A 112,464-nucleotide genomic window follows, 5' to 3' on the forward strand; every position below is an offset into this window, starting at 1 on the left:
TCAATCATTTTTTTAATCCTGACCCATGTATCATATTTTTAGGCCATTGTTTCTCAAGCTACTTAATGTGGTGGACTGGCATTTTTAAAAAAACGACGACAACAACAACAAACCAATGTGCCAGGGACTGGCGCCATATTTTGTCCCTGAAGCATCCCACCCAACCTTGGCTGTGGTGGAGTCTCTATGGACTGGCAGACAATGAATCGTAGATCAGCCCTCATCTGCAAACAACTTTGATTTTCAGTCATTTTGGGGGATGCTGATCAGAATTTTGGTCATTCCAGTACAACTGAATAAAAGTAAAAATAGCTGAATTTCAATATCCACGCTTGTTGAAATGCAGAAGAGAGGAAAATGCAAATTCATTTGGGTTTTAGATCCATTCCTCTACCATTTCCGCCATTTGGAATAAGAGATAGCACATCTCCTTTTCCCTTTGTACTGTGTTTCAAGAAAGAAGCGTATTTGCTATTGCCAGTCCCCTGCTCCATCCAAAAGTACTCAGAAATAGCCATAGGCTCGCTGCACCTAACTTGATGTCAATTTCCAAACCATGCTCATTTGCAAGATAGCATTTTCAAGACATTTTAGATGCCAGCAATATTTGCATATTGCCTTTCCTTTGCTCGTTCCCGTGCCTTGCTTAAATGAGGAACAGAGGCGGAGATTAAACTGTGCCAAAGACAAAATGGAAATGCCAAACCTCATTTGAACTCCAGGGAAGGTTCCGTGTTTAGTTCTTAAAACTGCACAACCCTAAATAAGGGTGCATAATAGAGAGGCCTGATGCGCTCTATGGGACTTGCTTCTGAGTAGAAGGCACATATTAACTCATTTGTTTTCCATTTTATGCATTTTCAACACAAGAATTCCATGAAGAAGTATGGCACACCAGTCCTATTACTGAGCCAAGAATGAAGAAAATTTAAATTATGGGCCGTATGTCTTCAGTCACCAGTAATTTAACAGCCATGAGTTAAATTAAGAGAATGATTTTAAAGGAGAGGGGAAACAGACAGGGATTTCCTGTAGTAGGTACAGAATCCAGGGCAAATGAGCAAACTCTTTCAGGGTAGATACTTTGGTGAATGATTTATCTCTCTGGACAAGTCTAATCAAAATGGAGTAGAGCCATTTAATTAAAAGCTCAAATGAAGTATATATTTGAGAAAGGAAATTTATTAGCGATTCAGTGTAGGGACAGGCAAATTAGTCTGTCATTTTTGAATGTGTGCACCCAAAAGTTAGCTCCTCCCGTTTCCAGATTAATCTGACAATATATTTTTGTTCAATTGTGCACTTAAATATTATATGGCTGAGTTTTGCTTATTCCCTCCTCCCTTCCAAACCATTTTCCTTTTGTGTCACGGACGGAAGGTTGGGACCAAGCAACAAACATCTTCTCCCAAAGATGTCCCACAAGGCAGCATGGAGATTTTTCCTCAGGGTTTACTGCTGAAGGCTTTCTCAAAAATCAGTACAGCTTAAAGGCTTTAGGAACAGTGTTTGCTTCTCCTTCTTCTTCCCAGGTTGACAAAGCCCCAACTGCCCCTCACTTCCCTCTACAGCATGTGCAGAAACTGCCTTTTTGACCGTTGGATCCACCATTTGTCTCATCTGCTCAATCCATCAGAGTCTGCCTTCACATGCAAGGGAAGTCCCTAACTCATGGAAGGACTGAGACCCATCGGCTACCCTCACCTGGTTTAGCCATCCATTTGAAGCTGTTTTGTGGTCCGTGGCTGCTGTCACACACTGACAGCTTCTAGGAGCCACAGTTGCTCTAAACTACAGTAGTATTCTTCTGCTCAGGTCCATCTTGTGAGTTTCCTACACAAATCAGGTTGGCCATTGCAGCAACAGGATGCTGGACTAAATGGGCCATTGCCCTCATCCAGCAGGTCTCTTCTTATGGTAACATCATTTCAATTTTGATAGCCTCTCTATCTTCCCAGTAATGAAGACAGTACTAATAAGCATCTCTAACAAAACTGATATCAATTGCCTTCTAAGTGACACAAATACTACAATAAAATGCTTCAGGGAAGTGCAAAACGCAGAATTAAAACCATAAAAGGCTTTGTGCATCTGATGGACTGGGCCTTAGTTCCCAAATGACTGCACCATAATCCATTTGTTCACTCTTTAAGGTGGAACTCTGGGTTTTTTGCTCCTAGATGCAAAGCAAGAAATTCTGGAGGATAATCAGTTGGGTGTTTTTAGGAGTCAGAAAGAGAGAATGGGACGAGGATGGGCAGTCAGCCAGAGGCTTTCCAAAAGCTTGAAGACTCAAGGGCAAGAAGATACTCTGAAGGTAGCGGGCTGCGTTCCAACATAGGAGAGGCAGAGGGAGTGCGATAAGGAACAATAATAGGCATGACTGGCAACTCTACTGTAAAATTGGCCAACCGCACAATTCTTTCCATATTCATTAGAGGCGGATAAACATGAAGTCCTGTGATATGGATGCATCAAATGAATGAGATCTGGGAGTCCTTGGCTGGCCAACAAAATCCAACCCTTTTAAAAAATGGGCACAAATGGAGAAAAGGGTGGAGGATGACTTCAGTTTACCAACGTTCTGCAAGCACACAGTGTCTTCACTGCTGATCATGAATATACAAAATAAGGCTCCCTGCAAAACTGGAAGCTGCAAATGTCCAAAGCAAAGAAAAGGGTAGTTGTCTGAATGGCTGTCAGCTATTCAGAAAACCCCTATAGGATTACTTTTAAGACTTAATGAATTTGCCTCTATACAACACAAAGGGAAGATTTGCTTAATTTCGTTATCCACCACAACACAGCACTTCCGAAGTTATTGATTAGTGAGATTGCATCCAGCCTACATGGGGCAAGGCATTCTCTGTGGCAGCCACTAAACTGGAGAAACTCTCCTGCACTTTCAGATTTAAAGAGTTGGTTTCTTATTTAAAATATATTAAGTTCCTTATTTAAATTCTTTTATCCATTTTGAAACTTCTGTAAGCATGAACAGGGAATTTTAAGCGTCTCTCCCACTATCTGACGGTGGAAGCAAAATATGCATAAGCCCCAAGATTCACATATGCATCCCATAAACCTACAGTCTGCACAACAGATCACTGTGTGAACTGCTCTCAAGATATGTGGTTCTCATTACTTTAGCCTGTCTGTCCTGTCCTTTATACATCTGGTCAAAGCACTAATCTTTTGAGCACTGCATTAATGCCAATGTCTGTCCATACAGACAACCATTTGCCAGTGCACATAAGCAACTGCTCAGCATACAACACTGACTACTGATGGGCTTTTGTGCTCCGCTCCTTACTAGTAACGTCCTGCTCTCTTGTAACTGCTGTTGATGAATTTGGTTGATGGATTTACCAGCAATTGCCCCAAACTTCTAGAAACCAAGTCTCACACTTACTTCTGCGTTGTAGACTACTCTTCTGTTAATTTCTGGTGCATAGATATACGTGTGCATAGACATATGTGTTCAGTTTATCCTGTATAAAGCAGCACGATCGAGAAGATAACCTGAGCCAGCAAAGGTGCCCGCACCTGAGGCTGTTGCTCACTTTACACAACAATGTAAAATTTACTATTACCTGAATAGCATTATATACTAGGGCAATGGAACAAGGATTGACTTTAACATGCAAGCCAAAAAGAGTCTATTTGAACAATTTATTAGTTTGCCTCTTTTTACAAGTTTAGAAAAAGAATCCCAGGATTTTTCCTCCTGTGTGTTTTCGCCTAGCTTCCTCGTGGTCCATGATGCCAGCTGAAGTTGTCAGCACAATGTACCTATTAAAAGGGTGAGGAAAATACCCGTTATGCTTTATGCTTGATTTCTTACCCATTTGCAAAAGCAGAAAGAAGAATTTAACCTCATCTTTAACAGGCAGCACATTAGAAAAATGTACTACCACAAAAACTAAATGCAAAACTGCTTAACACATATACAGATTAGATTCTTATGTGATCATTGCCATACTGGTTTGAATCCAGCTAGATCATCATGCATGCAAAACAACTTCCATAAGCACCAAGGAACTTCTCCTCCCTCTTTCCTAACAACAAATCTGCTCCAGAAAGTTAGGGGGAACTCCCAGAGCTGCTATGGGGGAGATGAGTGAGGGGAACCTTACACAATTAGTTGCATACAACCCACTGATTCTACCGAAAGCAAAAACTAATGTGCCAGAGTTAGCAGGTTAAGTGCTAGTAGTAGTTCAGGCTTTTGATCCAAAATTGTGAATAGACTCAACGCTATTCGGCATGCGCTTATCTTGCAATATGAATCTAGCACCAAGGAGCAATAGCTAAAGTAAAACGCACAGCAATGAAGCAGGCCTAATCACAAGCTTGGGCAATCCAGTTCTACACAGCTGATACTTACCCAAACTGACGTGAAGGTAGCAGGTTGTTCTGCCACTTTTCCAAATCCTTCAGTTGGACATCAAATCTGGGGCTGATCACACCACACTATCAAGCCAAACAAAGGGGGAAAGACTTAACCATATTTCTAATGTATTACTTGCAAAGTTGAAAAGTCATTGAACTGAAGGATGTGGCATTAAAGTATTTTCAATAAATTTGATGTGCTACCCAATTCAACAGGAAGTGGAACCAGGGAAAAGTGCCTGGGAACAAGAAATGTTTGTGGGTTCAGGGGCTGTGATTTATAGCCAGTTCATATAATCCTGAACAGGATCCAGATGGCACTGTCAGTTAGGAACAGGATGAAACCATCTTGCTTGAGTTAAGCAGTGTCTGAATGGGAGACAAACTGGGAACCCTGCCTAGAACACATCTGAGTTGCATGATGGAAGGCAGCATAGAAATGGATTTACATGATGAGTTACATGATAGAAGGCAGCATAGATGGCCGAGGGGTGATGGTGGCAAGAGAGGCTCTTCTCTGTGGTGGCCCCCAGCTAGTGAAATGACCTCCCTTCTGAAGCCCATATTGTCAATATTATCACCATCATCAATTAAATTTATATACTGCCCTATACCTGAAGGTCTCAGGGCAGTTCATGGAACAATGCGTTTTGATGATAGGCTGAGACACATTTCTTTACCTAAGCCTTTGGATGAGTGCGTATCTTCCCTCCTCCTACTCTGCTGTGTGCTGCAGTTCTGTGCTACTTTTGTTATTCTGATAACTGTGTTTTATTTTACAATTTCAATAACACACTGTTCTTAATTGTTATATTTTGCAACCCACCCAGCGACCATTTGGCGAACGGTGCGCTATAAATACAGATAACAAAATAAATAAATTGAAGCGCTGCCTCACACCAACATACAGGAGTTGAACAAGAACATGTCAAATGCAAACACTGGCTTTGTCACAAGCCGCAGGGCACAACAGAAACCTTGGCATTATGCTACTTTGACAGGGCTGACAGAAATGCCAACATTTCTGCCAAGAGGCAGAGGTACATGCCAGTCTTCAACTACACTAAGGTTGCGTATTATATGCAAATTGCCTTCTGTGGAGTGTGACAAGCAACTAGCCTTCTTCACAACTTTTGAAGCAGCAGAGATGGGCGAGGATTGTCGCGGCAGCTAAGAAGTGATTTTGCCTCCTCCCCATTGCCGAATTTGAGGAGGATGGAAGGGAGATGTTTGACTGCTGTACTAGCAGCAAGGGCCAGACAGCCGCATCCTATGAGGCTTAGTTTGGTCAGAATAAAGTACAGTGGTACCTCAGGTTACAAACACTTCGGGTTACAAACGCTTCAGATTACAAACTGCTAACACGGAAGTAGTACCTTGGGTTGAGAACTCTGCGCACTAGCAGCACAGCAGGCCCCGTGAGCCTCAGGTTAAGAACAGTTTCAGGTTAAGAACGGACCTCCGGAACAAATTAAGTCTGTAACCAGAGGTACCACTGTAGAGTTAACACTAAATACATTACTTATGGTAAATGAGCCACCGTAGCCGCTAGAGGACTGTGAAAATTTGTTTCTCAGGCTTTTTCGACTTGTCTACCTGTGTACTATCTGAAACCAGAGGGGCGCATTGGCTGCCAGATGTGAATATTATCATTATTTTCAGCTCTCTTGCCCCACTATAGCTTTCCACTTGATTACTGAAGTAGTGTTGTGCTTGCATTAGGACCAACTGACAAGTCACAAAAATGGTGCGCTTTTGAGTTCTGTGGGACCAAATTCTTCCTCTGACAAGATGTTAAAGAAAGCAAAAAAGGAGAAGGTGGGAAGAGGAAAATGTTGCTGGCACAGGGCTACTCCATTTCTGCTTTATTTTGCCTATTTTGTGATTTTCAGTTGGTCCCAATGAAGGTCTTGTGAATTTTCTAAATGAAGTCAAACAGCTACCGCCATTTTTCTTATTACTTCTAATAAGAAATTTGAAATCATTTATTTCAACAGGAAAGAAGACAGGCTCTGGAGGCCTCAAAAGCACACACACAATTTTGTGATATTCTGTTCTAACCATGGTTTTGTAATGTCTCCTATGAGCCAGCACAGCTAACTTAAACTTTTCAGTAAGAAATGATTCAGAACTTGGGTATGAATAGTTATATAATTTCATCCTGAATTTGTAATATCAGCCTGTAACTAACAATCAAGTCAAATATTTTGAAAACAAAGACAGAAAAAACATGTTCTGAAAACTATCGCAATACTCTTTTAAAAGTATAACAATATATACCGCCCTGTAACAATACTCTTAAAACTTGCAATATCCAGAACACAATGCACACATTAAAATTTGGTATCTAAAAGTGGCATGGAGAAGAAAATATAAATACAACCCATTTCAAAGATCCACCTGTAAGATGCTATGCCCTAACAGATCTGAATATATCAGTTTACCATCTATTTTCAGTTCTGGGCCTATTTACATTTGACCAAGCAGTCACAATACTAGGTAAGAAGAAGAAAATAAACTCCAATCTCAGGAAAAATTAAAAACTGAGAAAATAAAAGCCCAAGAATCACTGGCAATGTGAATGCATTAATGCACATCTCAATTCAATAACGTAGAAATCAAGTTAGAAACAAAATTATACAAATACAGTAGTAAAGTAAGAGTCTGCCTTATCAGATGTCTGGGTTCAAAGAGTTCAAAAGTCTCTTCACTGACTAGAACCAGCTCTCTAGTGTTTCAGGCAAGGAGTCCTTGCCATCTGCACCCAGAGATGCCAGAAGGTGAACCAGGAACCATAGGTTGATCGGAAGAGGCTTCCCAAGATTGATTTCAAAGAGGTCAAGGAGAAAGAAGAGGATCCATTGATGACAGCCACTTAGGTGGCACCCTAAAGGCTGTTCTCCAAGGATTTTTAAGACAAGCAGAGTAGATGTCTTCCGATTGCCAGTTTTAAGGTACAATGTTGTCAACTCAAGTGAACCAGCACAGCAGCTGTTGCAGAACATTCAAAGGACCAGAGGACCTTGAAATGATATTCCTTAAAGCTCCAGGATTCACAGCTGCTTCTTTTCAAGCCATTCCCATTAAGGACCTCTTAAAGCCACTTGCTTATAACAAAAGTTCCCGTTTGGTCAGGCATACAATAATATGAACAAAACACATGGTCTGAACTGGCCCTAGGACTAAAGGAAATTTTGCCTAAATACATAACCCACCTTCCCTTTATTCCAACCCACAAAGGGTGAATTTATCTTCCAAGATGTAATTCTGGCATTAAGTCCAGTGGGGCTTAAATGGAAGTCAGGTCCTACCTTGTTGAGTCTGCCTGTGAGATTAACGACAATCTTCCCAGCTCTGTGATCGTCAATGATCTCAAATTCACCTATGTAACCTGTGAACCAAAGAAAAGCACTCAGCATATTCAAACCTTTGCACCATTGAAATAGAACTAACGCAACCCATTCCTCCCTGTTAACTGAACTGCTTGACTATGAGGGTGGGATATATGAGCCAGTGTGGCATAGCAGATACTATTTGACTAGAACTAGGAACACAGGGGTTCAAATTCTTGCTGTGCCATGGAGACTTGGCTTGCATTTGGCAAGTTACTATTTCACACAGCCTATGGCATTCAAAGTGATTCAATTTGCAAAAACAAAACTGGAAGCCATTTTATAAAATCGAATGCTGCATGTTAATACAAGGATTACCATAGGTTTTTCAGGCTATTGTGCATGCTATCATATATATCAGCATACTTCGCTATTTCATTTAGTACAGTGGTTCTTCGTGTTACATACTTAATCCGTTCATAACAGGAAACTGCTCATAACATGAGACGCACTTTCTCGAATGGCACCTCCCGCTGCTGCAGCACCGCCGGAGCGCAACTTCCGCTCACATCCTGGAGCAAAGGTCGCAACAAGGGGCATCTACTTCTGGGTTAGCGGAGTGAATAACCCGCAGCATTCGTAAGGGGGATGGTACGTAACATGACGTACCACTGTATTGCTGCTTGTTTTTTTTTACAGAGTATGTACATGTAAGGACAGAGCCTTCTTGGCTAAACAATCAACTAATGATGAGAACAAAAATGGATGGTCCCTGAACCCCCTGGAGGAAGGACGAAGCACAGGTTAAAGAACTACTTGCACTGTACAATTTGAAGGAACAAGTTACTTGGCTTATGGTGAGCTGACCATTTTCACTGCCCCCAACCCCAAGTACGCTGCTTCAACCACAGTCATCTTCAAACAAAACTTTTAAGTAATTAAGCCCAGTTTCAACCTATACCCACATCTAACTTTGAATATAATATATTCACTGGCAGCTTTCCCAGCCAAGGTGATATCAGAGTTTAAAAGGCCAAAAAGCTGAATCTTTCCTGGACTGTTTTACGTATATTCTGTGGACTTACCATGCTTCATCATCACGGTTAAGAACCGGACAATAACTTTCGAGCATGGTCTGATGAGTACTTGACGTTTTCCACGCTTCTCAGCATTGTTGATGCTTTTTAGAGCATCTGCCAGAACGTTCATGCGCACCATGATGCCTGCATGGATAAAATACACAAATTTCAATGATAAGCCCAATTGCTAACATGTATCAGTTTTCTTTCTTCAAATGGTGGCTCACTGGATTGCGTCGGGATGTTGGAAGCAGCACAAAACATAGGGAGCTAATTAAAAGAGTAATCAAAACACACTTTCTAAACAAATGTAAGGATATTACACCATAGATAACAAACAGCATGTATTATCTGCTGTTACGGTGTGGCCACTCCAATTGCAAATAAATCGTTTAGTTCACTGGCCAGTTAAAGCTACAAGCTTTAATTCCCAAGACAAAGCAAGTTAAGAACAATTCTGCTCTTAAGTTTTGGATAAGGGTAGTAAGTTGATATAATAGCCTCAGTAACTGCCTACAGAAAGGGGTGACTGTCACAGTGAATAAGTAGCAAGTACTGAATTGCAAGGGCACTACATTGTGTGTATTTCCAGAAAAAAATAACTGCAACTGTTGAATTCTTTTCAAAGAGCTCTAACAACCCAAAATCATAAAAAGTGTAGATTCAGCGCAGCCTTGCAAACAAGTTCACAAGGTACTAAGCTCAAATGCTTACACAGTTACATCTGGTACAGTAGAAGTTTAAACACAAAAAGGATTAATTGCCTCCAATTCATAAGAACTGCCCAGGTTGGATGCTCTGAAGGCTATTCTTACTTAGGAGTTGCAATCAGGAGAGTATTTGCCCAGTGCTGTTCATACACACATGCCCCCTAGTGCAGCACACACAAACACTTCAAAATTTAAGAGCTGCTTATGAATGAAACAAGATGGTTTTGGGAGACTGTAATAGCTTTTTTGTGCGCAATTATCAGGCACTCATTGGGACTACATTAAGCTACCCTGCATCAAGACACAGAGACTAGATTGGGCATATCTTCAAAGTCTGTGTTATTATTCTTTTTTAAGTCACATTTCCCCCTAGAAAGACCTTTAACAGATTATGTAGTTGCCATGACTACATGGGGGTGAAGAGTAGAGTCCCTTTGTACTCAAAGGGACACATATATTATACTTTGCATTTTCAGAAAAGAAGTCTTATACTGCCTCTGGGGTTCTAGTCCAAGCAAAGCCCTGAAGAATTATATTCCTTAGCCAGAAAAACACAGACATTGCCAGGATTCCTTAATTTGGGTTAAAACAATTATCATATTTTGACACCTTGAACAAAGTCATATATTCATGTTAAGGACAAGGAGCAACAATGTTCAGGGGCACTATTGAATGCCAGTTGCTGGGGAGTCAAAGTGAGGGAGGCCCATTGCCCTCAAGACCTGCTTGTGACCATCCCAGAAGCATCTCTGAGAAACAGGGCACTGGACTTCACAACTTTGGTGTGATCAAGCAAGACTTACACAGCAACTCTTTGAATTATTAACACAGCAAGCAGCTCTGATGTATTTGCAGTAAGAATGCCACAAGAGATGGGCTTTTGTGTCGTCCCCCCACACCACTTACAAGTTTAACACAAGCTCGTGAGTGCAATACTTTCCCGAAGCCAACGATCCCCAAAAGGAAAGAGTTATATTGTAAGCACTTGGTAAGGCAAACTACCCGCTCCAGCAACTGGAATGCATGAGAAGCTGAGGGCCCCAAACTTTGCTGCCCCAGTGAAGCATCCAGCGATCCGGGACGACCCGGAGCTGAATGCCACCCATGTCGGCCAGCTATATCGCAGCAGCCTGCAAGCCACCCCCGCCCAAGCTGGTGCAGGCGCCCATGCCTCGCGAGGACCTAAAATGCAACCACGAGGGGCACATGGAAGCTCCACTACGTGCCCTGGGGCTTACACGCATGTAAAGTAAGTTGCAGCCCGAGCGCGTGAACACGCAGCCGTGCCCGGCGTTCTTCGCCCAGCAAGGCACCTTCTGCCTGCCGGTCAAGGCCTCCCCGGTCAGGCACAGCCCGCCAGCCCAGCCCTTCCTCCACTCAAAGCCCCAGACCAAGGCATTCCTCTCCCAACCGCTCTCCCCCCCCCCCGGCTCCGTTCAGGCGGCCGCCGCGAGGCCCAGGAGAAGCGCGGTCATCTCCAAATAAGCTGCGCAGGTCGAGCGGAGCCCCAGCTTCCAGGAACCGGGTCGACAGCGGCCCAAGGAGACAGGATGGGTTCGATATACGACGGATGCCACCCAGGAACGGCCATCACCCGCTACTCACCAGTGCAGCAATATGGCGGAAAAAGGAAGGCGGCCGGGCGAGCGCGGGGTGTTATGGGAAATCGAGGCGGCAGGATAACAAGGAAGTGGCGGGGGTTTCTCTCGCGAGATTACCTTGTTCCCGGGTTAAAATGCCTCGGGGAGATTTACGCTCAGCCAGTGCTCGTCAACGGCTACGCTGTGGACCGTAGAGAACAAAATGTAGAGATATCTTGTCAAAACAAAAAAAATTCCTTCCAGTAGCACCTTAAAGACCAACTAAGTTAGTTCTTGGTATGAGCTTTCGTGTGCATGCACACTTCTGCACACGAAAGCTCATACCAAGAACTAACTTAGTTGGTCTCGTATCTGAAGAAGTGTGCATGCACACGAAAGCTCATACCAAGAACTAACTTAGTTGGTCTTTAAGGTGCTACTGGAAGGAATTTTTTTTGTTTTGACTATGGCAGACCAACACGGCTACCCATCTGTAACTGGAGATATCTTGTGTTAAGGCTGAATCGACACAAAGGGCTCAATTTTCTGATCTTTTAGGATGCGATCTTCTGCGTACTCATTTGGGAGCAAACCTGTTGAAATCACTGGGACGTCGCTTTGAGTAGATAGCTGCAGTGCTCAGAATGTCTTTGAGCTGGATTTTCCCAGGATTTTTTTAATTTTTTGGCAGCAGCTTCTCCACTCAGAAACGGAAAGAATCCGCAAACCTATGCATGCCACATTTGAGGGGAATTCTTAAAAATAAAATTTTGGAAGCAGAAAACATTTTAAAGTGCAACATGTCTGCATGCAAGTCAATGAAGCGCAAGACTTCTGTGTTCAACGGACCGCTGGATTCAGGCTTGATCTCTCGATAAATTTTACATAGGTGATTATATGAGTTAGAAAAAGTACTTCCGCCAAGATTTCTCAACGGCAGCTACCCGGAAGTTGCCGACACTACATTTTCCTATCTCTGTGGCCTGAAGGCAAGGCGTCTTCAAACAGCTCGGCAGGAGTTGGCAGAGAGCGGATTCCCAGCCGCCCTTTCGGTTTTGGTATCCAGTAGCAACCAAGAACGCTTCCGGAAAAGGGGCGGGGCCAGGCGACGGTTTGTCGGTGCTCAGCCTGTTTCTGTCACTGCGCGGCAGGACTCCGTCGCATGAATTCATTCTACTGTATACGCACTACACGTTTTATCCCGTTTCCTCCAGGCCACACACACGCGAGTTGCTCCAAGGCACCATATAGGGATCTTCCCTTTCCTCCATTTTACTCTCACAGCCACCTTAAGTGAGATAGGCTAGGGCACAGTCCATAGCTGTCAACTTTTCCCTTTTCTTGCGAGGAATCCTATTCGGAATAAGGGAAATTCCCTTTAAAAAAGGGAGACGTTGACAGCTATGGCAGAGTCCCCCAACCTTGGGTTCCTCAGGTACCGTACAGTGGTACCTCGGGTTAAGTACTTAATTCGTTCCGGAGGTCCGTTCTTAACCTGAAACTGTTCTTAACCTGAAGCCCCACTTTAGCTAATGGGGCCTCCTGCTGCTGCCACGCCGCCGGAGCACCATTTCTGTTCTCATCCTGAAGCAAAGTTCTTAACCCGAGGTACTATTTCTGGGTTAGCGGAGTCTGTAACCTGAAGCATATGTAACCTGAAGCGTATGTAACCCAAGGTACCACTGTATTTTAATGGGAGTACAACGCCCGCCGCCCTTGACTATTGGATAAGCTAGCTGGGGATGATGGGAGTTGTAGTCCAAGGACGTCTGGAGACCTAAGGTTGAAGAAAACTGGGCTAGACTAGGGTAACAGAGACCAGGTTGCCTGGCCAGTTTCATCAATGATTTGAACCTGCCTCTTACATGATTCATGTTGCCTTCTTGAGGGTAATGAGGCAGATCTGGTGCTGTGCCCCGAGTTTTGGTACCATCCAGAAGCAGGCTGAAGCAAACGCCTCAGGTGGTGGAATCCGTGGGGTAGCGCCCCACCCACTGCCGCCACCCAAGAAGTGAGGGCAGGTTCCGGCAAGCGCTCTGCAGTTATTCTAGTGCAGTCGCCCCCATGGAAAATGTGACACGTTCTCAGTCCTTTATTTAAGAAGCATGAAGGGTTCCCCACCCAGGCAGCTCCTCTGTCTGTCTCCGGTTAGGCCTAGCATGGGGAATCTTTCTCAGCCAGAGGGCTGTATTCCTTTCTGGGCAACCTTCTGAAGGCAGAAATGAGCACAGGAACAAATGTAAATGTTAACATTATTTATTAACAGCATTTATATGTGGCCCTTTAGGCACAAAGTCTCCTAAGAGGGGCTTGCAAAAATCAACAACCTAAGTTTACCTTTGTACAGTAGTTTCTATGCACTCACAAATCTTTCTCCATCTTCCATCCAGAGAAGGAAGAGGAATTATGAAAGTTCAGTGACACATTTGAGACAGGCAAAAATAATTGGGGTGTGAAGCAGTGCCAGGGGAGAGGGTGTGGCTGGGGGGGTGTTTCAAAGTCCAGGGAGATAGCATTTGGCCCCTTGGCCTGAGATTCCCCAGCTTGCTAGGCCCTATAATGTTATATAGATGTTACCAAGGAAAATACTCAGAAGATGCCAAACCACTTTCTTAGGAAGGGATAAAAGGAAGTCTCAAGCAGATGAGGAAATATTTTCAGCCTCACAAGATTGAGGCATGAGGCATTTCCTAAAGAGACAGTTTTACCAACACTGAAAGGATGACATTATGCAACAGAGTGGAGGATAACTTGAGGGGAACCTAAAGGCCTCAGCAGCAGCCTTTAGAGGCAGGGGTAGTCAGATGGTAGTCAGAGTAGAATCTACTAGTAGATCTCTGGTGATGATTGGCAGTTAGCTCATAAACGGTTTGTGCTTGCAAAGGAGCATCACCATCAACCAAAAGTCTTTTTCTCCTCTTAAACTAGCTAGCTCAAATCAAGAAAGCCTGGGAAGTCTGAAGATTTGTCTTTAAAAGGGGGGGGGGGCTCTAGATCTGGTAAGGAAAATAAATTTAAACTGAGTATGTGCTGAAGGCTGTTATGCTATTCTACATCTGCATTCCTGAGCCACTATTTTCCATCTGGCTCTGTTTGAAAGTTCAAAACTGAATTCTGCCCACATGTGTCTTAAGACATCAATAAGTTAGTTCCAATTTTGCTATGACTTTATTTTCCTGGTTAGATGAATGGAGAAAAGCAGACAGGGGCCTTACATACACATTCAATAATTGCCATTTTTTCCTTCTACTAGCATTTTTATTCAACTTTTAGCTCTCTAGATAATACATTTATTATCCATCTACATTACGTATCAACGCAATCAAAAGTAAAGCAGCAGCATTAACCAAAAAAAGGCTGGTACATGGAACTTATTTCCCCTCCCTCCAAGTCTTTTCTCTACCTTCCCACCCTACATGGCTCCCTCGTAAATCATATTACAACATTGCTTTCCCTTCACGTAAAACACTGCACTCCTACCCAAACTAGGTAAAGTTGGTTTAGTTATCCTGTCTAAAATAAATACACAAAATCAGGGAGTGGGGGGTGGGTAGGACTTATGGGAAAGTGTGATGTTTTTGAAAGAAACCTGTTCCTGTCACTTAAGCTATCACTAAATCATTCCAAAATAGTTTTATATTTCACCATTTTGTTGCTAGTGCCCATAACTGCTAGATACAGGAACTGCCATCACAGACTTCCAATGACTAAATATAATTCATTTTGCAACTGTAAGTTCTCATTTTTCTCAGGATTTGTGTGCTGCTTCTAATGTCCAAAATGAAGGTATATTTTCAAATATGGTATCCATGAATGGGAGGAATACTTACTACAATGATAACTAAGTTGGCATACCGAAATATTTCAACCCAAGGAGCAGTAATAGGTAATGTTGCTCCTTCCACCTCCGGAAGAAAACCTGCTTCAGGGATTTCTCTTTTCACTAGCCTTAGTAAGAGGCTTTGTATCTTCTCCTAAGGCAGAGATCTTGTGAGGTTGCTCTAATGAGTCCGAAAATGGTTTTCCATTTGTTTGGAAAAACAGAATGCCCTGACTAAGAGTCACATGTCACAAGAGATCCAACATAGGCATGTTTAAGTGTTGAACGCCACCCTAGTGTCCTTATGCAGATAAGTTATCTGCACCATGTTACATACTAGTATGGCAGTAAAAAATGAGCCACATCCCACCCCTGGCTTTCAAAAATGTTAGATGTGCGTGAAGAGAGAAAGACTGCTTTTTAATGTTGCGAGCCAATTAGTAAGAGAGTGATGATAAAAATAATATTTGTGTTACTTCTAGTTAGAAGACTTTCTATTCCTTGCTGCCAATGCTGCCAACACAGTTATGGCCTTTCGGGCTTCACTATAGGCAATATATCACAAGAGCAACTTAAAAACTTTGTCCTTTTGAGACACATTTACAAAAAATGTGTACTGAATTACAGTGTTTCAGAGAAAACTGAAAGGTTGTGAACTTAGAATGAAAAGCAACTACAATCTGTAAAGCAGTAATGTAAGCAGCAGATCTCATTTTGTCAAAAAAGATAATAATGAAACAAAAAAGTTTCAAGATTTCTCAAGTCTATATTTTCAAACGTAAGATAACACTGTTCATCAATTTACAATTAAGACAGAAATTTGCCTGTAAAACGGAAATTTAAGATGCCTATCATTTTAACAGGTTACAAACTTTTACTTAAGAAATGTGTAGTAAAAACAAAATAGCATTAAGAAAACACAAATAACTCCAGAGACTTGTTGGCAAGACAGACGCATCACGTATTTTCAACATGATTTTATATAAGACCATATTTTTAAAAAACTACAGACATGTTTCACAACACCACAACTAGAGCTATTTAAATAATAGAAGCAATGAAGTTGACTGTCTGTGCATCCTGACTTAAGTTTTTTCATTCAGTTTCAGTGCAATTAAGTTGCATTGCAGAGCTACAACTACAACTGGGATTCAGAGTTTAGGAGCTTTGTTTATTCAAATCACCTGTCACCTACAACATCGTACATTTAGCAATTTAATTTAGAGGGCATTTTGAAGTAAATCTAGACAGTCCAGAGGGTCCTTAAAATGCTCAAGAGGAATGGAAAATGTTACCCAGTTCACCACCACCAGTTGTTATTGATCAGTCTTATTACAGTATTGAAGTTGCTAGTCACACTTACTGTAAGAATAACTGTCCGTGTTAGAAGACTATTAGTGTGTGACTGAGGGACCATACAGTTCCTGTTTAAACAGCGTAAGAAGGGCCCTTATTTAAAATCAAAAAGCGATGACTGAAATAAGCACTTCTATACTATTAAACACACAATAATTCGTTGAATTGTTCCCAGAACACAATTATACTATAGAGTGAATTAGCAAGCAATGTTTCATTCGTTTTTCTTCTCCTTTTGCTTCAGGAGTTTGTTGACCTCCCTTTTTGCCATTCCAGCATATTTTGAAATTATTCCGTGCTTGTTTAACCCAGGAAACAACAAGAAGCAGCTCACTAGGGGAGTAAAGAAGAAGTTATCACCAACTATGTTCATTTGCAAATTCATCCCCCATACCGACTCATCTAATTTATGTTGCAATCGCTTCATTATAGGCATCCCAACTACAAATATCTCCCCCATTCTCTACTGTGGAAAAATACAGCAATATATTATTCTGCACCACTTACCAATAAGGTAGGTGAGGAAGAGGTTATGAACTTGCTGTCCTATCCAAGCAATCACAGCTAAGGAACAGAGCATTGTCATGAAGTACTAGAAGAGAAATAAGAATGGTAGCAGTCCTTAAAAGTAAGTTATGAAGGCATGATAGTTACCTCTCTAAGTACTTTCCCTGCTGCTATTAAAAGCAGCATTATTGATTTAGCATGGATTCTGAATGAGTGAACAAACAAACACACTTAGCAGTATATCTCATTCACTTCAGTGGAAATTTATTTCAAGCAAGTAGGTTTTAGGAGCTTAGTTTATATTGTTATTGGCTTGCTGGGTGCATTAGGACGATGTTATAAATTGCAGACAGGAATATATTTGCATACCACTACAATAACTGTCCTAGAGACTATGAAGCAAAAAACAACAACCAAAAAGTGCCTGAAACAAAAGTGGGGGAGGGGGGGAGAGTAAAATACTCAAATCAAGATACCATAAAAAGCTCTGATCAGATGGTGTGTGCACTTACTAAAGCATTTTAGGTAAGAAAAAGGGATTTTCATTTAAAAAACAAATATACATGCCAGTCACCAAAAGCATTTGTTTTTGTATATGTAAGGCAGAATGGATTTATAAAGCAACATCCAATTTGCAATAAGGATGAAACATTTTCAGAGAAGCACATATATTACCATTTTAGGCTTTTCCTCCTTAAATGTGAAAAGACGTTTCCACCAACCAACAATTCCACGCCGTGTTTTTACCAGGTTGCTACAAATTTCATGGAACCGCTGCTGTTGCTCAGTAGTCCTTTAAAGAAATTATTTTGAACAAAACTCTTGATATTATGGTCTCGCCTCCACTTTAGAAACTGCACATGAGCAACCATTATCATCTCGACCTCCCGCCACCCAGTTCAAAATTTGATGCCATTTTAATGTCCCGTTCATATATGTAAAATATATATTTCTTTGATTCTCTACTATAACTATTCACTGTTAGGGTGATCAACAAATCCAAGAATGAGAAGATCATATATATTTTAATGGACTAAAACTTGCATTAATTTGCAGTTGACATGTGTTCTGAATGACCAGATATTATGAAGAATTTACCATTAGCTGCAAATCTGTGTCCTATTCAGCAAATCACCATTTCCAGCAAAGAGGTTCTTCAGCTGTCTCAAAACTTTCAGTTAGATGGCAACATCTTTATATATATTTACACCCCAAGAATCCATGACAGCCAGTTGTTTAAAGGCTACAGCTCTGTTTTTAGTCTACTATCAATGTGCATGGTGCTGTAGAGAGTAACATAAGGGGGGCGGGAACAGGAGGAAAAGATAGGTTCCTGCCTCAATGACCTTGCAGTCTAAACATAATTATACAAGCAAAGGTATCAAACAGAAAAAAGAGACAACCGAGCCTTTAGTATACACAGATATTGTTGCTCTAGGTCAGGCATAGGCAAATGGTCCTCCAGATGTTTTGGGACTACAACTCTCATCATCCCTAGCTAAAAGGACCGGTGGTCAGGGATGATGGGAATTGTAGTCCCAAAACATCTGGAGGGCCGAGTTTGACTATGCCTGCTCTAGGTAGTAGAACAACACTAGTTATGTCAGAACACTAGGTAGAAGAATTTTTGTTCAGGACTGATGCACATAGTTAACACTGAATATATGTTGGTTCAATTCTATTCTTGCTAAATTTTATACTTAAGGGACTGTCAAACAACATACCATTTACTGGAGCCAAAAATTCTAGGAGCAAGAGCAGGTACAAGGTAGTCAGCCAAACAAAGCAGCATAACAAAGCAAGAAACACCTGAAAGAACAGATGGGTCCAAGTAGTAGATCATCCTGTTGGGGCAAGAAAAATGTTGTTATCTAGCGGCAAAACATTTAACAATGTGATTAAAGGAGGTGTGGAGAAGCAGCAGCCTCCAAATTTTATTTTGAAGTACCCAACTCCCATCAGCCCCAGCCAACATAGCCAGTGGTTGAGAAATAACGCCTCAATTTAGTTTCTGCAATGGCATAATCACAACAATGGGAGAGTAGGTTGGAAGGAGAGAGAAAATGGAAGTTTGGAAGGAATAAAAAGTTGTTGCTCTTCCCTATCATTTCCAGTTAATAGGCCCTTCTATGAAATAAAATGAATAGGAATGCCCCCAAGTTTGAACATATATTTGGTTTGTTTATAGCAGCATTGTTTTTCCAGCTGCATAAAACTTCCCATGTACTTTTTATACAGCAGAGCAGTACTGAGAATTTCAGGAAAGTAACTACTAGCTTAACTGTCTTTAGCATTATTATTTTTTGTAACTTTCTCTCCAATAACTTACAGAAAGATGAAGGAAACTACAGCAATCATAGCAGGTGGAAACCATGGTTTTTCCCAACGAAGGATTTTGTCTGTCACCAGAATCACTTCACCCCATCCTTGCAACTGCTCTTCCAAGCTAGCTGTCTCTGCAGCCTGTGAATAAAAGCATTTTAACATATGCAATTGCCCCAGGCAGAAAAATGCTTACACAATGCATATGCTTCATTGGACATGTAGGCTATCTTATGTTAGACAATATAACAGCTTTATCCTTACTTTGCTTTACAGAATATAACTCAGTTTTTTATGTCTGCATCCTCTTAACTGGTCCTTTTAATTTGAAGCTTTATGTCTATCATGCAACAAAATATCTGGTTACTCCCAACTAGGAGAACAGTGCCATATTCCTAGGATATATTTCTACATACTGAAACTTCAACCCAGAATTCCCATGAGCAGAACAGGATGCTCTGGCTAGAGCAAAAGGGTTGTGGATGCAATTTACACCAATTCTTCCTTCCTCCTGCAGCGAATGAAAAGCTGCTCTAGAGGTTTGGGGATTCCTTAAGGTCAGAGGGGAAAGGGGAAATTGACAGAAATTGTCTTTCCCACATTCCTCAAGCAGGACCCTCTTCTAGAACCACAATGTTAACTCTAGATCCAGTAGTTAGGATTTTTCATAACAAAGAGCTATTCTACCTGCCATTTATTGTTATGGCACCATTCTGTGAAAACTGCTCCAGGACCTTATTTTGAGACTTGTTCTGATTCCAGCTTGGATATTAGGATAAAATTTATCTGGCTTATGGAGAACCCAAATCTTATGATCTTGAACTTGGGCAGCATGAGAAAGTAACTCAATATAAACAAAATATTTAATGTCTTTTTTTTGCAAGCAATATATATTTGAAATTAAACTGTTTTTACATTATTTATTATCCTAACAGTGTTAAATGTTATGCAAGGTTCTGTGTGCAAAACTGAATTTACCAAAATTTTAATTAACTCTGAATAACTGTTACTTTGGACATCCTACACAGCTGTGTTTTGTACTGGCTGCTGTCTCAGCCCAGGACCATAAACTGAAGATTTGTGAATAGTACGTAGGTGAAACTTTCATAATGAACCATGAAGGGGGTGGGGGGGGAGAGAGAGACCTGCCACTGAGGTCTACACACTGTATAAAACTCCTCCTAGTCTAGCATGTTTAATGCTTCCTTATTTTGAATTCTAATTTCTGTTCTTCAATTTCTGTCCATTTCCTAACATGGCCTTCTAGATCAGCAAGATATAGCGAGTTCTAGCCAATAAATTTTGTTTCTAAACATTTCTCTCTTCCCTTGAAGCTTAGATCTGTGAATATTCCATCGCGCACACACAAACCCTTAACTCATGTCTTTGAAATGATTCAGTCACAAGACAAACTAAACTGTTGTTCTGCCTGGGTTAAAATCTCTCCTTCCCATCAAGTTCACTCAAGTTATATTGGGCCATCTATGCGCACACAGCCTCAGTGGCTGCATAGGGCCATTATAAAACAGGGGGAGACTCAAGTGCACTGTCTTCAACTCAAAAAGCAGGGTATACTAAGCATATGACATAGTGAAAAATGTAGCAGATAACACTGTGGATACAAATGATCTGCATTTCAAACTCAAAGAAAAGGCACACACAGTATCTGCGCTCCTCTGTTCATCAACCATAATGCTCAGTGCTGTGCACCTGACTTTCAACCACCTATCCCTGAAGCGCTGCAGCTCCTTTGACAGCCTAAACAAAGCACCCTGCTTATTTCTGCTCCTATTAGCATAAGCAGGCTGGCCAGGTGTGTCTCTAATACTACAAAGGAAGATGACATAGCAGAGTCCTACTGGAGAAACCGGAAAATGAAACCTGATCTTTTTCAAGATGGCTTGCCTAGAATATTTTTTAATGTATTATTTGGTGGGAAGAAAAGCCTCCATCCCTACCCATTTATAAGGAGGCTATTTTGCCTTTCAGCTCTCCAATTCTGATCCCATGTTCCTACAAAACACTACTGCTGCCTCTGCCAGCTTCTAAAACCTTGTGCATCAGCAAAATATAATGGGTTCTCTCCTGATTTTGGATCCTTCCACAGCTCTCAAAAGGCGAAATTTGAGGTGACATATTTACCTTGGAATAAACCCAATTTACTCAGGCCTTCATTCTGAGTAAACATGACTAGACCATGGGGTGTTATTTAAGTTCCAGAAGGACAGTTTCATACAGCCAACACACAAACAACCTTGGGGCACCTTTAAGGCTTATGGTGGCAGAAGCTTCACAGGCTAAAACCCCATTAATCAAACGCACAAAATGTTATTATCCATCCGTATGTGTGTGTATATATAAACACACACACACTTATCTATTTACACACAGGTGAGTGTTAATACAAATATGCACATACTGATAGGTAACAACGTGTGTGTGAAAGAAGACATTCATACACACACCATCAAACAACCACTTCGTGCATCCGACGAAGCAGCCTTCAGTCCACAAAAGCTTCTGCCATCAAAAATCTGCGGGTCTTAGAATCGCAGAATTGTGGCGTCGGAAGGGGCCCGAGGGTCATCCAGCCCAACCCCCTGCATTGCAGTAAACCTAAGTCTTGAAGAGCGCCATAAGATTATTTGGGGTGCCTGTTACACTTTCGAAGTTTCCTCACTTCGCCCCTTGCAGCCCCCTCTACTCTATGAAGCAGTTCGCAACCTCCACCCCTCAAAGAAAGAGTTGCACAAATGGCGCAAACCTCCCACCCACCCCCACCCCCACTTTAAAATAACGCAGAATAGGAATGGCGGGGCTGGGAGTGGGGGTGAAGAGGCCGCTATGGCAGCCCCGCAAGACGTGCATGGAGACAGAAGAGCCAGCCCCTCCCTCTTCCTGCGTAAAAACAAGCGCCCCTCCGCAGATGCTCCTCGCAGGACACAGCCCAAGGAAGCACCCCCGCTTCCTTCCTTCCCACTTCTTGAGGGAAGTGAGCGCCTCAACTCGCCCCCCCCCCCCACCCAATGTGCTTCGCCTCAGCGCTCACCCACCAGCTGGTTGGTGCTCCTATTGTCGCCCTCCGCCATTTTGTGTGGCCCAGACAGCTGCTTTCGGCAGACTCCTTCTCTCCCACCCCTCGCAAACCGTCACGGGTTAAGCCCCGCCTCCTCCGCCTAGCCTTCCAGGCCACGCCCCCTCCCGAAGAAACACCTCCTTTCTGCTTCCCCGTCGGCCTCGCGAGCAAGAACCCTTCGCCGCCTCGCCCTCCTTCCCCTTTTATGAGCTCGGCGGCCCCGCCCATCCCGCCTCCCCGACGCTTTCCATTGGATAAGGCAGTGTTTCCCAACCTTTTTTGGGCAAAGGCACACTTGTTTGATGAAAAAAATCTTGAGGCACACCACCATTACAGCCCTGTGACGTCAGCGCGCAGCGTCACGCCGGGAGGGAAGGGCGCCGGGGCGCTGCTGCTGCTGCTGCCGCCGCCGCTCCCGGCAGGCATGGGGCCAGCTGAGGCAGCGGCGGCTGTTGTGGTGGTGGCGGCGATAGTGGGCGGAGGAGGGGGCGGCGGCGGGGCCGAGGTGGCCGGCGGCGGCGGGGGAGGCGGCGGCGGGTGGAGCAGGAGGGCGGCCGAGGCCGGTGAGGGAGTAGGGTTGCCCGGGGCTTGAGGAGCCGTCGCCGGGAGTTGCTGCTGCTGTTGTTGCTGCTGCTGCCCGGACATGCCGGCCTCCTCCTCGTCCGCTGTCTCGCGCTCCTCCCTTTTGCGCGAGCTGCCCCGCCGCCGCCCCATTGGCCGGGTCCTGTCAGCTGATCCTGTGTTATTTCCTGTGTGTGTGTGTGTGTGTGAGGGGAGAATGGAGAGAGAAACCTCGGCACCACCACCGCGGAGCCGCCCCCGGCTCGACGCGGATCCTCGCCGCCGCCGCCCCGCCTCTCGCCGCCCGCCTCGCCCGCCTCCCTCCCACGGCACACCAGGCAACGTCTCGCGGCACACTAGTGTGCCGCGGAACACCGGTTGGGAAACACTGGGATAAGGACCATCTCACTCCCCTAACCAGCGCCCTCTGCCCGTTCGCTTTTGAATTTGGACCAATCAGCTCCCTCCTTCTGCTCGCCATGACTTCGGGCGCGTGAGGAGAGACGTCGCGTTGTTCCTTTGACGTCCCGCAGCAGAAACCGTTTAACGGGTTTTTGGAGGGGGATTCCGGAGTGGGGAGGTGGGGGTGGGGAAGGACTCCTTAGCGCCTTTCCAAGTAGAAGCAAACTGGCCCCTTATTGGGGGAGTTGTTCCCACAGGTTTTCCCAGCTGGATAAATGAGTCTTTGCCATGAGTGTCTATTTTATGCATTACTTATTACATTTATTATTTTTCCTCAAAGGAGCTCAAGGTGGCCTATGTGGGTTCTCCCTCTCCCTATTTACAACAACCCTGTGAGGTAGGCTAGGCGAAGAACCAGTGACTGGCCTGAGGTCACCCAGTGAGTTCCACAGCTGAGCAAGGGGTTTGCCAAGTCCGAGCAGAGCCAGGGCCTGAGGTGTTGGTGCTGAGCAAGGCAACGTGGGTGGAGCAGGCCAGCTGGAAGTACCTGTATGAGTCAAACCAAAAGAAGTACCTTTATTAATCAAACGAGGCTTGCAGTTTGGAAGTGACAGGAGGAGAGTGAGAAGGGATCTGGAAAGGACTGGTAGTCTTTACCTCTCCAGGTAAAGAGAGAAGGAAGTGATGGAGAGAGATCCAGGTGACAGCTGAGAGGGAAGGGTCCCACAGATGAAAGGTGTAGCAACCATCCAGTGCTTGCAATTCTGGTGAGCCTCTAGAATGCTTTTCCACAATATTCCCAGTACGTTTCCAAGCACAATTCAAAGTGTTGGTGCAGACCTTTAAAGCCCTAAACGGCCTCTGTCCAGTATATCTGAAGGAGCATCTCCACCCCCATCGTTCTACCCAGACACAGGTCCACCGCCGAGGGCCTTCTGGCGGTTTCCTCGCTGCAAGAAGCCAAGTTACAGGGAACCAGGCAGAGGGCCTTCTCAGTAGTGGCGCCCTCCCTGTGGAACGCCCTCCCACCAGATGTCAAAGAGAACAACTACCAGACTTTTAGAAGACATCTGAAGGCAGCCCTGCTTAGGGAAGCTTTTAATGTTTGTTGTATTATAGTATTTTAATTTTTTTTTGAATTCTCTTTCTCTCATACACATATTTTATATACTACCATTTGTTTCTGTGTTGAGTATTAGTTTGATCCTAAACCTATGCTTTCCCCACTTCTGTAACCTACTATGTGTTGGTAAACCGAATTGCCATACTTAAAAAAAGAAAAGAGAAAAAAAGACCAGGAATAATATAGTACATTCAACTTGATTCAAAAGCCCTACATTTTCTTGATAAAAGGGGCATGCTTGAACAACAGCAGGAGACAGACTGCAAAGTCTAGGTGCATTTATCTGGGAGTCCAACTAATGCAAAAACCTGCATCCTAACATAGGTGATTTTAAACTCATTTCTCCCCCAACAGCTTCCAACACTCCTCTGAAGTTTCAAATATAGTGAAGGCTGAAGATGAAAAGGGGCAGGTTCTGATGTTCCCATTTGGAGGGGGGGAGCAGCAGAGAGAAGCAAATTTTGTGTGGTTAGGAATTCCTAAGTCCAATGAATCAATGTGAACTTTCACAATAACGTCCAATTAGATTCTGCAGGATGTTGCAGTTGTTAATTCTCTGTGCATCCCCTTGAAGAGCTCATGCTCGAAATGCATCAAAGTATATATTATAAATGTCTCATTACACACAGAACCAACCTACTAAAATATATTCCCTGCCTGCTTCAAAGCAAACCATGGGAAGCCCCTGCTTTGGTATGCACTTCATTTTTTCCACTTTGTGCTGTCAGTGATTTGCTGCTGATACATGGTGCCCTCCAGATGTTGTTGCACAATGGTTGCTTAAATGTGCAACCGTAACTTTTGCTTTAGACACGTTTGTGTGGATTATATGCATGACAGGCAACTAGCTGCAGCTTTCAAATCTACCGTATTCCTTGTGCTGAGAGCCAGTGTGGTGTAGTGGTTAAGAGCGGTAGTCTCGTAATCTGGGGAACCGGGTTCGCGTCTCCGCTCCTCCACATGCAGCTGCTGGGTGACCTTGGGCCAGTCACACTTCTTTGAAGTCTCTCAGCCCCACTCACCTCACAGAGTGTTTGTTGTGGGGGAGGAAGGGAAAGGAGATTGTTAGCCGCTTTGAGACTCCTTAAAGGGAGTGAAAGGCGGGATATCAAATCCAAACTCTTCTTCTTCTTCTGATTCCCCTCTGTGAAAGAGGTGGTAACCTTTCCCACAATTGCAGAGGTTACACATGCTTGGTACCATGATCACTGCACACTGCAAGTTAGAGATCTAGAACTTTGAATGTTACTGCAGTAAAGAAAAGAATGCCACACAGGGAATGAAGAATACAAATAGATTTTTGAGCTTTATTACATTATGCAGTAAAGACCCCTGTCTCCATACACATTTCTGGATAGTGTGGTATAATAATACATGAATCACAAGCGCAGCAGCCTGCCCTGACCCCTGGTTCCCAAAGGAAAGAAAAACATGTTACCACCTTATCCCACTCGTATTTGGATACAGACTGCTCATTAAGGATGTTTCGTACAAGGAAAATAAAGGTACACTCACCAAATGCTTGGATTTTGCCTTAACTGAATTTTACTGAAAAGCAAACCTCTCACTCTTGCAATGCTAAGAGCGAAGTTCCAGAGTACTGAGTTGGAATGCATTTACTCACAAGCATTAGTAAATATGTAGGCAGTGCACATGACATGTCTAGGGCAGGTAATTAAAAGGAGATAGCTAGCGCCTATGTGGAAGACTGATACCAGTATCAAGTCAATTCTGTATCAGATATTCTGAGGAAGTCAAAACAATTTTTCCACATTATAAAAACGCTGGAATAATTAGCTTCTTCTTGTGCTGGACCTTAATATATATTTGATAGCAACTCTTCAAAACAAAGGCCAAAGCTCAAACTCCGATAAATAGGCTGCATCAATTAAAAAAAATTAACTGTTGGAAAGGTTTTTAAAATCCTTAAGAGACTAAAGAGGAAGTGATGGGAACATTTGATTTGTCCTCATTTAACGGCTTTCAAAGCAAATTAATTAAGTTCACATAGCCCCACAAGTTCAATTTGGAAGTTTAGATTCAAGTGGTGCCTATCAAAACATGACACCGATTAGTGATAACTGAGTTAAGAAGCAGTCTGTTCTTTCCTAAAGCAAAGTTAAAACAAGCTCCTAAGGTAATGATTTTAGTGAGCAGGCAAGTAAAACACTGAGGACATATGGAAACAGACTGATTTAAAGTGCCGTTTTAATAGCAACTTTTGTCACACCCATAGTTCAAAAGTGCAAGGTAGGTTTAGGAAAACTTGCTGAGAAATTCACAACTGAACACCACCTATTGGAAGTCATATGGAAATGTAACTTCACACAAATCTTTATACAATTTCGCTTGAACAAAAAAAGAGATAGTCCACTTTAGCTTTGTATTTATGTCTATCTTTAAATTCCCAGATTGAACTGAAACACTATACATTTACAAGTGTAAATCAAAATTTGAAATGAATCAAACAGCATAAAACTACCTCCACTAGAACTTGACTTTATTGATTTTCTGTCATCAACAATGTAAAAGAGTCTACTTAGATATTCTAATCATTTTTAAGGTAAAGATTACATTGGAGTACCTACGTTTACAAAAGAAACTACAGCAAAATCACAGTAGAATGTGTTTTGGAGGAAAAGGTTTGAACTACAAAAAGGAGTGTACACTGCAAGCAGAGGGAGGTGCACATGAAAACCAAATGCCTGTTAGATTCATTACTTTGAAATGCACAGTGAATTTGGGGAAACTGTACATGATAGAATCACAAAAAATCACTTTAAAAGAACCAAAACTCCAACCATTTGCGTTTGATCAGCCAACACAAAAGATTTGCTTAAATGTTCAGCGTTCCCTGTGCTTTTGGAAAATTTGGTTTGCAAAAAACAAAGAAGAAATGATTAATTTGACTGAACAGTGAAATTACAAGGATTGAAATAAAAACATATTAGAAATACATCTAAAGAACAAGAATAAACCAGAAGTGGGAAAGAACTTTAAAAAAAAAAAGACACAAAGGCTCTCTCTTCTCAAAGAGGTTCTTCCAACACAGCTGACATGCAGCTCTTTGCATTTTCAGTCCATTTCTGAAGTTCATTCTCATGTAGCATTTATTTATTCATTTTTTGCACAAACTGGTCAACTCAACCAGCACTGTTGCCAAGCAACAAGAGCGACTCAAGAAACTCAATCTCTCAAATCTTCCTTTGCTGCGATTTCTTCACGGCCCCCTTTTTTCGGTTTCGGTTTCTCCTGGATTGTTCACAGGGTCAGGTGGAACTGGGTTCCAAATCACTCTGCGGTATGTAGCATTCCCAATTTCCTTTCTGCAGCTATGTTTCCCCCCGACACGATTGCAGTTCTTCTGTAGCAGAAAGACAGCCGTGTTGTTCAGGCGGTGAGCTTTCACCCTTGACCCTGGGGGTTCCAGGCCATTGTGTTTAGCGTATCCCTGAGTGCAGCTACTCTGCAGGACTCACTTCCCAGTGCACCGAGATTGCCTAGGTTTCCTCACATTAAGCCCCAGAAAGGCATCACCACCGACTGTGGTGCTGCTATGGATGCCTGAGGCCGAGTTGATTCTGCTGGATGTCTGACCTCGCTGAACCAGACTGACCTGCTATCTTCCTGTTCATACCCAGGCTGTCCAACCTTCATACAGCTGAGCCAAGTTATCTAGATTAGTTGCTTCCTTAATCACATAGTCAACCTATGAAATTGCAATGTAAAATAAGTTAGGGCTTTGGATTTTGTACATTCAGAGAACTTCAAGACCACCTTTATTAGCATGTTCAGCAGCAAGTTTGTCCACCATTACTTATCAACAGTTTATGTTAGAATTTTAGGAAAACCAAGGTTTACTCCTTTAACATTTATAGTCTATGTACACAGCAGACACTACTAAAAACTGTAAGTGGCCAGGTTCAGACCTAGGACCAAACCATGTGGTCTTTACATGAATGAGCTGGCAAGAGCATCAGGACCTAGGATAGCTCAGTGGGTAGTGAGTTCAAGCCCCACATTGAGTAAAAGATTCCTGCATTGCAGGGGGATTTGGACTAGATGACCCTTGGGGTCCCTTCCAACTGTACGATTCTATTATTGTGCATGTGAAAAGGAATAAGATTTAAGGCTGCCATTATCGTGCCTGAACTCAGCAAGTGGTAGTTTGTTAAAACCATAGGTTTCTGTTTAACAAGCCAGAATATCCAACCTGGATCCCAGCTTGATATCCTGCCTTGTTGGACTGATTTGAACAAAACACACATACCTCGTTTGGATACAACCAGCTATGGTTAAAATATGTAACAACCAACCATTTTTACATGTCTAAAACAAGCCAGCATGTCTCCATAGGTTATGAAAAATTCCCATTATTTTTGCAAGCTGAAAGACAGTTTAGCAATGAAATGTTTAATGTATTGCCAGCCATGACATGACTTGCATATGGTTGCCTTCAAATGGCATGGGCTAAGCAGAAAGGAAGCAAGAGGGCACACTAGCCTGCCAGGTAATTTAAGGTATGTAGGAGTGAAGTTTCAAGGAAAAATGATGCTTATATGAATAAACTTTTCCCACTGAACATCCAGCAACATATCAGAGCACATTTAAAAATATTTTCTCTCTCTCTCTCTCTCTCTCTCTCTCTCTCTCTCTCTCTCTCTCACACACACACACACACACACACACACACTCCATAAACTTAAATGTTAAAATCATCTGAAGGGAAGGGAACAAGTTTTGCTCCTTGAATTACCTGTTCAGCAACGGACATTCTCCTGTTGGGATCCAAGTCCCGGCCCTCTAACTTGGCTTTGACACGTTTCCACACACTTACTGCATATGAATTCCGCTCTTGCACAGCTTCAAAAACAAAAACAAAAACACCCAGTCCATGCAAATCTTAATGTGTTGCTGATTACAAAGCCTATCTTTCTACATAAATTTAATATTGCTACTTACCTTTTCCTGTTTTGGGGTCCCTGATGGCTTTTTTAGGACTAGAAACAACACTCTTTCCAGCGCCTGTAATTACCCCCGGTGGAGTATCTGCTGATGGTGCAAGGGTTTTCTGAATTAACTTTCTTGTATTCTGCGACATGACCTCTGGCTGAGTTTTCTGCCCCGTATTGCTGCGGACCGCTGTCAACAAATGAAAATAAAATATTGAAAATGCTATAAAAAGGAACCAAGTAAGTTTTATTCATAATCAAAAAGGAAAATGTTTTGTTTCACAACAAAACCAAACATGCCTACAAAACATATAATGCACTGGCAAAAGGCACTGATTTCAGGCCTCCTGCCCACACAGTGATTGGGTGCATAGGCAAAGTTAAGCCAAAGATTGGCTTAATAAGATTTGCATGACCTATGTGTGGGTCCATGGAGCTCCTTTATGCAGTAAACCTGCAACTTATGCACATTTAACTTGTGCATATTCACCCTTACATGCAGAGCAAAAAAATCAAAAGGGGACAGGGTTCCGGGGGAAATGATTTTGGCAACACTGCCCACCACTGAGCCCAATGGGTTTTGACTATACACGATTTTGGCTTTAGGTGCGATCCCTGGAAATTAGCTCCCACATGAGTTGCAAGCTTACTGTAGTAGTTTACCTGCTCCCTTTACATGAATGGCAGAACAAGTCAGAATTCAGCACCAAAAGCTGTGATTTATGGCTTCAAAATAAAGTCAATATATGATATCATGGTTTGATTTCATTTCCAACAATTGTAGACTACTTTTCCATTGTGTGGTCAAAATGTTGTTGCCAACACAAAAAATAAAACACAGTATGTAAAGCAATAAAACACAATTAAAATGATCTTAGATTCAACAACAACAACAACAACAACAACAACAACAACAACAGTATAGTACAAAACAAAACTGCAAGCCACAGCAGGGTTAACCAAGTCCACCATAAGCCTGAATTAACAAGTTGTTGTAAGTAGGTAACAGAAGCTGAAAAACATGGTCATCTGTGCTTCTAGGACAGTGAAGGGGAACCATCGGCCTGCAAGCCAAATTAGGCCCACCAAGCCTCAGAGGCTGGCCCACCAGGCTATTTTGGCCTAACCATACCCATCCTTCCTGAGCCTGATGTCACATGACCATGCAAAACTGTGGCCAGGCTAAGGGAAGGGACAAAGCGCAATGGCCGAAGATACAAAAGAAGAAGAAGAATTTGGATTTGATATCCCGCCTTTCACTCCCTTTAAGGAGTCTCAAAGCGGCTAACATTCTCCTTTCCCTTCCTCCCCCACAACAAACACTCTGAGGTGAGTGGGGCTGAGAGACTTCAGAAAAGTGTGACTAGCCCAAGGTCACCCAGCAGCTGCATGTGGAGGAGCGGAGACGCGAACCCGGTTCACCAGATTACGAGACTACCACTCTTAACCACTACCCCACACTGGCTAAAGGTTAAAGGTTCTATCCCTAGCATCTCCAGGTAGGGATAGGAAAGACCCCATATCCAGAAGTCCTGGAGAGCCACGGCCAGCCACTGATTGGGGGCAAAATGGAACTGCACAGGGCCCTGAATCTCAGCTACCTTGAGGCTGAGCAGAAGTCACCCAATGCTACTCTCTGGACACTGCCTGCAGCTATGAGCAGAACCACTGTATCACCATGGCCCCAATCCACCAAACAATTCCAAGAGGATACAATAATTGATGGTATCAAAAGTCAAAGATTAAAAAGAACCAACAAGGTTGGACCTGCCCTGTCTCTCTTCCATCAACCAAAGCAGTCTAATGCTGAAGCCTGACTGAAGTGGATCAAGATAATTCAAATAGTTTTTAAAAAATAAATAAAAAGCCTTTCAACAGGTCAAGCAAGCTGCATGAAGAATTCAGTTTTTACGTTTCCATTCCTTGTGGAAATGAGAGTATGTATGTCTCACATATGTACTGTAGTTCTTAACAACCTAAGCTGCAGTGGAACCTACATCGCCACATCTTTCTTGAGATTTGAACCCTAACAAGGTTGGGATACCAGGTTTCCCCCTTTATGCAAGATGTGTCATTTCAGAGATGCTCAGCAAACCAAATGTTTATGGAGAGCCATCTCTTTCTTGACAAGTATCCATATGGTACCTCAATATGGATGGAAGTCCTGTAAATAGAGTTTTAGAATCTGCTACAGCATCTTTGCATTGGGTATCAATTTGTTTTTTATCTTTATTTTAATGCTAATTTATATACCTTACCAATAAAATTCACTTGTTGGTTAGATGCCTTAAGATAGTAAAATTCTGCAAGAGCCTTATATGGAAAACATATTAATAGTGTAAATATTACTTCTGCTCATGGGTGGGTAGTTCCTAGTAGACTTAGAAGGTCTTCAAGTAGCAAGTAGGAGGCAGTCATTAAGTCATTTCCCCAAGGAGTCCCTATCTCAGAATGATGAACATTCTAACAGAAATGAGTGGTACTCTTTGGTAAAAAGAGTTTAGTCAGGTTCTCTGGTAAGTCTGCATGAAGACAGGTGGTTTAACTCCTTGACATTTGTCTTTTTGAAGAAAATGAAGAAATTTAGCAAGTAGACTGCTCTACTACATCTAGAAGGAGAATGATGACAACATCTACATTCAAGCTCAGTTACGGAGAAATTAGATTCAATGTATTCCATCTTTTACCTGCAGCAAATGTTGGTTGACATGTAGCAACAGATGTTGGACTTGAGCATTCATTTGGCGTATCCGTGATTAAGGGAGATGCAAAACTCACTAGATTATTGTAGACACTAGGAAAAATAAGGAAAATGATCAATATTAATCTTGACACATGACCTATCTGGAAATCAAAAATCAGAAAGCCTGTGTAAGAATGTTAGATAATTCAAAAGTATTTTGGCACAGTTTGAGAAAGTTTAGATGTTTAGACTCTGTAGATGATGCATTACAATATTAGGGGATCCTGTCAGTTTTTGTGCTGCTAAAAAATAAGAATTAGTAGGTTTTCGAGAATAAGAAAATACATAAGCTGAAGAAGTTATGTGTTGAATAAAGTATGCCGATACAATTGCATCACACTATTATACTTTCCTCAGCCAGCAAACAAACATACACAGAACCACATAACAAATAAACAAACTGACTGAAACATAACTAAATCCCTCCCTCGTAATAGACCCTTTGATTCCAAGTGTCATAAGAATGCCGTTTCTGTGCTTCTAATAACTATAATCTATCCATTATATCAGGCATAGGCAAGCTCAGCCCTCCAAATGCTTTGGGACTACAACTCCCATCATCCCTGACCACTGGTCCTGTTAGCTAGGGATGATTGGAATAGTAGACCCAAAACATCTGGAGGGCTGAGTTTGCCTATGCCTGCATTATATTCTTTGTTTTTAGCCAAATACACAAATTTACAAGAATTCAGAGAATGTCTGCTTACCTTTGACTCTGGGTTCTCAGTTCTTTCAGGGTGGGAGTAATTTCTTGCAGCATTTCAGTATGTTCCTGACTGCGAACCTGACCCATGGCCTGAACTAATGTAAACAGAACTGTCTGAATATTGTCTTGCCATAACTTATATTCACCCAAGAACTGTCTAACACTATTCTCATAGGCAACATCTTCACCATCTGCCAGTGCTGCTTCTTCATCCTGTAATAAAGTAACATTTATTATGACTTCACTATTGGAAACAGAAGCTTGGAAAAACGATAGTTTTTATCCACTATTTATCCGCCTCCCCATAACTTCAGAAAGTATTCCATGAACATCAAAGTGTTTTCTGTTCTATTCCCCCACCAATGAATAATTGGGCATTACCTTTGCCATGGCTTTCAGCAAGTGCTTGACATCCCCAAGTTGCCTGTTGTGTCCAGTGAGCACAGTTTTAATACTATCAACCAGATTCTGAATGGTTTCACACACAGTTTCTATCTGTTGCTCTCTCTCTATTTGCACGGTCCTCTGGGTAGACGTGTCCTGCGTCAGTTGCTTATGAGCCAAAAGAAGCCATTCTGTGCTACCAATAGGATGGTCGAGATTGGTGCCCTGTAACAAAACAAGTTTCCAAATACCAGTCAAGCTACTGAAACTCATCTCCAAGCAAGGCCAGATCAGTTCCCCACTGAGCTATGAAACTTAGAGGCTTTGAGCAAATTACTGTTTGCCAGTCTAAATTCTCTGTTCTTCTGAAGCTAAGAAAGATAATTTAGTACATAGGACCCTGATATTCTTTGCTTAATGAGGCAAATAAAATCAATACATGTATTAAAGTCAGATTGCAAGACACTTGCTGCCAACCCCCATCCCAATTATAATCTTAAACGAGCACAGGCATTTTGAGATGTGTTGTTACTATAATTTGCAATGGCTCAGTTCAGACTTCAAAGCAAACAGTGACTTAAATAATGCCATGATTTATCATGAAGGCTGAATTGATACTTTGGTTGGCAAGTCAGCACCAGAAACTATTTACAAATCAAGGTGCACAACAAGTTTAGCATGGTATCTGTACTGACAAGCTACAGTAACAGTACAGTGGTACCCCGCAAGACGAATGCCTCGCAAGACGGAAAACCCGCAAGACGAAAGGGTTTTCTGTTTTGGAGGCGCTTCGCAAGACGAATTTCCCTATGGGCTTGCATCGCAAGACGAAAGCCCATAGGGAAATGCTGGCGGTCGGGAGCAAAGACTTTCGCCCACAGCCGGCCTACAGAAGAGGACCTCTTCTGAAGGCCGGCGGGGGGCAAAAGTCTTTGCTCCCCCCCGCCTGCCTTCCCCCCGCCTGCCGGGGGCGATCTTAAAATGCTGGCGGGCGGGAGCGAAGCGTTCGCTGCCGACCCCCAGCATTTTAAAATCTCCAAGGGACAGCAGAGAAGTCTCTGTCCCGGGGAGATTTTAAAATGCTGGGGGTCGGGAGCGAAGCGTTAGCTGCCGACCCCCAGCATTTTAAAATCTCCCCCTGTCCCGGGGAGGTTTTAAAATGCTGGGGGTCGGGAGCGAAGCGCTGCCGACCCCCAGCATTTTAAAATCTCCCCGTGTCCCGGGGAGGTTTTAAAATGCTGGGGGTCGGGAGCGAAGCGCTGCCGACCCCCTGCATTTTAAAATCTCCCCGTGTCCCGGGAAGGTTTTAAAATGCTGGGGGTCGGCAGCCCGACCCCCAGCATTTTAAAATCTTCCCGGGACACGGGGAGATTTTAAAATGCTGGGGGTCGGCAGCGCTTCGCTCCCGACCCCCAGCATTTTAAAACGCTGTTCGGAAGGGGGGGGGACACCTGCCCCAGCCGCCCCACTTCGGAAAGCTGTTCCGAAGCGGGGAGGGGGGGCGGGGACATCTGCCCCAGCCGCCCCACTTCGGAAAGCTGTTCCGAAGCGGGGAGGGGGGGCGGGGACATCTGCCCCAGCCGCCCCACTTCGGAAAGCTGTTCCGAAGCGGGGAGGGGGGGCGGGGACATCTGCCCCAGCCGCCCCACTTCGGAAAGCTGTTCCGAAGCGGGGAGGGGGGGCGGGGACATCTGCCCCAGCCGCCCCACTTCGGAAAGCTGTTCCGAAGCGGGGAGGGGGGGCGGGGACATCTGCCCCAGCCGCCCCACTTCGGAAAGCTGTTCCGAAGCGGGGAGGGGGGGCGGGGACATCTGCCCCAGCCGCCCCACTTCGGAAAGCTGTTCCGAAGCGGGGAGGGGGGGCGGGGACATCTGCCCCAGCCGCCCCACTTCGGAAAGCTGTTCCGAAGCGGGGAGGGGGGGCGGGGACATCTGCCCCAGCCGCCCCACTTCGGAAAGCTGTTCCGAAGCGGGGAGGGGGGGCGGGGACATCTGCCCCAGCCGCCCCACTTCGGAAAGCTGTTCCGAAGCGGGGAGGGGGGGCGGGGACATCTGCCCCAGCCGCCCCACTTCGGAAAGCTGTTCCGAAGCGGGGAGGGGGGGCGGGGACATCTGCCCCAGCCGCCCCACTTCGGAAAGCTGTTCCGAAGCGGGGAGGGGGGGCGGGGACATCTGCCCCAGCCGCCCCACTTCGGAAAGCTGTTCCGAAGCGGGGAGGGGGGGCGGGGACATCTGCCCCAGCCGCCCCACTTCGGAAAGCTGTTCCGAAGCGGGGAGGGGGGGCGGGGACATCTGCCCCAGCCGCCCCACTTCGGAAAGCTGTTCCGAAGCGGGGAGGGGGGGCGGGGACATCTGCCCCAGCCGCCCCACTTCGGAAAGCTGTTCCAAAGTGGGGAGGGGGGGCGGGGACACCTGCCCCAGCCGCCCCACTTCGGAAAGCTGTTCCGAAGCGGGGCGGGGGGCGAAAGTCTTTGTCCCCCCTGCCTGCCTTCCCAGGGGCTTTTAAATCGCCTCAGACAGCGGAGAAGTCCTCCGCTGTCCCGGGGTTTTTTAAAATGCTGGGGGTGGGAAGAAAAGCCCTTGTCCCCCCCCCCCCAGCCTTCAGAAGAGGTCCGGGGACAGACTGTCCCCGGACCTGGTCTGAAGGCGGTTTCCCTAGGAACGCATTAATTGATTTTCAATGCATTCCTATGGGAAACCGTGCATCGCAAGACGAAAAAACCGCAAGACGAAGAGACTTGCGGAACGAATTAATTTCGTCTTGCGAGGCACCACTGTATTTGCTTCACTCCCAGAGATCACTGTGCCTAGAGATGGGAGTGATGAGCAGACAGAAAACGAACACCACTGAGCAGTAAACAACCATTGTTTGCCTGTAAATTTGCAAGCTCGGCCATGATCTGGATTCTACACACAACATGGTTTGGCAACATGATTAGACAACACAACATGGTTTGGCATGTCGGAGTCGAGACAGATGATCCTGTTAACACACATTAGTCCAACCATTTTTTTTAATACTCATGCACTCCCTCCTTGCTTTCCTCATTCAGGCAATTTGATGGTAGTTGTTGTTTTTTGCAACAAAACTATGTTTTGTGAGAAGTCAGAATTTTCCAGTTCTCACTGGGAAGGAAGCTATGGCTTTCATAAACCACAGTTTGCCTGAACTAGGAAATGAGAGGGAGAATCAGAACCCTCAAGGAGAAGGGGGAGAGTGTCCTCAGTGCAGAGTCCTTGCAGCCTAACATGATTCGGTATTATATGTAAAAGAAGCCAATGCACTTTTTTCCTGCCCACTGCACCCCACCCATTGTGTGTGTGCGTCTTACACTCACCACTCTGTGAAGTAAACGAAGCTCCAGTTCAGAAACTGAGCTGTTAAACTGTGAAGCAAAGGAACACATTTGCTGGCAACGTTTGACAAGTTCAAACAAGGCAGTGTCTAGGTTTAAGGCTTCCGCTGTTCTGGTACGCAAGCTTTCAAAATGAATGATGTTGCTACAGAGGAAAGTAACCTGAAAGACAAGGCACAGAGAGAAAAGGCTCATAACATTCACACACAGCTTAAGCTTCTAGATTTTATTTTCAAAAAATGCACTGAAAGGCTGCCAGAGAGGAAACTGACTACTTTATTTAAAACATATATATTCTACTGCTTTTCTGCAGTCACACCCAATTTTTTATACACACACACAAACACACGAATTACAATTTTTGTTGAATCGTTCAAAATTTAGCCCACCAGCACCAACAAAATATTTTGAGGTCTGAGACTTGATTTCATCTTTGAAGTAGCAATTTAAAATCTAGGGTTTAAGCTGTCTTGTATAATTTTTATATTATTACAATGGGCTGAGAAATTACGGGACCAAAGATTAAACAAAGCCTAAACTGAAATGATCAAGAATCACTATGGAGTTATGATATATATTATACTATCAAGAGATGTAATTACACCACAAATTAAGGTCAAAGCCAAATAACTAAGATAATGATGTCAAGTGTGATTAAAATGCAACTCGATTCAAAGTATCACAAAGAAAGAAATGTGACAATATGTACTGCTAGATAGTTACGACACACACAAATAACTAAATCCCAAACAGCCCTTTGTATTTTGGGACTTCATTAGTATTCACTCCAAAATAGCTCCCCACATAAGGCAAATGCTTTTCTCCTTAAGCCTGATCCCATCTGATAAAAGTTTTTTGCTCTCTTATACACAGAGTTTGTTCGTGAAAATCAACTCAAACTCATCACATCATGCTAGTTGTAGTACCTGGCTGGCTCTCTGACTTTCCTTAAGGACAAGATTTCTTCTTTCAGATATTGTGGCATCAAAATCTTGAAGAACTGGTGCTAATGCTGGATTAGCGCCTCCTGCCCACTTCAAACGCTGCTCAATACTTGCTTCAAGTGCTGCCAGCTTTTCCTGAGATTGTTGATAGAATGAAAATCAAAAGCATTAAATCTTACAATTTTTGCTTATACCTGGGGCCTGAACAGATGCAATTACTTAACTACTGTTATAATAAGGGCAAGGAATCCAACATATTCAGTTCTGGCAACCAGCAGGGCAAACTAGGACGGTATATTTCCCAACCAACACAATCTTTTCAAAATGTGCCTCTATGCAGTATCAGTATCCATGTATTGAAGAGAGAAAGGTTGTGACATACACACATTTCCACATACCCAGCCACTAGCTGACTGGATGACACTGCAACCTGGGACAACAAAAATATACAAAATTCTGGAGACTCTCCAAAAGCGGTACATAAGATACTGATTTGATAAGAGTCAACCTAAGACACTCGTGCACTGCACCCCTGCCACAGGTCCCTAGATTCAGCTGTCAAATCTAGGGTACACATTGCAGGATGATATTGGCTCAGATTCTTATGACCAGCTTCCAAAGTGATCAAACTGTGGAGGGCTATCAAAACTTACATCACCAGTCACTACAGATTTTCAGCTTAATATAAGAGTCTAAAGAGCTCAATCTTGTAAAAACTGTTATTAAAGATTTGACTTTAATTCAAAACCCTGAACTTGCCCCACAGTAAAGTAGGATTGAACACTGCTATAATTGGGGAGATTTGTATGACTTGAAAACAAGGCACTTCAAACATCCATTACCATTCTTGCAGTTTCAGTATATTTATGGTAACAATGGAGCTGGAAGACCAATATTCCCAAATATTGATGAAAGACCAGTTATTTTGCTTCCATATTTTTCCTCAACAGTCCCCCACTGCTTCCCCCATGGAGCAGTGAAGAAACTTACCTGAACTGCTGCAATTGAAGCTTCAATCTGGCCAAGAGTATGAAGTTTCTTTTTCATACTGGCTAAGATTGCGGACCGAGGTGGAGGAGAGACTGTCATGGCTTGTGGGCGATTGATGAGGAGATCTTCATGCTGCCACTTTTGAAAGGCAAGAGAAAAAGATGTTTCTATTCAGTGTTATGATAATGCTATATAAATGGTAAGACTGAGAGGTTCAGTGAGATACGGCCCCAAGAGCCTAATCAAGATGCCTAAGTCAATAACCGTGAACATTTACAGAGCAATAAGCAACAAACATAACCAACATAAAAAGTGTTTATGTTCACACTGTCTGTAAATGTGAAGTGACGGCTCTTTTGAAAAATTGCAGTTATCCTGCTTCTAAAATCCTTAAGTGCACCAAAAGTTCTGATTATCATTCCCCTTTGCTTTGCTTTTTTAAAAAGGAAATTGTCAGCTTTGCAGAAAATCCAAATTGTACATTGATCTACTGAGAGAAATATAATGATGACATTTAATAATTTTGCTCCACACCTGCATGAAAATTCAGCTGTACCCAACAGCTACAACAGTAGCTATAAACTTCATGACTAACAAAGATAGAGGGTTTCTGCCTAGAAAAATTCAAAGTGCCCTCAGAACCAGAGAAGAGGATCTGCTTCAAAGTATTGTCAAGAGGCCCGCAGGAAATCCACCCTGCAGGTTTTCAATAAGAGAGAGGTTTCAAGGGGCAAATGGACAAAGTTGGTGAAATAAGGACTCTCAAATCCTCATGCAGCCATGAAGTTCACCTCACATGACGAAGGGGGCTGCTCTACAGATCAATAATGTGGAAAACAGTATGAAGCTACTTCTAAATGTACGATACTGTTTAAAATCTGAAGAGGTAACTTCTCTCCACAACTTAGGCATGGCGCCAAAGACAATTAGTTTATTATGCAACTTTCCACATCTGTAGCAAATATTCTGAAATGAAATACAAGTTTGAAGACTTACCTGGAACATAGCAATGTGTAGTTGCACTCTCTGAAGGCTAGTCTTACAAGAAGAAATACTGGTTTCAAGTCTCCGCACCAGATCATGCTTCTTCCATGCGGTGTCGTATGAACTGGCCAGCACTGTTGCTCTGTTCATAACCAACTGTGAATATTTGCCAATTTGGATATTGTGTTCTACAGCTTTCTTACACAAGTCATCCACTGAGACTTTGCTTTCAGCCCCAAAATCCTTTGCTTCTACTTGAGCAATTATATCTACACCCAGAGCACTAATAAAACTGCACAATGTAAGTCCCAAGGCTTGATTGGGAAGGCCGATTAAAAGCTGCCGGACAAAGTCAGCTGTGAAGGCTTTGATTGGTTTGGCCATTTGGTCTTCACTAAAGCAAGAATTCCGATACAAGGTTTTCACGTTTACCATTGGCACTGGTCCATTCATAGAGCTTTGATCTTCAATTGAACTTACACCTTACAAAAAAAGGGAAAAAAGAAACAGCCATTGAACAAATACATACAGACCAGGAATCTAGATCGAATTTCTGCTCTAGAGAGCTGACAACATAAATTAACTGCAGCCAAGATTACAATGGCACTCTTATGAAATGCAAATGGGCAAGGTCCAAGCTGACTGAGATAAATATAAACCCCATTTTAACAGGCTGGTACATGCTTTAAGGCACACTGATTTGGCTAACTCCACAATAGCATTCCTGAATTAATTAAAAATGTTCTTGGTTCTTTTCTAGGGGAAAATGAAAACATGGAAGCAAACATCTATTCCGTTTTGCTGCCTTCCAAATAATGCCAAAATAATTCAACAGTCAATACATTCAGTAATATGTACTGGTTCAATAATAAAGCAAGTGTTGAAACATCACAGAGGAAACATGAAAACTCTGGGTTTGCTCTTCACAAAGAAAGCTTGAGCAAGCATGGAAATAAATTTCCTGTGCTTACTGGCTGTCTTCTGCACCTTTTAACCAGTTGTTTTTTGTTTTGTTTTGTGTAACAGCTTAATACTTATGGTACTACTAGAAGTTGTTCATGGCACAGTATAACCCATGTATTTTGAGAATGCTGCTACTGTAGTCATTACATCACAGCTTTAAAACATGCAGGTAATAAAAGATGAAAATCTGCTGAGCCCAATGTTTTATTTTGTTTCACACATAGATACTGTTATTTGTAATTTCACTTTAAGATTCAAGGCAGACAACAGTGCTTAACTTTACCTAATGAGATGTAAACTAGGAATGTTGTATGCACTTACCTGAAAGAGTTTTAGAAAAAGTGCCACAGAGTCTGAAAAAATCCTTTATTGTCTGCAGTCGTTTTAAAAAGAAAATCTCTTCTAAAACCTGCCGGTTGTTATCATCATCAAAAAAGTTAGTTTGGGTGCTGCGAGCTTCCCTGATGATGTCAATCTTACGCCAGGCAACTGGTATTTCCATCTTGTTTAACTGGAGGAAAATAAGAAAAATGTTAGGTCATCTGCCAAATACAAAGACCAAATGATGTGTGCATGCACACATCACGGCAAACTGGAAGTGGCTGGGAAAAGGGGCGAGGCGGATTTATGTGCAGTGCGCTCTGCATGGCACGCGATGACTCAGAACGCAACCCCCGTGTGAATCGGGAGTTGCCTGGACCTTATTTCCAAAGTTAGCTTTAGTAAGTAACCTTACCTTTTCAACTAATAAGCCAAATGCTGTTTCCACTTGGGCAAACATTCCATCAAATGCTACCAACAGCATCTGGCCTGCTGACATTTTGGGTGTTTCGTCAACCGAGCCATTCCTTGGCTGAATCAGTTCACCATACTGGGCGTGAAGCATCCTAAAGAAGCAAAAAGGGTAGTTAGGACCTGAATATCCAAATAGTTTTAAGGACAAACACTACGGCAGGCCTATCATTTGGTTAAAGAAATGTCAAATAACGGACTAATCCTTCAGCACATTTCAGATCACGCTAAGCTGTAGCTTTTTTTAAACCATGGCTAAGTTGTGAATGTGGGTGTCTTGTGGGTGTCACACAGGGCACAAACAAGCCACCATATGGCATGTTGTCTTATGACCCATGATTGTGGGCTGTTTCAAGCTAACTCTTAAAGCAAGCATTTGCACCAGATACAACAAACCCAATGATTTACCTTGCAACATCAATACAATGAGTATGCGTTTCTTCTTCAAGCCCCATTGCGGCGTTTCTTAGGTAAGCTTGAAGAGACTCAACCAGAGTTTGCAAAGGAACATCAGTAACTTGTTCGATCAGGTTATCCAGCTCATTAAGCATGCTCTCCAAAGTATATTCTCCTTTCATTAAGCACCTAAGTGCTTCTGGGAAGATAATCTGACGGAAATTTGAATTCAGCTCCTGGCGGAACAACAACAAATGCATGAAAACAAGAAGATAGCAGCAAAGTATCTGATGGCTATGCTACAATTTTTAGGGAAGCTTTTAATGTTTAACTGACTATTGTATTTTAATATTCTGTTGGAAGCCGCCCAGAGTAGCTGGGGAAACCCAGCCAGATGGGTGGGGTATATTATTATTATTATTATTATTATTATTATTATTATTATTATTGAGTTTTCAAAGTATAATGTGCTGCTGGTTAATAAGGAGAACAAATGTAAGTGTTTAGAATATGCTCTCAATTGTATTCTCAGAAGTCAGTCCCCTATTCTCAGTGGGTCTTTCTCCCAGATAAACCTATTTAGGACTGTAGCATTATTCCAACTTCACTTCATCTTATTACAGCTCACTACAAAGGGGTTTGTATATTAGCATGAGCTGCTACAAACACACGTTGTAGATATATTTCACCTGAAGTGAGATGTAAACTCCATTAGCTAGGTGAATAGCTTCTGATGCTTCAACTGGATTAGGAATATCTAAATCCTGTGGGACCAGATGACACTGCTTCAGTAACTGCACAAGACACGTAACGTTCCCACTCATGCTACACAGCTCCTCCAAGAACCAGGCTCCATCTCTTGAAGTCAGGTCCACCAGCTGTTCTCCAGCGCTGGATGCAGCACCTTCCATCATTAGATTACGTCTAAATGAAAAAGATAGTTTGTAAATAAATAGAAGTTTTTGTTCCAATTTATGCATCTTAATCTTTTAAAACCCATTAGAAAGGATACTATTGTATTTTCCCCTGTATAACACGGCCCCATGTATAAGACAACCCCTATTTTTGGGAACCCAAAATTAAGAAATTTAATAATTTAGAAAGTTGCTGAGCTGTTTTTTGACAATCCCCCACTCTGGCTGACGGAACTGGTGCCATAACTACCACCAGGGCTCCAGCCCTCGCTTACTTACTGTATTAACCCATGTATAAGACAACCCCCAATTTATCACTATTTTTTTCCAGAAAAAAATATTGTCTTATACATGGAAAAATGCAGTATATTCCATTTCTAGATAAAGCATTTTCATGAATTATGGTTAAGTAAATTTGATACATATGAAATTAAAGGAATTTAAAACCTTGGGAAATGTATTTTTGAAGGAGGGGTCAAAAAACAAAACAAAAAAACCACCACCTCTTGTCAAATTTTGCAGGCATCTCACCTGGTAAGAGTGCAGAGAGCCGAGATGATAACACTTGCTAAGCTCAATGAACCCTCTTCTCCATTTTCATGAAGAAAGACCTTAATGCAACGCTCAATTTCTTTTAGCTGTTCCTCACACACAGGAACAGTGACTGCTTCTTGCTTCAAACGTTCCACTTGGCGGATAAGCCTGCTGTTGATGTCTGCTGCGTATCTCTGCAAAGTCATTTCTGTAGTAGTTATGAACTGGCAGGCAGACGGAGGCGGCTGAGGAGCATACTGAATTTCATACCTGACAAACAATAAAATTACAAATATTTATTTAATGCATATAAAGAATGCATATTCTTTCATGCATTTTGTAATGTGATGCCTGGCAAATGCCTAGCATCATCTGTGCTCTACCCTGAAACACTACCATTTTCTGTTGAGATACATGAGGCAGAGAAATACAGTGGTACCTCGGGTTACATACGCTTCAGGTTACATACGCTTCAGGTTACAGACTCCGCTAACCCAGAAATATTACCTCAGGTTAAGAACTTTGCTTCAGGATGAGAACAGAAATCATGCTCCGGCGGCGCAGCGGCAGTGGGAAGCCCCATTAGCTAAAGTGATGCTTCAGGTTAAGAACAGTTTCAGGTTAAGTACGGACCTCCAGAATGAATTAAGTACTTAACCTGAAGTACCACTGTACTTACATTTTACATGCTGACACATACACAACACTTAACTGAGCTCAACTTTGTAGAAATTAGTATGGTGATAATAAATGAGAATTTATTTTCCCGCAGAAATTTAACTACCAAAGACTTGAAATAATTTAACCCTCCCACTTTCTGTGGGTGCAAACAACTGACAACTCACTTCCGGTAAAGATCCTGACAGCGTTCTATTGTCATGTTAACAATCAGTTCTTCCATCCAGGTCTTCCACTGCTCAATGCGGTGTTTCTGAAACACTGTTTTGGGGTACTGCAGAGCTACAGTAGCATAGTTGTGTAGCTGTTCAAGACATCCACGCAGAACAGATCGCCTCTGCTGAAGGAAAGCACCAACCTCACCCTCTAGCTGCTCACACTGGCTGATCAAGTGTGCTTGTCCAGCATTCTGAAGGAAGGTAGTTGCAGGGACATAACTTGGAGGACCTTCAAAAGGAACCATTAAAAAAAGAAGGATGTTAAAACCTAACTAGAGGAGAGGAAAATGTTCAGGGGCAAAACATGTTCAGCAACAGCCGTGCGCATATTTTGGACCATAACTTCCCTCAGTCCCAGTCAGCAAGGCCACAGATCAGAGGAGATCGGAGTGGTAGTCAACAACATCTGGAGGGCACCATGTTGACTACCTTTGTTGAAGCTAAAGGAATATGCACACAGTATGGTTGGGACTATGGGTTAAAACACAGAGCCTAGGGCTTGCTGATCAGAAGGTCGGCAGTATGAATCCCCGCGACGGGGTGAGTTCCCATTGCTCGGCCCCTGCTCCTACCAACCTAGCAGTTTGTAAGCATGTAAAAGTGCAGGTAGATAAATAGGTACCACTCTGGCAGGAAGGTAAATGGCGTTTCCGTGCGCTGCTCTGGTTCGCCAGAAGCGGCTTAGTCATGCTGGCCACATGACCCGGAAGCTGTACGCCGGCTCCCTCGGCCAATAAAGCGAGATGAGCGCTGCAACCCCAGAGTCGTCTGCGACTGGACCTAATGGCCAGGGGTCCCTTTACCTTTACCTATGGTTGGCCTAGAATAACCTGATATCCATTGCATACCAATGCAATACATTCCAAAGGCAGCAGACATTCAGCAGCTGACTGCCCAGTACAGTATTGTAACAAAGAAGTATCCTGAACATATAAAAATGTTAACCCCTTGTAGTAAAAACAAAAACACCCCCAACACCATTTTACTTGCCCTTAATCTGCCACCTTGCTCTGCCTCACAATATGGACAATGGGGTGGGGGGGGAGGACCACCTAATTTGTTTCATTACCAAGATCCATTTGGGTACTGATTTCCTGAAGAAGACTTGCGAGCTGAGTTGCTTCCAGATTATTGAAAGCAGCTTGGTAATGAGATATCCACTGCTCAAATTCATTCAGTTTCACCTGGATTGCTTCTTGTACTGCTCTCTGTTGAGATTGCAGCTGAGTGTGTTCAGAATATCTGTGTTAAAAAGGAAGAAGCCACATTAAGTGAATTTTTTGTCCAACTCCAAATTCTAGAGAAACATATGCAGTTTTGAATTTCCATAAAGCATTTGAATATCTAAACTAAAGTGAGATTTCTCGTACCTGTTCTGCAGTGTGTGACAAGGGTGATCCGCTGCTTCTGCTCCTTCCAGGTAGGCACTCTCTTCTAGTAATTTGCCTTGCAATTTTTCAACATCAGTCAACTGCTCTTGCAAATTTAAATATTCCCCTAAACTGCCATCCAGCTTAGGAAGCACAGCCAGCATCTCATCCCTGTTCTTAAACCAGTTGACCTGTAGGCAAGATTTATGTTACTTACTTATGAATAACACTTGCTACCACTTTTCACTACCAGTATCACAAGTGGAGTGAAACTGATATTGTTATCACTAAATTAGACTGAGTATTAAACAAATAAAAAGGTGAACAAGTCACACATTTTAAAACTTCAGAGCAAAATTAATGTTTGAATGACAGGATGGCAAAAACTGGGTCTCCAACATGCTGTTCATGGCCACCACAGCATCTTCAAACAACCACCTAACCACCCATCAGGGCCTCCTGCTTCCATTTCATTTTAAAACTGAGGTTTTTATTGGGGAGGTTGCCTACTTTGTTTTGCCTACTTTCTTGTCTGTTATGTTTTGATGGCATGTTTTGCCTGTTTTTGTTTGTTTTCAGGGTTCTGACTATCATCAGTCCTTCCTTTGGTGAAATGTGTATTTTGTATTATCAATCAGTTTCTCAGATTACCAAAAATTCCCCTGGACTAGGACTGCTACATGTCTGGATTTTCCCAGACATTACTGGGATTTCAAAGGCGAAATTGACTTCCGGGGGGAATTTCCAGAAGGCAGCGCTTTGTCCTGGATCTTAGGCAAGTCAATCGAAAAATCACATTTTTGTAAGAAAATTTAAAAAAACAACCCTCATGTTGTGAGTGTATGTATTTCTAAAGTTACAGCATAAATAGATTCACTAAGATGGAAGCGTGCTTGAAATACTGTAATCTAAAACCTGTTTCGAGTTAATTCTTGCAAGCAACTTTGCACACTGTTCCTGGAATCTAAAGTAACAAGCAGATACATATAAAACGAATTTTTTAAAGGATTAACATACCTTTATTTCAGCAACTCTGGAAGAGAAGAGGCTGCGTGTGATGTCTCTTTCCATCTCTCTCTTGCTTTGCTTGTTTTCAGCTTGCTGCCCACCTCCACCATACACTGCTCCAGCAAACCCTGCCTCTCCCCCTGCGGTCCAGTCCACAAGTGGGTCATAAACAAAAGCTTCCAGTAATGTCAGAAGGGTTTCTCGTCCTCGCCGCATGATGTGCAGAACCTGTTTTTAAAGCGTATTACATGTATCATTTAAAATGTGCACTTGCAATTAGCTACCAAGCCCAAATCCAGTGTTAGGAAGTTTCAACCCAACTTCTGAAAGCATTCAGTGGCAAGACTCGGCAGGCCTTCCTGGGGAGGGCGTTCCACACTTAAGACCACTACTGAAAAGGCCCCCCATAAAGCAAAAGCTTCATTCACAGAAATTCAAGACTTCCTTAAAGCCCAATATCCCATGGCCTACCTGTTCACAAGAAAGCCTGAAAACGCCTTCCACTCCTGTTACTCCAAATGCTGTTTCAATATTTTGTGTCATCCGGAATGGAACTTTCTCAGGCACTCGAAGGCTTTTCCCTTTCTCAAAGCAAACATTATAATCTATGTGAACAACTTCTCCAGTAGTCATGTCTATAAGAACGTTGTCCAGATGTCTGTCTCCGAGGCCGATAATGTAGCCAACCATGGACATGACTGCAGTGGATCTTGCATAAGACTGGGAAGAGGGGTGGGGGAGGGAAGTATCATCATTATTAATCTCTTTTCCCCACCATTTTAAAAAGTGTACTCTAAATAAAAAACTACTAAAAGTTTTTTTTGGGGGGTCATTATATAGCTTAACTATAAGCCACATGCTCCTTTATCCACACAAAGGCTAATTATGCTCAAGGAGAAGCACCAGGCCAGGGAGAAGAATGAGCATGGACACATTCCTATTTCTACTTTCCGACTAACAGATGTGGTATAAGAAGCAAATGACCCCAAACCAGACCGCTACCTAGTGGGAAAGCACATCTGCCAATTTTACTTTCGAAATTAAGTGGCATCCAGAACAATAATGCAAGATGGTCTGTTCTTCCATTGAAATTATTCTGAAATAATTCTTCAGAAAAGCCACTCAGGATTTCTACAAGAATCCACCAAATTTAGATGGAAAGCATGGTTGTTTGTGTAAATAAGGTAAGGAGGTAAAGGTAAAGGGACCCCTGACCATTAGGTCCAGTCATGACCGACTCTGGGGTTGCAGCGCTCATCTCGCTTTATTGGCCGAGGGAGCCAGCGTACAGCTTCCAGGTCACGTGGCCAGCATGACTAAGCCACTTCTGGCGAACCAGAGCAGCGCACGGAAACACCATTTACCTTCCCGCCAGAGTGGTACCTATTTATCTACTTGCACTTTGACGTGCTTTCAAACTGCTAGGTTGGCAGGAGCAGGGACCGAGCAATGGGAGCTCACCCTGTCGCAGGGATTCGAACCGCCAACCTTGTGATCGGGAAGTCCTAGGCTCTATGGTTTAACCCACAGCACGACCCGCGTCCCTAAGGCAAGGAGATATTAGACTAAACCTACTCAAACATTAAGATTCTATTAGGAAAGGTCTCTACATACCTGTGTGACTCTCCACCACTCATCAGGTGTAGTGCATGATGACCAAAGTTCTTTAGCAAGAAGATTGGGAGGTGTGACTTCCATTAACTCTTCCAAAACAGACTTCATTACATTTAGAGGCCAGTCTCGACGGGATACATCCAAGCTAAGCCCAACTGCCTTCAAAGCTGGTCCAATCTTACTGTAGTACAGTTCACTAGGTCTAGGTACTATTCCAGGATTCTGAGGAGTCTGGTATGAATCTTGGGCCTAAAAAAGTTTTTGCACAGTTCAACTACTATTCCATTATATCTTGGGACGGAATCAATATGTCATATATTTAAACCCTGGCTGGGAGATTGTTTGAAACAGATGAATAAATCTTTGTGTTTGCATTTAATATATAGGGTGCTCATTGCTACTGACCCTTTTGCAGTTCCAAGCTAAATCAATTTAAGAAGAATTAGCCGGGGGTGTGTGTGTCTCATATTGCTTCCCAGTTTCCCACTCTGCTTTCCAAGATCTCCTGTTGCATTAAGTGCTGTTGCTCCAACTATTATTTCCCATGGCTGCTATATCTGTGCTGCACATGGACAGCAAGACAGAAGATGGGATTCTTATGGCATCTAGGCTCTGGTATGCACCATCCCTTTCCTGCTCCAAGAATATGCACTCTCCTATAGCCAGTATTGCTTAACTTAATTAAAGCAGTACTGCTCTTGTTTTCCATATTGGCAGTACTGGAATCAGGAGCAATTCGTCCCAGAGACCAATGTTCATGTAGAATCTCTGCCTCTTTCAGATTTCTGCATCTGGAGCGGCAGGAGGACTGGGAGGTGCCTCTAACTCCAGACTCAGTGAACGCTTTCTTCAAAAGAAAACCTCCGTGTCTGCATAAGCTACATAAGATAAGAGACACTGCACAGAGCAGGTCTGAACTTGTGCATACAACAACACACACATGTTTTAAAGACATGAGTTTCTATGATTTGCTATCACACTAGAGCAGAGTTCATAGATGTCCTCAGCCCAAAACCCAGCCTTCCAAGTTATAGCTCTGCAGGCTGAGAAAAGGACACATACATACCGTTCAACACACACACAACATTTCTCTCTCTCTCTCTCTCTCTCTCTCTCTCTCTCTCTCTCACACACACACACACACACACATTTCATCATTCTCTGCACCTCAAATTAATTTTAAAATAACCCTTATAAGACACCACATTTCAGCATATACCGTACTTAGAATTTTAATCAGAATTTTGATTCTGTCTCAGTAACCGTTAATACTTCCATGAATTATAATGTAAAATTACAGAGTTTACTTCACAACTGGTGCCAGCATGTATAATGTAGTCATTACCTTTTGTGCTTGTAAAGCTGCTTCTCGCTGCTGCCACCTTTTATAAAGTCCAAATAAAGGAGTGGCTCCATCCACCCATTGAATTAGGCCTGATCGTGTTCCTAGTGGAGTAACAGAGTAATGCCTGGCATGGAAACGGGGTGTCTCTTGGCGATTTATGGTCGCAAACATCGTATTAACAATGGATAAGAACTGCATGATCCGTTCATCAAGATGCAGGTCTTCCAGTCCTGCAGTGAAAAATAGACGCAAACCAGACAGTACGTAATGTAACTGGAAAAGGGAATGCAATATATCCTCCATTAAAATTTTTCTGCTTAGGACAAGGAGAAGTTACAGAATGTTCTCACCTTTGAAAAGGTATGGGTAGTTTTTCCCATCTGAGCCCAGAAACAGGAGCTTCTTGGGCTTGGTTTTAGTAGGCAGAATTGTTATGGTGCTTCCTACACTATGAATTGTGACCGTGTCTCTGGCAGACACTTCTCCAGGGAGAGCTATTTCAGTGTTCGTCATGGCAGCCAGCCAGGGGCTTATTTCCTCGAGGCGCAGAATGTAACTGGCCCGCTTCTGGGCTCTCTGTTGAAGACTGAGCATTACCTATTTTTTAAAAGACACAAGGTTGAAGAAGGTGAGGTCCAGACCCTTGCATGGTTCCAGTCTATCAAAATACTGGGTTGTAGTCAGTGCTAATCCTACTCAGAGTAGACCTGCTGAAAATAATGGACATGACTACATTAGAGCCATAAATTTCAATGAGCCTCCTCCCAACAGAGCTGAACTGGATGCAACCCACTAATTCCCAAGGAATTCACAAAACTGAAGACATCTTAGAAGGTGTCTGTTTGGTTTTTATTAGCTACTGCAGAAAGGTGTTGGGGGCTGCATCCCAAAAGTAGCCACACAGCATTCCCTGCCCGCCCCCTCCTTGCTCCTCAGCTGATCCATGAAAAGCAGCTGAGATGTGTTGGGGACAAGTTATTTTAAACCTCAACATGGAAAGTGGGAAAGGCAGGGCCTCCCACCCAGACCTGCAATGTGATGAAAATTGTTCCCTCCCCACTTTTCATATGGCCAATCTGAGCAACATGAATGAGAAACTTAAACCTCTCCATATAGCCGTGTACCACACTGGCAGAAGAAGCTGTTCGTCTGACTGGCCCAATTTTTTCCAGTGGCACAGTCAGGAGGGTGGGGGAGAGAAGAAAACATATGGATTGAAGTGGCAATGGCAGTTTGCAAATGTGCCCATGGGCCAAAAATGAAAGCAACCTCTAGCGTAAAAAATTTAAGAACTAATGGTATTTCTAGTCCATTTTTCTATTGCTTTTTCTCAGTTCTCTAAAACCTAAACCTTGTCATTACCCACAAAACCATTAATATTCTAAATTACAACAGCAGCACCCTTTTTTTTATTCTTCCACAGCAGAGAAAAATATTCTAAGTTATTGTATTCTTGGCAAGAGAGACGTACTATACCTCTTTAAAAGGAATCCAGCTGCTTCCAGGCTTTGCAGGATTAGATGGGTTCTTTAGTTTTTCTAGGGCATTTTCAATTGCATCTCCATAGTTGTCCTGAAACCACTTCTCATGTGGCGTTTCAGCAGGAGCCGCAGTGATGCTCCTCACGTGTTCCAAAGCAAATACAATGGGCTTCATTAGGGCAGTGTGCTTTTCACGCATGATGGCTATTTTTTCCTCTCTTGAAAAAAAAGAGATAAAGGTTTTGGCAAAAGTGTCACTTGCATTTCAAGTATGCTGAAATTTCTAGATATTGCTACCAAAAACAATGAAAGGAACTTTGTTATTTTAAAACCAACCATGAAAAAGAATGTAAATAAATGCATTAAACACACACACCCTAGATTATCTAGAATCAGAATTTACACTACATGATATTCTGTCTCCAGAGTTCTCCGAAACCTTGGACAGTGAGAAACAAAAGGAACTGCGTATAATTTGCTGAACATCCAAAAAACCCTTTCCAAATCAGGAGGGACACTTTCTACTACTCCCTTTGTGGCACTTTAGTATCTTAAGTAGAGGTGAATTAATATTACAGGGCTGTTTTCATGATGTGATTAAAAAAATAGCCATTAAAAAAATAGCACCATTAATTATCAGGAGGAAAGGCTGCCCATTTGCAACACATATCCATATACACTTTGTTGGAAACATACTTGCGCAGAGTATTGTTGTTCTGGACTCTCTTTACTTCATCTTCCAGCTGCTGAATCCGTCTAAGGACATACATGTGCTGTTGCAAAAGCACTCCAAGCCAAAGTTCATCCCAAAGAACAGTAACTCTGCGCAATTCTGCTACGAGCATCTGAACCTGGATAACAAAAAAAATTGTGCATTTTTAACTGTGCAGTTGCACTTCTAAAAGTCTCAAAATGTAATTCTCAGAGTAAATAGAATGGATTTCTTCCTGCGTAAGTACACAACACATAAAGCACTCAATTTGACTCCAAACACAAATATCCCCGAATTCTGGCTGAACTGCAATTATACCTGCAACACCATTGTTGGATTTGCAGCTGACAACTTCTCTACAATCTTGCTGTAGCAGTCTTGCATCATCGCCTGGTCTTCATTTAGGCCCATTTTTGGCTCATCCTTTATGCTCTCTTGAGAAGCAGGGGGACTTCCCTCATCACACTCACTACCCAACAACTCTTCACCCTGGATGTTACCCAAAAAGGTAGGTATTGCTGATGGGAATTTGCTCCCTAGGTTTTAAAGAGAAAATATTAGGTCAACAGGTTAGGTCAAAACACAAAGGCCAGCTGGTTGCTGTAAAACTGTATCTTTGACCAGGATTATAATGATTTGCCTTTGACTACAACATCTATAAACTGTGTGCTCATGCAAGAGGAAACTCTCAAAATACTGTGAGCATGTTTAAGTAACACCAGTCACACTCAGCTGCATGAAAAGACAGGAAAACTATGCTGAATTGAGGTCTGGCAACTCTAGATTTTGTAAAACCAGTTAATCTATTGAAGTTAAATCCAGGTATTGGCAACAGTGGAACTGCACATCTGTGAGATACCTCAGCTACAGCTACTAGAAATTCTTAACTGTAAAGATGTTAAAAGATAAAAGTGTTAAAGAAAGGTAAATTAAATGAGGGTTGGGAGATCTTGTGAAATGGTATGTGACATGAAGGATGGAATTGGGATGGGCAAATATAAATATGACTACCAAAACATACCTGAAGCTTGAGATTCGCTGCTAAGTGAAATAGTACCCACAATTGCAGGGTATAATATAAGGTGAGGAGAATCTTGCGCTACCCGACAAAGAAGATTACAAATGCTCTGACGAACATATACTTCAGGATGATTTAGACGTGAGAAGAGTTGAGGAATAATACCTTTATGAAGATAAAAGCACAGAAATAAGCTTACCATAGAGCACATTTGCCTCTCCCCCCCCCTCATTTTTAAAGGGCAACATAATTTTACTCCATTTACAAGTAGAATAAATGTTATTCTGCTACCAAACAGTGGAGACGGAGGCAGCCCCTAACTTGTGGGGTTCCTTCTCTCTTTTGAGATCTTCCATACCTCGCCATGGAGCTGTCGGGGTGGTTTCCAGCCCATGTTCCAGATACTGCCGGAGTTCTCCAGCATGTTTCACAAGCAGCCTCAGCAGCCTTAAGGTTGCCATTACAATCACATCATCAGTACTCTGTTCCGAAATGTTTCTTAGATGCAGTCTGGGATCATCTTCATCCAGAGGAACCTACACATGAAAAAAAACAAAACAACCTCACTGAACATACAGCTCTCCCACAAGCTCCAAAGACTTTAAAAACAAAACATAAACAAAACAACCTTGCTTACATCACTAGTCAAAACGTACGGCATACCTGACCAGCATTGAGTTTAAGGAAAGTAAAATAGGCACTGCATGAGAGTTTATAAAGACTGAAGATTCTGTCTACAACTTTTCTCCACACTTTGATTAGGCCCTCGGTTGAATTTTCATCAAGGTCTGAAAGCCAAGGACAGCTCGTCAACAACTGCCGCCAGATGACATCAACCATATCGTCTTCTTCATTATCTTCATTCTCTGAAATCTGAAGAGTTATGTCTTCGTCCTAAATTAAAGTTAAACAAAAATAAACAATTTTACCCATCACGTACACACTTACAAATATTCACTCCTCTTCATGTATACCTAAATCATTTGTCAAGTTTTTGCCTTTGAACTGGTGTCTCACATTTTAAATAACCAACCTGTTATAAAAGGTGGCTTGTTTTTTCTGAAAGCTCAAAAAACTAATATGCTATCTAGCCTATTTATGCTGGTCTTATTAGTGGCATTTGCCAATCATATTAAACATAATCAGTTCTAATCACTGAAAATACTGGCTGGGGCTGATGCAATTTGTAGTCTACAGCATCTGGAAAGCACCATGTTAGCTACCCCTGACAAATGAAACGCTTCTGAAAGTTAATTTATACTAACCTGAATCCCAGCTGGCCGGCACACTGCCTGTCCAAGGATGCCATAGATTTTCTCTCTGTCTTCTTCTGTAACGTTTTCTGGAAGTAGGCTGTGAACTTCAGATTTCTCTCTTGGCAGTAGACGAACACCTCCCTGACTGTATAACATCACATATTTTATCAACTTTGAAAGTAAGGAATAAGCATGGTGCTAACATATCTTTGCTACACTGTGCATTGACTTCTAATACTCTAGCATTTAAATTACTTGCTGCTTTAGGTTAAAACATCATCTCTGCACAAAGGCTTGCAACTGTAAGTTGCAATTCAGTGCTGCAGAGTCATCAGCAACAACTGTGGTTACTTCCAAGCTATGACTGCATTCAGATACAATACCAAGTCAGAAAATATGGTCTGTTTAACTATCAGGCTCTTCTCAGTGCAAGAGAAGAAAAGGCAAGCAACTGCAAAGTTCTTTAGAGGAATGGAAGGGCAAAGTAAGTGATTTTATCTGGAATGGAAAGGGAGTATAGACCAAGGTGCAGAATACTGGCCCGTGAGGCTGTTTTCCCCAAACCATCCCCATCTGTCCAACACCTGACATCATAAGCAACAGCAGGAAGAGGACTCTGCTCCTAATGCACAACTGGAAGTGTGCTCCCTAATGTGCATTGGCAAGGGACAGTATGCTTCAGCTCTGTTGCCCATCATCTGGCAGGTGGAAAAGCCAAATGGTGCTGGACAGGCTGAATTGGAGTTTCCTGATGCCTACAGAAAGTAAGCTTTGACTGTGAGCTAATTGCTGCACAGGGCTTGCAAAGAACTTTGCACAGCGGTTCCCACGAAACAGCCAGCTTTAAAGAGAGCCTATAGTTTATTATTCCTTATAAATCTGAGGAATTCAAATTCTAGTATCCAATGGCTCATCAGAAGAACAAAATGACCCACTGTGCTCTCGGTCACTGCCATACTGTAAGCCGCATATCTATACCTCCTGGGTTTTCAGTAATGGGAATCATCTTACTCAGCCAGCAAGGTTCATACATTAGCAAGCCATCTTGTTTGACAGGAGAGCACAATGTTAACCAGGAAAGTTTCATAGTGGTAGGAAAATCACTTAATGTGAAACATGTTCAGAGTCCATTTTGGTTTTAAAAAATAAGATTTACCTGGCATTATCAACTACCTTTCGTCCCCATCTATAAGCCCAGCTAGCAAGTGCTGCCCATGATTTGGCTACTTCAGGTGCTTGTGCCGAAGACAAGCGATAGAGCTGTCCCAAGATGAAGTCAGGTTCTCCAACACCAATGTTTACTGCAATGAAAGAACAAAGCATGAAGTGGATGCTTCAAAAAGGTACAATGGTATCATGATCCTCTGGGCACATGATTAAACTTCAGGCTTGCAAGATTTGCTTTGCTTTTTACTAGAATACGAAGGTCTACCAAGCAGAAACAATGAAAAGTTGTGGCCGAGTCACATATAGCCTAATGCAAAATGGAATCTCAGGAGCACAGCCAACTACCCAAAGAGCCAATCTCCTGCATATTTATGTTCAAAACTTCATCAAAGCTATGAAAAATACAGCTCTAACAGTCCAATGGGGAGGGGGGTGTTTTTGCTTGCCAGAAACCATTGCCAATCTGCTGCAAACCATCTAACAATCTACCAGCGGATCCTATGTTTTGCTCACTCCAATTCCAGAGAAATTTCCAGTTTTTGACAGTCTACACTTGGGAGATTAGCTTTAGCTGGACCAAATAGTCCAACACTTCAAATACTTAATTTGAATTAGCATGATGAATAAAGAATGCCTAGATCTCAGCCCTGTAAAGCACTTGTGCAATGATCTTTGACACATAGATCTTGATGGCTCAATTGATTAACTGCCCTCCCCCCCAACCTGAATGGCTGCCTAGCAGAGTGGGCAGATAATAACTTGGTTGCATCCAGGTGGGGTTTCCGTGAAAGCTTTTCATCCATAAGTAATCCTAGGTAATTAAACCTATGTACTTGCTCGAGGGTATGACTATCTAATGGGCCAATCTGTAAGGGCTGCATGGTTGCGGCAGAAGCCACAACTGACAGGATCACCCCCTTCTCTCCACATCCCATCCCACCCTAGTGGGACAGGTAACTCTTGCCTAAGGACTTTCAAAATTAGGCAAAGGGCTGCAAAAAACTAGGCAGAGGCCACATTTCTGCCAAGGGCCACAGGCTGTTCACATCTGGCCTATAATTAATGTTGCCTCTTACTGAACAGCATGGAACCACCATATCAAACATGTATGCAGACAAAGCAGAAAACTAACAGAGGAACTTTTATACCTGTGGATTCACTTTCAATCCTAGGATAGTCCTCTTCAATGGTGTTAGCAGATGGCAGGTCAATCAAACTATAGATGTTTTTAGATAATGTGGAGAGGCCAGCAAGATTTTGTTGCTGCCGTGCTCTGTAGACTTGCTTCAGCTGCCCTGAAATCTCTTTCCATTCGGCTTGGATCCATTTGGCTAGTGTAAGAATAGACTTGGCTACAGCATATTCAGCTTTGGCAGATTTGCAAAAGCAGATGGCACATGAGCTCAGCATTTCCATTGCATGGGTTGACTGGCCTGAAAAAAACAGTAAAATTAATATCATTTTAGTTGCATAATCAGTTTTTATTTTGCATGCTTGAGAGAACACCGCTGATTTTTTACTGCCAACTAAGTTATATGTGGAGAATTAATTAATGGCAAGAGCCAAGAACCCACACATTACTAGACCCATCACCCCAAAGCGGTCTGGATCTGCATTTCTCAAAAAAGAAAAGAAGATGGTCTTCCCCATCCTGGCCACGCTCCCATAGCAAGTCACTTTCGAAAACTGAAGAGTTTGGAAAATAGTTCGAAGAATGGCATGTGGGTTTACAATGTCAAAAAAACCACTTGTTACACAAGGTTGGAGCCTTCTTTTACTCAGAGTAGATCCACTGAAATTAATAGACCTAAATTAGCCATGTCTATTAATTTCAGTCTCAGTGGGACTAACACTAGATGCATAGACCCTTTGAGAAACCTACATAACTTTTTATTCTGATCTAATACCCCCATACTAAACCTTAGCATATACCCAGACATTTAAAAAAGCAGATTTAGTTTTTTTATCTAAACATTTAAATTAAAGTTTGACTGAATTTCGCAGTGATTTGCAATACAAACATGTAAATGAGACTTACCTGCTGTGTATAACAATTTGGTTTTTTCAATTTCAAGTTCAGGACCCCATTTCTCATCCATCTGAATTGGTGTTGAGAGTTTTTTAAAGTGCTGGACTAAATCTTGAGCCATTGTGGTTTTTCCAAGCTGAACTTCACTGCATTGAGCAAGCAACCGCGTTGCCAAAGCAACATTCCCACGTTTTCTAGCAAATCTTGCAGCAGTAAGTCCCAGTTCCATTAAATGGCTTCTGACTGGAATACTTTGCTCTGAAAGTACATATAAAGCCAGAAATGTCCTCTGAATCAAATAAACTGTTTAAACTTATATACTGATTACTGTATGGGCTTTGTATGTAATGGATATTTATTGTGAATGAAATGTCGTCAATCTTATATGTATATTTAGTATGAGTTTTGAAGCTGCTTTCGTAAATTCTGCTACACAGCTATATACATTAAGGTGGTCCACTAGTGTGGAATGATGATGATGATGAGCCAAAAGTGTCCAGAAAAATCTTTTTAAAAGTTCCTTATCTTTAAATAGTATTGCCATAGACTAATTTTTTTACATTTTACTTAAATGTGAAAAGATCTGAAATCTTTTGCTAATATAATCCCAAAAGTATTTAGTTCTGATGAAACCTATTATTCTGAATAAGTTGATATTTCACTGTAGTCAGAGGAACATGCACATACTGAAATTGGCAGGTAAGTCAAAACAGGTAATATCATAGGCAATGAGCAATAACACAAATTGGAGACAAATTAACCCTACAGAACACAGATGCTTCTACTTTAATGTCTATACCTTTAAGTTTCTCCAGCAACTGATTCTGGTACATGGTATATCTTAAGGCATGCATCCATGGCCTAACATCATGTTGCTTGCATGAACGCAATGCTTCACTGAAGAGAGGAATGAGACAATCCTGTAAAAAGCATAAAAGTTGAGTGCTTGATAGGGCTTTAAGCTGCCTAAAAAGCTCTGGTTTTCCCTTAACCTTCTAATAAAAACATTCCCACACAGGTTCTTTGAACTAAATTTTTGTGTTGCATCAAATGTTAGTCCGACTCAAGAGTAGATCCACTGAAATGAATATACCTGAATAACTTAGGCTCATTAATTTCAGTGGGTTTCCTCTTGAGTATAATTTAGATGGATACAACCTTATATGTTTCATCCAGATGCCACAGTTCATGTGCCTTATCAGTTAATGTGGAATGTACACAAGATAAGCACAGTGACCATTCACAACAGCACTAATAAGCAGTAACACAAATCACAGTGCTAACATCAGGCTTTGTGTAATTTACACCGGCATAGGGGCAGAAAGTTACTATTCCCTCTGAAAGTATTACTGCTGACAGTTTTGGTCCTGTTCCACATCAGCTGATGTGGAGCCACTAGCTGATGGAATTTCTCCCCTCAATGTGCCAATATATACAGTATAGCAGGGCAATCCACACATGAATGTGTGTGTCGATGCACATAAACCTGTGAATTTACCAAACGCTTGGGTTATGCAAAAGAAAAATACCTCTGAAGAAAGCTTATTTGACACTGTATTTTCCAAAGCAGATGAACAGTACAGCTGCAGGGTACTCAGTACTGGCAAAGACTGAGACACTGTCAGCGTAGCAAGTCTTAAAGGCCCAATGGCAATTCGTGAAGTCTGTTTCAAGTATTTCACTAGGTTCCTGAAATAAAGATTGCATGAGATAAGAATTATTAAAGCAGTTATACTTCACAAAATAAATGTATGTACAAATCATTATGCAATGCCCTGCATTTTAAATTATGAAAGTGAGAACAAGGTGTGAAGTTCTATCTTGAGCATTAACATTCCAGTCAGATGTAAATAAGCCCCATTTTCTTAACACAGTAGGCAGTGTTAATTATGCTCTCCCCTCAGAGGTACATCCTGCACTGATATCGTACATCTTCCATCAGCACTTTGTTGTGCAAGCTTTTGGAGGGGGTAGGGTGAGATGTTTTACTTAATTCTAAGGTCCAGCTCCAAGGGCCATCTGGCGCTTCCCTCACTGCAAGAAGTGAAATTACAGGGAACCAGGCAGAAGGCCTTTTCGGCAGTCACACCCACACTTGGAATGCCCTCCCAGCAGATGTCAAAGAATATAATTTTTCATAGAGGTCTGAAGGAAGCCCTGTTTTGGGAAGATTTTAAAGTATGATGTTTCTCTTCCCTCCCCTCTTCTATTTGCATTTTTGTTGGAAACTGCCTGGAGTGACTGGTGCAACCCAATCAAATGGGTGGGAGATAAGAAATTTATTATTATTATTATTATTATTATTATTATTACTACTACTACTACTACTACTACTACTATTACAGTGGTACCTCGGGTTACAGACGCTTCAGGTTACAGACTCCGCTAACCCAGAAATAGTACCTCGGGTTAAGAACTTTGCTTCAGGATAAGAACAGAAATCGTGCTCTGGCGGCGCAGCAGCAGTGGGAGGCCCCATTAGCTAAAGTGGTACCTCAAGGTTAAGAACGCACCTCCAGAATGAATTAAGTTCTTAACCTGAGGTACCACTGTACTACTACTACTACTACTATTATTATTATTATTACTATTACTACTACTACTACTATTATTATTATTACTACTACTACTACTATTACTCCGACCACCCCATTTTGATATATTGCTGCTGCACCTTTTGTAATACCGCACTTGATTTTAGATTCTGTCATTTTATATATCTTTTAATACCACCTCAGCCTGGGACTGCAGTTGCCTGGGGAGGAGAGCCTATAGAAAACTCCTGTGCTCTATTCTAATTTTTGGAAGTGCTGCATTAGCATTTTGAAAGACTCACTCAGTAACGGGTTGCCATTTTTGTTCCTGTTCAATATGGTTAATAGCTGTTGCCAAACATATCGAGCTTCTCAATAACTGAACCTCAATTGCTTTCTGAAGTTCTCTTGGATCAGGAGATAGCATGTTGGGAAGAAGCTTCTTCATATCTGCAAAGGTTGACAATACAGATAGATTTATCAGTAGTTGCTGGCAGATATTCTCTTTCTTTCTGTTTCTCCCCTCCCACCAACAAAACATAGAAGTAACATCACCCATGTACAAGTATGGAAATTAAAATAGAGTTCCGAGGCTTAAAGAACTTGAGAATCTTCATGTATCTATTAGTGTTCAACTTATACCTATTTTTTCTTTGGCTCCTCCAATAAGCAGGTTGATGTCTTCCCCTGGAAGCAATTCTAGCTGTTCTGTACATTTTTGCAGCTCCCCAGATCCAAAACTGCTTAGAGACCTGCAATGAAGTTTTAATACATTTTCATATTTTATCTTATGACCATTCTAAATCAGAACAGGGAAAGCCAGATAAATTTAATATTTAATCTACCAGCGGATCCTATGTTTTGCTCACTCCAATTCCAGAGAAATTTCCAATTTTTGACAGTCTACACAGTCTACAATGTCAGATCAAAGAACAGAGGCATAAACAGCATCTTCCTACCATCTTCCTCCCAGGACTGGGCAAGCTGCATGTGGGTCAGTCAGTCAGTCAGTCAGTCTGTGTTTCTCTCTCGGGCTGCCTGCACTGGCTCCTGCTTTGAAACTGTCCAAATATCTGGTCTTCTAATTAAATAAAGCTGTGATCTGTTTTTACCTGAACTGTGAAAATCTTGCACTTCTCGCTTCCCATTTTTCCTATTCTACACCATTTACCAGGCTGACATGTATTAGTGTGACAATTTGCTATTGTAGAAGTCAATGGTACTTACTTGATATAGTTGAAGTCTGCTTTTAAACTGACTGAGGCACTGCTTGTGTTTTTTTTCAGGTCATGGACCGCATTCTGCCATTCTTGCACAGCAGACCAATCAGCAATGGAGATGTAGCATTCGCAAGCTTTGTTACCCAGGTAATTTATGACTTCAGGTGAAGAGTCACTTGGTTTAGACAGTACAGTTTTCCTCGAATCCCCTATGAAAGTAAAGATTTAGGATTGTTTCACACCTCACTCAGTCGGCAGTGGGGTACATTTGGGGCAGTGGGGTACATATTCAAATCAATACAATCTACCTCCAGTGATACTTACCATTTACAGAGTGTTTGGGGCTGGCATTATTGCCACTGTTGGAATTGGCCAACTTCAGAACAGATTTATCAAATCCTGTGACACAGCAATCCACTCCTGTCATGGCACAAATATGTTCCTGGTACTCAACAGCAGCTTTTTCATACCTTAAAAAGATTTAGTGTCAGCTGTTAGGTATCATTTCTGTTTATACAGATACTGCATCCCTCACTAAAATGCTTTTGCTGTTGTTTCAATGAAAAAGCATACAGGTGGATGGCAGAATTAAGTATTCCCTCCCTGTTCTCATTTTCCCTTTACTTCTGGGTGTCTTCTTCAGAGCAAAGGGAGACAGATTTATGAAACTAGGATAATGCTCACAGATAATTCTGTCTCTCCGTCAGTGCCACTAAGATTGGGACAGAAGACTCCTATGCCCCCCTCCTGACAATGAAAACAAGCAAGGAAGTGTGGCAACGGCAGCAGCACCTTCCTACTTTCCAAGCTGGGATTCTCTGGCAGAAAAGGCAAAGAGACAGAAGGGTATCTGAGAGGTGTGTAAGGATGATCTCATCTTTGTATGACCAGCCTCTCCCTCTCCTCTTGCTCTGATCTGTTGCCAGGCTTGGAAAAGCAGAAGCAATGCAAGAAGATATCTTGTTTATATCTCTTAAGCCTCTTGACTTTTCCTGCAGGTGCAACCCAGAGGAGGTTCTTGGCAGATGATCTTATTACACACGCAAGTTGATGTGGTAGAATATGTTCCTTCATGTACGCAGGTCCCAAGCCATACAGGCTTTTCAGAAGTAAAACACCAGCACTTTGAATTGTGTTCATAAACATACTGGAGTTACTGAAGCACCAGATTCTTAATTAATATACACAGTGCTTTTTTTCTAAAAAAAAATGTTTAGTGGTATTCTCATTTTGACTCAAGAAAATCAGCATTTTATAGTTCAAATTGGGGGAAATAAATGCAGTGGTACCTCCGGTTACGAACTTAATTCGTTCCAGAGGTCCATTCGTAACCAGAAACCATTCTTAACATGAGGCGCGCTTTCGCTAATGGCGCCTCCCGCTGCTGCCGCACAGCCGGAGTGCGACTTCTGCTCACATCCTGGGGCAAATTTCGCAACCGGGAGCATCTATTTCCGGGTTAGCGGAGCTCGTAACCCGAAGCATTCATAAGGAGGCAGGTACGTAACACGAGGTTCCACTGTACAGTAAATGGACAAATGTAACAAAAGTACAAAGATTCACAAAATGTTTAGGGAAAACATTCCCCCAGAAAAAAAGCACTGAATATACAATAAGACATAATGTGGTCCCCACCCACACATCCAAGCCATGTACAGAGAGAGCAAATATTTCTGTATGAAGTGAGGGGTGGGAAAACGATCTTAATGAGCTTTCTAGCAGGTTCTGTAAATGTTCTGTACAAGCACAGAACCCAACTGCAGGACTGAGGGGGGGGCAGTTAATACCATTTCATTTAAATATAAAATACAGACATATACTCTCAGGTAGGTTGTATGTTTGGACTAACTTACCGTCCTTCTGCTTGCTGGGCTACGGAATTAATCCAAGCAAGACTCCTCCCAACTACAGCAGATGACCAGACAGCTATTCCTTGGATTGCTTCAGGGCAATGAAGCTCACAGAGTGCTTCCACCACCATCATGATTGTTACTTCCAATTCATTCCCCTAATAGTGGGATGGAGAAAACAAGAGACTTCAATTTATAGGGTAGAGTGAAACAAGATTACACCAACCCACAAAGTCCTTTTAAACTCATTTACATGTCTGTGTATACTCTTACAATAATCTCTGAAGGGCAATCGTAACATTTCCCATTGCAGTAACCCATTACAAGCATCGCTTAAAATGGAGTCAATCAGCTGTAATTCAGGAATGACAAATTATTTTTCTCTGGAGCCAAGACATGTACAACTACTTGGATTTATTAGAATGTGTGGGTTTCCTTTGATGGATCATTATTTATCATCACAAGAGATCTATTTGCCATGAATTAAAGCCACCCTTGTTTAAAGGTAAAGGTACCCCTGACCGTTAGGTCCAGTCATGGACGACTCTGGGGTTGTGGCGTTCATCTCGCTCTATAGGCCGAAGGAGCTGATGTTTGTCTATGTGGCCAGCATGACTAAGCCGTTTCTGGCGAACCAGAGCAGCGCACGGAAACACCGTATACCTTCCCTTACCTATTTATCTACTTGCACTTAGGGGTGCTTTCGAACTGCTAGGTGGGCAGGAGCTGGGACTGAGCAACAGGAGCTCACCCTGTCACGGGGATTCAAACCGCCGACCTTCTGATCGGCAAGCCCTGGGCTCTGTGGTTTAGGCCACAGCACCACCCGCATCCTCACCCTTGTTTACTCAGACACAATAATATTATGGAGGAAATTATATGTAAATGCAGTACCTGAGAGATATTATTGGCCTTCATTTCTGTCAGTAAATCAAAGCCATGCCTTACAGTCACGGCTGGCTGTCCAGCCAACAATCCAACCCTCATGATGGAAAGTCTAATTCGAGTTAACCAATCTTGGCAAGTCTGGCGATTGGTATAGAAGAATGTCCTGATAACCTTCATAAGCAGAAAGAGAGAGAAAAACAACAACTTGTTTTTACAGTATTTCTTCCGCACACTGAAAAATTATTTGCATCAAGTCTTATCAATTTTTCAAGTCACACAGTGAAATTAGCAGACCTTAATAATCATTCAATTTATTTCAATGGGTCTATTCTGAGCAGAAATTAGTTTGATACCACCCAGAAATATTAGAAAAATTAAATGTTTATATCTATTTGATACAGCTGCAACAGCCATCATCCTAGTAATTCAAGGATTTAAAGACAGTTGCAAAAGGTAGAGTAAGAAGCAACTGACAAGCTAGGTATTAAATGCAAGAGGATGTGTTTTGTTCCTGGGAAAAGCAGGGAAGAAACTGGAGAAGAATCGGTGAAAGGCACACCTAGCATACAAAGATCAAGTCACAGAATCCTTGTCTGTACACTAGACAGTACTAGAAGATAACCAAGCCTGGATGCCTCCTTCCCACCAAAGTACAGTTTCAAGTAAACACATCAACAGCAATTTGTTGGAGCTGCTATGAAGCACTGCTGCTACATAGGATGTTCTTTAATGAGAAATGTTTGGGAAAGCTACACCTGGGCTTGGGATGCCCCGCTCTGAGCACAGAAAGGGGAACTATCTGTAAGACAGGTATCTGCCACCTATGCCTTCATCTGCTCAGGTGAAGCGATGAGCAGTTCTGGTCAAAGTGACATATGCTACTTTGTATATAAATAATGTATGTACATTTGCATGGGTGCATACAAGTCATCTCCTTGTTGCAGCATCCGTTACACATCTTGTAAAGGTAGGAGACCTTGTAGGCTGCTTTGCTGTAAGTTTAAAGGTAAAGGTACCCCTGCCCGTACAGGCCAATCTTGACAGACTCTAGGGTTGTGCACCCATCTCACTTAAGAGGCCGGGGGCCAGCGCTGTCCGGAGACACTTCCGGGTCACGTGGCCAGCGTGACAAGCTGCATCTGGCGAGCCAGCGCAGCACACGGAAACGCCGTTTACCTTCCCGCCAGTAAGCGGTCCCTATTTATCTACTTGCACCCGGGGGTGCTTTCGAACTGCTAGGTTGGCAGGCGCTGGGACCGAACAACAGGAGCGCACCCCGCCGCGGGGATTCGAACCGCCGACCTTTCGATCGGCAAGTCCTAGGCACTGAGGCTTTTACCCACAGCGCCACCCGCGTCCTGTAAGTCTACATCTTGCTTAATAAAGCATTAGAACTGATCACTCTGGTTTTGACATCCTTCTTTGGTATTCCTGCACCCAACCACTCCCATGAGCCTTCTTTTGGGCCTGTGGTTCAGAACACAGTACTTGTGCATTACAGGTTACAATTCAAACAGGAACCCAAAAAGAACACGTAGGCTCCAGAGAAGGCTGGCTCATTCACATAGTGCTAAACCACAGTTTACTGTTACATCCAAACAAGGTCTATGGATATGTTCCACAACAATCTGAAGACCCAGTGCAAGGTACTGCAATTATGTTACTGAACACAAACCTTGGGTGGAGATGTGAGTGCATTAGCACATCCTTCATAGGCATTGTACATCAGTTTCTCCAAATTCTCCAAGTACTGCAGAAGCAGAACCAGTCTCAGCTGGTTACTACTATGACCTTCATCATTGTCTGCTGTAGTCCACTGGCTGACATCTTGTTCAGGGTTTAAGGTGTGGGCTGCAAGACTTCTAATGATGCCTGGAAACATCCATTCAGAACATTTCAAGGCACAGGATATGAGAATGACGTTTTCAAACCAAAACTATGATTTCCAAAAAGGAGCTCTGATCACTTACCATGAATGGACCTTCCAGGTTGGCATATGGATACATTCATGAGATGGGTTGTGCCCTATAATTCGCTTAAGGCAAGGACATGTGATTGATTGAACTGTTGGAGGTCTCCCTCTGGGTCCTCCTCCAGTTCTGTCTGTGGCCAAACTAAAAGGAGAAAGTTCAGACTACAGAGAACAAGAAAACATAATCCCCACAATCCCTTTCCCTACAAGGGGATGGAAATCAGGTTGGGGACCGAGAAGGGCATGTATCTGAGTGAGGAAGATGAAATAGACTAGAGTGAAGAGGTGGGAAATGAGTCAATACGAAACAGCCACTGGAAACACCCCTAACCTCCCAAAGTGCTGCTGTGGATGTATCACTATGCCAACCTAGAAGACCCATTCACAGTAAGCAAGCAATGTTCCCTTCTCAGGTTGGCATGAGATACATTTAGACAATGGTACAATCTACCAAAAAAATCATAACCAATAGTGGGGAACAGATTTTATAAAAGGTGGTCATTTCAGCTAGGCAGGATGTTCCGTAGGACACATCTGGACAAAATGAGGGCAAGACTAAATCTTGAGCCCTAATAATACAGTGGTACCTCGCAAGACGAACGCCTCGCAAGACGGAAAACCCGCTAGACGAAAGGGTTTTCCGTTTTGGAGGCGCTTCGCAAAACGAATTTCCCTATGGGCTTGCCTCGCAAGACAACAGCCCATAGGGAAATCTCCGGGACAGCGGGGAAGCGCAGCGCGTCTTCCCCGCTGTCCTTGGACCTCCTCCGAAGCCTGGCGGCGGGGCGGGGACACCTCCTCTCGCCGCCGCCGGGCATCGGAACGATGCCCCGATGCCGGGCGGCGGGGCGGGAACCTCTCACCCCGCCGCCGGGCATCGGAACGATGCCCCGATGCCGGGCGGCGGGGCGGGAACCTCTCACCCCGCCGCCGGGCATCGGAACGATGCCCCGATGCCGGGCGGCGGGGCGGGAACCTCTCACCCCGCCGCCGGGCATCGGAACGATGCCCCGATGCCGGGCGGCGGGGCGGGAACCTCTCACCCCGCCGGGCATCGGAACGATGCCCCGATGCCGGGCGGCGGGGCGGGAACCTCTCACCCCGCCGCCCGGCATCGGAACGATGCCCCGATGCCGGGCGGCGGGGCGGGAACCTCTCACCCCGCTGCCGGGCATCGGAACGAGGTCCTGGACCTCTTCTGAAGGCAGGCGGGGGCAAAAGTCTTTGTCCCCCCTGCCTGCCTTCCCAGGGGCTTTTAAATCGCCCCGGACAGCGGAGAAGTCCTCCGCTGTCCCGGGCGATTTTAAAATGCCGCCCGCCAGCATTTTAAGATCGCCCCGGACAGCGGAGACGTCCTCCGCTGTCCCGGGGTTTTTTAAAATGCTGGGGGTGGGAAGAAAGGCCCTTGTCCCGTCCCCCCCAGCCTTCAGAAGAGGTCGGGGGACAGACTGTCCCCGGACCTGGTCTGAAGGCGGTTTCCCTAGGAACGCATTAATTGATTTTCAATGCATTCCTATGGGAAACCGTGCATCGCAAGACGAAAAACTAGCAAGACGAAGAGACTTGCGGAACGAATTAATTTCGTCTTGCGAGGCACCACTGTAATATAATAATAATTTTATTATTTATACCCCACCCATTTGGCTGGGTTTCCCTAGCCGCTCTGGGCGGCTTACAGTATATCTAAAAACTTCTTCTAAAAGTTGTGTAATTCTTTGTCTCCTTGACATCTGAAGAGGAGGGTGCCACTACTGAGAAGGCCCTCTGCCTGGTTCCCTGTAACTTTACTTTTTGCAGTGGGGGAACCACCAGAAGACCTTCTGAGGAGGACCTGAGTGTCCGGGCTAAGCAATGGGGGTGGAGACGCTCCTTCAGGTATACTGGGCCAAGGCCGTTTAGGGCTTTAAAGGTCAGCACCAACACTTTGCATTGTTCACTTTAGGTACAAATGAAGGGTCAGTCCAATGCTGCCCTCCTGGAAAATGTGTATTTGAAGACAAGAATGCACTGAAATAGGGTGAATAGGACACGGACTGCAGAACGGTGTGGAGATGCCATGCTAGAAAGTGATACACCACTCAGAGGTCTCATTAGTGACCCCCCTCCACCCTAGTACATGTGGATGCAAACAGGGGGGTTTGCCATTAGATCATTGTTAAGACATAGGAGAGGGTACTAGTTTGGTATATAAGGGCATCTAGTAAGAGGCCTTTGTCGAGACCAACTTGATGGAAGTATACAAGTCCTTTAATGCCAGGACACAGGGCAACAATGCTTTTTTCTCCTTGCTCATCTGCAAAAGGCTCTTCAAGCAGCCTCATAGATTCAGAGGATAGCCTATGAAATGCAAGGATGGTGAGGTAATGAGGTGAGCTGATGAGGTAGCTCCACTCAATGTCCACATGGCTAGGTCGACCCAGGCAGTATTGGTCCCTAGGAGATAATATTCAGTCTGAGCAGCAGGAACCACAAGTCTAGGTGGAGGAGGTCCAGAAACCAAAGTGATAGGGCTGGGGAAGTGCAATAAGGAGGACTTGGGCCACTCAGGAACTCTAGACAGGAGAGGGATTGAAATAAAATTGAACAGACCACCCTGGTGCCAATGAGCTGTAAGGGAATCTATAGCCTCTGCTCTGAAATCTGAAACTGGGGGCAGGAGGAGAGAGAAGCTCCACATTGACCAGCATGGTGAAGAGGTCTAGGAGGGTGAGTCCATGGTCGACTGAAGTAGCTTAAAGGTGGAGCTGCTGAGGACCCACTTTCACAGCTGGAACCAAGCTCTGCTCTGGGAGCCTGCTGTGCAGTTGAGCCCATCCTTAATTTGCTGGAATGTCAGCAAGAGAAAATACTTCTCAGCTCAGAAAAGGGGTGCTCAGGTTCTCTGTTAGAAGGACCTGGTTCTGTCCATTCCAATGGACTTTCATCAAGGTATTGTCTGTGAAGACTAGGAGATGATTCAGAAGAATCAGTGAGGATCACCAGGCACTGGTGGCCTACTGAGTTTTTTAGGTTTGGAAGACTTATTTTCAGCAGTGAAGGAATAAGCAAGGGAAAGCACAGGTAAGGATTAGGGAAAATATATATTCTTTTTCTAAGAAAACAGGAGGCACAAATAAGATAAACAGAATCTTAATGGAACAAAGAGTTTTGAAAAAATATAGAAAGGAAAAGAAAGGAACAGAGAAAGTTGAGAAAGGAAGACCTTGTCTGCTTTAGACAAAAGCAGAACCAGAGGGAAAAAGGTGTCCTCCCAACGGCTCAATCACATGTTCTTGCTTTTTTCCATTCAACAACATTTATGAACTGTACTGCTTACTGAAAACCTCTAAGCCATTTCCAAAGAACACTGGGGAGAATCAAAGGACACAACTCATCCCATGCCAACCTGAGAATAACTCTTCAAGAAAGCATCACAAATAACCTACATCAAACATTTTAATTAACACCATAATAGATGCAAACATGTTGTGACATTCAATCTCAATTCAATGAACATTCAAATTAATGAAAGTCACCTACAGAACCAAAATGACAATATGCAGCTAAACACAAATCAACACTTTTTCTCCAAATACATTTTAACTTTTTAATGGAAGAAATGCTATATCACGATTTTAAAACTTTAAAAAAAATCTTCCAAAAAATATACAAGCTCTTTAAGATTACCTTCAATTGTTTGGAATGTATCTTGAGCTCTGCCTAGTGGAGTCCTTAACTTTGAAAGGACAGTAAATTGTGCTGCTTCCCAGATAGCCCACTGCCAAAGAACAGCCTCAGTTTTCAATAAATTGCGGGGAATATTTGATTGGTCACGTTTATCCAGTCTCTGGCAACTGTAAAATAACCTTTCAAGCCAGCTTTCTTTCCTGAAACAAAATCAGGTATTAAGACAAACATGTTAACTCTTAATATTTGCATTTATGTATATCCACTTGGACCCAAGGGAGAAGGAGTATGCAAGACACATGGTAGAGCAGTGATAGTCACGCAAACATTAATCTATTGTCTCAATGAAGCTGCTTTTCCTGAATGCTTATTGTCATATGAAAAAATAAATGGGTGACATCCAAGGAGCAGATGCCCACTAATGCAATTGGACTTTTCCTCCCTCTCTTCCTCCTCCTCCAAATCTGCTCTCTGGGGGGGGGGGGTTCCAACTGCCTTGGGGGGAAGTGCTGGGGTGGAGAGGGAAGCTGCAAAAGGGGAAGCCCATTGCATGAGCAGACAGACACTGTTAGATGTCTCCTGCTATCAAGATTTTGCTTAAAAGGTGAATGCATACATCCAACATTAAAAGCTGTCGTCTACACCATACTAAAGGACCAGTCATTTAGGTGTCTTCAACATGGATTTAGTTCTAAAGAAAATTAAAAGCAGCTAAGCAAACGAATTGTGAATGCAAATCTATTGAAGCAATAGATATTGTGCAATAAACTGGTTGGTGAATTACTTAACGTAGAGACAAATTTACAAATCTCTTGGCAGTTGGGTTGCTGGAAGCAAAACACAGATCTTTTTTTCAACAGAAAAAAATACAAATATCTTTAAAAATACTTATCCTTTAAAATACAAACACGGACTTACCCTGTTCTGTGAGAACTCCCATACAAGATGAAACTAATGATATCAGAAAAGTCTTGTGGGTGAAATGTATTGCTTGGAGCTTTGCTCATATGACTTCTTATAGCCAGAGAGATTTCTTGTATTTCTGTGTGTTGGTTGTTACTGCAAATACAGAAACTCATTACTTTTTTTTTGTTTTTTTAAACTGCAAAACAGTTTACATAAAACAGCACAGACAAAAAAAAAGAACAGTATGCAATATATATGCAATAGATATAACAGGAAGTGCGTATAGGCAAATAGTATGTAGAAAGCACAATAAGGTGAATCAGAAATCAAAAGTGTGTGTGAAGTTAGAAGATTTGTTGTTAGCGTGTGTGTAGTTGCTATTGATGTACAGAAACTCATTACTTTTTGTGACGCTTTCACCCTTGGTGCACTTGTACCTACAAGACTACAATATAGATCTAACTAAAACTAGATTAACACACCCAGCACCCTCATTCCAAAAATTCAATGCATATACACTTACCTTAGTACTACATCTAAAGGAATAGACTTCAACAGTTTTCCAAAAGCTTGCCTTATACGAGCCCCGCTGTGGACTAGCTGAACACGGCATACATCAACACATCTGCACCAGATAAATAAACACAATAAGGACTGCAAACAAATTTGAACATTATTAGTTGTCCTGGAAACAAAATTAACAACGTACCTCTGCAACAGATCATCTGGTAGAGACGGTGACAAAGCATGGAGGCTGCTGCATGCCTGAAGACAAATATTTACATCTTCCAGAAGAGCTATGTATTGGGTAAAAAGGAGACAGTATTAATTTTTTTTAATCATGTAACTTAGGCTATCACTATATTTAATTCACACGATCTAACAACAATTCTATTTGTTTTTCTAAAAATCAAGATCAAATATTATACGTCACTCCCTGTCCTTAATTTCACACACCAATGCTAATAGAATTTCCAGTATAGGCCTATTACACCAGGAGCTATAAAAGCCACTGAAAATAAAAGTAATGATGTGCATCGTTAACATAATTTCGTTCCAGAGTGTGAGTCATGTAGTGTCATCCATGCTGACATTTTCCCATGCTGACATTTTCTTCTTTGAATTTATGTCCATGCCATGTCACAAACAGCTTCTGCAACAAAGTGAAGTTTGTTGTGCAGTTCGGAGGAGAGTGTACAGTAAAAAAAAAAAAAAAGCATCATGACCCCTTAGGCTCATGACATGAGTTCCGTAGTTCATTGGATTTTTTGTTCCCCTTTTCTTCATGTAGAAATTTAATTGCTCTACATACAGCACAACAATCCAACGCACTGTCGGATTACTTATCCTTTTAGAGCCATGTGAAGCATCAAGTTCTCACTACCATGCCCAGTCAATTCTACAGCTTGGGTCACTTCATGCAAGGGCATTTAACTAACCAAGACTCCTGTGTGGTACCCTAAAAACTTAACAAAAGCACCGAAGCATAATAAAATGTATTAGTCTTTAAGGTGGCACACAGATGTCTTTACTGGTTTTGCCGAAACAGACTAAGATGGCTACACCTCCGGAATTTGCCATTTAGCAAATGAATTTTAGGCTGGACTGGAAAAATGGTTGACTATGGGTTTAGCCAAAGCATGAACAACAGAATTGGAAGGACTTGACTTTACCCATTTCTTATGCTAAGCGGAATAATAAACCACTTACTGTTTGCCAGGAGTCCCTTGCAGAACTTATGAAAAGATGGGAGGGAGAACAGTGGTGCATATGTCTCTGATTTTTTCATTAGGACAGCCACTTCCAAAGCCCATGTCATCAGTAGTTTCCTAGAGATACATTATACAACCGTTAGTCTAGATAATTACAAATTAACATTTCTAATCCTGTTGGGCTTGATCTAGGCTTGTCATGAAAGGAGTTCTGCTCCCACTGGAGGGGAAGAAGATTTTCACATTTTCTCCCCCCCCGGTCCCCCCCCCCCTATGTTCAATTGCAATGCCCTCCCCCTAACAGCATGTGAGGTGGCAGAGCTACAAAGGGAAAGAGGAACCTCTCCCTACCCACTTCCGCTGGATCTCAGTCCATTCCATAAATTGAAGGGATCTGTATGTTTATGGAAGGACAAGTCTGGATCCAACTCTAAGATGACACACAGAACACGAGGTTTGAGTGACCTGGTACATACATATCAGACATATCCACTTCACTATTAATGCAAGAAGCTTTTATCTAATTTTATCACTGGAGAACTGAGTAGAATGCATGTTACTTACAAAGTAAGGCTGCAGTTTTTAACACATTTGTATACTGCTGAAGCATATAAACCTCTAAAAGCAGTTTACATAAAATATGAACACATACTAGGGAATAAGCTCCACTGAAAACATCTGGACTTGCTTCTGAGTAAACAGGCAGAGTAAAACTGCACATGTGGAATGTACTAGACAAAACTGGCTGTTTTAGAGTCGCTTTGGAGTAGTTAGGCATACTGTGTAACTTTTTTTTTTTAAAAAAAGAAACTGCTTTCTGGCAAGGCATAATTAATTCCACAAACTGTTATGAGAAACATAAATGCATCACGTTCCCTCATTTTTATGTATAAATATACTGCTGATGTTTAATTAGTACCAATCATTCTGTCAGAGACATGTCTTCTTTGGACAGGGAGAAAGCACTAGTTACCTGGTATCATGCGTAAGGTTATCCTTCTTAAGTAAAAGTCCCAGGAGATTTAGTATTATGGAGAAATGTTTCTTCGTAGCTGTAGTTACAGTGCTAATAACAGCCCCATCAAACAAGGAAGGAGAGGAAGAGCTGAGGCTGCTAGATATGAAATGGTCGTGCCTGGAGATCAAAACAAAGTTCACTGTTTACTAACTGGTGACTACACATAGGGTTAACATCACATGTTGCTGCAGCTTCATAATGTTAAAAAAACCCAACCCACCCTGCTTCACTGCCTCCTGGAATCGCTTCTCATTCAGGCTTGCCAATCTAGGGTTCTCTTGCAACTAGAAAAAGTTTTTAATCCCAGTAACCCAATCCTCTCACTTCTCTTTCTCTCTTAAAGAGACTCACTAGGAACACTCCATACTGCCCATTTTACTCTGTTGCTTTCTGATTTTTTTTTAGCATTTTAAGAAATTACCTCAGCCAAGAGCAAAGGTTTCACTATCACTCATGAAAACAAAAAAAGTACAATACAACAGATATCTTCTAACACAGCCACCATTATCTGACTGTGGTTTATGAGGGGACGCCCATTAAAATGAATGGAGATTGTACAATAGCACCTACTGTGTTGCACACAGTACACTGATAAGGTATTAACAATACCTTCCGTTGTTCAACTAAAACAACCAAGTGCATTTGGTCCCTGAACTGATATATCGCTGCTATTTTATCATTTACATTATGGAATGAATGCCTTCACACCTGGTGCAATGTGAATAGAGGGTGTAGAGCACTGCATACTGGACAGCAGGAAAGTGAACTGCTATGTCACCATGCGCAACCATCAAATTCTTGCTCAGCAATGCAAACACCGTTGGAGATAGAGCCCACATCTGCCAAAGCAAGCAACAGTAAAGAACAAAGTATTTATGAAAATTACATTGCTGTCAGTACTATATTCATTTAGTTTTTGTTTTGTTTTGTTTTTAAAAAGCATGATTATGTCTTCTCACAACTGCTACCTAATCACAAAACTAGAAGTAAACTAACATTTGAGCAACAACGAGAAGTTTTCTTGTAAAGTGTGATGCAAGGACAAAAGGGGATGGGACAGGAGATACTGGACATTTTCCACAACTGAAATCACCATAAAGTGATCTTAAAGAGCAAAGTGACTTCAGCTAGTGTTTGAACTCTCTCTTCATATGTGGCAGCATTGAGAGGAAAAACAGAAAAATGTGTTCCCCACTGTGTACTGACATAAGACCCTGTGTTGCAGCTAATAAAGCAAAGATAATGTCTACTTTAATTAGTTACAGTGACTATGGGGAACCTCTGGCCCTCCTGATGATGCTGAAATAAAACTCCCATAATCCCTGACCACTGGCCATGATTGCTAGGGCTGATGGAAGTTGTAGTTCAGCAGCATCTGGCTGGGCTAAGGTTTCCTACAGCAGAGTTAAGTTGATTGTTAAACCATTCTAACCCAGGAAGGACTTCCCCACCCAAGTAAAAATGTGTGGCTGTCCTTCAATGTAGCAAAGTGAATGACATGACAATATATATGATGCTATACCAGATTTTAAATTTTAAACAGCCACTAAGATGTAAGCACTTAGCAATATAATTGCCATTCATATTTACACTGTAGAACATACTCACTCCAATCAATGAGTTTTTTGCATTTCCTATTGTAGTCAGAGCACTAAGGTCAAATATAACAACAAATTTTGCATTCGCTACATCGAAAACATGGTTCTTGAAAGCATCATGTTGGATTTCAGAACAAGCCTCTGGAAGCTGCAGACTGCAAAGAAGACTGTTCAAGGCACATGCCATTTCCCCAAGAATCAACCTGTAGGCTGTTTCCAAAACCGGAATGTTCTTTAAGCTTAGTACTGCTTGATACACTGCATGTGCTGCTGCAACCACCTTGAGAAACAAGAGAAATTCAGCATGTCACGAATTTTTGGAGCTGCATATTACACATTACCTATAGCTTGTCCACTCTTCACAATCATTAACACAGTTGAAGGTAAGTACCTATGGTACTGGTATAAAATAAATCTGGCATTTTAGTCTGTTCTTAAACTTTATTTTACTTGCCTCTAATTTTATGATAGTTGATCTGCTCTTGGCATCAGCATGGATGAAGGGTGGTTTAGCAGTGGTTTTTTAAAAAAAATAAAATAGTAATAAACAAAATATGTTTCTTTAGAACAACCACAATTACTATAATCACAGCTGAAAGACTTTGTTATTGGAAGTGAATGCCCACACTGCAGTTACAACATGAACTGCCGAAAGGCATAAAGATTTAGAACAACATCCAGGCCCCCTGAAGCAAGTGGACTTAAGTTCATCAATTTCAGTGTTGTCTACTCTGTATATGGCTAAAGTTGATATCACCCTTACGTAAAACCCTTGATAAGCAATCATGGATGGAAATATTTATTTATTCAACTCATAAAATTTATACACAGCTTGATTGTAAAATATAAATCCTCAAAGTGGTTTACAAAAAAAATAAAACAGTGAAATCTAGGGGGGAAATCACAACTATACTTTAGAACATACAAAAGTTAAAGCACTAAAACATTATTTGTTTATTTCATAAAATTTGTTCACGGTTTATACGGGACTGATTCATAGCCTCATTAATGAGAAGGCTCACCAACTGCCTGTGGACCACAACAAGAGTGTCAATTATGGGTTGTATCCAATTTTATGCAAAAAGGCAGCCAGTCTTTTTGATAACCTCTTCCATGCTGCAACCCATCACCACCCTCACCCCAAAAAGCCTCTCCAAAGAGTCAGGGGAGATCTATCAAATGATGCAAGCTGTGTGTTATAGAGATGCAGAGGGAGAGGATGAGTAGTGTCGTTCATATCTAGCACAGAAATAAAATAAAATCAAGACCAAACAAAAATGTTTTCCATCCTCCTAAAAATAAAAAGTTGTTTCACCCAAAGCGTGCTCCAAGCATATTGTGGCCTTTGTACAAAACTCCTGTAAGAGGCTTGTCAAGTACAACAGCTCAATATGCCAAGCATGCTCTAGAGTTGCTTGTCGGCCTTCGTTTCTCAGTCTCTTAGCGGTTGGTTTCTTAAGTCCACTCCTGTTTCTAGGCACAACAGCCTCCAGAGATGGAGCAATGGCCACAGTTATGATTGTCAATTCGAGCAGCACTGCAAACCAATTGGGCATGATGCATGAATTGAGCTACTAACCATGCAGAACAGCTTACTCACACTGAGTCAGCTGTAAAATTAAAGGGCGTGTACATATGTGCTTTCTTTTAATTTAGAAATTAACATCAAAATGCAAAATCTAAACAATTGTGGCATGAAGATAACCATTTGTTGCTTACCTCTTTTTCCTTATGGTAGCGGAGTACAAGCAATTTTGATTCCGGTATAAACAATTTCTCTATAAATGATGATGGAAGCTTTGTATTTATTTGTTCAACAATCTAGACAGAGAAGAAGACTTGTCATTCTACTTTTACTTGTCAAATCTTCACTTTAAGTCAAATACATATTTTGAAAAACATTGATAGCTTGCTGAGATATTTAGCCAATGGCAATTTTAGATTTCTTCTTTCCACTGGCAACTTAGAAAGGTACACAGGATGTTTATTGTGAAGGTGGTTTCTCTCTCGCGGTGAACAAGGCATCCAAAAGCAAATTGCTTAAATCCTCCCTCTACCAAGGAGAAGCAAGGAATCATACTAAGCTTTAGTATCTGTTCTGCCCAGGATGCCACAACTATGACAGACAAAACCCTTTCGTCTAGCAAGTTTTTCGTCTTGCGAGGCATTCGTCTTGCAGGGCACCACTGTACAGTGGTGCCTCGCAAGACGAAAAGAATCCGTTCCGCGAGTTTTTTCGTCTTGCGAAGCAAGCCCATTAGCGGCTTAGCGCTATTAGCGGCTTAGCGGGTTTAGCGGATCAGCTGATAAGCGGCTTAGCGGATCAGCTGTTAAGCGGCTTAGCGGATCAGCTGTTAAGCGGCTTAGCGGATCAGCTGATAAGCGGCTTAGCGATCAGCTGTTAAGCGGCTTAGCAGATCAGCTGTTAAGCGGCTTAGCGGCTTGGGAAAAAGGGGGGGGGGGACCCTGCAGGAACTCGCAAGACATTTTCGTCTTGCGAAGTAAGCCCATAGGAAATTTGTTTTGTGAAGCACCTCCAAAACGGAAAACCCTTTCGTCTAGCGGGTTTTCCGTCTTGCGAGGCATTCGTCTTGCGGGGCACCACTGTAATCCCACAATGGCTGCTAGCACCAGAGCCAATATTTAGAACAAACATCAACATTTTGGCAAGCGAAAATTGTAAGCTTTTAAAAATACAAACATAAGTGGTGATCCCATAATTTACAAAGTACTTAAATCCTTAAAATGCTATTAGACCCTTCCTATCCCTCCAAACATCTCTATCAGGTAAATCACCTTTCTCCTCATTTAAAGATGGAGAGGTGGGACTGGAAAAGCAGTGATTTGCTCAAGGCCATAAAATTATTATAGAAACCAAGATCAAGCTAGAGAATGGTCTCCCTGTCCACTCACTCATAATCTTAAATTGTCAAATGAACAAACAAGAACCTATGATTAAAGTGAGATATTATGAGAACTGTATGTACCAGCATCAGTAAGTTCAACACCGAGATGATATAATCAGTACCACAAGTCTGACAATTTTCCAGCTGATCCAATCCATAAGTGATGACCATGTCACAGTGTATAGTCATACTGGGATCCAGACTACCAAGCAGGACACCGACACACTCATTGGCAGCTGTCAATACAGCCTCAGAAAAGAAGACTTGATTTGCTGCTGTCACACACCTCATTACTCTGTACAAAACCTGAAAACAGAGGGAAAAGAGATACAATTAACTGAAAGATGAGTGCTGTCATGTTCCTCTGGGGCTAAAACTGCACATCCATCTGGAGTCATTCCAGCCACATGCTTTCACTAGAAAATACTAATAACCACTACTGCACATTAAAATGGAAAATGATTTTAAAGTCTGGTGGCATAAGTACAGACAGCACACAGGGCACAATGCAAAAGTTAAGCACAACTGCATCTTCCAGAGGTTTAAACCAGAAATGATATAAGCACATCCTCATCCCACTGAAATAAACAGGGGTTAAAAGGTAAAGGTAAAGTTACCCCTGCCCGTACGGGCCAGTCTTGCCAGACTCTAGGGTTGTGCGCCCATCTCACTCAAGAGGCCGGGGGCCAGCGCTGTCCGGAGACACTTCCGGGCCACGTGGCCAGCGTGACATCGCTGCTCTGGCAAGCCAGAGCTGCACACAGAAACGCCGTTTACCTTCCCGCTTGTAAGCGGTCCCTATTTATCTACTTGCACCCGGGGGTGCTTTCGAACTGCTAGGTTGGCAGGCGCTGGGACCGAGCAACGGGAGCGCACCCTGCCGCGGGGATTCAAACCGCGACCTTTCGATCGGCAAGCCCTAGGCGCTGAGGCTTTTACCCACAGTGCCACCCGCGTCCCAAAACAGGGGTTGAAGATGGTTAATTTTGGCTGGAATGTGTCCCACAGAGCTATTCTGCGTAGGTCCTTTTCTGCTGATGGAAACTAAGTATGGAGCAGTGAGTTTTTAATCCAGTGACATCTGATGCTCTGGAATTACACACCTGTGGTGCAGGCATGTTCCCAACAGAAAGGTTGGGGAGGGAGCACCCAGTATGTCAACGGATGGGTGACAACGATTAAGGAGAAGAGGTAACAAGCTTATCAGATTCCTGTTCAATTTGGGGTTCACTGCCACAAAGGGTTTTTAGGTATGCAACATGAAAGACAGGAAGCCTTACATCAGTTACGTATGCTTCAGTAATTGGTGGCCCTCTAATGGGACTGAATCGTTCTCCAATACTCCTCACCACGGTACTGAAAACTCGAAGTAGTGCTGCCAGTTTGGGCAGTGAAACACTAGGAGGAGGAATATCTTCATCTACCGATTCTCCAGAAGCCACGTGGCCAAGGTCCTACATGAAGAAATGTAATTAGCATATACCCAATGCAAATTCACAACTGCAAGCTATGTATATTCTAACCCCACAGTGCAACATACTGTAGCTCTATGCTAACATAAGCATATTCCAGAAGGTACAGTTAGTGCAGAATTTGGCAGCTATGATGCTTAGCTGTTAAATCTTAAGACCTTCAAAAATGGCCTTGCTTCTACTATCTTTGGTCAGCTGCCTGATGATTTTTGGGAAGTAGGCCTTCACTATGGTAGCACCAACCCTCTAGAACACCATCTCTTGCAATATAGGAGACACCGAAAATGAGCTTTGAGTGAAAACTGAAGATTCATATGTTCAAACAGGTTTCCCCTGACCCTTACAATGCTTTTAAAGTGTGCTAATCTATTCTGCCTATTGTTTATATGCAAGGGAAGACACAATATCCAACAATACCCAATATCCTGCTCCTTTTTAAACACTTATCAAGACCAACATTTTATTACCTCAGCATACGCTTCCATATCCTCTAGAAACTGACCAAGAAGTGTGGTAGAAAATGCAAGGTCAGCTACCCAAAATGGTTCGAGGCTCTGTAACCACCCTGTACAAAGTGCCAAACCAATAAAAACAAAGTTATGATCAAAAGTACACTTGATTTACTCAGAAACAAAGTCAACTAAAAGTGAAGTGTACACACAACAAACAACCAGCTCTAATAAATCCTACACAGTGGTAATTTTATAACATCAGTTAACATTTATCAGGAAAATCAAAACAGAGCATGATGACTCATTTAGAAGAATGCATAAGCCAGGCATAGTCAACAGAGAACATTTGTGGCCAAATTCTACCTAATGAAAGCCACACCCACACCATAAACTTATAAAGCATATTGCTTTCCCCGAAAGAATCCTGTGAACTATAGTTTGTTGAAAATGCTATTAATTGTAGCTCTGTGATGGATAAACTTAAGGTTCCCGGGATTCCTTGGGCGAAGCCACATGCTTTAAAGCCATGGTGTGGATGTGACTCAATACAGTGGTGCCTCGCAAGACTAAATTAATTCGTTCCGCGAGTTTTGTCATCTTGCGATTTTTTTCGTCTTGCGAAACACGGTGTCGGGAAAGTTTTGGAAAAGCTTCAAAAATCACCAGTCTTTAAAAACCTCAAAAAAGGCTACCACACCGCGTGCTATGAGTTGCTCCTCGAAGTCAAGTCGCAACTGTATTAATGGTGTTAAGAAAAAGGAAACAAACTTGCAAGCCCATAGGGAAAATCGTCTTGCGAAGCAGCTCAAAAAACCCTTTCGTCTAGCGAGTTTTTTGTCTTGCGAGGCATTCGTCTTGCGAGGTACCACTGTATTGGGAAATTAAATAAAGTATCTTTCATTTCATAATTAGTTAAAAACACCTTTACAGAATTGAATGAGGTTGCCAGATAACTATATTCTGAAAGAAAGGAGATTCTGTAGCAGGGTGTCAGGGACAGGCAGGAGTCTGAGGGGTGGGCAGAGGAGGCGGGGTGGGGGCAGGAAGATGATCCAGGAGAAGGGAGCCAGCAATTTGGGAGGGGGGAGCCAGGGGAAGGAAGAAGAGAGAAAGTACGGGCAGTCAGAGACAAGAGGAGAGGAAAGAGTTGCAGGAAGGTGCATAGGTGGAAGTGACAGTCCCAGAGAGAGCTGGGCTGTTATAATCTCTTCTGTCCCCTCCACCACTGTCTCCATGGACAAGAATAGGCTTACAGCAACAGAAGTAACTAAAGCTGCTGCGCCTTAGAAGCTGGTGTAATCAAGTGCTTTGCCAATAAAAAACTAAACTTTCAAACACTGGTCTTCATTAGGGCTGGTTATTCTCGGGACATGGGGCATCTGCAATAAGGGACACAACATACAACACTGAAGAAATTCAGGCCTATCGGATTAAGGAAGGAAGGCTTTATCAGAATCCGGCATTCCATTAAAAGAGGAAAGAGCCTACTGAGGGAGCTGCACAATTACTGACACATAGCAACTTTATGGTCTTATGGGGTGGGGGTGTATATTACTAAAAAATAGGAAAAGATTGGCCACTACTTCAGAGAGGTCTCCACAAAACTACATCCTCAATGAAATGAACAGCAACCAAAAAGCAAAATAGTTGCAACATGAATATGCCCTATATGTGAAATGTGGGTGGGAGAGAGGGCAGGAAGGTTTCTCATATGCAATTGTTGGAGGGGGGGGGGAACACTTGCAATATGAAATGCTCATGTTCACGGTTCCAGCCACCTATGCCAGGATACTCCATTCCATTACTTCTGCAAACTTTGAACTCCTCTGAGCCTACCTGTATCTCCCTCTTGTATGTGAACTTGGCAACGATCCAAGCTTGTTCATGGTTAACGTATTTGCAAGAAATGGGAATGTGCAAAAGAACACCTTATTAACTCTGCCCTTGCCCCAAGTTCAGTTATTGGTCCTAGCATAGGTATAAATTAAACCAAATTACAATTTTGATAGAAAGCCAGCTTTAGACCTCTGGGAAAACCAGATCATTTTCCCATGGTATGATGCCACTAATTTATTTTATTATTTTATTTTATTTTTCAACAAGTTGATTCTGATAAAAATGTTCAACTTCAGGAAAGCCAGACATTCCTTTTAACACTGGGGCTGCCAATGTGGTGCCCCTGAGGAGCTCTCCTAGCGCACACAAAACCATGCTCGCCACACACCCGTTGCACCCTTCATCAAGAAGTGGGGAGAGTAGTTACCTTTCCTGCTTTGAAAAGCATACAGAGCTGAAGGAGGAAGTTGAAGGAGTGAGCCTTCAATAGCACCTAAAAATGAAGAGAGGAGTGCTATTCTCCCCTACTTCCTCTTTCAGTTTTATGAGCTTTTCAAGGCTCTGATCATGCCCTGAGCAGTTGTACAGAAAGCAGAGTGAAAGAGAGGGCAGAAGCAAAAACTGAAGAATCTGGGAAATGGGAAAGAAAATGGGGGGGGGGGGGAGTGGCTCCAGTAAAGCAGATTCTCTTGAAGTTACACAATTTTTTTCACAGGTTCTCAACCATAGATCACTACCATCTTCCATTAACTAAACTATAAAAATTATAAACACAGTTCTGGTGCTTTCTACCACTGTCATGGAACAAAAACATGTATCCTCATTATTATTATTTTTTTACAATAAATCCCTTCAAAACCTGCATTAAATCATAGGTCACCTCGTGGCTTTGTTGTCATCCTAAGTAAAAATCATGAAAATCCATGAGGATCTGCGCCTCAGATCTATGTTTGTTCTGCAGGCAAGAACCGGATTTATGATTTTTACTGTAAGGTCTGTCACAGTTAAGCTTTAATTTGATGGTGATTTTGCGGGGACACAAAGGAGGGGGTCCATTTTAAATTTACTCTGATATTTACCCATACCTCTTATAAAAGCAAAGAGATTGGGTGGGTGGGTGGGGTGGGGAGGAAGGGAAGGAGACTGACCGGGACGTAGAGAAGGGCACAGAGAGAAGCAATCAAAGACACTGATACCAACAGCACTTTCTCAAAATTCCCACAAGCCCAGAGATTCATGTTTTAACTGAATCCCTGTGACTAATACTATTTCCTCATTCTGCTATAAGCAAAGTGAAGTATACACTAGTAGTAAGACTTCACCTTCCAGAAGGAAGCCAAGAACATCTATTAAGGTCATCACATGAAATTTTATTTTTTAAGACTTACCAGACACTTGCTGTGTCAGAGAAGGTTTCTGAGTGTGATCAATATGCCACCCAACTAATATGTCAACAGTGTCCTTGGAAAGCAATACAGAAAAATTAATCCACCTGTAGCACATGTGTCAATACCGATCTAAAACCAAGAAAGAGAAGCAAAGGTGCTCACCCTAAAGTTAGTGCTGAAAATGTGAGGGTAACATCGGGACACAAGGAGGATGCACTTGACACATTTACACAGCAATTCTGGTGTATCCACGTTCTCAAGGATAGACTGCAGGCTAGTCATGACGAGCTTTAAGAAAAAAAAGTGTGCACCCAAAAAACCCATATTGAACAAAAACTATTCAGGCTATATATTAAAAAAAACAACCACGCTGTTTACAGAAGTGCATCAGTAACTACTATTTAAATAAATAATCTATCTTGTCAACAGCATGTAGAAATGCCTGCTGATGAAGTAGTAGACCTGCTTCCGAGTAGAACTGCTTTGGTTCTCAATCTATGTTGGACACATGCTTTACAGGGGTGGAGAGAGGGGTTCTAATGAACCTCAGGCCCACTGAGAGAAAACCAAGAGTTGCTCCTACTATTAGATTTTTCCACTCATTTTATATAACCCACTTGCCCCTTCATCTTACCCCAATTCTAAATTTCAATCTCCACCACTGAATTAATTCCTGCCCATCATGCCAGTTTTTCTACCATCATTTCCAGACACCAATCAACTCTAGTAATTTTAATTCATGGTTAAACAGAAATGTGGACATCACACGCCTTAAAGGAGATGCTCTGAGATCAGAAAGTAGTCTCAATAGGTTTGGAGCATTCCACAATTGGTTTAAAATTCTGTTGATGGGCAGCTTCTAGCAGTGAAAAGTTATGATACTGAGCTAGGGGACCAATCAGTTACAGCAGACTACTACAGCACATTTATTTATTTAACAAGATTCATAAGCTGCTTTATCATCAAAACCTGGAAACCATTTACATTAAATATATATAAAAAATAAAATCAACAGTTTTAAAAATATACATTATAAAATGCACATTAAAATATGCATCAAATCTACATCTCAACACTTATGGATTTCAGGTACACAAAGTTCTGAAACTGTTTATTATGCCCAATATCTAAAATGAAGTTTTAATGTGCTAATATGCTAGCCTGCTTAAATTTCAGCTTCTTCATTTCAGAAAATGATTCAGTATCTGAAAAGTCAAAATGCTCCAATTTAACTTTTATCCTTACTTGCATTACAGATGAAAATGCTTTCTTCTCTCCCACAGTCTCCAGTGCTTTGTAAGTTGCACACAAATAAAGAAGTTTAACTTCATCTTTAGTGGATGAGCTAAATTTACTAAAAATCCATTTAAAGATCTTCTCCGCTTCATAGCTCAGAGAAGCACAAAGAAGTCCAAGACAGCAAGCTCCCTCCTGTCTGAGTTCTTGAAGCAATTTGCTACTGCATTTATGAAAAAGAAAAAGTAGTGGTAAGGATTTTCAGTCATGAAAAGTAGACATTTAGCAAATGATGACAATAAAGACCATTAATGTGGAAACACATGGTTTGCTGTCAATTCCTTCCACTTCCCTTCTCTTTCCATCCAACTCACAGGTGGTAACCTGAAGATTAAGCATGTTGAAGGCATTTGCAAAAGGGGTGAAATGTCTCCTCTTCCCTTCTGTCCTGTGCTTTCCCCTCCATCCAGAAGCACAAAGACTCTCTCACACAGAAATCAAAACGTCATTCATACAGATGAACATTCACTTACACCCAAGTATTTCTGTTCACACAAATCTACTTATTCATGGATTCCTGCCAGCATATTGTTAGCATATTGCCTGGGGTTGTGGGGTACCAACATACAAGTGGGAATCAGATAAGGAGCAGGAAGATGGAAAGTTGTTTTCTATGGACTCTATGGTTCTCTGTGGTTCAATGCGAGACACAAGGAGGAAGGAAGGACTCTTCCCTTACCTTCTTGTCTCTCCCCTATCTCAGCAGCTCAGAATTTCTTGCCACAGTTGCCATTCTAAATCAGCCCAGGAACTACTATGTCTAGTAGCATCAGTTACTGAAATTCTGTATGCTCCATAGGATTTCACTGGTCTCCATCAGACTCAGCTCTGTCCGTTTCATTTTGGCTGGATGTATCAGCAAATAGATATGCAAATATATACCTGTGACTCACATTTCTTAGATCACTCTGAACCCAACCCACAATAACTGGGGGACAAGAATGGATAGCATACTCCTCAAAGCAGTCACTGAGGTTTGACCACAGAGGAAACATGCAATGAAATACACTTCCTAGAATTCAAGCCAATCTCCAAAGCAAATCCAAGTCAATTCCTATTAATTGCTTCAGGAGTGCTAAGCTTGTGTGTATCTGAAGAAGTGTGCATGCACACGAAAGCTCATACCAAGAACTAACTTAGTTGGTCTTTAAGGTGCTACTGGAAGGAATTTTTTTGTTTTGACTATAGCAGACCAACACGGCTACCCATCTGTAACTGAATCAATCCTGAACAAATTGATGATGTCTGTCTTGGCCTAGCAACAGGTTCACTACATGGTATGCTCCCACTGATGTCAAACTAAGAATTCAGTTACTGATTTCCAAAAGTAATCATGAGACATTTGGGCTAGGCTGGTCAGAAGCAAGCAGGATGCTGCTTGTTTCCCTTTTATATGAACCGTGCTTTGTCCTTCCTGCAGCAGCTTCCAGGTTGAAGGTGTTACCTGGCTTGCTGGCCACATATACACTAACTTCAAGAATGCATCAGCCCAACTTACCTTTCATTAAGTATATCATGTATGGCAGTCAAGATATTATCCAGTTGTTTAACAAGCACCTGCAATAGCCAACATATACACCTTTTAAAATAATTGCTATTGTAATTTAAATTCAGATTGTTCTGTCATTTGAAAGATAAACACCACTGCTTGCCATCATATTTTTTGTCCCTCCAAAAAGTGTATATCATTCCTGGTTGTTCATAGCACTGATGTGCCTGCTTTACTGGAAGTTGAGTGCAATAGTGCTTAATCTATGAAGCATACATTAGATACACTAAAAACATCCTTCATGATATCCATGAAGACTTTGAGGGAAGATGTGCAGCGCAAGCAGTCATTGTTTCACTTATAGGTCTCTTTTAACACCTTCTGTTAATATTAGCAACTGGATGCAACTATGTCCCATTTTTCTTAAGTTTCACTGCAAGTCTATCCGAAGTTATGCACAACACCTCTTTAGAGATACAAATATAAAACCAAGCTATTGGAAAATAGTCCAAGCAAATTGCATTAACCACAAGATTCGTGGTATACAGGTAAAATATGTTTTGATCAAATATAGCTGCCAAATGCAATTATACTACGAATTGTGATGAAACTTTGTTAATCAAATCAACAACAGTCAAGTGATGGCCCACAATCCAAGTTATTGTGCCACCCCATCCCTTCTGAAATAGATGTTACCGAGGAAGGATGCCCAGTATTTTCTTGCCTTGCCCATGCCACTTTTAGGCTCTCCTCCCTATCCAAGTCACAGAGGATTCTCATTCCACATGGGGTACCTAATAGATCAGAAGCAGCAGCTCATACGGCACTGCCTGCACCAGATGTGTAGGGTGGTTTTTAACTGTCAAGGCTTGCACATGGTCACTAAGAAATAAAAGTTAATTTCTTTTTATACTGGCATGTACTTTATTTCTTATTTCTTGAGACCATCTTGGCATAAGGCAATGAATAAAGAGATTATCACCATAGCCATTCCTCCTCTGACCCAACAAGCTAGTCCTTGGGCATCTTGGTTTCAGCAGAAGCCAGCCCTCCAGGCTAAAGTATTAACTAACGCATCATTGAAATACATCAACAACTTCAAGCCAAACAATTTTGAGATCTTTTAAACTAATATTTGATTAGATTTGTAGAGTAGCCTGAGGAGGCTCAAATTAGAACTAATTATTCATAAAGAGTGACTATGTGAAAACAGGGAAACTAATTTCCCTCTGGGAAAAAACTGGCTGACTGAAAAACTGGAGAGTATTTGAAAACTGCTCTGTCCCCCCACCCTCCCCATTCCAAGGAAAGACAGTCCCCACCTCCCACTGCCTGCCAGCTGATGTATATTATTCTCAGTGTAACTTCTTACTACAAGGAAAAGGGACCCTCAAGACCAGTCCCTTTCCTTCATTTAACTGATCTTTACTTCCTTCCTTCCAACTGCCATGGAAAGTCAGTCACACCAGGATGAAGTCACCTGGCCAGAAATTCTTTCTTCCCTCTGGCAAGCAAGCAAGCTGCTACTCCTTCCTATCTGTGGGACATGGATGAATAGGGAAGGTTCTCGTTATCAAAGGAGGGAAGGAAGGTGAAAGGCCAGTTAACTGCTCTCCAAAAATCAAAGTTGTGGGGACAGTCAGCTGGCTCCCTCCTTCAGATCTGATATAGTCAGTGAGGAAAGCTTATATGCAGGGTTGAGAGTATTCGGAGCCAAAGTTATCCTGCAACCAATGACAGTGCTGACAAACCTCCATTCTTTGCCCCTACAACCCAGAAACCTGCCCCAAGAGAGATCATATGAGTAACAAAGTATTAATATGTTGCTAACAGAAGATACTTAACCAGTTTGTTCTCTGGTTGCTGAATGAATTCTTTCATTTGCTTTACAGTAGCCAGTCTTCGGTCTCTGTCATCTTCCCGAGTAATCCTCCGAAGAAGATTTGACAGTCGAGACTCATCAGAGTAAGACAATGATCGCTCTAAAATTGAGATATTACACATGGGCATGCTTCTATCCAAGTATAAAGTATAAAATAAACAATTACCAAGGAGCAACATATAAGCAATAGGCTTACTTCATCTTTACCTCACAACTTGCAGTAACTTTAGTACAAGATTTCTAGCCCTGAAGCAAATCCAAACCTGCAACAATTGACCAAGGATCATTCTTACCATTGAAAAAGCCTCTTCTTGCAGTACTTTCAGAGACAAAGTATACCCAATTTATACAAACTAAAGTGTAATCATGACAAAATGCTAGAGATTTTGAGTTTGCAAAAATTTAATAGGGCTCTACTTTACTATGAGCAGTGACCCTAGTGCTACTGTAGCAACAGGATTATTTTTTTTGCCAGAAAAACAGAATTTCCCTTTTTCTTCAGGACAACACAACACTTACCCTGTGTTTTCCTCATGTCTTTTGTGACTAAAGCACGATTCCCATGCTGAACACTGGTAAAATCAGAATTGGTCACATTGTTAACTCTCAGCTCTTGCCCCAACGACTTCCGACCATAAGTATTTTCCCCAGATCCTCCATTGACACTGTAGCCACCTAGAAGAAAAGGTGCCAGAGTCATGTTAGTTTCTCTTGACAGCCATGCACTGGGGGTTTCTGAAAAACTTCCAAGGTTAAGAGCTACCTGTCCTTCTCAGCTGAATGATACATTTAGCGGGGATGGTTATTTATTTAAGTTTATGAATCACTCTGTTACCTATTCATTTAAGTTATGAAATATCATAGTGCGAAGCAATGGTTAAATAAGGGCTTGTCAACCTTTTGGGGCCATGGGCACATTTGAAACCCAAGAAACTCATGGAAGACCACACCCCATCAATATACATGCTCTCCCATTGTAAAACTACCATACCTCGTGTGACTGTGTGATGCAATAGCAACACAGGGGGACACCAAAGTTTTGGGAGTATATGGCTTTGCACTAGGACCTGGGAGGCCAGGACCTGGGAGGCCAGGGTTCAAATCCCCACTCAGTCATGAAGCTCAATGGGTGACCTTAGGCTGGTCAGTGCCTCTCAGACTAACCTACCTCACAGGGTTGCTATGGAGATTAAATAAGGATGGGAATAACTATGTGTGCCACCTTGATGTCCTTGGAGGAAAAGGTGGGATATAAATGCCCTAAATGAATAAAATAAATAATTCTGACCACCTTAGAAACTGTCATGGGGGACGATGCACCCCATAGCCATGCATGCACCCACCCCACTGTTTTCCGCAACGTAATATGCGCCCTACCCCATGGTGAATACCACATATATGCTGCCTTACACTGAAACCTCCTTCACAAATATCCCATCCCACACTCAACTGTCTCCACAGGAGGCCTGACAACGGTGAGTTTCTTTTAGTATTTCATCTCACAACCACCATTTAACTAGGTCATGTAGAGAGACAGCAACTGTGGCATGCCTTCTGTTTATCCAGACAAATAACTCCATAAATGAAAACGCTCACGCAATCCCTGCCCCATCCTGAGACCTCCACACCCACCCTGCACTGAAACTCTAAACACTGAAACCGTACACTTAAAAGCCACCCCTACACAACACCCACACACCCCTTACCCCCTCACAATCACCCTAGACTGAAACACATACACACTGCCTGACACTGAACCTCTTCCCACACAGTGAACACCCTCAGAATGTTCACTAGGAAGACAGATTAAATATTGGAATCATACTAACAGCAACCCAGTGATGTAGGTCACGTGGAGAGATACTGTATTTTTCTGTCTATAAGACGCTCCCATGTATAAGACGCCCCCATTTTGGGGGACTCAGATTTACAAAAATGGGGGGAGACGGCCCAGAGTAGAAGATGCCCCCTAATATTTGACATTATTTGGGGGGGAACCTACTCTTATACACGAAAAAATACGGTCGTAATTGTGGCAATGTATCCTGTGACTCACATGTCAAACCATTAGACCACACTGCCAGCATCACAGTGCTCCTGTCCAAAATGGAGAGGCAGTGTGGTGCAATAGTTGATTTATCTTAAGATCTAAGAGTTAAGAGACATTACAGATCTGGGAATGCTTTTTTGTGGATATTCACACCAATGCGTACATTTTTAGTTTGGTGATTATTTCTTAATTAGCTGTAAAGAGGCCCAGTCCGCTTATCACATAAGTTAAGCATGCACAGTGCAATTCTCATGTTGTATCAGGGTAAGAGCAAAGAGAGAACTGAAGCAAGAATGAGGCAATTTTTTGGCCTAAGGGTAAGATGTAAGCAAGCATAGTTTGTAACATTGCACAACATCATCACTGATCACGGGGCACATCTGTTAAGGCATTAGAGACCTTACTTTCCAGTTTCTCAGCTTTTGTGGTGCTTGAGCCAATGGGTGTTTCTTAAACCATCATTTAAGAGAATAAGTCTAGCATAAACATGGGGTTGCATATCATGAGAGAGGTGGTCGGGGGAGGCAGCCATGCTCTCCACAGGGGACACTTGGAGAGGAGTACCCATATATCTGTTCAATAGGGAAACAAGTCTTCATGATAACATACAGGACTCCCTAGAGTCTGTGACACTGATCTCAAAAAACCAGTCCCATAACTGTTACTCACACCACCACCATGGTTTGGGGACCACTTATATAGCTGATGGCAACAAAAGAGAAGGTAGTATTAGTACCCACCCTATTTCTGTAATTTTAAGTTGTTTTAAACCATTTTTAACATTGTGTAATATTGTGTTTTAATGCAAATATTGTGTTTTAATTGTTGTAACCTGCCCCATGTGCCTGCCTGAGTATCTGTGTGTGAGAGTCTGCTGCATTTCTGTAAGTCAACCCCACTCCCCAGCTGAGTGAATACGTGTGCTTGATGCATGTGTAACCTGTGTATGGTGAATGTGCACACATGCAAGATTGCACTCGGTATGCTCACTGCTAGCAAGCAGCTCCAGAGGAGCAGCCGACCCTCAATGAAACCATGGGGTTGAAAAAGTCAGCCACCCCCCATCTAGACCACAGACTAGTTTATTTCCACTGGCAGTATTCCTTTTTACCTATGAAAACAAATTATGTACCTTTTTCTTCATTCTGTATGTCAGTGGGGACTCTGATATCATCATGTCTATGTCGAGACACCACCGCTGAATTCGAGGATTGTAATCCATAAGAAGAAGAACTACTTCGGTCTCTGGATGAAGAGTATTTTAAATTCTCTTGGTCAGCTGATACACTGTCAGTTCTGCAAAAAGAGAAATGTTTTAAGTGAGTGCACTACTCCGATTTGGCCCTTACTATTCCCATATTTCTAGAATTTCTGATCTCTAAATAGGAAAGGTTGGAAGGGTGGAGAAGTACCGTATTTTTCACTCTATAGGACGCACTTTTTTCCCTTCAAAAATGAAGGGGAAATGTGTGTGCGTCCTATGGAGCGAAGACGCCATAGCCCTGCGACCCTCTCCCGGCTGGAGAGGTGACGCGCACCTATGGCAGGAGCCTCCATAGGCGCGCGTCACCTCTCCAGCCGGGAGAGCGCGCGGGGGGCTAAAGAAGCCCCCCGCGACCCTCTCCCAGGTGACGCACGCCTATGGCAGGAGCCTCCATAGGCGCGCGTCACCTCTCCAGCCGGGAGAGCGCGCGCGGGGCTAAAGAAGCCATAGCCCTGCGACCCTCTCCCAGCTGGAGAAGTGACGCATGACTATGGCAGCAGCCTCTCTGCTGCGCCTTTCCGCTGCTTCCTGACCTGCTCTTTGGGGCTGGTGGTGGGCTTCCCCCCACCAGCCCCAAAGAGCAGGTCGAAAGGAACCTGAAACCTGGAGAGCGAGAGGGGTCGGTGCGCACCGACCCCTCTAGCTCTCCAGACTTCCAAGGTGGCCGCCTGAACGCACCTTAAACGCACCTTGTTTTAGAACAGGAAAACAAGAGGGGGAAAATTCTCCCACTCTCTGCGCAGTGCCTCCTGCCGCTTCACTGAAGGGGCGCTGGGCAGAGAGCGGAAGAATTTTTTTCCCTTGTTCTCCCCCCTCTAAAACAAGGTGCATCCTATTGTCCGGTGCATCCTATGGTGCGAAAAATACGGTATTCACTAGCTTGTGGAACATATGAATTCTCCCTGTGGCTTAACAATCTGATAAGTGGAGTCCCAGCTGATAAAACATCTCTGGCCCAGTGAAAAAAATCATCAAGGTAACAAGCAAGTTAAGCACCTGTATGAGGAGAAGGTTAGTACCACCTATTTCTGTATTTAATTTATCGCGGCATCAGCTAAAAGTACATCAAGGACACAGCAAAAGCACTAGGTATTAAGAACTAAATTTCAGTGGAGTAAAACCTGTAAAAACTTAAAGAGCTCCTACGAATGATAAACCTGCAGAAACTTAAGTTTATACGCTTCCCTAACAGGAAAGCCCACAACTAACAGCTTCTCAATGCTATTCCAAGTCAAATTAGCAACAGTACTCAGGTTTTCACCATGTAAAAAGAGAGAGAGAATTATGAATTATTATTAGAGAAGGGAGACTCAAATATTATGCCTAGCATGATGAACATATCTATTCCACCACACGTTAGGCCAGTGAAATACATGCATCAGTGATGTAACATGGAAGTTTACACAGTTCCACCCTGCATGGAAGGACTTTCAACATCAGACGTGCCTAATATAAAAAGCTCCCCAGTGTTTGACATCACAGGTTCCTCAGCTCCCCATACCCCCCTCTGCCCACTAACAAAAAGTATTTTGACTAAGTGCCACCATGATTTAGTAGTCTTAAGCTCTCATCTAGTAGAGCAGCTCTCTCAGAATCCTATATCCATTATCAACCTTAAAAACAAAATATATACAAATGATGATCAAATCTGACACTTTAGTAAACCTTCACCTGTTAAAGTGTTCAATACCCAACACTGGGTTATGCATCAGATTCAGATGAATTACAAGACCAAAGCGGGCCACTTCAGACAGATTCACGGCTTATCTGAGCCCAAAACTGGATCTTTCAAAGTACTCTGAACTGAGGACCACAAAACTGATTCTGAGTACTTCAGAGATTCAGAGGTGCTTAAAAAAAAAAAAAAGCTGCAGACAGCATATCTGAAGAAACAGAAACATTTCCCCCACAGCCTGCTTGTCAAGAAAACAGAAAGAGAGGAGAAAGTGAAGAGAGGTCTCTTATAAGACTGATATGTCTAGCCTCTACTCTGAGATAATGGTTTTACCAGGGCTCTTCGCTTTGGCAAAGGTATCTTCTTGATTGTTCTGTGCTCTGTTAGTTCTGCTCATGGTGCTTGCTTGGAAAATGCTGGGCATTCAAGTCATTCTATGTCTGTTACATGCTCACACATCCACTTCTATCTAATCTGTTTGCACTTGGTTTCTGCGTCTTTTGGTACCAACTGAGCAGAACACATGCCTGAAGCTGTTTTTCGAGTTCTTAATCCCTACCCCATGCAACCATCCTCCTGAAATTTGGCAGTTTGCCTTCATAGTGACACCTCTAAGATCTATGTGCCATATTCAGAGTAAAACTGTTGCTCATAAACCACAGGGAGGGAGGAGGATATTTTACCCCCCCCCAAAAAAAGCAACCTTAAAACCACTAGACCTCTTTGTCTGCAATTTGGCAGGTTTCTTATCTAGGAAGAACCTCTTTGATGTATGTTATTTCCATAGAAACTGCCCTATAATAGGGGATATTAGGTGAATCCCTTTTTAATCACCCTAAAATTGCAAGGTTGCCCTTGAAATTTGACAGGATTCGTCCTCTCAGAAGGGGCTACAACGCCTGCAAATTTCATCCAACTCTGATTCAACTTCAGACTGCAAGCCAAACTGGATAGTCTCCAAACTGCTTCGAACAAAATCAGGCTGTTTCCCAAATGCCAAATGAGGATCCAAACCAAATTCTGTGGTTGCTAGAGACCACTAGAACTGAAGCTTCTGAATTTTACAAGTATCTGTTAGCATTCTTTTGTTGGAGGAAAAATCCCAAAGCAGCACAGTTCACCTCTCCTCACGAATGCATTTCACAATAATAAAGAACTCATGCCATGATAAATTTGTTAGTCTTTAAATGCCACAATACTCTTGCTTGTTTGTAATAAAACTGCTCACCTTAACTCATTTGATCTCTTGTAATATATAAAGCAACACATAATAGGATACAAAACAAACCAAGTCAATTTCACATTAGTAATGTTCCACAGTGCCCTTAGTTAGAGGTAGACAAAACACACATCTACCATATATAAATATTCAACCAACCAGACACTCTGAAAAGTCGCAGAATAGGGCTTCCACTAGGAGTAAAGAACTGCCAAAACAGGAGTGCAGGGAGGATTGCCTTGTACAAGGTGAAGTCCTATCTGCTCACACAAGGCACCTTAGCTACAACCCAACGCATGTGAGTAAGACATGCTTGTGCATCTTAATACCCAACACATTCAATCTCCAAGAGACAACAAAAATGACAGCCATGGATGGTGTGATAGCGCTCAATTCCCTGGATTTGTTTCTTACAACATGCAGCAAAATGAACAAATGATACAAGTCATCTTATTCAAATTCTCCCTGACCAACCTCATTGGCTGCCATGTACAGGAGAATGGAAAAGTGAAGGCATCAAGGCACACATTGGGGGACGTTCAATTCTGCCCATTCATGAGCGGAAGTGACTTCCTCTAGAGCAATGGAACTTCCCCTTCCTCTCCATACTCCCCATCCCTCCAAATCTGCTCTAGAGTGCTAGAGGATCCTCCAGAGCAGATTTGGAGGGGCTGCAGGGGAAAGAACTCCCATTTCTTCCTCTTGCATAACATCTGATATCATCCATTCTTTTTTCCCCACAAAAAGCAAGTTTAAAAGAGCAGCTGACAATGTATTTTCAATAACTGCCATGCATTTTCAGTAATGTCTTATTTCTAACTGTAGTTAACAATTCGCACTTTGCCATCTAATGAACTGAACCGCTATAATGCAATTTCCCCCTCTAGCTACATGTAAGATTTGCTGTCAAGGAGATAAAGAACTACATAACTTTTAGAAGACATCTGGATGCAGTTCTGTATTGGGAAGCTTTTAATGTTTGATATTTTACTATGTTTTATATATGCTGTAAGCCGACCAGAATGGCTGGGGAAACCCAGTCAGATTGGAGGGGTATAAATAATAAAATTATTATTATTATTTCTCTCATTAAACTATCAGTATATCACACTAAGAACTGATACTTCCATTCTTTCTTCATTTTACACATGATATTGAGCTATTATAGACCAGGGATATCCTACTTCCTTTCACGTGTTGTGAAGTGCAATTTCCATCATCCATGCTCACTAGCCATGTTGGGACTGATGGGAGTTGCAGTCCACAACACCTAGAGCTCACCACATCAGGTACAACATCATAACTATACTGTATCCTTGGCTCTGCAAACATAGTAAGAACAAGAAGCCAATATTACCCACTTTAACAGCAATTTTGTGGAGAACTGAAAGTAATATTTGACATAACCTCAACATTACTAGAAGAGTGATTATTTTTTCTGGATGCACAAACTCATCTAGGTTTTTAACCCATCCATAAGACAGACCCAGGAGACCCTCCTTATTTTAAAAAGAAAAGAGAGAGGAGAACATCTCAAGATGAGCATAATCTCAAACTGGTGATAGATGGAAAATTTGTGGAACAAATGTATTCTTCAGTGGCAGTCATTACATGTTCTCTTGAAAAGAGAAGCTTTGAGACTGCATCTTCTGAAGAGCATGCAACCATTGTGCTTTAAACGGTGTGTTTGTTAAAAAATGGCAGGTTTAACACATGACTTTTTGCCTTCAAAAATGATAAAACTCCTTTCTAAGTGCTGCTATGCTGCAGAGCAAGTTGTGACGGTTCCTAAATGAAGTATATGTTTACCCTAACCCCTGCTACTCCTCACACCATCATATGACCCACAAAGATACTAAAAAGGGAACGTCACAGCCTGAGTGGAGGTTGGCTTTGTCTCTCGGTTTACTATAAACATATCCAAGGAAATAGGATTTTTAAAGTAGAAACTTAATTTTACTGTTCTACAAAAATACAGTACACACACAGAAAAATAAAGCTATAAAAATGTTTATCCAGCACAGCTACTATATGGACAGGAATTATCTATGGAAGAAGGAAAAGTGCTTCCATAGCAAATATTGTACTGACAACCATGACTGCAAAAGAAGAGGGAAACCATATGCAGAGCTAAGAGGCATGCAGCTGAATTTTCTAGATGGAAAAGGCTTTCCTGAAGCTGCTAAAAAGAGGAAGGCAGGAACAGAGGACATCAAAAGATATGTAATAAGGCATAACAGAGTGAAGAAGTAGTAGTGAGTTATGTATGAGGATCAATTACTAGGATTACCATTTTCTTTCTTTTTTAACTGGTACTGCTCCTCTGCCTTTGACAGCAGCTTGACAATTAGGAAACTAGCAGAAGAAGATTTTCCTATTGCTTTTCTCCACTCTAAGAAAAACTTCACCTGTATAACCTGTGCCAGGCTGCAATTAAAGAAACAGGGCCAGGAAAAAGGTAGCAAACTTAAAATGTTCCTGGAAATGCCTGGAATTTAAGCTAGAGCCTTTAGTGGGAATGCAATTTCAATGGTTAATGGTTATGGTGAGTTATCAATAGTTTATTGAAAAGTTCACCACACAAATGGCCCTCTTCACAACATTACCCAAAGTCCCTTCTATCAATGTAGTAACATGGAGATTAACCATATCAAGTGAAGCATTCTCTAGTATTTCTCGCTTCAGCAGAACTTAGGAGGCTGCCTAAGACAATGTTTTACCCACTCAAAGCGTATGGTATGAAGAGATTAGAGAACGATAATTTCTTTAAAGATTGTAGATGTCTACAACAAGTCAAGTGAAATCCAGTACATATTTCTGCACCTAAAAGGTGCTGCCCTTTTCAAGAAAGGAACATAAAGGGCCTACATTGTTCATGAATTGCTGCTTGCCTTCTCTGGTGACCTAATTTGGAGATATTAGGAAGCTGTCCTTCTGACTTGGTCCCTCCCTTGTGGTCAACTTTTCACCTCTACCATCAAAGGATTCTTGGGAAGACACCCTGCTGCAAAACTAAGGTATTTATCCTTTTAGGATTCAATCCTATATTTGCTTACTAGGCATAAGCTCCAGTAAGAAGAGTGGGTCATATATAGACAGGTTGTTCACATGTAATAAAACATAATTTAAAATACAATAAATTAATATTACAATAATTTTATATAATGAATGATACCTTTTGTTTTGTTAAAACAGGAAACAACCTTTAAGTTTGATAAGAAAGTACAGCACATATTTTCAATGTTCCCCAAAATTTCCATTTTTTTCCTGGGGAAAGTTTCCTCCCCACAGCCTCAAAAGTTATAAATTTGTATATCTTTATTTCATGTAGTCACTGGTTTTCAACATCATAATATATCATCAGCTAAACATAGTGATATACCAATATATCACAATGTCTGAAATAAGGATGGAGCTATGTAGAGTTGGGGTTGGGGAGAGCTGAGCCGACAGAATTAACAAGGGCTGCATTGGCTGGCTCCACAGTTTTCCCCACATTGTGATTTTTCCATAGCGCACACACATGTATATTGCTAGGTGAAAAATTATGAGACCAATATCATGATATGGACTTCAAACCAGTTTTGGATGATTTACTGATATATCACCCAGCCCTAGTAGTCACCAACATCTACTATCAAACACCTTGCCATTGTTTCAGACAGCAGCAACTCCTGGAGCCCTACCTAGGGATGTCTGGAATTGAATCTACATCCAAAGAATAAGCCTCCACCAAAAAAGCTATGACAATTCACCTTAAGTCCTTATCCTGAATGACAGAGGCATGGAAGTTTGTACTTCATTTACAATACATTCAAACTGGAGTACTGTGTATCTTAGCAGTATCATTTATGTATCTGAAAGGATGAAGTTGGTTCTCGGACCGATTACATCAAGCTTGTTGCCAACATGCATTTTAAGTGATTTTTCTCAAATGCGATTATGACATTGATGCAATTTTATTTATACAGTGCCTTCAGTTTAGCCTCTCATCATTAATTTATAACTTCTCTCTTTCCATTATTCAAAAAGATTAGCAACATTCTGTTTAACACTGTTGTTGCCTTACAAACAAACCCCTCTATGTTGCGGTTTAGCAGTGTTGGCTTTAGGAGCAATCTCATGTCCTGCACTCTCTATTGTTGACTCTCTGGTCCTAGTCCAACACTCTAACCACTACACCACTAAATAAATGCTACTGGGAAAACTGGAGACCAAGAGATAAGTATCCAGTTTTTTGGGGGGGGAACTACTTACATGTTTCTTTTTAACAGTAACCCCACATGTCACATAGCAAATCATTTTTTAAACTGAGGGGACTTTCATGAGCAGACTGTGGTATGACATGGGGACCTGCTCTTCTTAGTGCTCAAAAAACCACACTGGCCATGCCCAAGTACAGTGGTACCTCGGGTTACATACGCTTCAGGTTACATACGCTTAAGGTTACGCACTCCACTAGCCCAGAAATAGTGCTTCAGGTTAAGAACTTTGCTTCAGGATAAGAACAGAAATCGTGCTCCGGCGGCGCGGCGGCAGCAGAAGGCCTCATTAGCTAAAGTGGTGCTTCAGGTTAAGAACAGTTTCAGGTTAAGAAGGGACCTCCGGAACGAATTAAGTACTTAACCTGAGGTATCACTGTAGTTCCTTGGATACTAATTTGCAGTACAAAACTCATTTGCCCTTTATGGAGATGTCAAATGATTTATCTCCATATTATTGACAAGCTAAACTGAACTATTATTTTTACACACCTGAAAACGTGGAACAGAACCAATGTTTATTTTTTGTAAACTGCTTAGAGGTCTTAAAACAAACAAGCAGCATATAAATGTTGTGGAATAAATAAAATAAATAAATCTTATCATCATTTAGGTACATGACATTATCACCTCACATCCATTTCTTTAACATTGATACAAATAGCATAACCCTAAAAAAATCTATTCCGAAGTCCTAGAGTTTAACAGAACTCAAATAAGTGTGTATAGCACTACAGCCTACATGCACTTTGATGTCACCAATGTGCCGCAAGTGAAAAGATACGTCCTGAGTACCTAAGTATAGTGAGCATATTAGACCAAATTATGACAAATTTTAAAATTAAAAATAGAAAATCTGAACCATTAAGGATTTAATTTTATCACCCATTTAAAATACTAGATTCAATGTAAAATCTAACAGCATCATAAGCAATCTAAAAAACCCAAATTTAAGAGTTAATAGTTTCAAACCCTTTCAAGTACTGTAAATGCATTTTGAACTAGAAACTAAATCCTTGAGTCACCAGGCCTTCCTTATGTCTAGACAGTATCAACAAGTTACCATCTAGACAACAAAGTTGCAACTCCAAAGTCCTGTGAAATTAACCCAGTGGATGAAGGCATCCAATGAACAATTAATTCAAATTCCATCAATCATAGGAAGGAGAACTGCAGAAGCAGAGCATGGGAACGTGCATGGAAACGGTACCTGGCGCAAGGGCTGGGAAAGCTGTGGCCCTCCAGATGTTGCTGGATCCTAACTCCCATCAGCTCCAGCCAGCATGGCCAATGGCCAGAGGTGATTTTAGTTGAGAGTCTAGCAACATCTGGAAGGCCATAGGTTACCTATCCCAACCCAAAGTCCTCTACTATGGGTATAAATGCTGTATTTCATGCTTTTGCTCTACTGCAGCATTTGTTATGGCATCAGCTTTTGCAGAGCCCATTAATATTTATTATTCCTCAACTGGCAAGGAGGGGTGTGTGCCTCTCTATAAATTATCCCACCCACTCGTAGAATCACATCTGGATGGGAAGGTACATAAAAGCCACCGAGTTCAACCTCCTAGGCAGGACCTCTTCGTACAAAAACTCCCCCCAATATACAAGTTTCCCACCCACCCCATGCCAAATCCTCTTGCCCACCCCAGAAATAAAAGGTCTATGAATTAGGAAAAACCCCACCACGCAAGGGGCCTATTACCTCCAACCAGCCCACTGGGTTTGTCACACACATGCAGAGAGAGAGTGAAAGCAAACTTCCCCGCACACACACGTACCCGGAACCAGTATCTCCACGGAGGCCCTGCCAACAAGGGTGGAGGTGGAGAGACACAGACACAAGAAAGGAACCGAGGAAGACATGGGGTGGGATTCCACACACACATTTGCCCACCCGCTTTAAACCTCCCTAGGCCTCACAACCAACCCGAAGAAGCGGCGGCAGTAGGAGAAGCCCCGCGACCTCCCTCCCTAGTAGGCCGCGAGGGAGAGGCATTGCAAGGGCTTCCCCCGTCTCCTGCCACCTCCTCCTTCCCGCCCCGACGATCCCCAACACGGGCCGAGGCGGCCAGCCTCTCCCTCTCCGCGCTAGGCCGCGCCAGGCGAGCCCTGCCGTGGCGGCGGGTGGGCGCATGAGAGGGCAACTTTCCTTCAACCCCCACCCCACGCAGGGCGGCCGGCTCCCTTCCTGCCTCAGGGCCTCCTCCCTGGCCCGAGCCCTGCCAAGGCTGAGGGGAGCGAGGGAGGCACCCGCACGCTGCCCTCAGACCCTAGGCCGCACCGCCGCCTCCGCCATAGAAGACACCCGCCTGCCCGCTCGCCCACCTGGGTTGCCAGTCATTCCAGCTCCGCGAGTGATAGTGCTGCCTGGTGCCGGAGGAAGAAGCGCCGCTCAGCCGAGACCCCGGGGCTCTGCGGCTCATTACCTTGCCCGAGACGGCATGGCCGGCCGGGGAAGCGGCGGCGGCAGGGGAAGGAGGAGGAGGAGGAGGAGGAGGAGGCAATAACAACAATAATAGTAGCAGCAGCAGCAAGAAGAGCGGCGGTAATGGAGGCGAGCGGCTACTGCGGCTCGGCGGGGTGGCTACTCCTCCTGAGGCGGCGGGCGCTCCTCCTGCTGTCTCACACGGGAGGCGGGGAGGCGGAGGAGGAGGAGGCGACGACAGCGACGGCGGCCCCGCCTGCTAGTAGTGCTGCTGCTGCTGCTGCCGCCTGATTCCAGCAGGCTGAGGCGAGGGCCCGCGCGCGGCATGCCGGGAACGCAGGCCGAGACGAGCCGAGGTGACCGCCTGCCGCGGAGCATCATGGGACGGCCGCTGCTCTGGCCGAGTCGTGAGAGGAGAAGGGGAGGGTTGGGTTCTTCCCGTTCCTACCTCTCTGCTCAGGGCATGGCAGCCACAGCTCTCTCTAGCTGTCAGATTCATAATAATAATAATGGACATATTTAACAAATGACAGAGAGGAATATACAGACGATAAAACCAAAAATAGTATTTAAGCAATGCCAGGAACAAAAAATAATTAGGATACAGTCACCGTCAGTGCAAACATCTTAAACGTGTGTTAGTGCTGCAACCCCTCCAAAATGTCCATATGGGCATCTGCAAGCAGAACTGGCGTCATCAGGGACATCCTCTTTTAAAATGTGGTTGGGGGGGTTATAGGGTGGTTGTTTTTATTTTGATTATATATTTTGTGGTTTTCTATTTTGATTTCGTTCTATGAACCACTGATCTACAGGTATAGGGCGGTGTATAAATTCAATAAATTGAAGAAGGAAAAAAAGGGTGCTGGGTCAGGCTGATGGCCGTATGAAATACGTTCAAATTCAGCACAAGGAAGGGCTGTGAGGTCCTCCGCCCATTGGGCAATTCCATGGTAATGCTTGCTGCTCTGGGCTCCTTTGGGAGGAAAGGCAGCTTATGAATCTAATAAACAACAATAAGGAAAAGGGGGGTGTAAACTGGCCGTGTCTTGCCTTATTAGCACTGTTAAGTATAAATTGAAAAGTGAATATGTGAAGGTGGGTTCTGTGTTGCAGGATAGGAGTCAGAGGTGGAACAGTTGAAGACCACTGCTCTAATATTCAACTTCGTTACATATCCATAGGTTCTAGTGTTATCAGACGGGGGGGACGGGGACTTCTCATTCCACTTTCTCTGTGCCGTGCATAATTTCATACATTTCTACAATGTGACCTGCTTTAAACTAAAAAAGGCCAAATTGCTGCAACCTTTCTTCGTGGGGAAGTTGCTCCGCCCCCTTGATCGTTTTGGTTGCCACTTTCTGAACCATTGTTGACTTCATATGACTAGAACTATCAACTTGGAGTGGGAGGGAAGTAAAAGCTAGATACATGAATGTAGCTCCTAATCAATCTTCAGGATTCTTACATGAGATTTCCCCAAACCCAGCATCTAGACACACCTCTTGCCCTTGGACTGCATTGTAAATATCACACTGACATCTCAATAATCTCGGTAGCTTCCCAGAGGTCAGCCAGTCTTATTTTCTATGTTGTTAGGCTAAGAGAACAGCGTTTTGCATAAAATCATGGATAAGACAGCTCCTTTTCTCACCTGTAAGTCCTATTGAATTCAGTGGGTCTCACATTTTAGACGTATATAAGATTGATCAACACCTGGGTGTATGCCTAAGGTGAGATCTGAACTGAGAACTCTCCAAATGACTATAAAGCATTGGGATTCTAAGTCGTACATTGTTATGGCTCCTTGTGGACCATTCCTTTGCTAGGCAAATTCTTGGTTAATAAGTCAGGATGGTCAATTTTGTCAATGGGAGCTCAGATATGGTTGCCAGATAGCATGGTATCTTTCTGTGCTTTTAAATGAGATAGCTATCAGGGCCTGGTGAAGTTAAAACCTCTTAGATTACTCAATTAATGAATAGTCATATTTTTATAACTAAAGTTTTAAATAATAGTTCTTATTTAAAACACACCTACAACCTGCAGATAGTAAGCTCCACCTTACAAGAGACAGTTCTTCCTGTGTGAGGATGATGCCTGCTGCAACACACAAAATCTAAAAAAAAAAAAAAGCAAACAAAGGAAGCAGGCTTTTTCTTTAGAATTTTTGGGTGCTTTCCCATTTGCAAAATTATGCAGCTTGAATCTGTCAGTTAGACACATGAACTAGGATTTATTTAACTGGGTGACAACCTTGCTAGCTTTGCACTCAGTGCTCCTGAGAGCGGCGCCTCTTCCCCAGAGCTCCCCTTCTTGCAATCAAAAGTCCCTGCACCAGGAGTGTGCAAGGCATAATCCTGCACCAGATGAGGTGTCATATGAGCTGCATCTGGTGCATGTAGGGTTTACAGTATATCCTGCCATGGTCATGTGGCAACTAGCCTCTGCCATATTCCAGAATGCTCCTGTGTCAGCATGGGAATGGGCATAGCCAGGGAAGGGGGCAGTCCATAATTCTTGAATCAGGCCCACCTGTTGTTTCCTATTGAGCAAGCCCTCCTTCCACCAACCCTTTCATTGGTATAGGATCCAATTGGTTGTAAGGGTATGGCTGTCATCTGCAGGGGGTTGGATGTGCTGCCAGGCACACACACCCCCATTGACATGCCCCTTCTCTGCCTCCATCAAACCCCATTTTGGGGGTGACCTTCCCAGCAGATTGACAGTGGACATAATCTCCCATCAGTTGGGCTGCCCATGGGGAGAGGAGGGAGTTCCAAGAGCAGCAGGGAATTTCCACCCACATAGACTCTCTATTACTGGGGTGGGAATTCTACCATAGTGAAACTCCCTCTGACCTGGAGAGAGTCCAGGGTTTGGATTGCACAGAAAATGCTAAATATAAGAAAATATGCATTCTGGTGGTGATATGTCTCCTTGGCAACCATGTTCATAATTTGGAACCAAGATGTCTGCACTGAAAATATGAAACAATATCCTTGACCACTTCCCGAGAGAGAAAGCAAGAGAGTCGTTTGAGTATAGTAATGAAAACAATAACACTTCCTTTACAAAGAAAAGGTCTATAAACTAAACTATGATAACACAGGTCTATATTAATACATTTGCCGTTGCTCTATTTTTGGAGACATGTAGAAAAGGGCACAACCATGGGCTTACCTCTCTTTATTTCATGAGAAATCTTGTTAAGGTCAAACTTTATTATGTTTATTATTTCAAATATTTCTAAGCCACCTTTCAGGACAATAGCCTTGGCAAGGCTGCTTACCTTAAAATTAGCATAGGAAACTGGAACATTGGTCCAGTGTATTGTCTACACTGGCTGGCAGCAGCTATCCAGGGTTTCATTCCTACCTGGAGATGCCATGAACCGAACCTGGGACCTTCTATACTTGCAAACTACTGAAGAAACATAGGCAGGGTATATTCTTGATTCTTCACAAAATGGGTCCCAATTCAACGGAGCAACAGAGTAGCAGCCAGTGCTGTGCAAGCAGAGTCAGAGCAAGGCTGAAACTGCACGTGCATTTTCAACAGAGCCTGGCCCAAGACATTTTGGCACCTGAGGCAGACCGCAGAATGGTGCTTCCCTCCCTGCCAGGGAACAAGGAGAGAGGGAATATCTACATCAGGAACAAGCAGGGGGAAAGATCAACACTGGGATCTGCTGCCCCAGTGGATCCTGCCATCTGAGGTGGTTCCCTCACCTTGCCTCATGAGTGGGCTGTCACTGATTTTCAAACATTGGCCACATTCACACCATACATTAGCACAGTCATGGCTTCCCCCAAAGAATCCTGGGAGTTGTAGTTTGTTTTTGGGTGCTGAGAGTTGTCAGGATACCCCTACTCCCCTCAAAGAGCTGCAATTTCTAGAGTTCCCTGCAGGGAGGAGTTGATTGTTAAACCATTCTGAGCACTGTATTTATGAGGGGACAAGGAATCTCCTAACAACTCACAGCACCCATAACAACCTAAAGCTCCCAGAATTCTTTGGGGGAAACAATGAAGGTTTAAAATGGTATCATTGAGCTTTAAATGTATTGTATGGGTGTAGCCACTTTGATAATCACAAAGGATCTTTCTTTCTTTCTTTCTTTCTTTCTTTCTTTCTTTCTTTCTTTCTTTCTTTCTTACCATTAAAGCCCTAAATGGCTTCAGCCCAGTACAGTGGTACCTCGGGTTACAGATGCTTCAGGTTACAGACTCCGCTAACCCAGAAATAGTACGTCGGGTTAAGAACTTTGCTTCAGGATGAGAACAGAAATCATGCAGTGGGAGGCCCCATTAGCTAAAGTGGTACCCCAGGTTAAGAACAGTTTCAGGTTAAGAATGGACCTCCAGAATGAATTAAGTTCTTAACCCGAGTTACCACTGTATACCTGAAGGAGTGTCTCCACCCCCATCGTTCAGCCCAGACACTAAGGTCCTCCTCTGAGAGCCTCCTGGTGGTTCCCTCACTGCAAGAAGCCAAGTTACAGGGAACCAGGCAGAGGGACTTTTTGGTAGTGGCGCCCTCCCTGTGGAACACCCTCCCTTCAAATGTCAAGGAGATAAAGAATTACACAACTTTTAGAAGACTTCTGAAGATAGCCCTGTATCGGGAAGTTTTTAAAACTTGATGTTTTTATATATGTTGTAGGCCGCCCAGATGAGCGGAGTATAAATAATGATATTTCTTTGGAGCATGTGATTCCGATATTGCTTCATTTTCATTGGTTCCTAATTTGTTTCTAAGCCCTGATGAATGTGCATCTTGTCTATCACCCACAGTAGGGGTGGGGAACCTTTTTCTGGAGTGTGGAGCCACACTCCATTCTGGACAACCTTCCTGGGACCACATGCAACTGGTGGGTGGGGCAAAGCAGCAGGTGTAGATATTAAAGGTAAAGGTACCCCTGCCCGTACGGGCCAGTCTTGACAGACTCTAGGGTTGTGCGCTCATCTCACTCTATAGGCCGGGAGCCAGCGCTGTCCGGAGACACTTCCGGGTCACGTGGCCAGCGTGACAAGCTGCATCTGGCGAGCACAAGGAAACGCCGTTTACCTTCCCGCTAGTAAGCGGTCCCTATTTATCTACTTGCACCCGAAGGTGCTTTCGAACTGCTAGGTTGGCAGGCGCTGGGAACAAACGACGGGAGCGCACCCCGCCGTGGGGATTCGAACCGCTGACCTTTCGATCGGCAAGTCCTAGGCGCTGAGGCTTTAACCCACAGCGCCACCCACGTCCGGTGTAGATATTACCTTTGTGCAATAGGATAGTTTCCACTCACACTCACACACCCCTCTCTATCCACCCGCCAGACAAGCAAGAGACCTTATCAGAGTCTCAGAGGAACACATTCCTCTCCAGCAAAAACATTTTGGGTACATAGCAGGGCCAAGGAGGAGTCAATGTACGGCCTGAGGAGAATTCTGTTGACTAGGTAGAGATTGGAAATCCTGGAAGCCAAGACCCGGGATTTAACGTGGCAAAACATGCAGCAAAGAAAAGCATGGAAATTAATAATAATAATAATAATAATAATAATAATAATAATAATAATAATAATTTTATTTATACCCCGCCCTCCCCATCCAGAGTTAGGCTCAGGGCAGCTAACACCAATAAAATTACAATAAAACAAACAAACAAATAAAGAAAAACAGTTTATTAAAATGCAGGTTAAAATACAATTTAAAATGCAGCTTCATTTTAAAAGTAGCCCATAAATCAAAACCATAAGGGGAGGGAAACATAAGGGTCAGAGTGAGTCCAAACCAAAGGCCAGGCGGAACAGCTCTGTCTTGCAGGCCCTGCGGAAAGATGTCAAGTCCCGCAGGGCCCTAGTCTCTTGTGACAGAGCGTTCCACCAAGTCAGGGCCAGTACTGAAAAGGCCCTGGCCCTAGTTAAGACCAATCTAACCACCTTGCGGCTTGGGACCTCCAAAGTGTTGTTATTTGTGGACCTTATTGTTGTTATTTGTTATTTGCGGGGCATACGAAGAGAGGCGATCCTGCAGGTATGAGGGTCCTAGGCCGCATAGGGCTTTAAAGGTCAAAACCAGCACCTTAAACCTGACCCTGTACTCCACCGGGAGCCAGCACAGCTGGTATAGCACTGGATTAATGTGACATCGTGGCAAGGACCCCATAAGGAGCCTCGCTGCGGCATTCTGCACCTGCTGGAGTTTCTGGGTCAGCTTCAAGGGCAACCCCGCGTAGAGTGAGTTACATTAATCAAGCCTAGAGGTGACCGTCACATGGATCACTGTGGCCAGATCAGGGCAAGAAAGGTAAGGGACCAACTGCTTGATACGGTGGAGATGGAAAAATGCTACCTTTGCTGTGGCTGCAACCTGCGCCTCCATGGAAAGGAAGGTGTCGAATTTTATACCCAAGCTCTTGACAGAAGGCACTGGCACTAATTGAGCCCCCGCAAGAGATGGGAGTTGGCCCCCCAACCCCATGTCATCCTGACCCAGCCAAAGGACCTCTGTCTTCGAAGGATTTAACTTCAACCGGCTCCCACGCAGCCATTCAGCCACAGCTTCCAAGCAGCTGGTCAGTGTGTCCGGGGCCGAGTCAGGGCGGCAAACCTTAAACAGATGGGTTGATGACAACCCAGCCCAAAACTCCGGACAATCTGGGCAAGGGGGCGCATAAAGATATTGAAAAGATATAGGCTATAAGGGGGCAGGATATCTTGCACTGTTTATTTAATTCAAAAGCATCTTCAGGAAGTTCAGCTTCTCACCCCTGAAAGAGCAAAGATCATGGAAGGGAAAGACAACTTGCCCAATTAACAGATCTTATAAAAAAAAAACACCACTCTCTACTGCTGCTTTTAATTACTTTTAAAAAACCAACCACACACCTCCAGGAGATTCTATCACAGATCCACTGTGTCATGTCTAGTGTGACCTTTTCAAGAAGAAGAAGGTGCCAGCTCTGGAGAAAACCACTAGAATGCACGAGTTCAGATTTCCTGGTTTGAAGATAGCATTTGGAGTTCATAATAACAAGCGTGGGAAAAGGCAGTACACTTTGGGCAGGGGTTTTGATTTAACAAAACCAGCCACCTGTACAACTTTCAGCAAACCTTTTTACCTTTGACATTAAATAAATGCAATTAATGAGGCTTACTGCAACCACACTTCAGCATGACGCGGTCAGATATAGACCGCAGCTCCTTTTCTTTTCCCAATTAATTCTGTTTAAGGGGGGGAAATGTTAGAATTCTGTCAGAAGGCCAAACATTTCTTAAGACCTAGTTCTCACCGAACTGGTGAAACTGTGTGTGGGCTACATCACTTCAGACACAAACAGGAGGCTCACAAGATAGAATTCCCTCCACGTCAAATCAGTTCATCCAAACAGAAAACCACCAAGCCCCACTTCTATCTATTTATTACCATTGGTAACCATGGCAAGAGGGATTTATTGTTAAAGCAGCCCAGGAATTGTAGCTCTGGGAGGGTAATGGGGGGTCTCCTAACAGCTCCCAGCATCCTTAAGAAACTACAGTTCCCAATAAAGGTAAAAAGGTAAAGGATCCCTGGACGGTTAAGTCCAATCAAAGGCAACTATTTTGTCCAGAGGCAGCTTTCCGGGTCATGTGGCCAGCATGACTAAACTGCCTCTGGCACAACAGAACATTGTGACAGAAACCAAAGCGCATGGAGATGCCATTTACCTTCTAGTTGCAGTGGTACCTATTTATTTACTTGCACTGGTGTGCTTTCGAACTGCTAGGTTGGTGGGAACTGGGACAGAGCAACAGGAGCTCACCCTGTCGCGGGGATTCGAACTGCCAACCTTCCAATCAGCAAGCCCAAGAGGCTCAGTGGTTTAGACCACAGCGCCACTCGTGTCCCTCTAGTTCCCAATATTTTTGGGGGAAAGCCTTGAACTGTTTAAGGTGGAATCATAGTGCTTTAAATGCATGTTGCACAAGTGGCCTTATAGTAATGAGCCTGCGAAGTCAACTCAGGCCTATCCTGCACTAATTTCCACTCAATTGTTGGCATCCTTCTGTCTCGGGGGACGATGGAGGACTGCGCCTTTGGGCGTGAAGTCAAACCACTGGAGATAATACCTGTTTCCTTGGTTTTTCTAAGAAAAAAATGTTCAATGAAGTGCTTAATTCATTGCGTAATGAATCTAGTTGTTCTTATTACATAAGGGATGCTGCAACTCTCTCTATTTAGCAACATTTACTCTTCGTTTTAGGCAGTTATGAGAGGAAGAGCTTTTTCAAAAACATTTTTTTCCTGGTGGCTTGGCTTTACTTCTGCAAGTCATCCATCAGAGGACTCTTTGGCATGCTTTCATTTTGCATGTCCTTCTCATTCTTCTTCCCTGTGGGAAATAGCTAGTGTGGGAATTAAAATTTGTTTTTGTTGTTTTTTAAAGCAGACCCTGCCTTTCTACCAATAGTCCCCAAGGCAGCTTAAAGAACAATTAAAACAATGCAAGGAAAGAAAATACAAAATAAAAAGTGATGGGAGTTGTGTTGGTCCGGGGGGGGGGGCATGAGTACAGTGGTACCTCGGGTTACAGACGCTTCAGGTTACAGACTCTACTAACCCAGAAATAGTACCTCAGGTTAAGAACTTTGCTTCAGGATGAGAACAGAAATTGTGCAGCAGTGGCGCGGTGGCAGCAGGAGGCCTCATTAGCTAAAGTGGTACCGCAGGTTAAGAACAGTTTCAGGTTAAGAACAGACCTCCAGAACAAATTAAGTTCTTAACCTGAGGTACTACTGTAGTTGCAAGTTTTATTCGGAGCAACTAAAACATTACAAAGAAGAAATAAAGTGTTCGAACACCAGGAACCCTGCTTTTCTAGATCATGTGAAAGATCACATATAAAACACTGAAATTATCAGGTAAGGAAACATCAGTAAAAGTGAACGAAGTGCTTTCTGAAGTTGCCCTAACTCAGTTTCATTAATCTCTACTCTGAGTAGGACTTAGAATCATAGAGCTGTAGACTTGGAAGGGACCACAAGGTTCATCTAGTCCAACCCCCTGCAATGCAGGAATCACAGCTAAAGAATCCCTGACAGATGGTCATCCAAACTCCGCTTCAAAACCTCGTTTAAAGGAGAGTCCACTACCTTCAAGGTAGTCAGTCCAACTGTTGAACAGCAATCACCATCAGAAAGTTCTTCCTGATATTTAGTCAAAATCTCCTGTATTGTATTTTGAATCAATTTGTTTGGGTCCTACCCAGAAAACAAGCTTGCTCCGTCTTCCATTTGACAGGCCTTCAGGTATTTGAAATTGGTCATCTTATCACCTCAGTTGGACACAATCTCTGGGAAAGATGATAGATAGATAGATAGATAGATAGATAGATAGATAGATAGATAGATAGATATGATAGATAGATGATAGATAGATAGATGATAGATAGATAGAGAGAGAGAGAGAGAGAGAGAGAGAGAGAGAGAGAGAGATAGATAGATAGATAGATATAGATGATGATGATAGATGATAGATAGATATAGATAGATAGATATAGATAGATGATAGATGATGATAGATAGATAGATAGATGATAGATAGATAGATGATAGATGATAGATGATGATAGATAGATAGATGATAGATAGATAGATAGATAGAGAGAGAGATAGAAAGAAAAACATATCCCTTTGTGTGATGAAAAAGCACTCATCCTTTTGTAGCTCCTCTATCAAGAATAAAGGATGTGGGTGGCACTGTGGTCTAAACCACTGAGTCTCTTGGGCTTGCCAATCAGAAGGTCGGCGGTTCAAATCCCCGCAACTGGGTGAGCTCCTGTTGCTCGGTCCCTGCTCCTGCCAACCTAGCAATTTGAAAGCACGTCAAAGTGCAAGTAGATAAATGGGTACCGCTGCAACTGGAAGGTAAACAGCGTTTCCATGCGCTGCTCTGGTTTCGCCAGTGATGCTGGCCACATGACCCAGAAGCTGTATGCTGGCTCCCTCGGCCAGTAAAGCAAGATGAGCACCGCAACCCCAGAGCCATCCGTCATCCTAATGGTCAGGGGTCCCTTTACCTTTTACTATCAAGAATAAATGTAACAAAAATAGCTTTTATGTAGTTCCTGCACTCACCAGCAGATGGCTAGCTTTCCCTACAGATATATAAAATGTAAACTTTGGACACTTCTTAGTCTCATACAACCTACACCAAGCAGTTCTGACATTTGCCAGGTGAAGATAACCTCTTTGGCATGTACAAGGTGCATGTGGGGTGTGTGTGTCCTTTTGCATGTTGCCATCAGCTGTGCCTCAAAAGGCAAGGGGGCAGAGCAGGAGAAGTCAGGAAGGGCAGAGCAGTCCATCTTCAAGGACGAACAGATTCACATAAGACAGGAGTGGGGCACCATTTTCTGTCTAGGGGTCAGATTCCTCCATGAACAGCCTTCGCGAGGAACACCTCTCAGTGGTGGGCAAGGCCAGAGGCAAAATAATAATAATAATAATAATAATAATAATAATAATAATAATAATAATAATTTATTATTTGTACCCTGCCCATCTGGCTGGGTTTCCCCAGCCACTCTGGGCGGCTTCCATAGAAACCAAAAAACACTAAAATATCATACATTAAAAACTTCCCTGAACAGGGCCTTAAAAAGAGATCAAAGCAAAATATGTGATTCTTATTTTTATACATGTTGTCAGAGGGGTTTTTTTTATGGAAAGCATCCATTGTTTATGCAAGCAAGTCTGATTAAGACCTCTAGAACCTGCACACTCATTGTCATTTGAGTTTCTGTATCTCCAAGGCAGGTAAGGTAAGTTACAGACACTCGGGGAAACGAATCTTAGCTCATTCATTGTATGAAATGCAGTTGATTAATGAATTAATCAATTAACAGGACCACCCATTGCCTACTGAATAGCACATCCCACCGGGTTCAGAGTAAACGGTTTAATTGAAACAGATATTGAACATTTAAAAAGCCCAATGACAATTGCAGGGCCCAGAAGAGTCATTACAGAACGGCAGTCAATAGAGCACACCTGCAGCACGAGGCTTCATTGCAGAACATTATAAAACCTTCAGGAATGAATTAGAACATCCCCTTTCGGATGCAATAAACGAGGTTGTGCGGCAGACTCATTAGGCTATGTATGTATGAAATATACGCATATGAAATTAGAAATAAGTATATGTTTTACATAATCCAAAATTATAATAAGTCCTACAAATATACAATACTGTATGTGTAAACTGATTTTTACAATTAAATTTTCTCAGTTAAAGAAGCTTTCAATAAAATAGTTATTTCTCTAAAAAATAACCTTTAACATTTGATTTTATATCTTCCTCAACAACATAAAAGGATTCAAAGCATCTTGGATTTTTTTTTTCATTCCAGTAAGATAGAAACTCACTTTTCAACCAAACAGTTCTCTCTTTCCCTATCTTCTCTTACGCTAATAATATCAGCAAGTTTTATAATCTACTTACACACTTTATAGCCCACGCTTTAGGTAGTCAGGCTCCATGCAGGGGTGAGGAGCTGGCATCCTGCGCCCAGGCCAAGGAGGGGACATTTTGCAATGGAGTTTTCTCTATGTAATATACCGTATTTTTCGCCCTATAGGACGCACTTTTCCCCCTCCAAAAATGAAGGGGAAATGTGTGTGCGTCCTATGGGGCAAATGCAGGCTTTCGCTGAAGCCTGCAGAGCGAGAGGGGTCGGTGCGCACCGACCCCTCTCGCTCTCCAGGCTTCAGGAGAGCCCCACCGCCAGCCCCACAAGCCTGGGGGACAGCAGGGAGGCGCAGTGCGCCTTTCCTGCGGTCCCCCGACTTGGTTAGAAGGCTGGCGGGGGGGAGAAGCCTGCTCCTCCCCGTCGCCAGCCCCGCAAACTCGGGGGGCAGCGGGAGGCGCAGCGCGCCTTTCCCGCTGTCCCCCGACTTGGTTAGAAGGCTGGCGGGGGGGAGAAGCCTGCTCCTCCCCGTCGCCAGCCCCGCAAACTCGGGGAGCAGCGGGAGGCGCAGCGCGCCTTTCCCGCTGTCCCCCGACTTGGTTAGAAGGCTGGCGGAGGGCTTCCCCCTCCTCCAGCCCCGCAAGCTCCCAGAGCGATGCCGAAGCTGCACGCAGCTTCGGCATCGCTCTGGGTCCTGTTCTGGGGTCTGGCTTCGGGGGAAGCCCGAGCTTCCCCCGCCCCAGCCCCGCGCCTGGGGGGGAAAATAAATTTGTTCCCCTTTATTCCCCCCCCCCCAAAATCTAGGTGCATCTTATGGGCCGGTGCGTCCTATAGGGCGAAAAATACGGTACACAGAATGCATATATTGGCAGAATGTTTGCCTAAAATGCATAGATTAGTAAAAATGACATATAAACGTGCATTTTAATCAGGGGAAATTGCTTCCAAAAGTATGTATATTAGGAGAAATGCACACTATACCTCTGATAAATGTTCGTATTGACATTTTCAAAAATAAATAAAAAGAATTTGAAAACTGATATAGAAATGCCGAGAATTGAACTCAGTATTGAGGTGGGGGGGATGGAAACAAGGAGAAACTGAGATGGACAGATCTGCCCATCCCTAATGGTGCCCAATCTTTAAAAATAAAAACCCTAAACTGTTATTCATCAGGCAATTCAGGTAATCTCTGAGCACTTTGCTCCCAGACTAATCACACAAGTCAAGAG

The 112,464-nt window shown here is 42.8% G+C and overlaps 3 protein-coding genes across 4 annotated transcripts; all 3 read right to left on the bottom strand.

The window, feature by feature from the left end:
- Nucleotides 1-3,655: 3,655 nt before the first annotated feature.
- On the bottom strand, nt 3,656-11,257 carry RPS15A (ribosomal protein S15a). Its single transcript, XM_028705884.2, has 5 exons — nt 11,116-11,257; nt 8,807-8,944; nt 7,701-7,780; nt 4,385-4,470; nt 3,656-3,789 (listed from the first exon to the last, which is right to left on the bottom strand). The coding sequence occupies exons 2-5, from the start codon at nt 8,937-8,939 to the stop codon at nt 3,696-3,698; spliced, it is 393 nt and encodes a 130-aa protein (XP_028561717.1). The 5' UTR covers nt 8,940-8,944; nt 11,116-11,257; the 3' UTR covers nt 3,656-3,695.
- Nucleotides 11,258-15,656: 4,399 nt separating this feature from the next.
- ARL6IP1 (ARL6 interacting reticulophagy regulator 1) lies at nt 15,657-22,417 on the bottom strand. Of its 2 annotated transcripts, none has more exons than XM_028706055.2 (6): nt 22,145-22,417; nt 19,103-19,236; nt 18,498-18,617; nt 17,449-17,566; nt 16,774-16,858; nt 15,657-16,599 (listed from the first exon to the last, which is right to left on the bottom strand). In XM_028706055.2, the coding sequence occupies exons 1-6, from the start codon at nt 22,397-22,399 to the stop codon at nt 16,481-16,483; spliced, it is 831 nt and encodes a 276-aa protein (XP_028561888.2). In that variant the 5' UTR covers nt 22,400-22,417; the 3' UTR covers nt 15,657-16,480. The 2 variants fall into 2 exon arrangements, with proteins under 2 accessions (XP_028561888.2, XP_028561889.1); XM_028706056.2 differs by having other exon boundaries at nt 22,149-22,303.
- Nucleotides 22,418-25,537: 3,120 nt separating this feature from the next.
- SMG1 (SMG1 nonsense mediated mRNA decay associated PI3K related kinase) lies at nt 25,538-100,095 on the bottom strand. Its single transcript, XM_028706847.2, has 62 exons — nt 99,694-100,095; nt 90,078-90,241; nt 87,415-87,570; nt 86,859-86,995; nt 85,023-85,081; nt 83,474-83,687; nt 82,391-82,516; nt 82,229-82,301; nt 79,020-79,117; nt 78,361-78,534; nt 77,162-77,386; nt 75,894-75,995; nt 74,185-74,454; nt 73,285-73,415; nt 72,532-72,693; nt 71,557-71,675; nt 70,556-70,643; nt 70,370-70,471; nt 69,859-69,999; nt 68,941-69,140; nt 64,978-65,174; nt 63,309-63,473; nt 62,418-62,572; nt 60,889-61,034; nt 60,572-60,773; nt 59,987-60,096; nt 59,647-59,794; nt 58,340-58,499; nt 57,610-57,730; nt 56,820-57,068; nt 55,930-56,214; nt 54,771-54,915; nt 53,624-53,759; nt 53,022-53,252; nt 52,717-52,894; nt 52,362-52,523; nt 51,659-51,876; nt 51,325-51,479; nt 50,624-50,846; nt 49,498-49,744; nt 49,148-49,377; nt 47,803-48,051; nt 46,660-46,908; nt 46,198-46,416; nt 45,181-45,371; nt 44,880-45,052; nt 43,760-44,039; nt 42,912-43,184; nt 42,156-42,390; nt 41,479-41,702; nt 41,015-41,165; nt 40,600-40,789; nt 39,328-39,797; nt 38,332-38,469; nt 37,324-37,476; nt 36,380-36,559; nt 33,040-33,267; nt 32,660-32,871; nt 31,897-32,003; nt 29,220-29,399; nt 29,014-29,120; nt 25,538-27,966 (listed from the first exon to the last, which is right to left on the bottom strand). The coding sequence occupies exons 1-62, from the start codon at nt 99,789-99,791 to the stop codon at nt 27,889-27,891; spliced, it is 10,989 nt and encodes a 3,662-aa protein (XP_028562680.2). The 5' UTR covers nt 99,792-100,095; the 3' UTR covers nt 25,538-27,888.
- Between the last annotated feature and the right edge of the window lie 12,369 nt (nt 100,096-112,464).

This window comes from Podarcis muralis, chromosome 14 (genome assembly GCF_964188315.1).
Source record: "Podarcis muralis chromosome 14, rPodMur119.hap1.1, whole genome shotgun sequence".
NCBI lineage: Eukaryota > Metazoa > Chordata > Lepidosauria > Squamata > Lacertidae > Podarcis > Podarcis muralis.

Excerpts from the sequence above, each read along its gene's own strand:
- RPS15A (XM_028705884.2), bottom strand. The coding sequence starts at position 8,939 with ATGGTGCGCATGAACGTTCTGGCAGATGCTCTAAAAAGCATCAACAAT. Across the intron at positions 7,781-8,806 it reads AACCGTGATGATGAAGCATG|GTTACATAGGTGAATTTGAG; the intron begins GTAAGTCCACAG and ends TTTGGTTCACAG. Across the intron at positions 4,471-7,700 it reads TCACAGGCAGACTCAACAAG|TGTGGTGTGATCAGCCCCAG; the intron begins GTAGGACCTGAC and ends TTGGCTTGATAG.
- ARL6IP1 (XM_028706055.2), bottom strand. The coding sequence starts at position 22,399 with ATGGGCGGGGCCGCCGAGCTCATAAAAGGGGAAGGAGGGCGAGGCGGC. Across the intron at positions 17,567-18,497 it reads ATTTTTGGCTCCAGTAAATG|GACTACTGAGCAACAGCAGC; the intron begins GTATGTTGTTTG and ends ATTTCTTTAAAG. Across the intron at positions 16,600-16,773 it reads CTTCCTCACCTACCTTATTG|TGAGCTGCTTCTTGTTGTTT; the intron begins GTAAGTGGTGCA and ends TTACTCCCCTAG.
- SMG1 (XM_028706847.2), bottom strand. The coding sequence starts at position 99,791 with ATGAGCCGCAGAGCCCCGGGGTCTCGGCTGAGCGGCGCTTCTTCCTCC. Across the intron at positions 54,916-55,929 it reads GATTGAAAGTGAATCCACAG|TAAACATTGGTGTTGGAGAA; the intron begins GTATAAAAGTTC and ends CTTTCATTGCAG. Across the intron at positions 45,372-46,197 it reads CCAGAGTTGCTGAAATAAAG|GTCAACTGGTTTAAGAACAG; the intron begins GTATGTTAATCC and ends TCTTGCCTACAG.